Source organism: Leguminivora glycinivorella, chromosome 5 (assembly GCF_023078275.1).
Source record: "Leguminivora glycinivorella isolate SPB_JAAS2020 chromosome 5, LegGlyc_1.1, whole genome shotgun sequence".
Taxonomy (NCBI): domain Eukaryota; kingdom Metazoa; phylum Arthropoda; class Insecta; order Lepidoptera; family Tortricidae; genus Leguminivora; species Leguminivora glycinivorella.
The window spans coordinates 9,626,025-9,758,529 of NC_062975.1; the positions used below are offsets into that span (position 1 = coordinate 9,626,025).

Genomic DNA, 132,505 nt, shown 5'->3' on the forward strand with positions numbered 1-132,505 from the left:
CAGTAGCCGTACTATGACCAGGACGGAAACCAGACTGGAGGGGGTTGAGAAGATTGTATTTGTTCAGGTACGATGTGAGCTGTTGGTGTACAAGGCGTTCAAGAACTTTGGATAGGAAAGGAAGAATCGAGATAGGGCGGTAATCTGAAAAGGAAGATGGATTAGATTTTTTAGGTATGGGAACGATACAAGCATCTTTCCAAAGTGAAGGAAAGGAACTAGTGGAAATAGAAGAATTTAGAATAGTGGAAATGACGGGAATAAGCAGGTCAAGAAGGGGTAGGATCATTTTACGGCTAATACAATCGACGCCAACGGCATCAGACGCTATGGATAAAACGTTCTTCTTAATATCGCTGTCAGTAAATGGAACAAGATGAAAAGGAGACGATTCAGGAGTTGGAAGAGAAGAAAGATATTGGAGAGTCTTAGATTTGTCAGGGCCACGAAAATCGGCAGAAGTAGAGAAATGCCCATTAAGCTGGTCAAAATCAATATTTTTGGGACAGTTCTGATCAGACTTTCCGACACCTAGTGACCGAAGAAACTTCCACACTTTCGCCGGGTCACCATTTTCGACGGATTGGTGGATATGGCGTCGTTGAGCATCGCGACAGATGGTGCTGCAGCGGTTGCGTAAGGTGTGGTAGCGAGATTTGTTTGCTTCCGTGGGGTTGGATTTGTATCTGGCTTTGGCAAAGTTCTTTTTGTCTAATAATGCCTTGATGTCCGGAGTAAGCCAGGGAGCAGGATGGTGCTTGACTTTGATCGAACGGACTGGAGCGTGCACATCGTAGAGTTGAGTCAAAAATGAATTAAAAGAGAGACCTGGTCATCTACAGTTGCAGCTCTAGAAACAGCACCCCAGTCAATTTTCGATGCATCGTCTCGAAGTTTACTGACATCCATCCTACCAAAATTACGCTGACGAAGTATTTTACTTTTAAATTTAGGAGGCCTGACTTTATAAGACAAGTAAAGAAGGTCATGGTATGAGAAAGCATCAGCCGGATACTGGCCAAATTTGGCGACATGAGAAAGTGAAGACGTGAGAGTGAGATCCAAGAGAGAAGGGGTGCAATTTGGAAAATGATGAGTTGGGCCAGAAGGAAGTATATTTAACTTACAGGCATGCGCCAAAGATTTAAGACACCGCGACCTATGGTCATCCCTGAGAAGGCAGGTATTAAAATCACCCATAATGATATGGTGATCAAAGGAGGGCATGAGGTCTTCAAGAAGTTTCTCTAAAGCGGTGAAATAATTGACAGTAAGAGACGGAGAATAAAAGACCCCAAGGAGCAGCTTAGTGTGCGAAAAAGATATTTCTAAGAAAAGATACTCAGCAGCATCTGACGAAGGAGAATGCACTGACGTGCGTATAACTGAATAAGGGATGTGGGAACGAAGATATATCGCAACCCCACCACCAACCCTGCCCAAGCGATCGTTACGAATTAAATGGAATCCAGGTAGTGGGAACGAAGTGGACGGTAAGCAAGGCTTGAGCCAGGATTCCGAAATTAGTACCGCGTGTACACTATTTAAATCAAAAGTTGAGCCTAAGTCACAGTAGTGTGCGGGGATGCTCTGCGCATTAATATGGACAATGTTAAAATTTTTACTGACATCTCTAAACTCAGAGTCCAACAGGTCATGAAGTGAAGGTGGCAAGCTTTGGAAGCTGTCATCGGAAATACTTTTATCTGATGCGCAAGACACGAAATCATCACTACAATCAGAGGCACTGCTATAATTAATCATAAATAGTTTTTAAAATAAAAATAATATTAAATATAATATATGTATATAGTAAATTTTAATAAATAAAAAGTAATAGTATAAAATAATACCCCAGGCGTTACTAGTCTCCTGGTTACTGACGCTACCTGCCAGCATATTGAAGAACAATAAATTTAAAGCTACACTTTCATCACACTAGTAAATCAGAGGGAAAACAAAACGCAAATTTAGAATGAGGCAACACTGAACGAATCTGACATTGTCATTTTTGACAGCTGAACTAAAGATCTATACAAAGTAAAATCAATGGAACATAAAAACAGAAAGAAGGTAGAATATAAAGTATTAAGCGACCAAATACGAAAGAACAGGACAAGGATTATATTATAACACTGAGAAATTGAGTTGAGAGTTAGAACAGAAAGTTATTTACGGACACAAAACAATCGGCCAAGTCTTATGATCGGACCTTCGATACTGCACGTTTCGATCTTTTATTCTGCTCCTGTTTCGCCTGGGAAGCCGGCTTGACGGCTGAGCTCGTAGAGGCACCCACAGATGGTCCCGCACGCTCAGCCACAGCAACATCCGGCGAAGATGATGACGGGAGCGACTTCACTTCGGCCGTGCAGTTCACACGGTGCTTCACTCCATCCTTCCCGAGGACAAACACGTCGCCGTTCCATGTCCAGCAATTTCGGACCCCAAAGCGGTCGCGGGCCTCCATAAACGCAGCATGACGCGGCTTAGTCAAAAACTCACCCAGCGTCACCCCGGTGCCCTTCAGTTCCACCTTGTTAAACCACACGTCGTCTCGGATTGCAGTGTCTTTGAACTCAACAAGAACAACGCGCGGCTTCTTTCCGCGGCCAGTGCGCCCGCCCAGTCGTCGGCTGCGCTTAATGTGAACAGCGGCTAAGTCATCTCGGGTGGCCTGAAGCGCATTGACCACAAGAGCCGTTGTATCCTCAGCCTCCGCCTCTTCAATACCGTGCACAAGCAGCATGCTACGTCGGGAACGCGTCTCAATTTGATCCAACTGGCATGCTACAACATCCACCTGCTTCTGAAGAGCCTCCAGAGCCTTAACCACAAACTCTTTGAAAGCAGCAAAGCTTGATGACACTGATGTGACTGTAGGGTTGGCCGGGTCCGCTTGACTCAGGCTTGCTTGAAATTCAGCCATATGCCGCTTGAAGTACTCTGACAAGCCAGTTACTTCGGCCTTGATTGAAGCAACTTCAGACATTGCGTTGTGTCAAAAGATAAGAGAGTGAAATAAAAGTGCAACTTTAGGAGAAAAGAAAGGATAATACTGGTAGGTGACAAGCGTTATTAGTACATAAAATCAATTTAGTTTTGGTGGCCAAAAAGTGTGAATTTCTAATTTTAAATAATAAATGTTGTGCACAAGATGTTGCTCAGTTTTATTCACCTACCCGAAAAAAAAAAATAACCTGAGGTAAATAACTTAATTGGAGCTTCTAATAATTTTAACCACTTCACTGCGAAGGAATGTTTCCGAACCGAAGCATGACAAACAGGTTACCGTTTGAAGTTGACAAGTATTGTCTAGGTACTTTTAATATGTTCTGTTCCTTGAAATATAAAAATAACTGTACACTTCTATTGCTTCTTGATTTCACAAGAATATAATTATATATTTTACATGTTTGTGACTTTTGCAAGAATCAAAAATAATGATATTTTGTTATAAAAACTCATTAACTTGTACTAAGTATTCTTGCATATGCATAGTATTAACACAACTAACAAAATTATGTAGTTGTGCAGGTGGCAGCTATATGGATAATGTTGTGCTTTAAATTGCACATATACCTACAGCTATAGCATCTCTCTAGTGTGTCTTTTGAAGCATTGTCTGGCAAGCTTGATGGTTTAATCAATAAGCACCATGCCTGATGATGATATATAAATACCTTTGTCAAGAGCCATTTGGTGGGTGAACAATGATAGATAAAATATTACATTATTTGAATGTAGTGAAACCTCGATAAGTCAAGCCAAGTGCCATATGATTATTCTTGCTTGACTGGAATGTATTTCAATACTGGTATAGTAGGCGTGTTACCTTATTTAGGAGCACGGGAAAAATAAGCCAAGTTTCATAAAATTATTTTTGGTTGGCTGAAATGTATTTCAATACTGGTATTTATAGTAAGCGTGTTACCTTATTTAGGGGAACGGGAAAAATAAGCCAAGTTTCATAAAATTATTTTTGGTTGGCTGAAATGTATTTCAATAATGCTATCTATAGTAAGCATGTTACCTTATTTAGGGGCACGGTAAAAATAAGCCAAGTTTCGTAAGCGTGTTACCTTATTTAGGGGCACGGGAAAAATAAAACAAGTTGCACGCCGGATTGAGAACCGAGTTGTGTTTTGTCTTATTAGTCTCAGATTAAGAACTGAGTTGTCATTACATATATGCACACCGGATTAAGAACCGAGTTGTGTTTTGCCTTATTAGTCTCAGATTAAGAACTGAGTTGTCATTACATATATGCACGCCGGATTAAGAACCGAGTTGTGTTTTGCCTTATTAGTCTCAGATTAAGAACTGAGTTGTCATTACATATATGCACGCCGGATTAAGAACCGAGTTGTGTTTTGCCTTATTAGTCTCAGATTAAGAACTGAGTTGTCATTACATATATGCACGCTGGATTAAGAACCGAGTTGTGTTTTGCCTTATTAGTCTCAGATTAAGAACTGAGTTGTCATTACATATATGCACGCCGGATTAAGAACCGAGTTGTGTTTTGCCTTATTAGTCTCAGATTAAGAACTGAGTTGTCATTACATATATGCACGCCGGATTGAGAACCGAGTTGTGTTTTGCCTTATTAGTCTCAGATTAAGAACTGAGTTGTCATTACATATATGCACGCCGGATTGAGAACCGAGTTGTGCTTGTGCTATTACTCTCAAATTAGGAACCGAGTTGCCATTGCATATATACACGCCGGATTAAGAACCGAGTTGTGTTGCCTATACATGATGTTAATAATATATTCTGTTCACAGGGTTTCCTGATAAGCACATTGTACCTGAATCTTGTGGTATCCATGGTAATGTAACTAATGTGATATCCACAAGTAAAAATGAAGTGATTTCCATCACTTAAAGTGTGAATCATAATTATAATGATTACTTTAATGTCTGCTATACATTTGTTACTTTGATTATTGTTTCTTAAGTAGTTCTGTTTATGCAATGTTGGCCTTAGGAGGCGGACCATATGCATAAGACTTCTAATTGCGATGTAGACTTTAAGAAGTGGAACATCGTGTGTTATATAGACTATCCTTGCGAGGTTAGTTCTGTTTCTGGTATTTGTGATGCAGGTCTTTGGAGACGGACCATCATGTGTTATATAGACTATCCTTGCGAGGTTAGTTCTGTTCTGGTATTTGTGGTGCAGGTCTTTGGAGACGGGCCATCATGTGTTATATAGACTATCCTTGCGAGGTTAGTTCTGTTCTGGTATTTGTGGTGCAGGTCTTTGGAGACGGGCCATCATGTGTTATATAGACTATCCTTGCGAGGTTAGTTCTGTTCTGGTATTTGTGGTGCAGGTCTTTGGAGACGGGCCATCATGTGTTATATAGACTATCCTTGCGAGGTTAGTTCTGTTTCTGGTATTTGTGATGCAGGTCTTTGGAGACGGGCCATCATGTGTTATATAGACTATCCTTGCGAGGTTAGTTCTGTTTCTGGTATTTGTGATGCAGGTCTTTGGAGACGGACCATCATGTGTTATATAGTCTATCTTTAAGAGGTTAGCTTGAGACCTTGTTTGTCAAAAGCATGTTTTATGACCTTAAAGAGTAGTGATCTCAAGGTTACCTTGAAAGGGTTGCTTGCGCTAATACTTTCCAGAGGTTGCTGGTGGAATTACGGTTTCCAATAGAGTGCATGCTACAGGCTGCGCGACAACCTTGTCATGAAGGGCCAACGTCTGCGGTCGTTGCGCCGCCAGCCTCGAAAGCAGCCGTATCACCGTGGCTTGCGTATGAAGCTTTGATATGGTAATGTTTGTTATCTTATAGCAAAATTAGTGGCTAGTACACATTGATTATTACCTTTTATTAATTTTATCATGTTGATAGATAAATAATTAGCAGTTGTTAAAGGTCCTGCCAAGGAGCAGCCATGTATTCTGCTTAATATATTTTCATAAAAAAAAAAAAAGCTTACATGACAATATTTTCTAATATCTTCATTGTCATTGTTTATTACTAAATTATTTTACGGCTATGTAAGCCGGGTCTGTAATTGAGAGCATCGACTATGCCAATCGTACATTAATTTCTCGTAACCTTATCATGTTACTTGAACGACAGTTGTGTTGTACTGATTCTATCACCTACTGGCTTAGTTCCAAGGAAAAATTATCACGTTCTCGTTACATTAAGGAACTTAGTATTTCCCATGTATGTTACAGAGCTTTTTAATAAGAGTTTTCTTGCTGCTTGCTGTGTTAGAAGGCGGCTATGCTCACGCATGGAGTGTGTCATGTTCACCTCTCACGAGTTTGATGTACGCGTTGTTGCGCGTGCGGGGAGCTTCACAGCCTACAGTGACGGAGCCAACTGTGAGTTTGTTCCATGTATTTGCTATTTTAACAACGCCAATCATCATTGTTATATTTAGCGGTTAGTTTGGAATGCACCGCTCACGTAAGGTCTTACTTAGAACATAATACTTGCCTGAAATGAAATGTATTGATGGGTAAAGATATTTACAAGCAAATATTGGATGGTGCTTTGTACACCGGTAATTACCTGCCCGCCGCTATATGTCATATATTTTACATAATTAATTTGACTAATATATAGTATCGATCATGGCGGTAAAACATGTAGTTTTCGTACCATTGGCACCTTAATAGTTTTAAAGCCTTACTGGCCGTGGAATTGTTAAAAAAAAAATGATCTGACTTACTTGTACTAGGCTAGTCTGGTCATGCAATCTTGAGTTTAGTTATGTCATTACTATGATTCGACTATAAAATGAGACCAATTACATATCTTGGTGTAAGTTAGTCTTAAACTACACCGGCCGTTTCCAACGGTACTCGAGTTAATCACTTCAAAGGACCAGGGCCTGAGTGTATAGCTGGAGTATACAAAGTTCTTGTTCACTCCGCAGAAAAGAAAAGAACAAATGAACAGATGAAGTCTACCGCCATCAGTTGGAGGCGCAGCCTGCTTCGGCTGTGTTGACTGCGGCAGTCATCAGTAGCAGCATGGATAGCAGAGACCTTCGGGACGAAAGGTCAAGGTCAGAATGGTCGAGTATAAGGACATCACTAGTCGAACGTCCCCTTCACTAGCATCGCTGTCAAAAATGGCGTCAGACGGACTCGGAGCGTCGCTTGAAGATAGCTTGTCATTGAGCTTGTATTTTGAGATTCCGTTTAATAAACTGTATAATTAATAGTGGTATCCTGGTGTTTTTACTCTAACAATTGCTTTCCTATTTTTTATTTTCATACAAAAATACAATACAATCCTTTATTATGCCTTTGTTGATAAAATAAAATATTACACGTCTGGTATAATACATTATACATAGGTCATAGTGTGGGCATAGTATTAGTAAAGTATTGCATTTACTGAGCTGGTTGACCTATGTTATTGTTGTGTGAATGTTTTTCTTCAACAACTAAATGGTTATATACAAGAATATGGGTAGCTTTTGCACATTGTAATTTTTCCTCAGTCACCCGTTGACCACGAACGCTGTAAAGTGTTTGAAACATTGGGATGAATTTTAAACTCATTATACGCGATTTAATCCGTTTTCATAGTTTTTATTTCATGAGTAACTATCGCGGTAACTGAAGACAATATTAACTAAATGGTTACAAATAATAATTATCATCAATATAATCTGGTCCAGGCAAGCAATTATGGTCGCGCGATAAATGATAAAACATCTGGCCGTCCCTATAATCGCACTTACTAATAGTGCGACAGGGACGGCCTGATATTTTATCGTCTATCGCGCGACCATGCTACCCGTGCTGTACTAGCTTTTGCCCGTGGCTTCGCTTGCGTTAGAAAGAGACAAAAGTAGCATATGTCACTCTCCATCCCTTCAACTATCTCCACTTAAAAAACATGTCAATCCGTCGCTCCGTTTGGCCGTGAAAAACGGACAAACAAACAAACACACATTATCTTTGGTGAAACAATGAATTCTTCCACTTCAGATTATAGAGTAACCAGCTTTATACCGCTTTATACAGCTTTATACCGCTTTTGATAAACTAGCTTTTGACCGCGGCTTCGCTCACGTAAGAAAGAGACAAAAAGTAGCCTATGTCACTCTCCATCCCTTCAACTAAATCCCCTTAAATAATCACGTCAATTCGTCGCTCCGGTTTTGCCGTGAAAGACGGACAAACAAACAGACACACACCATTTCCCATTTGTAATATTAGTATGGATTTGACATTATTATTTATATTTAATTAATTATATATGTATAGCCCAATTTCGTCGGGAACAGCGTGTTATGTAATGGCGTCGTTGGTGTACAGTCGTCTGTCACGCCGTGAAGGTGCGTTCGATTCCCAGGATTCTATTAACTTTTTGTATTTTTTTGGATATAAATTTCGTATTTTTTATTGACCGAGCAAGAATGGAGAGCCGAAGGTATCAATTTTATCTTAGAGAACCTATTGATATTTTTATTGTCATTTTGATTTTCTATTTATTAAGTTGAGATATAAAACACAACTTTTAATACCCTCGCTAAATATAATATTTTATCGAAATTACTCCTTAGATAAAAAAAGTCCCACTTGAGTTTTTAAAGCATTACGTTACTCAGTTAACTATTGCATTTTCATTTACTAATTTAAGATTTCAAAAGCGATTTGAATACCCTTGCTCCATCGAAAATAAACAATTAGAAAAAAAAAATCATTCGAATCGTAGTTTAGAAACTAAAATTTATCTATACTTTTTTGAAATTTTAAAAATATCAGATTAGGATAATTAATATAATTATGTTAGAAATTCTGAGTTCGACGAACCCAAAAATTATTACCATGTAAGAGAATAGGTTTTTAATTTTTTTTGTGGTTAACGCTCAGTAACTACTGTACGAGTACATATACATTTATGTATAATAATAAAACAAAAAATAGTGTCTCATAGTGTTGTGTTCCTGCCGGTGAGTAAGGCTGCCAGAGCTCAACGAGGGTGTGGGGTGCTGACGACGGGAGGACTTACGGAACTAATTTGTTCCGTCTATTGTCCTTTGAGTCGTCGGCAACCCAAACCCTCCTTTGAACTTGTACACTCCTTTTTGCTGTGCACACGCAGCAAAGGGGATGTGACGATCCGATAATCTCGTTTCGTACAAACCTATGCATGCATAAATATAATAATAATATGTTGCAATACTAATCATTATTTTCATTCCAAGTAGAAACATCATTCAAAACATCGGTAGCAAAAGTTCTAGGAAACAGGTCGAAACTCGACTTGGCGTCAGGCGATGGTGCGCAGCCAATCACGATCGAGATGAGCGCGTCGGCGCTGGAGGGTGCGCTTCGGATGCCCATATATGGTAATACAAGCGAGCAGGGTCGTCGGGGCGCCGGGGGGACGCTAGCGTGGCAGGTTCGGGCGGGGCCGGCACCCGAGCGGGCTATATAAGCCAGTACACGGGGCGCAGGGGGATCATTCAGGAACGAGTCGCGGGTCGAAGCAGCCACAGGGAGATCTCTCCAAAGATAATAAGGAGTCATGTGAGTTCTTTAATATTTATCACTGTTTTTCTTTGTGATTTCATTATGATGTTCTATTGTGCTTTGTTATATGACTATTTTGTGGTACTTTGAAACATAACTGATTTATTAAGGGTTTTTATAATACACTTTGAATAATCTATAGATTTTAAATAATTCTCTGAAATTCTGGAGCATATTATATTATAATTTTATTACAATGCTTATTGCATATTTTCTGTGTATGAGATCCAAGGGTCTTCCATTAATTCCAATGAATGCTGAAGCAAATTAAATTATTTTATATGAGAACTTATTACAATGTTAATTATATGGTTATTTATACAAGCTTTTGCTTTTAAGTGAACTAAGGTTCTAAACAACTTCAGAAAAACAATGCTTAACTACATGCTTTTGTGTTTGAGATCCAAGGGTCTTACATTAATTCCAAGGAGTCCTGAAGCAAACTAAATGATATTTTATGTGTTAATTATATGGTCAACTGTACAAGCTTTTGCTTTTAAATGAACTAAGGTTCTTAATCAACTTCAGAAAATGCTGAAGCCAATTATATTTTATTTATTCCTCAGAAATAAAAGATTATTTTATTTCTTTATACTTGATAATATTGTGATATTATATTTTTATTATTTATTATATCTTTAGAATGAGCTGCTAATGGGGACTATATGTTTGGAGATTTAATTGCTGAAGTATATGGGATAGCTGGGTTTTAAGAAGCTTAGGGACTAGGTTCTGTCGGGAATGCCAGTTTGAATTAAATATTTTTATTTCGGATTTGGTTTTGATAAATTAAAGAGACTCAGGTCTTTTTCTCTTGCTACTTGGCATTGAAGTTATGATGCTTGTTTGGGCAGGAGGTCCAGGCTTGAGTATATCAGCTAAGCGTAACGTGACAGTTGAGGCAAGTTTTGTATAGCAATGCGTACAAGCTTACCACATACAATGATGGCCATTAAATGGAATTTTCTTGTTCAAATATAGTGATTGTAATTTTCATTTGTCGATATGTTGGAGGAGAGTCTGGGGTTCTATGGTTTATAAAGTTCAAAATTTTTAAGAGAACCGGTTGATAGGTTCACATCCCAGAAAAGATGATTCTAGGAAAGGATCCAAGGCCTGGCATTTTAGATGACAGAATAGGCGACCTTACCTCATGCGCAAACCAGGGGGTATTTGCCTAAATACAGCCCTAAACACAAAATAAAACAAGGGGTTCTTGGAATTCTTGAATTGCTGAGAGTTTTCCTTTAATTATCTTTGAATAGTATCAATAGTGAAGTTGTATTCTCATTTTCGCTGATTCTCACTGATAATTTAAAATAGAAATAATAGAAATAGAGTTCCAATTTCATATTCGATTCAAAGAAAGAGTTGAATTGGCAAATAGCTCTACGTTGATGGTCCAGTCTCGTATGTATTACCGACTATGTATTGTAATTCATACTAAGACGCGTTGGGGATAAAACACCTTTAAAAATAAAATTCCTAAAAATTTTACAAATAAATTGAATTTTTCACCTTAATTATTGTATTTTATTTCTTTCTACTTCACAAAGTGTATATTTGACTATGAGAATTGAAAGAATATGTTGGTTGTAATTGCTCTATAAAATAAATTATGTATCGGTACTCATCTATAGGGAATATCAGAATAGCGGAAACTATTATTACCTAGGAGGTAGAATTTCTAAATGTTAGGGGAATATCTAGTGTGTTGAAACTTCCTACACTTGAGAAAAGGATTTGTGGTTACTTCGTACAGCTTAGGCATCCTACCTTTACTAAACGATCACATTTTATTATTTTTCTTATGGCCAAACGTTTTAAATGCAGAACAAAACAAACAAAATAAATTGGGATTAAATTTAGGGGTAGTTCTTAAGCTTAATGGGTTCTTGGGTTTTTAAATATATGGGGTGCTTATGGTAGAGTATAGGGTAGGGTAGGTAGGTCACCTTTTGACCGTTGCAATTTGGTGCCGTGACCAGGATGGGCTATTTGTGATCAGGACGGGCATTCGTATGCCATGTTGTGGTTGTTTGCCACATTAGAATGTTGTTAGCTTCATTTGTTTACATTTGTTCATGTCTTTGTTTTACTTAAGAGTGTATTTGTTTTACAAGTGACATGTTTTAATGTCACAATTTGTTGCAGTGAAAAAGGACTCAAGTTGTAGTTTCAACTCATTGTATTAAGTTTGAGTAGTTTTGATTATACGCATCTTATATACAGTGTAACTATAAATTGATTACTAACCTTACAGCATTCAACGGGTTTGAAGACAATAAATGGTGATTGACCATTTTCTTTCCACATATCACTTAACACTATTCCACAAATCACTTACACAACATGTGGTAGTTACTGAATATCTAACACATTACACATTTTAACTAGATTTGTTATATTTCGTTTCACAGTAAATGATGAATTCCACTGATAGGTTACGTTGTTTTGCCGGCTCCAATAGTCGTGGAATTGTGGTTAAATTATCACTTATTTTTGTACGGGGGTTTTACTTCACTGATTGTTATGTAAGCAAATATATTTCCACTCGAAAAAATAGAATAAATATTACTTTAAAAACTTGATAAACAAGTGAAAACACGGAGAAAGTTGTTTGTTTTTTTGACAAACTATGGAACTATTGTTACTAGTGAGGAAAAGTGCCATCTGTCAGTGAACTTTAGCGGGCAACATTGACAGAGCGAGTATAGTCTGGTGGATTACGTGGTTACTAGACTGTGCGCTCAGGTTGAAAATGTACGAGGGAATCAAAATTTCATCACAAAAGATTTTGATTTTTAGAGGGTTTTATGTCTTTTTTCGACAAAATTGTTCAATTTACTGTAAACAGGGGTTTGGTAGGTTAAGTTAGTATTATTGTTTTGTCACTAGGATTAGATAAATAATAATAGATACCTAGTTATTTATTTTACAAGGGGGCAAAGTTGTTGTTTAATCGTATTTGCCAATGTTGATATTCGCGTAAGCGAGAGATTCTAGTATTAAACCGCGAGCGTAGTGAGTGGTTTGCTGTTTGACCGGACGTGCTAAAGTTGATACTTGAGTATCTAAGCGAGGGATTCTAGTATTGAACCGCGAGCGTAGCGAGTGGTTTGTTGTTTGATCGGCCGTGCCAATGTTGATATTTGAGTACTTAAGCGAGGGATTCTTGTATTGAACCGCGAGCGTAGCGAGTGGTTTGTTGTTTGACCGGTCATGCCAAAGTTGATAGTAGGGTATTGAACCACGAGCGTAGCGAGTAAAAACGACGCGCTACGGAGTGCTATAAGTCTGTCTGTCTGTCTGTCTGTCTGTATGTATGTATGTATGTCTGACTGTCTGTCTGTACGTCTGTCTGTCTGTTCGACTGTCTGTCTGTTCGACTGTCCGTGTGTCTGACTGTCTGTCTGTACGTATGTCTGTCTGTCTGTCTGTATGTAAGTATGTCTGTCTGTCTGTTCGACTGTCTGTCTGTCTGTGTGTGTGTTTGTCTGTGCTATCGTAGCTCCCGAACGCAGGAACCAACTTATATTTATTTTTTGTTTAAAAACTGAATTAGTCGGGAGTGTACTTAGTCATGTTTCATAAGAAAGCGTAGGAAAGTTAGTTTTAGTGTTTAGTAATGTTAGCGAACTAAACTTTAAGCTAAAATCTTTTATAGGTAAAATTGATCAAAGCTTTAGGGATTGTGGGGTTTTCAAACTATGTCACACGGGTGGATAGTGGTCAACAAATTCGTATTTATGCTAACAGCGTAAGTGGCTCAGCGGCAGTACGTCGGACATGTGATTCGAGGGTCCAGAGTTCGAACCTCCGATGGGATAATCAAATTTTTCTGTTTTTTTACTTTTCCTGTTTTTCTAGGATATTTGGGTAATTTATATTTATATACAGTTATATTTTTGATTTTTTGATTTTGGTTATCTATAGAATTTATGAATATACTGTTATGCTATTGTTTGTAAAGTTGTCGCCGATTTATTGTTACACCTACGTTTCGATACGTAATGAATGATTCAGTTTAAAGTTCTAACGACCATTATAGATTTTGTTGTTGGATCAGCGAGAAAAAAATCTACTTAAGTAGAATAAAAAGGGAAATTCCAAAAATAATACATCATAATTTAATTTCACATATTTCTAGGCAACTTAAATTTCTTGTTTTAAGTTTTATTTCTAGGTTAAATATTATTTCTAGGTAGTTTTAGTTTATTTCTGTAAGTTTTACTTTGTAAGTACATAGCCGCAATAGGTTAGTTTCAATGACTTCAACATACCTACTTGTTTAGCATTTATTTAGTATTTTACGTGTAGTAAGATCAGTCGATAGTCGCTTTCGTAAAACTAGTGCCTACGCCAAATCTTGAGATTCAAACGAGAAGAGGGACGGCCGGGCTCGCACCCGCGCCGCCGCCTCGTCGCCTACCGCCGCCGCCTCACCTCACCGTGTCGTCACGCGCCACGCGTTTGTCAGCCTTCGCCGCCGCCGCCTCATGCACCGCCTCGCCTAGTCATGCTCCATGGGCTAGTCAGACTGCCTACCGTCGCCGCCTTGCCTGCCGACGCCACCTTGCCTGCCGTCGCCGCCTTGCCTGCCGTCACCGCCTTGCCTACCGTCGCCGCCGCCTCGCCGCCGCCGCCTCGCCGCCGCCGCCCGCCGTCGCCGACTAGTCCCAACTGGTTGACGACTACTTCAGATAGAGAGCTCTGGAAAACCTTGGAGCAGGACTTTATCCTATAGAATAGGGGTTCTTACTTAAAACTTAACATGTTCTTAACTTACCTTTACTTTACTTAACTTACTTTTATCTTTACTTAAGCTTAGTGTTGATAGGCATAGGTCTATTGTATGGTTATCAACATTAGAGTAGAAAGTTCTATAATTTGATAGATGGTCAAAATAGAATAGATTTGTGTTTACCAACGGCAAACAGGATAGTCTAGTGAGTTGGATTTTGTTAGTTAGTATGACACAAAAATAACGCCTGTCATTTTGTAATAGCAATTATTCGTAGCGAACGATTGTCGTCCTCAACATTTAGAATATCATTGTTTATATACACGGTTAGTGTAAGGTTTCATGTAATCTTTATTCTATTGATTAACATGTATTAGTTCTTATTTAGTTTCAAAGCTCATTTTAATCCTTCAGATTTTGTGAAGAGCTGTCATATAGTTTATAAGACGTTCATATGTCGTCAGGGTTTTAGTGTTAGCAACTAAAGCAAAGATTACTTCAGCTTTCTTCGTATGAATAGTGGCACTGAAACTTGGTAGTTCATGTGCTCTGCCTACCTCTTTGTGGGATATAGCCGTGATTATATTATGTATGTATGAGTAGAAATATGAAAGGGTTTCAAGAACAACATTGAAGGAACGTTTTTGTAGGGATTGTTTTAAGGAACTAACACTTTAAGTACATATCATTAATCATCATCACTTAATATTAAGTAAGTAAGTATGTAAACATACTTTATTGCACCATTTTACACATTACATTTATGTATACATAATGTTGAGTAAGAATATAAATAGGTAGCAATAGGCAGTCTTATCACTAAAAAGCGAATATAATATAGTCTATGTCAGCGACTTTTACATCTTTCTTTTATGAATATGTATAAATATGGCTCGCAAAGCCGACCTTGGCTTTAAATGTCTTCGATTATTATGTCTGCCACATACAGCTAAACTGTAGAATGAATCGTCATCGGCGTTATTTCCGGACCGGACCGATACTACTTTGAAATCTTTAAAAAAAAAAATGTACACCTGTCTTAAAGGCCGGCAACGCACCTCCAACACTTTTGGTGTTTCCGGTGTCCATGGGTGGCAGTGATCGCTTACCAGTAGGCGACCTGTCTGCTTGTTTGCCTCCTACCCCATAAAAAGTTATATGTTTTACCAAACATACTCACATAATGTGTAGATATTATGTAAGTACGTTTAGGGTGAAACTTCTGTTGAAGGCGGGCTTTTCAGTAAAGTTCGAAATCAGAATAAAAGTAGATGGGAGTTGCATAAATTTTATTCCTCTTATAACATTGTGTTTTTATATTTTTAGGTCTACACTACTTATCTTATTCTTGTATAATGGGAAGTTCGAAGTTGGAAGAAACGAAGATTTACAAGTTAACGGGACATATTTGACATGTTTATTTACTCTTTTGTTGTTTTTACTAACCCTATTTACTTTTGTTATGTACTGTTATGTTTTTCTATTGTTTTGTTTCCCCATTTATAGCTTAGGAAACTTAGAAGTTTATGTGCATTGACTCAAGGCACAGTGGAGTAAATATCAGCCAGAAGATATTAAAAGGTTTCAAAAATTGTTGCGGGGACCGCTTTCCATCAGGCGGGCCGTATAATTACCTGTTTGTCACCGACTTGGTAGAAGAAATTGGTAAAATGGTAAATGAAGTCAGACTAGTTAGAGTCAGTTAGCAGTTTCATACTATGTCGAGGTAAGTGAGCATGTCTGAAATATTATAATCTTCGTGTTTTACTTATGTAACTTTATAGATTCGGTGAGATAAACATATAATGCTTTCAATTAAATTGAAATCGTCTTGTGATTACTTTTATTGGCCCGAAACATGTTGCAACAGTAGCGTCATAACAACGTGAGTGCAATCGTAGTTTCATTGAATTTTCTTGTAGTTTATGTTGCTACATAATTGTCAGTTTTAACATTGCTACGTTTATTCAAAATTAGAACAATTTTCATGTTATTATTTTATACTTTTTTGAACAAAACTAGTTGTACTCGTATTAGCAATTTTAGTAATAGTTTTAGTTTTAAAATTAACTAGTCTTTTAAATTTTGATAAGCAGTTTTATCAGTAATATTTTAGATTAACATTAGAGTCAAGTAAGGTCAAATAGAGTCGAGTAGTATTGCAAAACGTTTCACTCTTAACTTTAACTAGTTCCTTTAACCGAGGTAAGTACTTGTTTTATTAGATATATTATTAGATTACCATTATCGTCGAGTATTCATAGTATTGCTTTCGTCGACGCCGAGCTCACGGAGGTCTACGTTCACTCTATCCGCTCAACGATATTTAGGGAGACTAGCAGGATGGCGTTCTCCCATGCTCTCAAGGCGAATGTGAGGTAACGATACCGCTCAAGACCGAACGAAACGGTGTGTTCTTGTGTTGAAGGACGAAACTCATTTTGGGTTATCGTGCCAGCGAAGTAAGTAGTAAGTAATAGGTATAAGTAAGTACCAAGTAAGTAGTAAGTATTTGTTCTATCATATATTCTGTGGAAGTAGGTATGTAAGTATGTATTCATAATATTGCATGTCAAAGGAAAATTATTTTTCATACCTACTCAGTAAAATCTGCGTCTATTATATTCAATTGTTTAAATCCAATTTTACATTCCAATTCTATAGTATCGATTCAGTAAATAAGGGATAGTTCATCACGTTTTTCATAAACATAGATATACCTATTTATACCTCCTAGTTGTTTGATTTTGATTTTGAAAACATAGACGTGATTTTTAGAAATAGTAAAAGTTAGGTACGTCGAATTTCAACTCAATGTAATGGTCAGCAGAGGGTAAGAGTATGTACTTACTATTGTATTGTATTGTACTGTATTGTAGTACGGGCGATTTTCCGCAACCGATTTCTTGCGCGTATTTTGCGTGATGTATAAGCTAACTATTATCAATAGGTATTCTAATTATACGCAGATTAACGAAATAAGACGTAAGTAGTTTGTCATTACCATCATTATACATAGATAAACTTACATTAAGAGGTTAAAGGTGCACTCTACTCAGGGAGTTTTCGCATTCGATATCGGTCGGATCGGATAGTGTGAGAACTGAGAACACACTTAAAGTTAAATTTCAATTTTCATAGTTGTGTTTGAATGTATGTACCTGTAGTTGTGTCTTTGAATGTAGGTATGTATAGTTTTGTTTTTGAACGTAGGTATGTAATGTATGTATGTTGGTTACGAGACTATTTAGAAGTCTTTTATTTTCTATTAAGGGCTATTCATCTATTAATTCCTTTTGAAATTGTTGACGTAATTAAATAAAGCTTAAAGTTAGAATAGTAAACTCAGCTTATTAATCACTATTCATTTTGTGTAGTTCTTTAGTTTCGCCAATACCTAAATCATAGTTAGAATTTTTGTGTGTAATTTGTGACAGATGAAGAAAAGTTAATTTTGCAAAAAGTACCTTTGAAGTAGGCCAACAAGTATGTAAAGGAACACTTTTGTATTTTAAATGTAATTGTAGATGTGTGTATGTATGTTATTTTAGTATTCGCTTGTTTCAAGTGATACGGTATTGCTTGTGGTTGAAACATGATGTTTTAGCATAATATCACATTACATGATCCTAATAACGCCATCTAGTTTCAATTTGTTGTCTTTAGAGGGCAACGGGTTGATTGGTAGGTATACATTTTTTATTTTAAAATGTAGGGTGACGCGAGAAGAATGAAGGGGACCGTCAAGAAAGATGAGAGGTCAATGAGAAATTCCGTCAATGTCGTCATTTTAGAAATGTAAACTGGAAAGTTTAATTGTTTTACGTACGTGAAAAAGACGGTGTATACCGTAATCATATGTACAAGCGGTACGTGCGAGTGTGTTATTGACGCGGGGTAAGTGTTATACGACTGTTCGTGTATTTACAGGACTAGTTCTAAATGTGCTTAGTGTTCATTCATATTTTTCGTGCGACATTTTGTCCGAAACGCAATTGTTCCTACGGTGGTAAAATAATTAGAAAAGATAAATGAAAGAAAATTAAACATCAAGGCAATCTGTCTTCGTCGATATACATTGCCTATTTCACCACAGTCGTCGTAGCACACTTAGTTCAGTGGATTGGGCTACGAAGCGGTAGATTACCGGTTCGAGCCCCGGCAATATTTTTGTGTATTTTATTGTTTGAGTTTTTTTCCTTTTAATTTGTTTTAGTTTAGTTTTAAGGTTCTTCCTCTATATTTATTTTAGTTTTGTTTTTAATCTTATTGTTCAAGTTTATCCATTTGTGATTAAACTTTGGTCAATTGTTTCCATTATTCAGCTTCTCACGAATTGAACCCTTTAGAATACGATAAATTCTAGTTGTCACGGGGGCATGTATGCCAGCGAGTATAGAGAATTGTAATCATTTTGTGAGTGCTAAAGATGACTTTTGTTGTGAGTTATTCCGTGTTTGGTTATCACAACCGAGTATGAAAGAGTTTAGTTCGCAGGGGGGCACATGTGCCAGCATGTAAAATTGTTATTAGTTTGAGTAAGCAACAGATGAATCACATTGTAAGTGTATGTGTATGTTACCTTTGGTTCCGATTAACTTAATTAATAACTGAGGGTGCTCATCATCATCATCAAAGGTTAGAAGCCAGTATCTAATCTAATAGTTTTACATTTCTAATCTAATAGTTTTACATTTACAGAGTTAGTCTATAGCATAAAACTTGCAATGACATGGGGGCAAGTTTCATAAGTAACATGCGTTAAATTTAGTGTTAGGACATCTAGTTATGGTGGCGTAGCAGTATCTATTTACGCATCGTTACATGACAATATTGTTCTTTAAAGTATGTTTCTTATCATGTGGATGGGAAATGAATAGAAATATTTTATTCAAGGACCTAGCAACAATGAACTACAATGTAATGACTATGTGCGAGTCTCGCTATTTGGAAAGTTGTACGAGAACCTATTAATTAGACCTTAGCTTGATGAACCAATTAGCTACTTACACTAAAATTTATTATTTTGTTTATCAGGCATAGATTTAGTCATGTTTTTCTATTCCCAAGTAAAACTGATTGTAAATAAGGGACATCCGTCTATAAGCCGTCATTTTATCCTCCACCTTAGCCATAAATATCGTGTAACTGTATTAATTTTGCAATTTTGTGTTGGGGAAACTAAAAATAAAGGTTAATCCAAGGTTCATATTTTGCTTGTAATTACGCTAACTCGACGCGTTTCGTGCTTCGAGCTTTTGAGTTACAGAGCCAGCAACAGTTGTACGGGACAGCAGTAGTTGTACGGGCCAGCAGTTGCAGTAGGAAATTTACGATTTGGAGTGGCCGTCTTCGCCTGAAGCCCCTCCAAGAATATATTTGTGCAGTCAGTAGGATCTACTACTTCGGCAGAATAAACAAGTTCAAACACATCTGAAGAGCAACTGGATAGTGAAGAATGAGACGTGGTAATCGTTTGTTTCAGGATATTTGTGGCTGGTGAAATGTAAGATGAACATGTTACCATTTTGTAGTTAGAATACCTAAGTTAAGTGGCATAGCGTGTAGTAATTTTGATTAAAGCAATTGGCGTAACTAATTTAGCGTAAATTAAAATACATTTTGCGTAAATTTAATTGCAATTTAGCGTAAATAATTAAGCGTAATTTTTAGAGCATATAAGGCGTAACCTATCGTAATTTTTAGAGCATATAAGGCGTAATTTTTATGGTTGAAGTGATGTGGGATTGGTTTTTGGTGGTTGTGGGTGGCCAGTGCATGTGCGGGGCTATGGCTTTTTGTTGAACAGCAAGTCATGGTTTCGTATGTGTAAGGGTTTATTCATGACTATCAGGAATTAATTCTAACGTTGCTCTGACTATATTTATTTTTAGCGTAATTTGTCTCAACCAATTACGTTAAACATTAAGCGTAAGCGTAAACTTTAATTATAAGTTATGTTTTGTAGTATAGTATACTATGTAGATTTTTTTTCAATATAAAGCACAATGCAGTAAATATTTTATTCAAAAGGAAATGGGATTAACTTTTTTTTACTGTCAATATTTTGATTGTTTGCAACTTTGTATTAAACTGTATGAAAGAGCGAGTGAGGAAGAATAAAAGATGATTGAATGAAACATGTATGATATGTGTGTACGACTCAGGTGATGTATGTTATGTGTAGATGTAAGAGAGGATGGATGAAAGAATTGATGTATGATTTTGTATGAGAGAGTTTATTAAGAGTTGTTTATCATCAAATATTGACAACAGTTATTGTTATTTGCAAATGGGGAAAAGGGGAACAAAGATGTGTTATCAAGAGAATATTGGTGTTAGGTTAAGGTCATACCTTTTATAGGTAAATTCTTTTTGATAACACAATACTCTACAAGAAGCTATCACTATTCGTCCGTCACACTCTCTATGAACGAGTGGGTTTGCAGAAGGAGTGTTTTGATTTAGTTTGCTTAACCTATCTTAGGGGATCCGGGGTACCGGGCTGCACAGCAAGCACGTGGAAAAATAAAAAAGACCCATGTGTTTGAACTGCAGTGACGTGGCGGTCCTACCTTTGGAGAGAAATGTGTGCCTCTGATAGACAGTTTTGGTTATTGCTATTTGACTGAAAAGCTTTCTATAGAAATGATTTTTTGAAATCAATTGCATTGTAGATTAGTATGGCATTTTGCAGCCGATATACATCCAGATATGTATAATTTTTATAGTAATTTTTCATCATAAGTAGGATTATGCTAATAATAATAACTTCCACAAAATAAAATAAAGTTATTATTAATGTAATAGCAAGGCTGAGACTGTCCAGGAGTACCTTTCTGTCCATTTGTAGTACCAGTAACTCGGTCGAGACTTTCAAATACTTTTAAGGTTGTCTTCTACATTCTTAACTGACCATTTGGCTGACTCCTGAGCTTACGTGATGTGGGGTGGTCAAGCATGTGAATTAAATCACATGTTTGAATTACTTCGTGTCCATCTATCCTGACGCTAACCTCAGATAAGGACTTTAGAGTTCGTTTGGGTTCCACACGAATAAAAAAAAAAAATCGAGTGGAAATCATTTGAGCCATAACGTAATATATATGAATTCAAAATACTTCTAGCTTTCTTGCTTGGAAATAGAGTACTACATCACGCCAAGAAAGAAAGGAATCGGTTGTCCTGTGTGGGTTATTGACTGGAGTTATTGCCACTGGGAAAAAGTGTTGGAGGTTACCGCAAAGGTTTTTCCATTCTTTATGGGGAGGTTTTCGTTGTTTCTGGACATCTGGGCAATGTAGGTGGTGGAATCTCAATGGCTACGGTCGTAGATTCCGGATGAAACGCGAGGACTTTGCTACATAGGGCTCACTTGCCTCACAACCAAGTGTCGCATGGAGGGTGGAAATTCTGTCTGAAAGCAATTGGACTCATGGGTCATAATTCTGTGGGTTTATAATTTCATGCCGGATAATTTGTTTCCTTTCTAGTATTGGTCACTTTACGCATCACATTTACATCAAAGGGTTAAATAACAATATCTGATTTAGAGTGGGAACATTTGTGCTCCGAGTCAAGGGTTACCAAACCTTTCCTCTGTGACAAATGTTGGGGGCAATTGTGACGATCCGATAATCTCGTTTCGTACAAACCTATGCATGCATAAATATAATAATAATATGTTGCAATACTAATCATTATTTTCATTCCAAGTAGAAACATCATTCAAAACATCGGTAGCAAAAGTTCTAGGAAACAGGTCGAAACTCGACTTGGCGTCAGGCGATGGTGCGCAGCCAATCACGATCGAGATGAGCGCGTCGGCGCTGGAGGGTGCGCTTCGGATGCCCATATATGGTAATACAAGCGAGCAGGGTCGTCGGGGCGCCGGGGGGACGCTAGCGTGGCAGGTTCGGGCGGGGCCGGCACCCGAGCGGGCTATATAAGCCAGTACACGGGGCGCAGGGGGATCATTCAGGAACGAGTCGCGGGTCGAAGCAGCCACAGGGAGATCTCTCCAAAGATAATAAGGAGTCATGTGAGTTCTTTAATATTTATCACTGTTTTTCTTTGTGATTTCATTATGATGTTCTATTGTGCTTTGTTATATGACTATTTTGTGGTACTTTGAAACATAACTGATTTATTAAGGGTTTTTATAATACACTTTGAATAATCTATAGATTTTAAATAATTCTCTGAAATTCTGGAGCATATTATATTATAATTTTATTACAATGCTTATTGCATATTTTCTGTGTATGAGATCCAAGGGTCTTCCATTAATTCCAATGAATGCTGAAGCAAATTAAATTATTTTATATGAGAACTTATTACAATGTTAATTATATGGTTATTTATACAAGCTTTTGCTTTTAAGTGAACTAAGGTTCTAAACAACTTCAGAAAAACAATGCTTAACTACATGCTTTTGTGTTTGAGATCCAAGGGTCTTACATTAATTCCAAGGAGTCCTGAAGCAAACTAAATGATATTTTATGTGTTAATTATATGGTCAACTGTACAAGCTTTTGCTTTTAAATGAACTAAGGTTCTTAATCAACTTCAGAAAATGCTGAAGCCAATTATATTTTATTTATTCCTCAGAAATAAAAGATTATTTTATTTCTTTATACTTGATAATATTGTGATATTATATTTTTATTATTTATTATATCTTTAGAATGAGCTGCTAATGGGGACTATATGTTTGGAGATTTAATTGCTGAAGTATATGGGATAGCTGGGTTTTAAGAAGCTTAGGGACTAGGTTCTGTCGGGAATGCCAGTTTGAATTAAATATTTTTATTTCGGATTTGGTTTTGATAAATTAAAGAGACTCAGGTCTTTTTCTCTTGCTACTTGGCATTGAAGTTATGATGCTTGTTTGGGCAGGAGGTCCAGGCTTGAGTATATCAGCTAAGCGTAACGTGACAGTTGAGGCAAGTTTTGTATAGCAATGCGTACAAGCTTACCACATACAATGATGGCCATTAAATGGAATTTTCTTGTTCAAATATAGTGATTGTAATTTTCATTTGTCGATATGTTGGAGGAGAGTCTGGGGTTCTATGGTTTATAAAGTTCAAAATTTTTAAGAGAACCGGTTGATAGGTTCACATCCCAGAAAAGATGATTCTAGGAAAGGATCCAAGGCCTGGCATTTTAGATGACAGAATAGGCGACCTTACCTCATGCGCAAACCAGGGGTATTTGCCTAAATACAGCCCTAAACACAAAATAAAACAAGGGGTTCTTGGAATTCTTGAATTGCTGAGAGTTTTCCTTTAATTATCTTTGAATAGTATCAATAGTGAAGTTGTATTCTCATTTTCGCTGATTCTCACTGATAATTTAAAATAGAAATAATAGAAATAGAGTTCCAATTTCATATTCGATTCAAAGAAAGAGTTGAATTGGCAAATAGCTCTACGTTGATGGTCCAGTCTCGTATGTATTACCGACTATGTATTGTAATTCATACTAAGACGCGTTGGGGATAAAACACCTTTAAAAATAAAATTCCTAAAAATTTTACAAATAAATTGAATTTTTCACCTTAATTATTGTATTTTATTTCTTTCTACTTCACAAAGTGTATATTTGACTATGAGAATTGAAAGAATATGTTGGTTGTAATTGCTCTATAAAATAAATTATGTATCGGTACTCATCTATAGGGAATATCAGAATAGCGGAAACTATTATTACCTAGGAGGTAGAATTTCTAAATGTTAGGGGAATATCTAGTGTGTTGAAACTTCCTACACTTGAGAAAAGGATTTGTGGTTACTTCGTACAGCTTAGGCATCCTACCTTTACTAAACGATCACATTTTATTATTTTTCTTATGGCCAAACGTTTTAAATGCAGAACAAAACAAACAAAATAAATTGGGATTAAATTTAGGGGTAGTTCTTAAGCTTAATGGGTTCTTGGGTTTTTAAATATATGGGGTGCTTATGGTAGAGTATAGGGTAGGGTAGGTAGGTCACCTTTTGACCGTTGCAGGGAGTGTACAAGTTTCTAATGGGGCGGCAACGCGCATGCGACACTCTTTGAGTTGCAGGCGTCCATAGGTTACGGTGACCGCTTTCCATTAGGCGGACCGTATGCTTATTTGCCACCGACGTAGTATTAAAAAAAAAAGAGAAAAAGTCCTGGATTCGAACCCAGTACTTCCATGCAAATCATGCGATGGCACGTATTTACCGCAAGGCTATTTAAACAAGCTGTCGCCGCGTGAAATTATCGACTAGAAGGAATACAAAAACACTGTTTGTATGTGTGAGTGGTACTTAGAAATAGTGTAAAATAGTAAATTTATCTACATTAAGGGGATTAATGTTACAATGAGAAGTTGAATGTTTGTTGTAATACGTCAATTTTAATATTAAATGTTCGCGAAGCATAATTGAAAGTATATAAATGCCTGTACGACTCCACAAAAAAAATAAGACTGGTACTTAATTTGAAGATTAACGCCATCTAACGCAGCCTGAGCTTCGGGTAACCTAAGCGAGCCACCTTAAGTATTCAAAATATTGTTTACTTATTTCAATGTTGAGCTGAATGGTAATCCTATATGGTATATTTAATACCAAATTAAATGGTTTTCTACACTTTGTTGGTAAAATTGCAAACAAAAAATGAAAATTATATTTTGTGCGGCTTTACACATTTTAATATAAAAAATTGAATAGACTAAACTTAAATTATTTAGTATTCAAACTTTACTGTGATTGGGATGAATTTATGTGAAGTTTTGATTGTCATTTTGTATATTTTCAGACGTATTTTATATAAAGAGTAAAGGACCTCACTCAATTCACTTTAAAAAAGCCGGTAATAGTGAGCGTCGTGTAAGGACGAAGATATTATATTTCTCAAAGGGCGAACGACCTTGTAATACTGCACTTGAAGTATTTTGAAGGAACAGGTTTGATTGCTCTTAAATTAAGTATATAAAAGCCGAAAGTACTAGATCTCATTCATCAATTACCAAGACATATTCGACCGTTCAACAGCTTTTATTTTATTTTAAAATGTACTTACTCTAAGGTAAACAAAATTATTTCTCTATTTCTGAGGTGCTAAAATTTTATTTGTTTAAATGATTTAACTGTGAATCTTATTAATTTGCTTTTTTCATTTTCATTTCTTATTAATTGGCCTTTATGCTGACACACATGGTCTTTTCTTTATTTTATTGTTTGTTGGTATTCATTACCGTTTAATATGTTGATATGTGTTTGCAAATAAAATATTTTTCTTTTTTACTTTATTTGTAGATATTGGTGGTAGCCGCTACCTTGGCTGTAGCTCTAGCTCGACCTCAAGAAGGGCTCGGCCACAAATATGAACACGGGCATGCGTACTCGTCTCAAAGTATTGTTCTTCATCAGAGCCACGGTCATGAGCTTGGGCATGAACAATTAGGTCATGTTCAGCTTGGTCATGTGCAACTCGGTCATGTGCAGCACGAGCCCGTGCACGTAGTGTCATATCAGCCGATCCAAACTGAATCTCACCACTCTCACCACCACGCCGTCTCCTCACAAAACATCCAGCGTCACGACGTGCCCGGCAAGGCGCCCGAGGGCCACCACGACTACTACGCGCACCCTAAGTACGAGTTCGAGTACAAGGTGGAGGACCCGCACACCGGCGACAAGAAGGCGCAGCACGAGGCCCGCGACGGCGACGTCGTCAAGGGCTACTACAGCCTGCATGAGCCCGACGGCACTGTCAGGATCGTGCACTACACGGCTGACCACAAAACTGGGTAAAAAAAGAATATAATATTTTATTATCATTCCAATAAACCCTATTTCAAAACTCCGATGTCTCCGATGTTCACGATTTTTACTGTCATTTATTTTAGATTCAAATTTTGATTCTGAAGGTCTAAAAGTGTAAGAAATGTTATTTTTAACATGTCCTTTTCGTTTTCAGATTCAATGCCCAGGTCCAGCGAGTAGGTCACGCCAAGCATGTAGTACCCGCTCATCACCATTAATTTTTATCGATTTGTGTTTTGGTTTGTGATACCTAAATATGTGTTATTAGTTGTACATGTAAATAAAGCTGTTGCTTCTAATTTATTGTTTAATTGTCAACAACCCCGTGCACTGTATTATTTACTTATATTAAAACTTAGTTTAGCGAGAAAGTTGATAGCTGAAAGACCTGGAACTCATGCTGAGATCCCGTCATTACTAAAATAAATTAGGGTAAAAGCACCAGTGCCCAGCCGTGCGCCAGTGGTCAGCCTTTTTTGTACATTTCGGGCTGTAATTATCAAAGTTTTTGTCAAATTCGTGTAAAAATTAGATAAAATCATAGATTGATTAAATGGTAATTGTAAAATATCTCAAGATTTACAATTAATTCCAAGAATTAAGCACAAAAAAATTTCAAAGAGGTGCAGTCTTTCTGACATGAAGCATTATGTGCTTTCGCCATTTTTTTTTAAATGTCACATAGTATTTTGCTAAGATGTTAGCAGCCAAATTATGATTTCTTGGTTAAAGAAGAAGAACTTTTTCGCTTAATTAATACTTAAACTATCTGAATAAAGTAAAAAAATAATAAAAATGTATGTGAAAACAAGATTTGCTTAGGCTGGCTGATTAGGCTGGTTATTGGAAACTACTTTTTTACATAACATCTAATAGTCAGCCACCTGCGGCTGACCACTGGGTTCAAGGAAATACGTCACAATTCCAGAAGTCAGCCTCCCCGGCTGACTATAGGATTTAAGACTTCTTTTTGTTTTCAAATGGTACGTAAGTTTATAAATAAATGACCCTTAAATATTTATGCACTTATAACTATATTTGCTTGACATACATAAAAATCCAGTAGTCAGCCCATGGTTGACCACTGGGTACTGAGGTCACGGAACACAGAACCCACTAGTCAGCCGAGGGCTGGGAACTGGATACATAGTAGGCTGTATATTGGTGCTCAGGGGGCTGAGTACTGGCAAAAACGCCCTTTTATTATATTTAAGGAAAAATATTTCTAAAACAAACAATAAGTTAAGGTATATTCTTTTCAAAAATTAAACTTCATTAAATTCTTGAACTATAAAAACATGAATCACTCAAATCGGTCTATTGGAGATCAAATTAGACGGCTTTGAAAATAGAATTTTCGATTTAGGCTGACTACAGTAGTCAGCCTACAGTAACTGGTGCCTTTACCCTACCTAGGTTGTGAAAGTCAAACTTTTATGAAATTGTACTGGGTTTAGCAAGCGCAAAATTAAATTAAGCGCTAGTTCTTTGCTTATATAGCTTGGTAGCCTCGAAATCGAAAGGTCAGTTTACTCAGTTTTCCAAGTCCAAATTACGCTATAATTATTCCTGTTATTAGCAAGAAAAACAAGTTAAAAATCATTTTCCTGTATTTTAGGAAAGGAATTTACCAAATATGACATATTTTTTTGAAACATTGTTTTCTTTTGAAATTACGGCGTGGTGATTTCATCCTTCTTGATTAAACATTAACGAATGCTTTTAAAAAATAAATCTAATTATTAAGTTTTGTTACCAAAATGAAACACAGAGACAATGCACATATACCTATACGGGAAGAAAAATGTTTTGCCTATAAGTCAAAAATGCTATTATATATAATGTTTGCTCCCGGGCAAGCAAACCTATTAATCCTATTATTCTCGTAGTAGCACATATACCACATACACCTATGTGTTTGTTGTCCTCTGCAGCCAAAAACCAGAAAAGGATACTTTGCTACTTAAAACCAGTGAGAAACATGGCCCTTTATATTAAAAGTGAAATAATCATGCGAAGCTTAATACTAGTCCTAAATGCCAAAAAAAGTTTGATAAGGTACCTCCATTATTATCTTTTCATTACAAATTGACAAAAAGTTAAAACGTAGTTCAGTATACCTACTGACGGTTTATAGTAGACCCTCGAAAAAGGTCGGTTTACTAATTTCCCTAAACTTTAAATATTGGGTTGGCACAAAAGTAATGACACACTCTACAAAACTCTATACATTTCCTTTCTTAAGTTAATTGTTTTCGATAATATTCTAGTATGTTGTAGAACATTCTAGGTACTTCTAATGTGAGGGTATATAAAGCCGCCCTCGTGATTGGTTAGTTAGATTCTAATAAAATGGACGAGCGACAAGTTCGAACACTTTACTTATACGAGTACTTGTTAGGCCACAATGCGCGGGCTGCGGCTGACAATGTCAACACTGCATTGGGCGCTGGAAGTACAAGCCATGCCACGGTGTCCAGATGGTTTGACCGTTTTAAATCAGGAGACAGGAGCCTTGAAAGTCAGTCACGCTCAGGGCGACCACCTGCATTCAATGATGACGATTTACGCCGCGAACTACAGTCGAATCCTGATGCTACTACTCGTGAATTAGTGGAAGCACTTAACTGCAGTCACCACGCTGTGGAATACCATCTGCATGAGCTTGGGTATCGAAAAGTTTTGGCTCGATGGGTACCGCACATCCTTACCGACGCCAGTCGTGCAGTCCGTGTCGCCGTCTGTCAATCACTTTTGCTGCGACCCCGACGTAAAGCGTTTTTGACTGATCTGGTTACGGGAGATGAATCATGGATTTATTATGAGAACGATACACGTCGTGCTTTTTGGCTGCCTCGAGAAGAAACGCCACCAACTCAACCGAAGCTGAGTCAAAAGAACCGCTTAAAAGTTTTGCTTTGTTGTTTCTGGGACTCGCAAGGTATGCTGTTTCATGAACTATTACACAATGAAACTGTAAACGCTAACAAATATTCAACACAGCTCACCGAACTATCTTCTGCTATCAAGAAAAAACGACGAAGACGAGGCACTGTAATTTTACTACATGACAACGCTCGACCTCATGTCGCATCTACCGTTCGCCAACAGCTGCAGAACTTGGGCTGGGAGACGATACCCCACCCACCTTATTTTCCAAGGTGGAGTTGAGTTAAAGGCATTGTTTAGTGATGCTACCTATAACAATGAAATGGAATCGAAATGTAGTATTAAAAAATCTTTTAAAGCAAATGTTAAGCAACATGGAAACAGTTTTTCTGGATTTGTGGATTTTTCGCTCCCATCCTGGATAAGAATATACCAATACGACCATTTTGTAGAAACCTGAATGCTTTTTCTAAAATTTTGTATTCATTCATTTGATGATGATTGATATTATTATTCATTAATTTGAAATCGAGGGAACTTGTTGTGTCTTCTAACCTATTATGAATAAAGTGCTACAAGTTTTTTTTACATCTGCTTCCTGAACCTGTTCAGGAAGCAGTCGACTCTACAGTCGCTATCATATTTTTCGCAAAAATATCTGTACACGCCTTATCGCCTTGATAGTATAGTCGTGTTCAGATATTTCGGCGCACCTTGATCGATCCGATATAACTTATAAGTATCTAATGGTGACTGTACATTATTGCTGCTTAATAGGTTAGGCTATGAAACAAGAGACAAGAGTTCTTTTTTTTACAATTATTTATTTTTCGTAACAAACATTTTAACAATTACAATCTAGATTTGCGTAAAAAATAAAATAGGTATTTAGATAGGTCACTTTTAATTATGATGATGTTTGGGAACAATGTGGTGAGTGCTGTGTTTCACCTCAGCGTGAAATCTGAAAAAAAAATGGTTATTAATTTATGGAGACAAAAAAATCCACAAATACTTAACTATGTAACCATAATCTATAAAAAAACTATACTACTTATATTATGACCAAGAACTCTGTTGCATAAATGCTGGCAGCAATTCCTTGTTGTATCAAAATGCTAATTTTTACAGAAGGCGAATGTCATGGAACATCGCGTGTCTTGAGAAGCGGCATGCGCTTCTTTGACATGAGAATCCGTGATGGCAGAGAGCATCGACGTCAGTGCCGCAGGGGCATCTATGAAGCATAATTAATAAGTTCAACAGAACCGGTATAATCCCTCACCCAGTCTTCTTATCGCTCTCGTAGTGCACGTCCCTGACGGAGCCGTCGGGCTCGTGCAGGCTGTAGAAGCCCTTGACGACGTCGCCGTCGCGGTGCTCGTGCTGCGTCTTGTGGTCGCCCGTGTGTTTGTCCGACACTTTGTACTCGAACTTGTACTTGGGGTGCGTCTGTAACACAATCCATAGTCAGCGTGTAGGTAAAACAAAAGAAGGCACTGTAACAGACTAAAGTTGTTTGTTGCTTACGTAGTAGTCGACGTGTTTCTCGTGGCCGTGGTGGTCCTTGATGACGACCGGCTCCGCGTGCCCGTCGTGCTTGGAGATGTGCTGCGAGGAGTGCGCGTGCTCGTGCCCGTGCTGCGCCACCACCAACCCCACCAGACTAGCGAGACACAACACCTGTAGGTATAGAAGTACGTTCGTACGTTCTAATTATGACTTAATTGATGATTAACTTTAATCATCAATTAAGTCATAATTAGAACGTAATTGATAATTAGCTATCAATTAAGTACTTACAATTAACTTTAATCATCAATTAAGTCATAATTAGAACGTAATTGATAATTAGCTATCAATTAAGTACTTATCAATTAAGTCATAGTTAAGAAAAATAATCACAATTCAGTGTTGCCCCATTATGAAAGTTGCTCAGCGTGACCCTCCCCAGTACCCTGTTCACTCCTGCTCACGACTCATGAATCACCCTGTATACATAGAAAACATCCATGATTCAGGAACAAATATCTGTGCTCATCACACAAATAAATGCCCTTACCGGGATTCGAACTCAGGACCGCGGCTTAGCAGGCAGGGTCACTACCGATTGACCCAGACCGGTCGTCAATCGTTAATTTTCCGTCCGGTCGTTAATTTTTGTTAACAACTTCCGCTAATTGGGGGGTCCCAAATTCTGAAAATATCCCTATATCCCGGTCATTCAGTCTACTCATACTGAGCTTAAATATTGTTAAGTCAATTAAAAATATACAATTTACCTTGAAATACATTTGAACAAGAGTAAATCTTGAAGCTGTTCTCGTAAGAGAAAACAATTGACAACTGATACATTTCAAAAAACGAAACATTCTTTTATAACACTGAATTTGCAAATCGATTGATATCGTAAGTGTAAGGAGTAATTTACTGTCGTGTAATAATTAAGACAGCCCAAACACAGAATGTTTAAATATTGAAAAGCGATCAATTCCACCATCTCGCGTTAAAATTAATTGACACGGGTGTTGTTTTAATTGATCATTACTTAACAAACATATTTATGGTTTTTGGAGTCATGCACTGTTATTAGTAACGTTTAAGTAATCAACAACATCAACAATAACTATTAACTACACATAAGTATGTTAATATTTAATTCATTCACGTTTATACTAATACATAATGATGACTGACTTTATGTTAAGAAGTTGTATATCCCTGTACTTAGGTAATGTTTGGTCTACCGTCTATATTTATAAATGGAAATAAAGGACTTGATTTTGTAAAATATATATTCATCGTTTTATAAAAAGTTTTCCCAGGTTTATACAATGAGAATGAGGAGGCACACTCAAAGGTTATGACAGATGGCGCCACATTATTAGTCCATTGGACAGATAAAGAATTTCATACGTAAAAGCGAAGAGATGATTTTTTTTTTCTCTTTTACATATGAATGACAGTGACATGCCTAGACCCATCCTAGACACTTGCACAGGCGCCGCCTGGCGGGATAAAATGTCAGTGTGCCTCCTCATTGTGAATGAAGGAAATGTCAGATGTAACACGATTTAAATATATTAGAGTGAGAAGAAAATATATTTGAGTTCGTAAGTCGGGCCTTGGTAACTGGTAAACGAAAACAGGTTAGACACTCAGCTCAATTTAATAGTTGAATTAATTATTTTCATGTTAGAATTACTAAATCGATAGATAGATACTTACACACTTTTTTCAAAATTTCATCGATTTGCCAAGGACCTCAAAGCACTGAGTACATGTAATTAGCAAAAACGAAATAATGCAATTTTAATTTATAATCTTACGAACATGATATCAGTGAAAGAATTCTTAAGTTTACGAAATATCCATACACAGAGCTTTTACTGATACAGAGACCTGAATTTCAACAACTGTACATTTTATCACTGATGGTTGCGTTATTTCGAATTATAAAATGAGTAGTTTGTTTTACACATTTAACAGTTTACACTTGTCTTTTCACCAAACAACACAGTTAGCTAAATATTATTTAAAATGTACTTTAAGGTAAGGATGACGTATCATCATAATCATCACAATTCATTAGAACACAACTATTCAACTGAGGAGTGTCTTTTCAAAAGGGCTTATTTCCATTTTTTCTTTTTTTTTAACTATGAACGCAGTTCTTTTTAGTATAGAAAATTACGTGTTGTTTTGAGATTAAAGCTCAAAAAGTCTCGCCTTGATCTTTAAAAAAAGGGTAACATCAAAGTTTAGAACACATTTTGAAAAATGTGTAATGATTATTTATGTGGTTAAACCAATGTATGTAGTACAACAACATTGATATCAACTAACTTAATACAAAATCCAAAAATAAAATAAAACTTTTTTAAAATAATAACATTTACGCTACAAGGCCACAACAAAAGGGCTTAATTCCCAAAAGTTCGCATCAAAAGTGCTTAATTCTCAAAAACATATGGTAATTACATATTTATTTAGGTACACATGTTACGTTTGGTGTAATCATAGCATTAACGTCAACTTACAATATTACAATTTTGCAAATTAAATATTAATTTCAAAATCAATACCGTTGAATTATGTTTTTCTCGATTTCCCAAAAAAAGTACAAAGTGGAAATAATCCCTTTTGAAAAGACACTCCTCAACTATCATAAGATTGTTTACTTAGTAACAGTTTGATCGTGCTACTTGATGCTATACTAATATAGTTTAAACTTAATAATAGGCAAAAAGAGTGTGTTTATTTAAGTAAATAAGACCTACATACAGAATCTGTTCATCCATTTTCAATAACATTACATAACTTTAAAATAAAACGAGTACTTTTGAAAATACGCGCAATTACACAGGTAATATGCCTTGCGGCTTTCGTCAGCGCAGTGATGTCCCAGCACGGGCACGAGCACGCGCACTCCTCGCAGCACATCTCCAAGCACGACGGGCACGCGGAGCCGGTCGTCATCAAGGACCACCACGGCCACGAGAAACATGTCGACTACTACGTAAGCAACAAACAACATAAGTCTGTTACAATGCCTTCTTTTGTTTTGCCTACACACTGACAGTTGAATTGTGTTACAGACGCATCCCAAGTATGAGTTCAAGTACGAGGTCTCGGACAAGCACACGGGCGACCACAAGACGCAGCACGAGCACCGCGACGGCGACGTCGTCAAGGGCTTCTACAGCCTGCACGAGCCCGACGGCTCCGTCAGGGACGTGCACTACGAAAGCGATAAGAAGACTGGGTTAGTTGTTTTATTTCTCAACTGTGTCTCAGCTCATGGCATGTTTTTGTTGTTAGAAATGTACCTAAGTAGGTAGTTATTTTAATTTGCTTACCCAAAGAGACACGTCAAGTTATGAAAGAATACACACAAATATCTCCATGTGACTGAAGATATTGTACCTATTTTAATTTTGTAGTTAATTGATCATTTACTAATTCATTATTTTGTTTGCAGTTTCCACGCTGAGGTGAAGCACAGCACCCACCACATCGTACCGGAGCACCACCATCACCATTAACGTTTGTTTCTACTAACCATATTTGACCAATTATTATTTAAATATAAAAATAGTATTTTGACAATAAAGTTTGTTTAAAAAAAATACTTAAGTTTGTTTCTTATTACAACATTAAAGTACCTAAGTATAAAAGATAAACATTACAACGAGTGACCGAATTAAGCGAAGTAAATAAGTTCTTTCTTTCAACTTGGAGCACACAATGTCATAACTGTCATATCCTGCTTTATTTCGAAGCAGTAGCTAGATAATCTAGATATACCATATATAGGTTATTTCAATGACAGATGAACTAACATTATTAACGGAATGGTGGCCGCTTATTGATCTGGGTACGTAGCCGAATGGCACAAACGAAACGCTCATAGGTATCTATCTCTATCGCTCTTGCGTATTGGCGCGACAGAGCCAGACTACCTTTCGCGGCGTTTCGTTTTCGTTTCGCGTCGCAGAAATGCAATTCGGCTACGGCACCTGAGCGCTTGGCATCCGTTGGCTCGTTGGCGACACAGACAATTTTATTGCGGATCACAACAGAATGACTATAGCACAGGACCGGGAAAAGTGGCGTACTAGAAGAGAGGCCTATGCTGAACAGTGGGTAGTAAAAGGCTGATGTGATGATAATGATGATGATTTCAATACTCAATTTTTGACTAAACTATAAACTAAACTCGTAATTAATACTAATAAACTAAACTTTTTTTGAGGAAAATTGTCCTCCACGTTTATATTTCGTCTCAAAATCACAAGTAAAAGTTTGTTTGTTTAGTAAAAATTATTCAGTAGGTAAGTCTGATATACATTTTCTTTCAAGTTAAACATAAAATTTATTTTAATAATTATTAAAAGTATAACTAGGTATAAGAGATTTTACATGTTAAGGCTTCCACATAAGTAATAAATTTAGAGAACCGAATACTTAAATACACATAATTGTACTTTACTTACTCATAGTTGGCCCGTCTTCAGGAGCACTATGAATCAGTATACACACAATACATAAGCCGAAAATGAGGCATTAATGCGTTAATTGTTCTGTAATTGCAGAACAACTTGAAAAAGTATATCCTGTTGTCATATTTTTTTTTAGGTAAATCAATTCAAACATGATACCTAATATGTGGTCAAATGGATTGTCAATATTTAATACACTTTGGATGACTTTTAATAATAATAAACTTGGCAGTCTGTTCGAAATAGGAATTTCGGAATAGGTAAACTGAAATCAGTAAACTGTCTTAAATATACAGACATTAGGTAACAATTACATTTTAGTTTTTTTTATAGAAATAAAATAGTACATTACGATACAAGTGCGTAAAAAAGGAACGTTTTCGCACGTGTATCGTACGACGTTTTTCAGTACAGATGAACCTCCGAAGTTTCGACCTGGCATATAATGAACCACTTCTCGCACTAGTGCGTAAAAAAAAACACCATCTGTACTGAAAAAATGTTTTCAGTACAGATAACTATTATATAAATTATGTTTAGTAATACTAAAAATAAACAATTACATATGAAATATCAATGTTTTAAACATTAATCACTTTATAGTATGTTTATACATTTTTCTACTCCCGTGTTGTTATTCATCATTTACCGTGTCGTGCATAGATCGCTAAAACCCTACATAAAAGATGCCCGCCCCCGCCCGACGCCCCGCGCACCCAAGCATACGATATAGCTCTTAAAGCATTGTTAAGTAGCCTTTAAGGGATATAGCGGGCCGCGGGGCGCCGGCCGGGGGTGGGCGGCGGCGCGGGGAGTGGGAGCGACAGGGTGAGTGCAGAAACATTGCAGAGGACAAGTCAATATACTTATAGGAAACAGTGCGAATTTCTCGAAAGTTATTAAGATAACTATTCAAAAGTAAGTGCATGGTCGTAGAAAAAGTATTGTATGCAACGGTGTTTAACTGAGTCAAAAAATACTCGTGGAGTCGTGGCGTCTTAATAACAATTTTCGGCTTCGCCTCAAATTGTTACATTTGTTACCCACGCCACTCGTCTTTTTTGACCTCCTTTAAACGCCTGTTGCATAAAATACTATTATTTCGTCTTAGTAAAATATACTTAATATTAAAACAGCTCGGTAAGTAGTCGTAAAATAAAACGCATACTTTTTACGCACGAGTGCGTAAAAACCAACTTCTCGCACGCTAAACAGCCAAAAAACGGGCACTTTTTGAGCAACTGTATTAAAATACTACATTACGATACAAGTGCGTAAAAAAGGAAGTTCGAAACGAGTGGCGATAAATTAAAACACGACCGAAGGAAGTGTTTTAAATCGACACGAGTTACGAATAAGTTATTTGCAATACTTCGAGTCATAAATGGATTTAAAATTAAAATGTAGGTACATATTACACAATCGTCCCAAATCGTAATGTTTATGTTTATATGGCACACAATGAAATAAATAAATTGTGTTGGATGGATAGCAAAATCGAAAATATGAACGCAAGCATAACGCAAGTTTCAAAGCTTCAAAGATAGGTACGTCAATGTCAATGCGAAAATTGGGAGTTCGGATTGTTTATCGTTTTATTTCGTTGTAGTAATGTTTTTTCGCAACTGTATTAAAAAAACGTCGTTCGTCACACGTGCGAGAATGTCATTCTTCACTCGTCTCGAGTTTTGCCACTCGCGTGCCGCTCGTGGCAAAAGTCTCGGTCCTAGTGATGTAATGACATACTTCTCGCACTTATAACGAAATGTACTATGATAGCCACTTTAATAGTACATTACTACAAAGGCCGGGACAAAAGCCCGCCTCAGGCCGGATAGGTCTGAGGCGGGCAACCCCATTTCCCGCCGAGGTATGTATAGTGCTTTTCTCAAACATGGTATGAAATAAATAAAGTCTACTGAAAATAGTAACTTTGGATGGCTGTATCTCCTAAACGGTGCGTCGTAGCGCAAAAATAATCGAATTTTCGTTCCCCTTTGATAACCCGTATACGCTTATAAAAAAAGAAAAAGTTAAAAAAAAAAATTAAAAAAAAACGAAAAAAAAATTTTTTGTATGAAAACGCACCCTAAAATCAAATATTGTCCAGGGCCCGTACCAGTTGCAGTCGGCACGTCTATAAAGCCCCTTATAGTTTTTTTTTTAATTGGCTAAATACCTGGATGTTATGTCACAATTATCTGTCTTTGGAAATTAAAAAAGAGGACTTTGCCGGCCTTGGCCTGCAAGGTTTGTATTAAATTCCATTATCTATCAATCGTCCTAGCCGCACCTGCAACGTCATACTTCGCTGCCAATTATAAGGCACATAACATCAATATTTCATACCATGTTTGCGAAAAATATTTTTAAAACATGCCTGATTATGTATCGTCAAAAACATTTCTCCACATATGAATGTTACATTTGAAACTGACGATGACTTACAATCCATGTCCTATCTAGAGCTAATGTTTGACAGATTACAAGTTCGAATCGGGCCGATCAATTTTTTTTACTGTTGTGCTTGCACTTTGCATAAAAATGCGACTTTTTAGACCGAACCCTGCCAAAGGAAATCAGTTTTTCACGCAACGCCGTACCTCATGAGTTGGACTATTACAGAGAAATCCGTATTACCTTGATTTTCATGTCATAAAACCAGAATTTTTGCACATTATCGTCAGTAGCCATCCTCACTTTGTTCTGGATAGGATCAAAGGAAAAATCTAAATGTTTTCTAAGGTATAATACATAATATATATGCTACAGCTGACCTTTAGCTAAAATTTTAAAGTGCTAAAAACACAATTGTTATTTGTCTGTGCAGCATTCCACATAAAGTCCTCTGTACATACTACGTTGCTTGTTAAAAAAAAATGCAAAAACTGGATCAACAAAAATATTTTGAGACATTGAACCTAGTTACACAAATTCACGACAACCGGTTGAAAATATGGACCCGTAGACTGAAGTCCGTAGAATTAAGTCATAAGATAACTCTTTTCATTTTTGATCAAAGTTGACTTGTTTAACTAATGATTTGTCCTTGTGTGATTTCCATACTTCATTTCTTATTAGGTCTTGTGTTTCGCGGTTCTCGTGGCTACGGTAGTAGCCGAGGAAGCAGAAGATGGGCTCCACAGTCACGGCGTGGCTCATTGGCTGCATGGCCATGCGGCGCATGGAATCCATCACGGCCACGATCACCACGGGCATGCGCGCTCGCATGTTCATGAAACGCGCCATGTAATCCCTATTCATGAGCATCATGAACATGGTCACCATGAACACGAACACCATGTAAGTTTTCTTAGATTAACCCCCGTTTATGAATATAAACGTACTCTAAAGTTATCAAGCCCATAAAGTTCGTTTGTCCCTTTCCGACGTATTGGTGTGATAGAAAAGGACAAACGAACTTTATCGGCTTGATCACTTTAGAATACTTTTATGAATTTGGTTATACTTCAAAAAATTTGGTTGTCTTTTTAGATAGAATTGGTAACTATAACTTAGAAAATGAAATTTTTTTAGGGTTGTTTTCCATAAAAGAAACAACTGCATTTTGTTATGTAATAACGGTCAACCGGGGTGGCTTTAGGAAAATTTGGGGTTACTTTGATGATATTGGAACGGCTTTACAGTCTGACCAAAAAGAGTAGAATTTAAAAAGTTGCAACATCGTAGTGTTGTCCCGTTTTCTCACAATTATTGATTTGAAAGGGATACTACAATGTTGCCACTTTTTAATTTCTACTCTTTTTAGCCGGATTGTAAAATTAACAATATTCATTATTTTCCTGAAACTGTTTATATAAACTAGTTAGATCAATAAAATATTCCTGTCAATCTACCACAGAAAATCTCGAATTTACTTACAATGTGACTTTACAACTAAATTTTCAAAGTCGCCCCTGCGTTTTGAAGCCCCCTCGTTTGACGTACCTACTTAAAATACATACCGCAGAAAAACTAACTCACTTATAGGTTCTGTCATTCTAATCAGTTTCAATGATGCTTGCAAATGTTTGAGAGAAGTGGTTGCTCGCCGTATTCCCGCCGCCGCAGATGAGACCGACTATTCCCGAACATTTTCAAACGTACCATAGAGACGGCGCACGCTACTCGCAACGGGTTAGATTCATTATTTAAGTGAGAGTAGCTTCGTGGCTTATTTTTTCAATAAATTGTGTTCTCAACTCAATTCAGAGGCATCCCAAGTACGAGTTTGAGTACTCCGTAGAAGACCCCCACACTCACGACATAAAGATGCAGCAGGAGCACCGCGACGGCGACGTCGTGAAGGGCCGCTACAGCCTGCACCAGCCCGACGGCCACGTGAGGCATGTGGAATATCACGCCGACAAACATGGGTGAGTCAAACTAAAGAAACCCTTGCGTTCTATAGAGGAGCAATTAAAAAAAGGATGACCTGAGAGGGAGAGGGGCGAAGAACAAATGAAATCTTAATACTTATGACTTTCTGTAGGAATAACTCAGAAAGTGGTTTGATTTATCCGTATCTCAGGTTCATGTGTTTTTAAATCCCCAGTAACGTTTTGTACGAATTGACAACGTTTCAAATTTTCAATATCCCTTAATCGAAAACCATTTCGAGATATACGCCTGTAGATTACAAAAATATATTTTTTAATATTTTTTTTCCATATTTTTAGTAAAACATTCTTAAAAATAGTTTAAAACGGGAAGTGACGTTACGTAGTTGATTCAGGCTATTCAGAGCTGCCACTATAATAAAAAAAAATCTTCCGGTTAGGATTCACTAGAGTTTGACTGTGACACTTATCACCGCTCTTAGTATGGAGATTAGAGGTAAGGAGCGAAACCTTTGAGGTATCAGAAGTGCACATACAAATCCATAGATAGGTGGCGCTGCAATTGCATTTACATAAGGTTTTGACACGTCATTTTTCGACTGTTCTACTTTGACAGATTTCTGTCCTTATACTTCCACATTCCGTAGCTCGTAGTTATTCAATATTTATTGACAGTGACACTTGACAGTCAAACATCTCGGACTGTTTAAGCTGACTGTTAAAACTATGGTTATAGGAATGATTTTGTCGTTTTCTTAGGTGTAACATGAAATAACACATGTGACGTCATTAAGTTGAGTCTTGACGTTTGTTCTGCTCGAAGTAGTAATAAAAAGGGATTTTCGCATTAAAATAGCAGTTTTTTTGAAAAATAAAAAAATACGTTTCTCTTTAATTTTTGAGTTCTTTCAAACTGAACAATAAAAAGTAGTACTCAAAATATGAAACTAGTAACAATTCATTAACCCGACCAAATTCCACTTTAGCAATAAACGTCAAATTAAGCTACATTTTATAACTGACCACCTATTTCAAATAACTGTTACAGATTCCAAGCAGACGTAAAATACAGCGTACACCATGGTCATCACCATCATGGACATCAACATCATGGTCTCCATCATCACGGCCACCATCATCATATTCACCATGATCACGGACTCCAACATCACGGTCACCATGGACTCGAACTTCATGGACTCCATCACCATAGCCATCATCATCACGATCATGAACATCATGGACTCCATCATCTTAGTCATCAACACGGTCATGAACATCATGGACTTCATCATCATGGTCATGAGCATCATGGTCATGAGCATCATGGTCATGAGCATCATGGTCATGAGCATCATGGTCATGAGCATCATGGTCATGAGCATCATGGTCATGAGCATCATGGTCATGAGCATCATGGTCATGGTCATGAGCATCATGGTCATGAGCATCATGGTCATGAGCATCATGGTCATGAGCATCATGGTCATGAGCATCATGGTCATGAGCATCATGGTCATGAGCATCATGGTCATGAGCATCATGGTCATGAGCATCATGGTCATGAGCATCATGGTCATGAGCATCATGGTCATGAGCATCATGGTCATGAGCATCATGGTCATGAGCATCATGGTCATGAGCATCATGGTCATGAGCATCATGGTCATGAGCATCATGGTCATGGTCATGAGCATCATGGTCATGAGCATCATGGTCATGAGCATCATGGTCATGAGCATCATGGTCATGAGCATCATGGTCATGAGCATCATGGTCATGAGCATCATGGTCATGAGCATCATGGTCATGAGCATCATGGTCATGAGCATCATGGTCATGAGCATCATGGTCATGAGCATCATGGTCATGAGCATCATGGTCATGAGCATCATGGTCATGAGCATCATGGTCATGAGCATCATGGTCATGAGCATCATGGTCATGAGCATCATGGTCATGAGCATCATGGTCATGAGCATCATGGTCATGAGCATCATGGTCATGAGCATCATGGTCATGAGCATCATGGTCATGAGCATCATGGTCATGAGCATCATGGTCATGAGCATCATGGTCATGAGCATCATGGTCATGAGCATCATGGTCATGAGCATCATGGTCATGAGCATCATGGTCATGAGCATCATGGTCATGATCATGCATGAGCATCATGGTCATGAGCATCATGGTCATGAGCACCATGGTCATGAGCATCATGGTCATGAGCATCATGGTCATGAGCATCATGGTCATGAGCATCATGGTCATGAGCATCATGGTCATGAGCACCATGGTCATGATCATCATGGTCATGAGCATCATGGTCATGAGCATCATGGTCATGAGCATCATGGTCATGAGCATCATGGTCATGAGCATCATGGTCATGAGCATCATGGTCATGAGCATCATGGTCATGAGCATCATGGTCATGAGCATCATGGTCATGAGCATCATGGTCATTAGCATCACGGACTTCATCACCTTAGCCATCATCACGGTCATGAGCATCACGGACTCCATCACCATAGTCTACATCATCACGGTCATGAACATCAGGGACTCCATCATCTTAGCCATCATCACAGTGGACTCCATCACATTGGTCATCATAATGTACTCCATAATCGTGGTCACCATAATCATTATGGGGTCCATACTTACGGTCACCACCATGATCACCATCATGGAATACATCACCATGGTCACCATATTCATGGACTCAGCCACCATGGACATGGTCCCCATCACGAACACCGGCATCATAGTCACCATTAATGATCTTACCTTCCACTTAACCCGACCCCAATACAACGTTCCTTTATTGTGTTTAGTTTCTTTGACTTGTAGTAATTGTGTTTCATAACAATCATACTTGATAAATTACTTCCATTTCCTTCCTATTACCGAATATTCGGAAATTAATATGCGTCGTAATTTAACATAAAGTAAATTCAATGTGGCGTATTCGAATAAACAATTTTTGTACGATTTATGTCGTATCTAGTTATTATTAGCGTATATTAAAGTTCGAATCAGTGATAATTTTTTTTTCGTAATACAAAAATAAGGATTGCATGTTACAATGGGACACAAGAACCTAGTTTTGTGTTACACCTGAAGATACATTTCACTTTAAATAATAATCTAAGATAATAAGATTTAATCACAAAAATAACACTTATATTCAATGTTTATTGTTTTCAGTCTAAACCAATAACATTTATTATTCTTATCGTATCTAGAGCATAATATTGTATTCGGTTACCGCGATAGTTACTCATGAAAAAAAACTATGAAAACGGATTATATCGCGTATAATGAATTTACAATTCTTTTCGACGTTACACTTTACACTACACTTTACAGTGTTCGAAAAGTCGGGATATTCATTATACGCGATATCATCCATTTCCATAGTTATATTTCGTATCTAAAGCATGTTTGGTGTATTCCTAAATGTTTTGTAAAGTTGGCAATCTGTTAAAATCGTTGTTCTCTTTCCATCCTATCAGGACGTTATAAAGGGACAAACGAATTATTATTTACGTTACTAAATGATTATAAATACGGGAAAGAGTATCTATATCTGAAAAAAGAAGAGTCGTGATATGTGTTTGTATCATTCACGACAATTATCTTTCCGTACAGACTCACTATTAATATCTTGACACAGAAGTGAAGAGGATTGCTGATATATTTCGGCAGGGGCCTGTAAGTTTTAGTAACGTGCAGTCATTTCCCTCATAATTACGGGGCCCCGTAGTTTTCTCCGATATTTCTGTATAATAATAGATAGATATCAAGTATCATTTTTTTCGTAAACTGCCTCAAGTATCATTAGGGTTTTTTTTTTGTAAACTGCCTCAATTCTGTTTTTGATTAGGTACTCGGACTAGTTTATTTCGTTCTGTGTTTCAATTTTCTATTTTTAAGCGAATGATTGTGATTACTGATACATTGTTTCTCTTCATATTAAAGCATTAGAAAAATATTTTTTATTTTTTATTTATTTAAGTATTCAAAATATTGTTTACTTATTTCAATGTTGAGCTGAATGGTAATCCTATATGGTATATTTAATACCAAATTAAATGGTTTTCTACACTTTGTTGGTAAAATTGCAAACAAAAAATGAAAATTATATTTTGTGCGGCTTTACACATTTTTATATAAAAAATTGAATAGACTAAACTTAAATTATTTAGTATTCAAACTTTACTGTGATTGGGATGAATTTATGTGAAGTTTTGATTGTCATTTTGTATATTTTCAGACGTATTTTATATAAAGAGTAAAGGACCTCACTCAATTCACTTTAAAAAAAGCCGGTAATAGTGAGCGTCGTATAAGGACGAAGATATTATATTTCTCAAAGGGCGAACGACCTTGTAATACTGCACTTGAAGTATTTTGAAGGAACAGGTTTGATTGCTCTTAAATTAAGTATATAAAAGCCGAAAGTACTAGATCTCATACATCAATTACCAAGACATATTCGACCGTTCAACAGCTTTTATTTTATTTTAAAATGTACTCTAAGGTAAACAAAATTATTTGTCTATTTCTGAGGTGCTAAAATTTTATTTGTTTAAATGATTTAACTGTGAATCTTATTCATTTGCTTTTTTCATTTTCATTTCTTATTCATTTGCCTTTATGCTGACACACATGGTCTTTTCTTTATTTTATTGTTTGTTGGTATTCATTACCGTTTAATATGTTGATGTGTGTTTGCAAATAAAATATTTTTCTTTTTTACTTTATTTGTAGATATTGGTGGTAGCCGCTACCTTGGCTGTAGCTCTAGCTCGACCTCAAGAAGGGCTCGGCCACAAATATGAACACGGGCATGCGTACTCGTCTCAAAGTATTGTTCTTCATCAGAGCCACGGTCATGAGCTTGGGCATGAACAATTAGGTCATGTTCAGCTTGGTCATGTGCAACTCGGTCATGTGCAGCACGAGCCCGTGCACGTAGTGTCATATCAGCCGATCCAAACTGAATCTCACCACTCTCAGCACCACGCCGTCTCCTCACAAAACATCCAGCGTCACGACGTGCCCGGCAAGGCGCCCGAGGGCCACCACGACTACTACGCGCACCCTAAGTACGAGTTCGAGTACAAGGTGGAGGACCCGCACACCGGCGACAAGAAGGCGCAGCACGAGGCCCGCGACGGCGACGTCGTCAAGGGCTACTACAGCCTCCACGAGGCGGACGGCACTGTCAGGATCGTGCACTACACGGCTGACCACAAAACTGGGTAAAAAAGAATATAATATTTTATTATCATTCCAATAACCCTATTTCAAAACTCCAATGTCTCCGATGTTCACGATTTTTACTGCCAAAGTGTAAGAAATGTTATTTGTAACATGTCCTTTTCGTTTCCAGATTCAATGCCCAGGTCCAGCGAGAAGGTCACGCCAAGCATGTAGTACCCGCTCATCACCATTAATTTATTTTGTGGTTTCTAAATTATTATCGATTTGTGTTTTTGTTTGTGATACCTAAATATGTATTATTAGTTGTACATGTAAATAAAGCTGTTGCTTCTACTTTATTGTTTAATTGTCAACAACCTCGTGCACTGTATTATTTACTTATATTAAAACTTAGTTTAGCGAGAAAGTTGAGACCATAGCTAAAAGACCTGGAACTCATGCTGAGATCCCGTCATTACTAAAATAAATTACCTAGGTTGTGAAAGTCAAACTTTTACGAAATTGTACTGGGTTTAGCAAGTGCAAAATTAAATTAAGCGCTAGTTATTTGCTTATGTAGCTCGGTAGCCTCGAAATCGAAAGGTCAGTTTAATCAGTTTTCCAAGTCCAAATTAGGCTAATATTATTCCTGTTCTTAGCAACAAAAACAAGTTAAAAATCATTTTCGTGTATTTTTAGAAAGGAATTTACCAATTATGACATATTTTTTGAAACATTGTTTTCCTTTAAAATTACGGCGTGGTGATTTCATCCTTCTTGATTAAACATTAACGAATCATCATCCTCCTTGCGTTATCCCGGCATTTGCCACGGCTCATGGGAGCCTGGGGTCCGCTTTGACAACTAATCCCAAGATTTGGCGTAGGCACTAGTTTTTACGAAAGCGAATGCTTTTAAAAAAAATCTAATTATTAAGTTTTGTTACCAAAATGAAACACAGAGACAATGCACATATACCTATACGGGAAGAAAAATGTTTTGCCTATAAGTCAAAAATGCTATTATATATAATGTTTGCTCCCGGGCAAGCAAACCTATTAATCCTATTATTCTCGTAGTAGCACATACATATACCACATACACCTATGTATTTGTTGTCCTCTGCAGCCAAAAACCAGAAAAGGATACTTTGCTACTTAAAACCAGTGAGCAACATGGCCCTTTATATTAAAAGTGAAATAACCATGCGAAGCTTATTACTAGTCCTAAATGCCAAAAAAAATTTGATTTAAAGTACCTCCATTATTATCTTTTCATTACAAATTGACATAAAGTTAAAACGTAGTTCAGTATACCTACTGACGATTTATAGTAGACCCTCGAAAAGGGTCGGTTTACTAATTTCCCTAAACTTTAAATAGTTAAGATTGTTTAGTGTACCTATAACAATGAAATGGAATCGATCTGTAGTTATTAAAAAATCTTTTAAATCAACATGGAAACAGTTTTTCTGGATTTGTGGATTTTTCGCTCCCATCCTGGATAATAATATACCAATACGACCATTTTGTAGAAACCTGAATGCTTTTTCTAAAATTTTGTATTCATTAATTTGATGATGATTGATAGTATTATTCATTAATTAGAAATCGAGGGAACTTGTTGTGTCTTCTAACCTATTATGAATAAATTGCTACAAGTTTTTTTTACATCTGCTTCCTGAACCTGTACAGTCGCTATCATATTTTTCGCAAAAATATCTGTACACGCCTTATCGCCTTGATAGTATAGTCGTGTTCAGATATTTCGGCGCACCTTGATCGGTCCGATATAACTTATAAGTATCTAATGGTGACTGTACATTATTGCTGCTTAATAGGTTAGGCTATGAAACAAGAGACAAGAGTTTTTTTTTACAATTATTTATTTTTCGTAACAAAAATTTTAACAATTACAATCTAGACTTGCGTAAAAAATAAAATAGGTATTTAGATAGGTCACTGTTAATGTTGATGATGTTTGGGAACAATGTGGTGAGTGCTGTGTTTCACCTCAGCGTGAAATCTGAAAAAAAACGGTTATTAATTTATGGAGACAAAAAAATCCACAAATACTTAACTATGTAACCTTAATCTATAAAAAAACTATACTACTTATATTATGACCAAGAACACTGTTGCATAGATGCTGGCAGCGATTCCTCGTTGTATCAAAATGCTATTTTTTAAAGAAGGCGAATGTCATGGAACATCGCGTGTCTTGAGAAGCGGCATGCGCTTCTTTGACATGAGAACCCGTGATGGCAGAGAGCATCGACATCAGTGCCGCAGATGACAGAGAGCATCTATGAAGCATAATTAATAAGTTCAACAGAACCGGTATAATCCCTCACCCGGTCTTCTTATCACTCTCGTAGTGCACGTCCCTGACGGAGCCGTCGGGCTCGTGCAGGCTGTAGAAGCCCTTAACGACGTCGCCGTCGCGGTGCTCGTGCTGCGTCTTGTGGTCGCCCGTGTGCTTGTCCTCCACTTTGTACTCGAACTTGTACTTGGGATGCGTCTGTAACACAATTCAACTGTCAGTGTGTAGGCAAAACAAAAGAAGGCACTGTAACAGACTAAAGTTGTTTGTTGCTTAAGTAGTAGTCGACGTGTTTCTCGTGGCCGTGGTGGTCCTTGATGAGGACCGGCTCCGCGTGCCCGTCGTGCTTGGAGATGTGCTGCGAGGAGTGCGCGTGCTCGTGCCCGTGCTGCGCCACCACCAACCCCACCAGACTAGCGAGACACAACACCTGTAGGCATAAGGACGGGTAGTCTATCTCGCGGCGACATACTCCCGCGGCCATCATGTGCTAGGCCTACTGTAGGTATAGAAGTACTTAGGATAGTTACAGTGAAATGCGTAACGCTCATACTCAGCTCGAAATTACATTGATCGTTTTCCGTGATCATGATACATGTAACTACGTCGAAATATCGGGAGCTTGACAAAAATCAAATAGGTAATCACGGTCTATGGGCATTTCCAGAATTTGGGCAACCCCAATTAGCGAAAGTTGTTAACAAAAATTAACTCACTGTCAGTTAAGCTTTAAGTTTTTGTGTTAATAATATAAACTTTAAGCCATAATATACATTCAGAATGTGCAAAAAGTAAATTTTTAGACAGATTTTATGCTTCATTGTCGTCACAAAACTGACAGCGAGTTAAAAAAAATACAAATATTGGGAACACCTTTTACACAGATCAACTTAGCCCCAAACTAAGCAAAGCTTATACTATGGGTACTAAGCGACGATATACATACTTAAATAGATAGAATAGAATAGAATAGAATAGAATAATATTTATTTGTATAACACAGGTGTTAAAACGGTCTTAATATAAGTACATGCATAGAGAGCCTCTGTGTTCTGCCTATGGGCGTACAAAATATGAATATCCTAACTTATAACTAGTTAAGGTACATATTAAATTCTTACAAATATAAACAGATGAAGTCACAACACTAAATAAGAGAGAAGAAATAACAGAATATATAACAATAATTCATGAAACAAGATACAATTCAAATCAATTAAAATACTTAAAATAATACGATTTACAATTTATTTATATGTCATTAAAAAAGTCGTTAATCGAATAATATATTTTACTTATTAAATAAGTTTTCAATTGCTTCTTAAACAAGTTTATGTTTTGGGTTTTTATATGGTCAGGGATCTTATTATATATCTTGCAAGCCATTCCCAGTACGCTTTTACTGAATAAGGCAGTATTGTGTCTAGTGCTAGATATTTTATTCTGTATTGAGACCGCACAGGAAGTCTGCTTTGCTGTGACACCATTGTATATAAATGCGGATTACTTTTTACAAAATTTGCCATTTCAAAGATGTACAGTGCTGGGAAAGTTAAAATATTTAAAAGTTTAAAGTGCGGAGCACAGCCTTCTCGCATACCGATTCCAGAAATCGCTCGTACGCACCTTTTTTGGGCTATAAAAATTGCGTCTCTATATACAGAGTTCCCCCAAAATATCACTCCATACCGTAATATCGATTCCACAAGGCCATGGTATGCAGTTAACAATGCCTTCCTATCTACAACCTTAGCAAGATTCTGTAGTGCAAATGCTGACTTGCTTATTTTTTTGCAAACAATAAGCAAGTCAGTAAATACATACTTATACAGGGTGATTCATGAGTCGTGAGCAGGAGTGAACAGGGTACTGGGGAGGGTCACACTGAGCAACTTTCATAATGGGGCAACACTAAATTGTGTAATTTTTTTTTCTTAACTATGACTTAATTGATAAGTACTTAATTGATAGCTAATTATCAATTACGTTCTAATTATGACTTAATTGATGATTAAAGTGATTAACTTTAATCATCAATTAAGTCATAATTAAAACGTAATTGATAATTAAGTGATTAACTTTAATCATCAATTAAGTCATAATTAGAACGTAATTGATAATAAAGTCATTAACTTTAATCATCAATTAAGTCATAATTAGAACGTAATTGATAATTAGCTATCAATTAAGTACTTATCAATTAAGTCATAGTTAAGAAAAATAATCACAATTCAGTGTTGCCCCATTATGAAAGTTGCTCAGCGTGACCCTCCCCAGTACCCTGTTCACTCCTGCTCACGACTCATGAATCACCCTGTATACATAGAAAACATCCATGATTCAGGAACAAATATCTGTGCTCATCACACAAATAAATGCCCTTACCGGGATTCGAACTCAGGACTGCGGCTTAGCAGGCAGGGTCACTACCGATTGACCCAGACCGGTCGTCAATCGTTAATTTTCCGTCCGGTCGTTAATTTTTGTTAACAACTTCCGCTAATTGGGGGGTCCCAAATTCTGAAAATATCCCTATATCCCGGTCATTAAGTCAATTAAAAATATACAATTTACCTTGAAATACATTTGAACAAGAGTAAATCTTGAAGCTGTTCTCGTAAGAGAAAACAATTGACAACTGATACATTTCAAAAAACGAAACATTCTTTTATAACACTGAATTTGCAAATCGATTGATATCGTAAGTGTAAGGAGTAATTTACTGTCGTGTAATAATTAAGACAGCCCAAACACAGAATGTTTAAATATTGAAAAGCGATCAATTCCACCATCTCGCGTTAAAATTAATTGACACGGGTGTTGTTTTAATTGATCATTACTTAACAAACATATTTATGGTTTTTGGAGTCATGCACTGTTATTAGTAACGTTTAAGTAATCAACAACATCAATAATAACTATTAACTACACATAAGTAGGTATGTTAATATTTAATTCATTCACGTTTATACAAATACATAATGATGACTGACTTTATGTTAAGAAATGTATATCCCTGTACTTAGGTAATGTTTGGTCTACCGTCTATATTTATAAATGGAAATAAAGGACTTGATTTTGTAAAATATATATTCATCGTTTTATAAAAAGTTTTCCCAGGTTTATACAATGAGAATGAGGAGGCACACTCAAAGGTTATGACAGATGGCGCCACATTATTAGTCCATTGCACAGATAAAGAATTTCATACGTAAAAGCGAAGAGATGATTTTTTTTTTCTCTTTTACATATGAATGACAGTGACATGCCTAGACCCATCCTAGACACTTGCACAGGCGCCGCCTGGCGGGATAAAATGTCAGTGTGCCTCCTCATTGTGAATGAAGGAAATGTCAGATGTAACACGATTTAAATATATTAGAGTGAGAAGAAAATATATTTGAGTTCGTAAGTCGGGCCTTGGTAACTGGTAAACGAAAACAGGTTAGACACTCAGCTCAATTTAATAGTTGAATTAATTATTTTCATGTTAGAATTACTAAATCGATAGATAGATACTTACACACTTTTTTCAAAATTTCATCGATTTGCCAAGGACCTCAAAGCACTGAGTACATGTAATTAGCAAAAACGAAATAATGCAATTTTAATTTATAATCTTACGAACATGATATCAGTGAAAGAATTCTTAAGTTTACGAAATATCCATACACAGAGCTTTTACTGATACAGAGACCTGAATTTCAACAACTGTACATTTTATCACTGATGGTTGCGTTATTTCGAATTATAAAATGAGTAGTTTGTTTTACACATTTAACAGTTTACACTTGTCTTTTCACCAAACAACACAGTTAGCTAAATATTATTTAAAATGTACTTTAAGGTAAGGATGACGTATTATCATAATCATCACAATTCATTAGAACACAACTATTCAACTGAGGAGTGTCTTTTCAAAAGGGCTTATTTCCATTTTTTCTTTTTTTTTAACTATGAACGCAGTTCTTTTTAGTATAGAAAATTACGTGTTGTTTTGAGATTAAAGCTCAAAAAGTCTCGCCTTGATCTTTAAAAAAAAGGGTAACATCAAAGTTTAGAACACACTTTGAAAAATGTGTAATGATTATTTATGTGGTTAAACCAATGTATGTAGTACAACAACATTGATATCAACTAACTTAATACAAAATCCAAAAATAAAATAAAACTTTTTTAAAATAATAACATTTACGCTACAAGGCCACAACAAAAGGGCTTAATTCCCAAAAGTTCGCATCAAAAGTGCTTAATTCTCAAAACATATGGTAATTACATATTTATTTAGGTACACATGTTACGTTTGGTGTAATCATAGCATTAACGTCAACTTACAATATTACAATTTTGCAAATTAAATATTAATTTCAAAATCAATACCGTTGAATTATGTTTTTCTCGATTTCCCAAAAAAAGTACAAAGTGGAAATAATCCCTTTTGAAAAGACACTCCTCAACTATCATAAGATTGTTTACTTAGTAACAGTTTGATCGTGCTACTTGATGCTATACTAATATAGTTTAAACTTAATAATAGGCAAAAATAGTGTGTTTATTTAAGTAAATAAGACCTACATACAGAATCTGTTCATCCATTTTCAATAACATTACATAACTTTAAAATAAAACGAGTACTTTTGAAAATACGCGCAATTACACAGGTAATATGCCTTGCGGCTTTCGTCAGCGCAGTGATGTCCCAGCACGGGCACGAGCACGCGCACTCCTCGCAGCACATCTCCAAGCACGACGGGCACGCGGAGCCGGTCGTCATCAAGGACCACCACGGCCACGAGAAACATGTCGACTACTACGTAAGCAACAAACAACATAAGTCTGTTACAATGCCTTCTTTTGTTTTGCCTACACACTGACAGTTGAATTGTGTTACAGACGCATCCCAAGTATGAGTTCAAGTACGAGGTCTCGGACAAGCACACGGGCGACCACAAGACGCAGCACGAGCACCGCGACGGCGACGTCGTCAAGGGCTTCTACAGCCTGCACGAGCCCGACGGCTCCGTCAGGGACGTGCACTACGAAAGCGATAAGAAGACTGGGTTAGTTGTTTTATTTCTCAACTGTGTCTCAGCTCATGGCATGTTTTTGTTGTTAGAAATGTACCTAAGTAGGTAGTTATTTTAATTTGCTTACCCAAAGAGACACGTCAAGTTATGAAAGAATACACACAAATATCTCCATGTGACTGAAGATATTGTATCTATTTTAATTTTGTAGTTAATTGATCATTTACTAATTCATTATTTTGTTTGCAGTTTCCACGCTGAGGTGAAGCACAGCACCCACCACATCGTACCGGAGCACCACCATCACCATTAACGTTTGTTTCTACTAACCATATTTGACCAATTATTATTTAAATATAAAAATAGTATTTTGACAATAAAGTTTGTTTAAAAAAAATACTTAAGTTTGTTTCTTATTACAACATTAAAGTACCTAAGTATAAAAGATAAACATTACAACGAGTGACCGAATTAAGCGAAGTAAATAAGTTCTTTCTTTCAACTTGGAGCACACAATGTCATAACTGTCATATCCTGCTTTATTTCGAAGCAGTAGCTAGATAATCTAGATATACCATATATAGGTTATTTCAATGACAGATGAACTAACATTATTAACGGAATGGTGGCCGCTTATTGATCTGGGTACGTAGCCGAATGGCACAAACGAAACGCTCATAGGTATCTATCTCTATCGCTCTTGCGTATTGGCGCGACAGAGCCAGACTACCTTTCGCGGCGTTTCGTTTTCGTTTCGCGTCGCAGAAATGCAATTCGGCTACGGCACCTGAGCGCTTGGCATCCGTTGGCTCGTTGGCGACACAGACAATTTTATTGCGGATCACAACAGAATGACTATAGCACAGGACCGGGAAAAGTGGCGTACTAGAAGAGAGGCCTATGCTGAACAGTGGGTAGTAAAAGGCTGATGTGATGATAATGATGATGATTTCAATACTCAATTTTTGACTAAACTATAAACTAAACTCGTAATTAATACTAATAAACTAAACTTTTTTTGAGGAAAATTGTCCTCCACGTTTATATTTCGTCTCAAAATCACAAGTAAAAGTTTGTTTGTTTAGTAAAAATTATTCAGTAGGTAAGTCTGATATACATTTTCTTTCAAGTTAAACATAAAATTTATTTTAATAATTATTAAAAGTATAACTAGGTATAAGAGATTTTACATGTTAAGGCTTCCACATAAGTAATAAATTTAGAGAACCGAATACTTAAATACACATAATTGTACTTTACTTACTCATAGTTGGCCCGTCTTCAGGAGCACTATGAATCAGTATACACACAATACATAAGCCGAAAATGAGGCATTAATGCGTTAATTGTTCTGTAATTGCAGAACAACTTGAAAAAGTATATCCTGTTGTCATATTTTTTTTTAGGTAAATCAATTCAAACATGATACCTAATAATATTATATTATCGTATTGACCACATATTATGTGGTCAAATGGATTGTCAATATTTAATACACTTTGGATGACTTTTAATAATAATAAACTTGGCAGTCTGTTCGAAATAGGAATTTCGGAATAGGTAAACTGAAATCAGTAAACTGTCTTAAATATACAGACATTAGGTAACAATTACATTTTAGTTTTTTTTATAGAAATAAAATAGTACATTACGATACAAGTGCGTAAAAAAGGAACGTTTTCGCACGTGTATCGTACGACGTTTTTCAGTACAGATGAGCCTCCGAAGTTTCGACCTGGCATATAATGAACCACTTCTCGCACTAGTGCGTAAAAAAAACACCATCTGTACTGAAAAAATGTTTTCAGTACAGATAAACTATTTTATAAATTATGTTTAGTATGACTAAAAATAAACAATTACATATGAAATATCAATGTTTTAAACATTAATCACTTTATAGTATGTTTATACATTTTTCTACTCCCGTGTTGTTATTCATCATTTACCGTGTCGTGCATAGATCGCTAAAACCCTACATAAAAGATGCCCGCCCCCGCCCGACGCACCGCGCAACCAAGCATACGATATAGCTCTTAAAGCATTGTTAAGTAGCCTTTAAAGGGATATAGCGGGCCGCGGGGCGCCGGCCGGGGGTGGGCGGCGGCGCGGGGAGTGGGAGCGACAGGGTGAGTGCAGAAACATTGCAGAGGACAAGTCAATATACTTATAGGAAACAGTGCGAATTTCTCGAAAGTTATTAAGATAACTATTCAAAAGTAAGTGCATGGTCGTAGAAAAAGTATTGTAAGCAACGGTGTTTAACTGAGTCAAAAAATACTCGTGGAGTCGTGGCGTCTTAATAACAATTTTCGGCTTCGCCTCAAATTGTTACATTTGTTACCCACGTCACTCGTCTTTTTTGACCTCCTTTAAACGCCTGTTGCATAAAATACTATTATTTCGTCTTAGTAAAATATACTTAATATTAAAACAGCTCGGTAAGTAGTCGTAAAATAAAACGCATACTTTTTACGCACGAGTGCGTAAAAACCAACTTCTCGCACGCTAAACAGCCAAAAAACGGGCACTTTTTGAGCAACTGTATTAAAATACTACATTACGATACAAGTGCGTAAAAAAGGAAGTTCGAAACGAGTGGCGATAAATTAAAACACGACCGAAGGAAGTGTTTTAAATCGACACGAGTTACGAATAAGTTATTTGCAATACTTCGAGTCATAAATGGATTTAAAATTAAAATGTAGGTACATATTAAACAATCGTCCCAAATCGTAATGTTTATGTTTATATGGCACACAATGAAATAAATAAATTGTGTTGGATGGATAGCAAAATCGAAAATATGAACGCAAGCATAACGCAAGTTTCAAAGCTTCAAAGATAGGTACGTCAATGTCAATGCGAAAATTGGGAGTTCGGATTGTTTATCGTTTTATTTCGTTGTAGTAATGTTTTTTCGCAACTGTATTAAAAAAACATCGTTCGTCACACGTGCGAGAATGTCATTCTTCACTTGTCTCGAGTTTTGCCACTCGCGTGCCGCTCGTGGCAAAATGTCTCGGTCCTAGTGATGTCATGACATACTTCTCGCACTTATAACGAAATGTACTATTATAGCCACTTTAATAGTACATTACTACAGAGGCCGGGACAAAAGGGGTTGCCGGCCGAAGACATATAGACGGCCGAGCGAAGCGAGGTCGGATAGGTCTGAGGCGGGCAACCCCATTTCCCGCCGAGGTATGTATAGTGCTTTTCTCAAACATGGTATGAAATAAATAAAGTCTACTGAAAATAGTAACTTTGGATGGCTGTATCTCCTAAACGGTGCGTCGTAGCGCAAAAATAATCGAATTTTCGTTCCCCTTTGATAACCCGTATACGCTTATAAAAAAAGAAAAAGTTAAAAAAAAAATAAAAAAAAAAACGAAAAAAAATTTTTTTGTATGAAAACGCACCCTAAAATCAAATATTGTCTAGGGCCTGTACCAGTTGCAGTCGGCACGTCTATAAAGCCCCTTATAGTTTTTTTTTTTAATTGGCTAAATACCTGGATGTTATGTCACAATTATCTGTCTTTGGAAATTAAAAAAGAGGACTTTGCCGGCCTTGGCCTGCAAGGTTTGTATGAAATTCCATTATCTATCAATCGTCCTAGCCGCACCTGCAACGTCATACTTCGCTGCCAATTATAAGGCACATAACATCAATATTTCATACCATGTTTGCGAAAAATATTTTTAAAACATGCCTGATTATGTATCGTCAAAAACATTTCTCCACATATGAATGTTACATTTGAAACTGACGATGACTTACAATCCATGTCCTATCTAGAGCTAATGTTTGACAGATTACAAGTTCGAATCGGGCCGATCAATTTTTTTACTGTTGTGCTTGCACTTTGCATAAAAATGCGACTTTTTAGACCGAACCCTGCCAAAGGAAATCAGTTTTTCACGCAACGCCGTACCTCATGAGTTGGACTATTACAGAGAAATCCGTATTACCTTGATTTTCATGTCATAAAACCAGAATTTTTGCACATTATCGTCAGTAGCCATCCTCACTTTGTTCTGGATAGGATCAAAGGAAAAATCTAAATGTTTTCTAAGGTATAATACATAATATATATGCTACAGCTGACCTTTAGCTATAATTTTAAAGTGCTAAAAACACAATTGTTATTTGTCTGTGCAGCATTCCACCTAAAGTCCTCTGTACATACTACGTTGCTTGTTAAAAAAAAAATGCAAAAACTAGATCAATAAAAATATTTTGAGACATTGAATCTGGTTACATAAATTCACGAGAAACGGTTGAAAATATGGACCCGTAGACTGAAGTCCGTAGAATTAAAGTCATAAGATAACTCTTTTCATTTTTGATCAAAGTTGACATGTTTAGTTGATTTGTCCTTGTGTGATTTCTTTAATTCATTTCTTATTAGGTCTTGTGTTTCGCGGTTCTCGTGGCTACGGTAGTGGCCGAGGAAGCAGAAGATGGGCTCCACAGTCACGGCGTGGCTCATTGGCTGCATGGCCATGCGGCGCATGGAATCCATCACGGCCACGGTCACCACGGGCATGCGCGCTCGCATGATCATGAAACGCGCCATGTAATCCCTATTCATGAGCATCATGAACATGGTCACCATGAATACGAACACCATGTAAGTTTTCTTAGATTAACCCCCGTTTATGAACATAAACGTACTCTAAAGTTATCAAGCCCATAAAGTTCGTTTGTCCCTTTCCGACGTATTGGTGTGATAGAAAAGGACAAACGAACTTTATCGGCTTGATCACTTTAGAATACTTTTATGAATTTGGTTATACTTCAAAAAATTTGGTTGTCTTTTTAGATAGAATTGGTAACTATAACTTAGAAAATGAAAATTTTTTTAAGGGTTGTTTTCCATAAAAGAAACAACTGCATTTGTTATGTAATAACGGTCAACCGGGGTGGCTTTAGGAAAATTTGGGGTTACTTTGATGATATTGGAACGGCTTTACAGTCTGACCAAAAAGAGTAGAATTTAAAAAGTTGCAACATCGTAGTGTTGTCCCGTTTTCTCACAATTATTGATTTGAAAGGGATACTACAATGTTGCCACTTTTTAATTTCTACTCTTTTTAGCCGGATTGTAAAATTAACAATATTCATTATTTTCCTGAAACTGTTTATATAAACTAGTTAGATCAATAAAATATTCCTGTCAATCTACCACAGAAAATCTCGAATTTACTTACAATGTGACTTTACAACTAAATTTTCAAAGTCGCCCCTGCGTTTTGAAGCCCCCTCGTTTGACGTACTTAAAATACATACCGCAGAAAAACTAACTCACTTATAGGTTCTGTCATTCTAATCAGTTTCAATGATGCTTGCAAATGTTTGAGAGAAGTGGTTGCTCGCCGTATTCCCGCCGCCGCAGATGAGACTGACTATTCCCGAACATTTTCAAACGTACCATAGAGACGGCGCACGCTACTCGCAACGGGTTAGATATTACTTTTTAAGTGAGAGTAGCTTCGTGGCTTATTTTTTCAATAAATTGTGTTCTCAACTCAATTCAGAGGCATCCCAAGTACGAGTTTGAGTACTCCGTAGAAGACCCCCACACTCACGACATAAAGATGCAGCAGGAGCACCGCGACGGCGACGTCGTGAAGGGCCGCTACAGCCTGCACCAGCCCGACGGCCACGTGAGGCATGTGGAATATCACGCCGACAAACATGGGTGAGTCAAACTAAAGAAACCCTTGCGTTCTATAGAGGGGCAATTAAAAAAAGGATGACCTGAGAGGGAGCGGGGCGAAGAACAAATGAAATCTTAATACTTATGACTTTCTGTAGGAATAACTCAGAAAGTGGTTTGATTTATCCGTATCTCAGGTTCATGTGTTTTTAAATCCCCAGTAACGTTTTGTACGAATTGACAACGTTTCAAATTTTCAATATCCCTTAATCGAAAACCATTTCGAGATATACGCCTGTAGATTACAAAAATATATTTTTTAATATTTTTTTTCCATATTTTTAGTAAAAAATTCTTAAAAATAGTTTAAAACAGGAAGTGACGTTACGTAGTTGATTCAGGCTATTCAGAGCTGCCACTATAATAAAAAAAATCTTCCGGTTAGGATTCACTAGAGTTTGACTGTGACACTTATCACCGCTCTTAGTATGGAGATTAGAGGTAAGGAGCGAAACCTTTGAGGTATCAGAAGTGCACATACAAATCCATAGATAGGTGGCGCTGCAATTGCAGGTACATAAGGTTTTGACACGTCATTTTTCGACTGTTTTACTTTGACAGATTTCTGTGGACTTATACTTCCACATTCCGTAGCTCGTAGTTATTCAATATTTATTGACAGTGACACTTGACAGTCAAACATCTCGGACTGTTTAAGCTGACTGTTAAAACTATGGTTATAGGAATGATTTTGTCGTTTTCTTAGGTGTAACATGAAATAACACATGTGACGTCATTAAGTTGAGTCTTGACGTTTGTTCTGCTCGAAGTAGTAATAAAAAGGGATTTTCGCATTAAAATAGCAGTTTTTTTGAAAAATTAAAAAATACGTTTCTCTTTCATTTTTGAGTTCTTTCAAACTGAACAATAAAAAGTAGTACTCAAAATATGAAACTAGTAACAATTCATTAACCTGACCAAATTCCACTTTAGCAATAAACGTCAAATTAAGCTACATTTTATAACTGACCACCTATTTCAAATAACTGTTACAGATTCCAAGCAGACGTGAAATACAGCGTACACCATGGTCATCACCATCATGGACATCAACATCATGGTCTCCATCATCACGGCCACCATCATCATATTCACCATGATCACGGACTCCAACATCACGGTCACCATGGACTCGAACTTCATGGACTCCATCACCATAGCCATCATCATCACGATCATGAACATCATGGACTCCATCATCTTAGTCATCAACACGGTCATGAACATCATGGACTTCATCATCATGGTCATGAGCATCATGGTCATGAGCATCATGGTCATGAGCATCATGGTCATGAGCTTCATGGTCATGAGCATCATGGTCATGAGCATCATGGTCATGAGCATCATGGAGCATCATGGTCAGAGCATCATGGTCATGAGCATCATGGAGCATGAGCATCATGAGCATCATGAGCATCATGGTCATGAGCATCATGGTCATGAGCATCATGGTCATGAGCATCATGGTCATGAGCATCATGGTCATGAGCATCATGGTCATGAGCATCATGGTCATGAGCATCATGGTCATGAGCATCATGGTCATGAGCATCATGGTCATGAGCATCATGGTCATGAGCATCATGGTCATGAGCATCATGGTCATGAGCATCATGGTCATGAGCATCATGGTCATGAGCATCATGGTCATGAGCATCATGGTCATGAGCATCACGGTCATGAGCATCACGGTCATGAGCATCACGGTCATGAGCATCACGGTCATGAGCATCACGGTCATGAGCATCACGGTCATGAGCATCACGGTCATGAGCATCACGGTCATGAGCATCATGGTCATGAGCATCATGGTCATGAGCATCACGGTCATGAGCATCATGGTCATGAGCATCATGGTCATGAGCATCATGGTCATGAGCATCATGGTCATGAGCATCATGGTCATGAGCATCACGGTCATGAGTCATGAGGTCATCACGGTCATGAGCATCATGGTCATGAGCATCATGGTCATGAGCATCATGGTCATGAGCATCATGGTCATGAGCATCATGGTCATGAGCATCATGGTCATGAGCATCATGGGTCATGAGCATCATGGTCATGAGCATCATGGTCATGAGCATCATGGTCATGAGCATCATGGTCATGAGCATCATGGTCATGAGCATCATGGTCATGAGCATCATGGTCATGAGCATCATGGTCATGAGCATCATGGTCATGAGCATCATGGTCATGAGCATCATGGTCATGAGCATCATGGTCATTAGCATCACGGACTTCATCACCTTAGCCATCATCACGGTCATGAGCATCACGGACTCCATCACCACAGTCTACATCATCACGGTCATGAACATCAGGGACTCCATCATCTTAGCCATCATCACAGTGGACTCCATCACATTGGTCATCATAATGTACTCCATAATCTTGGTCACCATAATCATTATGGGGTCCATACTTACGGTCACCACCATGATCACCAACATCATGAAATACATCACCATGGTCACCATATTCATGGACTCAGCCACCATGGACATGGTCCCCATCACGAACACCGGCATCATAGTCACCATTAATGATCTTACCTTCCACTTAACCCGACCCCAATACAACGTTCCTTTATTGTGTTTAGTTTCTTTGACTTGTAGTAATTGTGTTTCATAACAATCATTTACTTGATAAATTACTTCCATTTCCTTCCTATTAACGAATATTCGGAAATTAATATGCGTCGTAATTTAACATAAAGTAAATTCAATGTGGCGTATTCGAATAAACAATTTTTGTACGATTTATGTCGTATCTAGTTATTATTAGCGTATATTAAAGTTCGAATCAGTGATAATATTTTTTTTTCGTAATACAAAAATAAGGATTGCATCTTACAATGGGACACAAGAACCTAGTTTTGTGTTACACCTGAAGATACATTTCACTTTAAATAATAATCTAAGATAATAAGATTTAATCACAAAAATATCACTTATTTTCAATGTTTAATGTTTTCAGTCTAAACCAATAACATTTATTATTCTTATCGTATCTAGAGCATAATATTGAAATGTTACTCATGAAATAAAACTATGAAAACGGATTATATCGCGTATAATGAATTTACAATTCTTTTCGACGTTACTTTACAGTTTACAGTGTTCGAAACGTCGGGATATTCATTATACGCGATATCATCCATTTCCATAGTTATATTTCGTATCTAGAGCATGTTTGGTGTATTCCTAAATGTTTTATAAAGTTAACAATCCGATAAAAATCGTTGTTCTCTTTCCATCCTATCAGGACGTTATAAAGAGACAAACGATTATTATTTACTTTAGTAAATGATTATGAATACTCGGGATAGAGTATCTATATCTGAAAAAAGAAGAGTCGTGATATGTGTTTGTATCATTCACGACAATTATCTTTCCGTACAGACTCACTATTAATATCTTGACACAGAAGTGAAGAGGATTGCTGATATATTTCGGCAGGAGCCTGTAAGTTTTAGTAACGTGCAGTCATTTCCCTGTTTTATATTTCGTATAATAAATAGGCCAGGCCCCGTAGCCGAATGGCATTTCTCCGACGCCAAACGAAAGCGATACGCCGCTGGCTCTGTCGCGCCAATACGCAAGCGCGATAGAGATAGATATCTACTAGCGCTTCGTTTCGTGAGCGTTTCGTGAGCGATTGTGCCATTCGGCTAGCCACCCAAGTATCATTAGGGTTTTTTTTTGTAAACTGCCTCACTCAATTCTGTTTTTGATTAGGTACTCGGACTAGTTTATTTCGTTCTGTGTTTCAATTTTCTATTTTTAAGCGAATGATTGTGATTACTGATACATTGTTTCTCTTCATATTAAAGCATCAGAAAAATATTTTTTATTTATTTAAGTATTCAAAATATTGTTTACTTATTTCAATGTTGAGCTGAATGGTAATCCTATATGGTATATTTAATACCAAATTAAATGGTTTTCTACACTTTGTTGGTAAAATTGCAAACAAAAAATGAAAATTATATTTTGTGCGGCTTTACACATTTTAATATAAAAAATTGAATAGACTAAACTTAAATTATTTAGTATTCAAACTTTACTGTGATTGGGATGAATTTATGTGAAGTTTTGATTGTCATTTTGTATATTTTCAGACGTATTTTATATAAAGAGTAAAGGACCTCACTCAATTCACTTTAAAAAAAGCCGGTAATAGTGAGCGTCGTGTAAGGACGAAGATATTATATTTCTCAAAGGGCGAACGACCTTGTAATACTGCACTTGAAGTATTTTGAAGGAACAGGTTTGATTGCTCTTAAATTAAGTATATAAAAGCCGAAAGTACTAGATCTCATTCATCAATTACCAAGACATATTCGACCGTTCAACAGCTTTTATTTTATTTTAAAATGTACTCTAAGGTAAACAAAATTATTTCTCTATTTCTGAGGTGCTAAAATTTTATTTATTTAAATGATTTAACTGTGAATCTTAGTAATTTGCTTTTTTCATTTTCATTTCTTATTAATTGGCCTTTATGCTGACACACATGGTTTTTTCTTTATTTTATTGTTTGTTGGTATTCATTACCGTTTAATATGTTGATGTGTGTTTGCAAATAAAATATTTTTCTTTTTTACTTTATTTGTAGATATTGGTGGTAGCCGCTACCTTGGCTGTAGCTCTAGCTCGACCTCAAGAAGGGCTCGGCCACAAATATGAACACGGGCATGCGTACTCGTCTCAAAGTATTGTTCTTCATCAGAGCCACGGTCATGAGCTTGGGCATGAACAATTAGGTCATGTTCAGCTTGGTCATGTGCAACTCGGTCATGTGCAGCACGAGCCCGTGCACGTAGTGTCATATCAGCCGATCCAAACTGAATCTCACCACTCTCACCACCACGCCGTCTCCTCACAAAACATCCAGCGTCACGACGTGCCCGGCAAGGCGCCCGAGGGCCACCACGACTACTACGCGCACCCTAAGTACGAGTTCGAGTACAAGGTGGAGGACCCGCACACCGGCGACAAGAAGGCGCAGCACGAGGCCCGCGACGGCGACGTCGTCAAGGGCTACTACAGCCTGCATGAGCCCGACGGCACTGTCAGGATCGTGCACTACACGGCTGACCACAAAACTGGGTAAAAAAAGAATATAATATTTTATTATCATTCCAATAAACCCTATTTCAAAACTCCGATGTCTCCGATGTTCACGATTTTTACTGTCATTTATTTTAGATTCAAATTTTGATTCTGAAGGTCTAAAAGTGTAAGAAATGTTATTTTTAACATGTCCTTTTCGTTTTCAGATTCAATGCCCAGGTCCAGCGAGTAGGTCACGCCAAGCATGTAGTACCCGCTCATCACCATTAATTTTTATCGATTTGTGTTTTTGTTTGTGATACCTAAATATTATGTGTTATTAGTTGTACATGTAAATAAAGCTGTTGCTTCTAATTTATTGTTTAATTGTCAACAACCCCGTGCACTGTATTATTTACTTATATTAAAACTTAGTTTAGCGAGAAAGTTGATAGCTGAAAGACCTGGAACTCATGCTGAGATCCCGTCATTACTAAAATAAATTAGGGTAAAAGCACCAGTGCCCAGCCGTGCGCCAGTGGTCAGCCTTTTTTGTACATTTCGGGCTGTAATTATCAAAGTTTTTGTCAAATTAGTGTAAAAATTAGATAAAATCATAGATTGATTAAATGGTAATTGTAAAATATCTCAAGATTTACAATTAATTCCAAGAATTAAGCACAAAAAAATTTCAAAGAGGTGCAGTCTTTCTGACATGAAGCATTATGTGCTTTCGCCATTTTTTTTTTAAATGTCACATGGTATTTTGCTAAGATGTTAGCAGCCAAATTATGATTTCTTGGTTAAAGAAGAAGAACTTTTTCGCTTAATTAATACTTAAACTATCTGAATAAATTAAAAAAATAATAAAAATGTATGTGAAAACAAGATTTGCTTAGGCTGGCTGATTAGGCTGGTTATTGGAAACTACTTTTTTACATAACATCTAATAGTCAGCCACCTGCGGCTGACCACTGGGTTCAAGGAAATACGTCACAATTCCAGAAGTCAGCCTCCCCGGCTGACTATAGGATTTAAGACTTCTTTTTGTTTTCAAATGGTACGTAAGTTTATAAATAAATGACCCTTAAATATTTATGCACTTATAACTATATTTGCTTGACATACATAAAAATCCAGTAGTCAGCCCATGGTTGACCACTGGGTACTGAGGTCACGGAACACAGAACCCACTAGTCAGCCGAGGGCTGGGAACTGGATACATAGTAGGCTGTATATTGGTGCTCAGGGGGCTGAGTACTGGCAAAAACGCCCTTTTATTATATTTAAGGAAAAATATTTCTAAAACAAACAATAAGTTAAGGTATATTCTTTTCAAAAATTAAACTTCATTAAATTCTTGAACTATAAAAACATGAATCACTCAAATCGGTCTATTGGAGATCAAATTAGACGGCTTTGAAAATAGAATTTTCGATTTAGGCTGACTACAGTAGTCAGCCTACAGTAACTGGTGCCTTTACCCTACCTAGGTTGTGAAAGTCAAACTTTTATGAAATTGTACTGGGTTTAGCAAGCGCAAAATTAAATTAAGCGCTAGTTCTTTGCTTATATAGCTGGGAGCCTCGAAATCGAAAGGTCAGTTTACTCAGTTTTCCAAGTCCAAATTTCGCTATAATTATTCCTGTTATTAGCAAGAAAAACAAGTTAAAAATCATTTTCCTGTATTTTAGGAAAGGAATTTACCAAATATGACATATTTTTTTGAAACATTGTTTTCTTTTGAAATTACGGCGTGGTGATTTCATCCTTCTTGATTAAACATTAACGAATGCTTTTAAAAAAATAAATCTAATTATTAAGTTTTGTTACCAAAATGAAACACAGAGACAATGCACATATACCTATACGGGAAGAAAAATGTTTTGCCTATAAGTCAAAAATGCTATTATATATATAAACATAAATGTAACTATGAGAATCTATTCAGTTACTGCGGGGTGTTAACTGTTTTTGAAAAGATAGATTTAGCTATTATAACTCAATACTACAAGAACATAAAATACTTACGGAAAAAAACACGACCTCTGCGGCTTCGTAACTTAGATAACATTCCAACATACGAGATCGAAAAAACTAACAATGAGTACGGGCGAAGAGTATGGAAATGCACATTACCGCGGATACTGAATAGATTCCCAAATGAATTGATAGACTCATTAGAAAGTCGAACCTGTAGCCAAGCTCGTTATATACTGAAAAAACACTTATTAAAAACGAAAAAACTTAATTATGTATAAATAAAATAAAGAACAATTCATATGTAACTAGACTCCTTAACTCAAATAATCTTTTCAATTTAAGATTAGCAGTTAAGTATATTATAAATGCATGCACGTTTCTTAGAAATAAACAGATTAAATTTTAAAAATTTTTAAAAATATAATGTTTGCTCCCGGGCAAGCAAACCTATTAATCCTATTATTCTCGTAGTAGCACATATACCACATACACCTATATGTGTTTGTTGTCCTCTGCAGCCAAAAACCAGAAAAGGATACTTTGCTACTTAAAACCAGTGAGAAACATGGCCCTTTATATTAAAAGTGAAATAATCATGCGAAGCTTATTACTAGTCCTAAATGCCAAAAAAGTTTGATTTAAAGTACCTCCATTATTATCTTTTCATTACAAATTGACAAAAAGTTAAAACGTAGTTCAGTATACCTACTGACGGTTTATAGTAGACCCTCGAAAAAGGTCGGTTTACTAATTTCCCTAAACTTTAAATATTGGGTTGGCACAAAAGTAATGACACACTCTACAAAACTCTATACATTTCCTTTCTTAAGTTAATTGTTTTCGATAATATTCTAGTATGTTGTAGAACATTCTAGGTACTTCTAATGTGAGGGTATATAAAGCCGCCCTCGTGATTGGTTAGTTAGATTCTAATAAAATGGACGAGCGACAAGTTCGAACACTTTACTTATACGAATACTTGTTAGGCCACAATGCGCGGGCTGCGGCTGACAATGTCAACACTGCATTGGGCGCTGGAAGTACAAGCCATGCCACGGTGTCCAGATGGTTTGACCGTTTTAAATCAGGAGACAGGAGCCTTGAAAGTCAGTCACGCTCAGGGCGACCACCTGCATTCAATGATGACGATTTACGCCGCGAACTACAGTCGAATCCTGATGCTACTACTCGTGAATTAGTGGAAGCACTTAACTGCAGTCACCACGCTGTGGAATACCATCTGCATGAGCTTGGGTATCGAAAAGTTTTGGCTCGATGGGTACCGCACATCCTTACCGACGCCAGTAGTGCAGTCCGTGTCGCCGTCTGTCAATCACTTTTGCTGCGACCCCGACGTAAAGAGTTTTTGACTGATCTGGTTACGGGAGATGAATCATGGATTTATTATGAGAACGATACACGTCGTGCTTTTTGGCTGCCTCGAGAAGAAACGCCACCAACTCAACCGAAGCTGAGTCAAAAGAACCGCTTAAAAGTTTTGCTTTGTTGTTTCTGGGACTCGCAAGGTATGCTGTTTCATGAACTATTACACAATGAAACTGTAAACGCTAACAAATATTCAACACAGCTCACCGAACTATCTTCTGCTATCAAGAAAAAACGACGAAGACGAGCCACTGTAATTTTACTACATGACAACGCTCGACCTCATGTCGCATCTACCGTTCGCCAACAGCTGCAGAACTTGGGCTGGGAGACGATACCCCACCCACCTTATCCTCCAGACCTCGCACTATCAGACTTTCATTTGTTTAGAGCCCTGAAACGACATTTGCGGGGTAAACAATTCAATGATTTCCATGATGTACAGGTGGAGTTGAACAACTTTTTCGAGGCACAGCCATCAGAGTTCTGGGCGAAAGGCATCCAAACTTTGCCGGATCGTTGGCAAGAAGTCATAGATGCTAATGGTGATTACATCATCGACTAAGCTTTTTGTATTGTAATAATAATAATAAAAATATAAAACGTAAAACAAGTATCTCATTACTTTTGTGCCAACCCAATAGTTAAGATTGTTTAGTGTACCTATAACAATGAAATGGAATCGAGTATTAAAAAATCTTTTAAAGCAAATGTTAAGCAACATGGAAACAGTTTTTCTGGATTTGTGGATTTTTCGCTCCCATCCTGGATAAGAATATACCAATACGACCATTTTGTAGAAACCTGAATGCTTTTTCTAAAATTTTGTATTCATTCATTTGATGATGATTGATATTATTATTCATTAATTTGAAATCGAGGGAACTTGTTGTGTCTTCTAACCTATTATGAATAAAGTGCTACAAGTTATTTTTTACATCTGCTTCCTGAACCTCTACAGGTTCAGGAAGCAGAAAAATATGATAGCGACTCTACAGTCGCTATCATATTTTTCGCAAAAATATCTGTAGGGTAAGGTGGTTGACAGTGGGTCGCTGGTGCACAATAGGTCACGCACACTACGACGAATCCAAATACACTATTATTAATTTATTACGCGCCATGGATACCTCTGGCCAACACGTACCTACTAGCTCAGTGCCCACGGGACCGCGCGAACAGAACGTCGTGTGCAGGTGTGAACGTGATATCACTCCGTGGGCAACATATTTACGTAAGCTGGAATTTATCGTATAATTTCGAATTATGTGCCATTGAATATCTTTTTATCGTTTTTATTACTACCTTGATTAAAAAGCTATTGTGTGCTTTAACATTTTCCTCTGTAAATATTTTTTTGTATTTGTTTTTAATTATTTAATTTTTTTGGCGTGTGGGTTGACACTGGGTCATATGGATCAAGTACACAATGGGTTAGATTTAGTACACACTGCTATGTTACAGACTGCTGCGAAAAAGGGTCACCTGTAGAAAAGAAGGCGGAATACCAAATGAACGAGTGGAAAAAGCATTGGCTGCCATTAGAAAATCTTGGAAGACTATTTTTACGTGGCTCTTACTTATGTTGTATGGTCAGAAATGTTCATTTCAGAAATATTGATCTCATTAAAGCATTTTGAGTAGTTAATTATTTATATACGCATAATAATTATTGGTCTAATTTTCTTACATTATAAAGTTTAAGTTAGATAACAACCAATATTTATTTTTGTTTTATTGTATGGCGGTTGACAGCTTGTAGTGGCCGAAACTGAAAATTCATAGAAATTAGATCTTTTAGTTAGATGGTCAGTACACCTATGTTACTAGGTTTGATATTTATTATTGACTATTTTAATAAAAAATAATACATGTTCTGTTTCATTATTTTTCCCCTTGTCTTTCTGATATGATTCTCTTTGGTCCACTGTGGACCACTGGTATATTCATTGTTCACACCCCCTGTTGCACAGTGGATCAAATTCCTTTTTTTTTTAAAGCGTTAGTGACCCGACATGGCTCATAATACAGCTTTTAAACCACAACACAATAAATCACTACATAGTATAAAACAAAGTCACTTTTTCTGTCCCTATGTCCCTATGTCCCTTTGTATGCTTAAATCTTTGAAACTACGCAACGGATTTTGATGCGGTTTTTTTTAATAGATAGAGTGATTCAAGAGGAAGGTTTATATGTATAATAACATCCATTAAATAGTGGAGAAGTACTGTTATTTTTGAGGTTTCTAATGTGATGTCGTAAATAATTACATGCGGGTAGATTATATTTATTTGTCTACCCCGAACATTTATATAAATTAATATCGGGTAGTTTTGTGTTGTTTACATGGGGTGACATTTTGCTGGGACGTCAGTCTTCCGCGACCACGGCCAGTGCAACCTGGCCGAAACGTTGGGAAAAAAGGTAAAAATAATGTTAATTAATCGCATTCGACCTGTCTGTATGTGACTTTAAATATGTGTACAAAGCGCGAGAACTTAGTGTTATCTTGATAAGGGATAGGGATAGCGATAGGGATAGCGATAATCGTAAATTCGTAAATAAACTTAAAAATAAACTTATGCTTGAAGCGTATTACACTGTTGACGAATTTTTCAACGACGTGCACTCTTGAACTGGTTCACTATACCAACCATTTTGAATTATAAAATTGAAATGTATCTTCGACAGCATGTTTGCATTAACTATGTAAGTTATAAGTGCCGACTGTAGACACTTAATAACAAAAAATAACAAAGAAGAATGTATTTAAATGTAATTTTGTTGACATGTAAAACTATGTTTGATAAAGGAATAAATGAATGAATGAATGAATGAATGATAGGGATAGCGATAGGGATAGCGATGTCACTACATAGTATAAAACAAAGTCGCTTTCTCTGTCCCTATGTCCCTTTGTATGCTTAAATCTTTGAAACTACGCAACGGATTTTGATGCGGTTTTTTTTTAATAGATAGAGTGATTCAAGAGGAAGGTTTATATGTATAATAACATCCATTAAATAGTGGAGAAGTACTGTTATTTTTGAGGTTTCTAATGTGATGTCGTAAATAATTACATGCGGGTAAATTATATTTATTTGTCTACCCCGAACATTTATATAAATTAATATCGGGTAGTTTTGTGTTGTTTACATCTCCGGTGACATTTTGCTGGGACGTCAGTCTTCCGCGACCACGGCCAGTGCAACCTGGCCGAAACGTTGGGAAAAAAGGTAAAAATAATGTTAATTAATCGCTTTCGACCTGTATGTGACTTTAAATATGTGTACAAAGCGCGAGAACTTAGTGTTATCTTGATAAGGGATAGGGATAGCGATAGGGATAGCGATAGGGATAGCGATAGGGATAGCGATAGCCATAGCGTTAGCGATAGCGATAGCGACAGCGATAGGGATAGAGATAGGGATACGGATAGGGATACGGATACGGATACGGAAACGAATACGGATACGGATAATATGGGTATCGTTAGAGGGATACGGATAATCGGTCGGCGGTCTCTTACAATCAAAGTGCTCTAAGACGATCGTTGTTTGCTTGCTTGAAGATTACGTTTGCGATAAGTATAAGCAAAATGTAAAACATTGTAAGGGATAATAGAAAAAAGTACTTTTTACCCACCGATCATATAGTGTCGAAATACGGGCTATGTGGGATGTTTATAAAGGTTTCCCCAGCGTATATAGAATTACCTACGCTGTGGTCGATGTGTAATATTTCTACAATCATTGCAAGCAAAAGTATTATGTGCAATCGAAATAATCGCACATAAATATACCAGAGAAACCTAAGGATCCAAATGAAAATCTTAATGAATACTTTTATTACGCGGGCGAAGCCGCGGGTAAAAGCTAGTCTTAAATAAATTATGTATATAAAAGTCCACACAAAATGTAAATATGTCAAACCTTTCCTGAGATATGGCCTCTGAAAAATAGAGTGATCCACTGTCAACCATCTTACCCTACACGCCTTATCGCCTTGATAGTATAGTCGTGTTCAGATATTTCGGCGCACCTTGATCGATCCGATATAACTTATAAGTATCTAACGGTGACTGTACATTATTGCTGCTTAATAGGTTAGGCTATGAAACAAGAGACAAGAGTTCTTTTTTTACAATTATTTATTTTTCGTAACAAACATTTTAACAATTACAATCTAGATTTGCGTAAAAAATAAAATAGGTATTTAGATAGGTCACTTTTAATTATGATGATGTTTGGGAACAATGTGGTGAGTGCTGTGTTTCACCTCAGCGTGAAATCTGAAAAAAATGGTTATTAATTTATGGAGACAAAAAAATCCACAAATACTTAACTATGTAACCATAATCTATAAAAAAACTATACTACTTATATTATGACCAAGAACTCTGTTGCATAAATGCTGGCAGCAATTCCTTGTTGTATCAAAATGCTAATTTTTACAGAAGGCGAATGTCATGGAACATCGCGTGTCTTGAGAAGCGGCATGCGCTTCTTTGACATGAGAATCCGTGATGGCAGAGAGCATCGACGTCATCAGTGCCGCAGGGGCATCTATGAAGCATAATTAATAAGTTCAACAGAACCGGTATAATCCCTCACCCAGTCTTCTTATCGCTCTCGTAGTGCACGTCCCTGACGGAGCCGTCGGGCTCGTGCAGGCTGTAGAAGCCCTTGACGACGTCGCCGTCGCGGTGCTCGTGCTGCGTCTTGTGGTCACCGGTGTGCTTGTCCGACACTTTGTACTCGAACTTGTACTTGGGGTGCGTCTGTAACACAATCCATAGTCAGCGTGTAGGTAAAACAAAAGAAGGCACTGTAACAGACTAAAGTTGTTTGTTGCTTACGTAGTAGTCGACGTGTTTCTCGTGGCCGTGGTGGTCCTTGATGAGGACCGGCTCCGCGTGCCCGTCGTGCTTGGAGATGTGCTGCGAGGAGTGCGCGTGCTCGTGCCCGTGCTGCGCCACCACCAACCCCACCAGACTAGCGAGACACAACACCTGTAGGTATAGAAGTACGTTCGTACGTTCTAATTATGACTTAATTGATGATTAAAGTTAATTAGCTATCAATTAAGTACTTACAATTAACTTTAATCATCAATTAAGTCATAATTAGAACGTAATTGATAATTAGCTATCAATTAAGTACTTATCAATTAAGTCATAGTTAAGAAAAATAATCACAATTCAGTGTTGCCCCATTATGAAAGTTGCTCAGCGTGACCCTCCCCAGTACCCTGTTCACTCCTGCTCACGACTCATGAATCACCCTGTATACATAGAAAACATCCATGATTCAGGAACAAATATCTGTGCTCATCACACAAATAAATGCCCTTACCGGGATTCGAACTCAGGACCGCGGCTTAGCAGGCAGGGTCACTACCGATTGACCCAGACCGGTCGTCAATCGTTAATTTTTGTTAACAACTTCCGCTAATTGGGGGGTCCCAAATTCTGAAAATATCCCTATATCCCGGTCATTCAGTCTACTCATACTGAGCTTAAATATTGTTAAGTCAATTAAAAATGTACAATTTACCTTGAAATACATTTGAACAAGAGTAAATCTTGAAGCTGTTCTCGTAAGAGAAAACAATTGACAACTGATACATTTCAAAAAACGAAACATTCTTTTATAACACTGAATTTGCAAATCGATTGATATCGTAAGTGTAAGGAGTAATTTACTGTCGTGTAATAATTAAGACAGCCCAAGCACAGAATGTTTAAATATTGAAAAGCGATCAATTCCACCATCTCGCGTTAAAATTAATTGACACGGGTGTTGTTTTAATTGATCATTACTTAACAAACATATTTATGGTTTTTGGAGTCATGCACTGTTATTAGTAACGTTTAAGTAATCAACAACATCAATAATAACTACTAACTACACATAAGTATGTTAATATTTAATTCATTCACGTTTATACAAATACATAATGATGACTGACTTTATGTTAAGAAGTTGTATATCCCTGTACTTAGGTAATGTTTGGTCTACCGTCTATATTTATAAATGGAAATAAAGGACTTGATTTTGTAAAATTGAATAATTTATTTACCAAAAAACCAAAAGCTAAAACAATTCAAAATCAGCAAATACATGCAAGCACTTAAAAACTAGATCTAACCTAATTACACACACACAAAAACATACACAGATACATAATTAAACCTAACCTACCAAGCCCCCCCGTGAGCCTCCTGATGCAAAGGTACCCATAACGCTTGCCGCATTACCGCGTTGAACCGCGATGGATAACCTTTGCATCAGGAAGGTCCCAGAGCGAGGATCCAGACCCCTCTCCCTCAAGCGTCTTCCCACCTCCCCGAAAAACACTCTGGCCTCCGCACACCAGCAACCGGTAGTCTCCACTGCAATCGGGATAAACAAATAGTTCGCAAGGATCGCGTACTTCTCCCGCTTGCGAGCTGCAGCTAACTCAGCCGCCGCCCGTGCCACTCTCGCGGTACGGCCAATATGCGAAGTGGCGAAATAGTCAGGGACCAAACGACCTCTTTTACAAAAAGTCGTCGACATCTCTTCTAAATACCTAAAACAGGTATGGATGTGTTCCTCGTTATCTCCAGATTACGAATTGACCTGTTTTAGTTTAAGGAGGGGGGGACGGGTTGAGAAAAAGGGGGAGAAAGATGGCGGCCGACCATCATAGATATTTATTCACATCTCGAGTCCTATGGCACCAATCTGTTCGTGCAAGGTGTCGTTTGAAAGCTTATTAAACCTACTTTAATTGTTTTTAAATAACTATACTCATAAAAGTAACCGTTTACGAAATATTTGAAAATATGTGTTTTTTTATCGCGCATTAATTGCACAAGTACTAGAAAAAATGCGTCTAACTCAATAAACAATAACTTTACCGCAATTGATGTTATTATAAAATTTTAGCGTCTATTCATGCTCTTTCTAAAAATATAAGTTTCATTGGTATATGATAATATATAACCATGTAATTACGAATTTGGTTTAGCAGGAGTCACTCTGCCCGGTCGCAGAAATGGGCGCTGACCGTAGTAAAGTATTCAATATTTTTGAGGTCCTATTTTACGGATCCATATGCGAGAGGTATCGTTTCAAAGCTAATTAAACCTACTATATTTTTTTATAAATAATTATAATCATAAAGGTAGCTGTTTAGAAAATATTTGAAAATATGTGTTTTATAGACCATGAGTCGCACAAGTACCTACTGGTAAAAAATGCTTCTTAATCAATAAACAACAACTTTCCGGAATTGATGTTAGTATAAGATTTACGTGGAATTTTGTGTGCTTTCTAATAACATAAGTTTTATTGGTGTATGATATTATATAACCAAGTAATTACAAATATGGTTAAATAGGGGCCACAGCGCCCGGCCACGTATGGATGCTGACCGTCGCCAAATTTTCTATATTTTTCAGATCCTATTTTATTTAACAGGAATCTTTTGAAAGCATATTATGCGTACTATCATTGGTTCTCAATAATTTTAGTTGTAACTGTAGTAGCTAACAAAATATTTGAAAATATGCATTGGAACCGATGTGAGTAAAACATGCTTCTAGCTCAATGAATTATATTTTTTCCGCAATTGATATAATAACAAAATAAACGGCGAAATGTATGACCTTTTCAAATAATAAGTTTTGTCAGTATTGTATAAAGAATTAATGTTAATTTATCCATCATACTCACTGCGCACCGTCATATACATGGATGACCATTTTCGTTGCCGTTTTCATAATTTTTAAGATTGTATCTTGGTGCATGACCAATAAACAATAACTTTACCGCAAATAATGTTATGATAAGATTTACAGGACATTTCATATGCTTTCTAAAAATATAAGTTTTATTGATGTATGATATTATACAACCAAGTAATTACGAATTTGGTTTAGCAGGTGTCACTGCACCCCCGTGACGTAAATAGGTGCTAACCGTCGCCTAATTTTATGTATTTCTCAGATTCTATTTTAGCGATCAATTTGTGAGAGGTATCATTTGAAAGCTTATCAATGTCAATACTTATCAAACCTAAGATTTGCAGATGACATAGTATTGTTCTCAAAAACACCATCTCAACTGGAAAGAATGATAAATGAGCTTTGCACAGTGAGCGAAAATATTGGGCTTCAACTAAACACCTCAAAGACAAAGGTTGCTACAAATAGATCTCAAGTCCCTATATTGGTCAAAGAAACACCGCTTCAATATGTAGACAGTTATATATACTTGGGCAAAGAAATATCCTTTAAGCCATCAAGGCATTTAGATGAAGTACAAAGAAGAATAAATATAACTTGGAAAAAATTCTGGGGTTATAAAGAGATACTGAAATCTAACCTGCCACTCAGACTAAAGAAAAAGTATTAGACTCATGTTTATTACCCTGCTTAACATATGCCTCACAAACTTGGACGTTTGACAACCATATCAAAAGAAAAATTCAAACATGCCAACGTTCAATGGAAAGGAGTATACTGAACATCAAACTCAGAGATAGACAGAAATGTAAAGACATCAGAAAACGAACAAATATCATAGATGCCCTACAGCATTCCCTTCACCTGAAGTGGATGTGGGCCGGACATGTGGCACGAGCACCAAGAGAAAAGTGGATAAAAAAAGTTTCTACATGGTCGGGCCCAATCAACTACAGGGACAGAGGTCGCCCAAAAGAACGGTGGGCTGACGATATAGAAAGAACAGCAGGACGTGATTGGAAAACAATAGCAGGAGACCGAAAAGCCTGGCAATTATTGGAGGAGGCCTATACCCAGAATGGGACCTTAGCTTAAATAAAAACTTATATATCTAAAATAACTACATGTAAAAAAATGCAATTTTCTGTAAGTTAAGGAAATAAAGGCTTATTATTATTATTATTTGTATGTCTTACCATATCTCGGGACCATGGGGTCCCGGACTTTTGGGAGGCATGTGTGGGGCCGAAGCCAACAGCACAGAGGCCCTTTTAGACACTTTAATCTAAAGGCAAGGGATACACCTGGCGGATACCATCCCCGAGCGCACAATATGATACATCCGGAGATGGTCCCCGCCAGGTGTAAAGACTATTTCAGTGCAGCACTTTTGTGTTGCGATGGGAAATAAGGTCATAGGCTATTGTTGTGCAAGTTGGATGGACTGGATAATGGTCTATGGGGGGAGACTATCGGACACCTGCCATGACAACTAGTCTCAAGATTGTAAAAGACAGGCGGTGACTCGCCAACTCATTGAGTGGGCCCTGCAAAACGGCCGCACGCATGGTGCGACAACAGAGCAACACTTGAAGAGTGGCTGAAAGGTTGTCGAGAGGTGAGACTGCGGTAGCCAGATCCCGGTGATCCGTTCAGCAGGCCGCCGGCGTTATGACATTTTACACTTCCAACCTGGAGCATAGGTCCCGCTCTTGCGAATCCACTCTGGCCGGCCGGTTAAGGCAAGCGCAGAGGCGAGGGCTAGATGGAAGTGCCCTCTGGAATAGGGGTCCGCGGTGTCGCCACTCACCGTCAGCTCGCCACAAGCTGCCCCCGCGGGCTTATTATTATTATTATTATCATTTGAAAGCATATTATGCGTACTATCGTTACTTGTTAATAATGTTAGTCGTAATTGTAGAAGTTTACAAAATATTTGACAATATGTGTATTTTTACTGTATATGAATAGCATTCGCACTGATACGAGTGAAACATGCTTCTAGCTCAATAAATTATATTTTTCCGCAATTGATATACCTAATAACGAAATGAACCGCAAAATGTATGGCCTTTACAAAAAATGAGTTTTGTTAGATTTGCTTAAACAATTAATGTTAATTTGTCCACCATACCCACTGCGCACGGTCAATCGTCATATAAACGGATGTCCACCGCCGTTGCCTTAATTTCTTCATCATTTTACAGATTTTATTTTACTGATCAATTAAGTATATAAGTAAATTCGATACGTGATAGATTATATTTATTATGAATATACGATTAGTGAAATAAAATCTGAAAAATCATGAAAAAAGGCAACGACGGTGGACATCCATTTATATGATGGTGCGCAGTAGGTGAGCTGAACAAATTCAAATTAATTGTTCATGCAATACAAACCAAACTTATTTTTTGTGTTAAGTCATACATTTTCCGTTTATTTTGTTATTATTTCAATTGCGGAAAACTATAATTTATTGAGCTAGAAGCGTGTCTTATCAATGCCAATGCTATTCATGCACAGTAAAATACACATATTACTAATCAAATATTTTGTAAACTTCTACAGTTTCGACTTGAAATATTAGAAATAAAGATAGTACGCATAATATGCTTTCAAATGATACCCCTCACAAATTTATCAGTAAAATAGGATCTGAGAAACGTAGAAAATTTGGCGACGTCAGTCAGCACCCAATATCGTGACAGGGCGCAGTGACACCTGCTAAACCAAATTCGTAATTACTTGGTCATATATAATCATACACCAATAAAACTTATATTTTTAGAAAGCGCATGAAATTTCGCGTAAATTTTATAATAACATTAATTGCGGTAAAGTTATGGTTTATTAAGTTAGAAGCATTTTTTATCTGTATATGTGCAACTCGTGCTCGAAAAAAAACCCATGTTTTCAAATGTTTTGTGAACAGCTACCTTTATAACTATAGTTATTCAAAAATAATTATAGTAGGATTAATTTTCTTTCAAATGATACCTCTTACATATGGATCCGTAAAATAAGAACTTAAAAATATTGAATACTTTACTACGGTCAGCGCTCATTATTATGCGACCGGCGGAGTGACCACTACGAAACAAAATTCGTAATTTAATGGTTATATTATCACTTACCAATAAAACTTATATTTTTAGAAAGCTCATGAATAGTCGCGTAAATTTTATAATAACATCAATTGCGGTAACGTTATTGTTTGACTTAGAAGCATTTTTTACCAGTACTTGTGCGATTCATGCTCGATAAAAAACACATATTTTCAAATATTATGTAAACAGCTACGTTAAATACTATAGTTATGTGTAAACAATTATAGTAGGTTTAATTATCTTTCAAACGATACCTCTCACATATGGATCCGTAAAATAAGACCTCAAAAATATTGAATACTTTATTACGGTCAGCGCCCGTTTATGCGACCTGGAGGATAACCCCTGCCAAACAAAATTCTTAATTATATGGTTATATATTATCATATACCAATGAAACTTATATTTTTAGAAAGAACATGAATAGACGCGAAAATTTTATAATAACATCAATTGCGGTAAAGTTATTGTTTATTGAGTTAGACGCATTTTTTACTAGTACTTGTGCAATTCATGCGCGATAAAAAAACACATATTTTCAAATATTTCCTAAACGGTTACTTTTATGAGCATAGTTATTTGAAAACAATTAAAGTAAGTTTAATAAGCTTTCAAATGACACCTCGCACGAACAGATTGGTGCCATAGGACTCGAGATGTGAATAAATATCTATGATGGTCGGTCGCCATCTTTCCCCCCTTTTTCTCGACCCGTCCCCCCTCCTTAAACTAAAACAGGTCAATTCGTAATCTGGAGAGAACGAGGAACATATCCATACCTGTTTTAGGTATTTAGAAGAGATGTCGACGAAAATCGTGAAGGAGACGACTTGTGGCCAAATTGGCTCTAGACTAAAAGTGCTGACACACGTTGCGTCCCAAACTAAACACCTTCCCCTCTCCCAAGGAACCAACGTCAACCCATCCGGTCTCTTCCCGTCAGAGCGACAGAGACCAGGAGGCTCCAGCACGCAAGGGACATTCGCAGACACCAACGCCCTCCGCACGATATCGTTAAGCGCGTGGTGCCGCGGGAACCTCCCCGCACACCGACAACAACTCAACGCGTGATGACCGTTGCTCTCCACCATAGTGCCGCAGATGCATATGTGAGGTTCACACACCGCACAGCCGAGGCGAAGAGCCACCGCAATCCGCGTCGAGTCGCTATCCAGTAGTGTGCCCAAGTGTGGTGACGGAAGTGCGTGTAGCCACGCTCCAGACTCAGGCTCCGACACTGAAAGAATCCTGGCTTTATCCACACCCTCCGCACTGTCCAATAAGCCCTCAAGCACCCGCTTAACCCCTACATCGTCCCACAAACGTTGAAGGTCCGGTCTTTTCGGCATCGCTGCGTCAGGGTTGAGAGTCAACCAAGCCTCCCTGGCATCCGCAGCAAAAGGAATGGAAACCTCGACACCATTAGGAGTTAAAATTTGAGTGACAAGGCCCACCACCCCCGCCGCCGACGCCAGAAAGGCCGGCAAACTCACATCCCGTGCTCGCCTCACGCCTAGTCCACCCGACCGAATAGGAAGGGAAGCCTGATCCCACTGGACTGCACTGAGAGAAACGTTTAACAACGACTCTACCGAATCCCTCAAAACGCCATCCAATGAGTCAATAAGCTCGGGAAAACGCCAAGTTGGTACGGTGCGCAGAAAATAGGTGATTCGGGAACGCCAAAACAGGACCGTAACAGAGTTAGAGCCACATGCGCCGAAATATTCACCAACCTATTCCCCGCACACAAAAGAAGCTATCTCCTTGCCTCGAAGGCCTCCGGGATTGCTTCCAAAAAATGGGAGAGCCCAAAAGATTGAAGTTTCGGGGTGACAATTCTGTAAGCCCTGGGAGCAAGTCGCTTATTAAAGGGAAGGATAGTCGAGCCCCGGAACCGCAGGGGAAAAACTCGCACTTGCTTGAATTCACCTCCAGACCCAGGTCCCTAAACCGCGGAAGAAGGGAAAGTAAATCTTGCTGAACCTCCGTAGGCTTACCCCCGATAGTACCATCATCCAGGTACCAAATGTTGAGAGGTGATTGAAGTTCAGAAATGACCTTATGTATCGCAAGACTAAACACCAGTGGTCCAAGTGGGTCTCCTTGCTGTGCGCCAACCTGGGAAAGAAGCAGAGATCCGTTATAAAAAAGAAAAATTTAAAATATATATTCATCGTAATATCTTTTGTAAAATATATATTCATCGTTTTATAAAAAGTTTTCCCAGGTTTATACAATGAGAATGAGGAGGCACACTCAAAGGTTATGACAGATGGCGCCACATTATTAGTCCATTGCACAGATAAAGAATTTCATACGTAAAAGCGAAGAGATGATTTTTTTTTCTCTTTTACATATGAATGACAGTGACATGCCTAGACCCATCCTAGACACTTGCACAGGCGCCGCCTGGCGGGATAAAATGTCAGTGTGCCTCCTCATTGTGAATGAAGGAAATGTCAGATGTAACACGATTTAAATATATTAGAGTGAGAAGAAAATATATTTGAGTTCGTAAGTCGGGCCTTGGTAACTGGTAAACGAAAACAGGTTAGACACTCAGCTCAATTTAATAGTTGAATTACTTGTTAGAAGTACTAAATCAATAGATAGATACTTACACACTTTTTTCAAAATTTCATCGATTTGCCAAGGACCTCAAAGCACTGAGTACATGTAATTAGCAAAAACGAAAGAATGCAATTTTAATTTATAATCTTTCCGAACATGATATCAGTGAAAGAATTCTTAAGTTTACGAAATATCCATACACAGAGCTTTTACTGATACAGAGACCTGAATTTCAACAACTGTACATTTTATCACTTATGGTTGCGTTATTTCGTTTTATAAAATGAGTAGTTTGTTTTACACATTTAACAGTTTACACTTGTCTTTTCACCAAACAACACAGTTAGCAAAATATTATTTAAAATGTACTTTAAGGTAAGGATGACGTATCATCATAATCATCACAATTCATTAGAACACAACTATTCAACTATCATAAGATTGTTTACTTAGTAACAGTTTGATCGTGCTAATTGATGCTATACTAATATAGTTTAAACTTAATCATAGGCAAAAAGAGTGTGTTTATCTGTTTATTTAAGTAAATAAGACCTACCTACAGAATCTGTTCATTCATTTTCAATAAAATTACATAACTTTAAAATAAAACGAGTACTTTTGAAAATACGCGCAATTACACAGGTAATATGCCTTGCGGCTTTCGTCAGCGCAGTGATGTCCCAGCACGGGCACGAGCACGCGCACTCCTCGCAGCACATCTCCAAGCACGACGGGCACGCGGAGCCGGTCGTCATCAAGGACCACCACGGCCACGAGAAACACGTCGACTACTACGTAAGCAACAAACAACATTAGTCTGTTGCAGTGCCTTCTTTTGTTTTACCTACACACTGACTATGGATTGTGTTACAGACGCACCCCAAGTACGAGTTCAAGTACGAGGTCTCGGACAAGCACACGGGCGACCACAAGACGCAGCACGAGCACCGCGACGGCGACGTCGTCAAGGGCTTCTACAGCCTGCACGAGCCCGACGGCTCCGTCAGGGACGTGCACTACGAGAGCGATAAGAAAACCGGGTTAGTTGTTTTATTTCTCAACTGTGTCTCAGCTCATGGCATGTTTTTGTTGTTAGAAATGTACCTAAGTAGGTAGTTATTTTAATTTGCTTACCCAAAGAGACACGTCAAGTAATGAAAGAATATAGAGAAATGTCTGAAGATACTGAAGATATTATACCTATTTTAATTTTGTAGTTAATTGATCATTTACTAATTCATTATGTTATTTGCAGTTTCCACGCTGAGGTGAAGCACAGCACCCACCACATCGTACCGGAGCACCACCATCACCATTAACGTTTGTTTCTCGTAACCATATTTTACCAATTTTTATTTAAATATAACAATAGTTTTTTAACAATAAAGTTTGTTTAAAAAAAGGTACGCTTAAGTTTGTTTTCTTATTGCAACATTAAAGTAAGTATAAAAGATAAACATTACAACGAGTGACCGAATTAAGCGAAGTAAATAAGTTCTTTCTTTCAACTTGGAGCACACAATGTCATAACTGTCATATGTTGCTTTATTTCGAAGCAGTAGCTAGATAATCTAGATATACCATATATAGGTTACTAGATTCTGCCCGCAGCTTTGCTCGCGTTAGAAAGACAAAAAGTAGCCTATGTCACTCTCCATCTCTTCAAATATCTCCCCTTAAAAAATCACGTCAATTCCTCTCTCCGTTTTGTCGTGAAAGACGGACAAACAAACAGACACACACACTTTCCCATTTATAATATTAGTATGGATTTCAATGACAGATGAACTAACATTATCAACGGAATGGTGGCCGATTACTGATCTGGGTACGTAGCCGAATGGCACAAACGCTCACGAAACGAAACGCTCATAGGTATCTATCTCTATCGCTCTTGCGTATTGGCGCGACAGAGCCAGACTACCTTTCGCGGCGTTTCGTTTTCGTTTCGATGGCATCCGTTGGCTCGTTGGCGACACAGACAATTTTATTGTGGGTCACAACAGAATGACTATAGCACAGGACCGGGAAAAGTGGCGTACTAGAAGAGAGGCCTATGCTGAACAGTGGGTAGTAAAAGGCTGATGTGATGATAATGATGATGATTTCAATACTCAATTTTTGACTAAACTATCAGGTAGGTACTCGTAATTAATACTACTAAACTAAACTTTTTTTTGAGGAAAATTGTCCTCCACGTTTATATTTCGTCTCAAAATCACAAGTAAAAGTTTGTTTGTTTAGTAAAAATTATTCAGTAAGTCTGATATTATACATTTTCTTTCAAGTTAAACATAAAATTTATTTTAATAATTATTAAAAGTATAACTAGGTATAAGAGATTTTACATGTTAAGGCTTCCACATAAGTAATAAATTTAGAGAACCGAATACTTAAATACACATAATTGTACTTTACTTACTCATAGTTGGCCCGTCTTCAGGAGCACTATGAATCAGTATACACACAATACATAAGCCGAAAATGAGGCATTAATGCGTTAATTGTTCTGTAATTGCAGAACAACTTGAAAAAGTGTATCCTGTTGTCATATTTTTTTAGGTAAATCAATTCAAACATGATACCTAATATGTGGTCAAATGGATTGTCAATATTTAATACACTTTGGATGACTTTTAATAATAATAAACTTGGCAGTCTGTTCGAAATAGGAATTTCGGAATAGGTAAACTGAAATCAGTAAACTGTCTTAAATATACAGACATTAGGTAACAATTACATTTTAGTTTTTTTTATAGAAATAAAATAGTACATTACGATACAAGTGCGTAAACAAGGAACGTTTTCGCACGTGTATCGTACGACGTTTTTCAGTACAGATGAGCCTCCGAAGTTTCGACCTGGCATATAATGAACCACTTCTCGCACTAGTGCGTAAAAAAAAACACCATCTGTACTGAAAAAATGTTTTCAGTACTTACAGATAAACTATTTTATAAATTATGTTTAGTATGACTAAAAATAAACAATTACATATGAAACATCAATGTTTTAAACATTAATCACTTTATAGTATGTTTATACTTTTTTCTACTCCCGTGTTGTTCATCATTTACCGTGTCGTGCATAGATCGCTAAAACCCTACATAAAATATGCCCGCCCCCGCCCGACGCCCCGCGCACCCAAGCATACGATATAGCTCTTAAAGCATTGTTAAGTAGCCTTTAAGGGATATAACGGGCCGCGCGGCGCCGGCGGGGGTGGGCGGCGGCGCGGGGAGTGCGAGCGACAGGGTGAGTGTAGAAACATTGCAGAGGACAAGTCAATATACTTATAGGAAACAGTGCGAATTTCTCGAAAGTTATTAAGAAAACTATTCAAAAGTAAGTGCATGGTCGTAGAAAAAGTATTTTTTCTACTCCCGTGTTGTTATTCGTCATTTACCGTGTCGTGCATAGATCGTTAAAACCCTACATAAAAGATGCCCGCCCCCGGCCGGCGCCCCGCGTACCCACGCATACGATATAGCTCTTACAGTATTGTTAGGTAGCCGTTAAGGGATATAGCGGGCCGCGGGGCGCCGGCCGGGGGCGGGCGGCGGCGCGGGGGAGTGCGAGCGACAGGTTGAGTGCAGAAACATTGCAGAGGACAAGTCAAAATACTTGTAGGAAACAGTGCGAATTTCACGAAAGTTATTCTAGAAAACTATTCAAAAGTATGTGCATGGTCGTAGAAAAAGTATTGTATGCAACGGTGTTTAACTGAGTCAAAAAATACTCGTGGCGTCTTAATAACAATTTTCGGCTTCGCCTCAAATTGTTACCCACGCCACTCGTCTTTTTTGACCTCCTTTAAACGCCTGTTGCATAAAATACTAGTATGCAACGGTGTTTAACTGAGTCAAAAAATACTCGTGGAGTCGTGGCGTCTTAATAACAATTTTCGGCTTCGCCTCAAATTGTTACTAGGGCTTCCAATACCGGGATCCCGGTATCTCGGGATCCCGGGATCCCGCCTTTTTTTTGGGCACATTTCAATACCGGTATTTAATTTAGCAATACCGGGATCCCGGTATTTTTAGAAACTAACAAATTATGCCAAATGAACGTAAATTACTCATCAAAAACGCTAAATTTCTGCATCACGATGGTCACTACACGCGTAAATCTTGCTTCTTGCTCTCGTTTTTCGATTTGACATATTCTCTGTTTGGTGTTTTTGCAATATTTGTATAAAAATGATAGTTTTATCGATGATTACCTAGATAAAGAATTAAAAATACGTGTCAAAAGCATTCATTGAGGAAGGTCTGCCGCGAACATTTTTTGACACATTTGTCGCACTTGTGAATTCGCACGTAAGTGAGACAGAGAAGCAACACGTTAAACGTAGTTGCAACAGGCCACAGATCCTCTGTAAACAAATCGTCTTGATGCATCTATATCATAGATATAACTTTTCAAAAAATTGGTTAATGCATACGAACTAACGTATACCGTAGCTACTCTAGCTCAAAACTTTGCCGTAACATTCCCTATAGTAACGAAATTGGGAACTCTCTACGAAATTGGGAACTATCAAAATGAAGAAAATTACTTTTCTTATCCGGAAATTAAGTGTTCCTATTCCGCGAAGTAATCTTTTTGATTTTGATTATCATGGATTTCCGCAAAGTAATGTGTGATTCCATAGATTATTTCTTAATGTGATTTTTAATAATTTATGTCGGACAATTTAGCTTTCTTGGTTAATTGTTCAATGAATTGGCGGATTTATTTTATTAGTGCTTTAGCGCCTCTAGCGCTACGAAAAATTACAATGTGTTTCCAAAAAAATCATCTCATGTTCTAATTTCTAAAGTCAATGATGAAACTATAGAGTGTGTGTAATCGAAAAATGCTCTTAATGCTTGTTATTTGATAAAGTGATATTATACATAGTTAAATCTACAGTACAATTACACCATTAACACTGACTATAAAATGTAACATAGCATGAATGAGACACAGCTTCCTAGTATCACAGCATTCACAGCCATACTAAAGAAGAGGCGACTAAGGTGGCTTGGGCATGTGTATCGAATGGAGCGGACTCGTTTGCCACGTTAAATCCTGCTGGGAGAGGTTGCAAATGCAAAGAGACCGGTCGGACGGCCAATGCTGCGCTTTAAAGATTGCGTGAAGCGTGACATGATCACTTTTGATATTCCATGGAACCAGTGGCAACGACTGGCCGAAAACCGACCCACGTGGCGCCGTCTTGTCCATGACGGTCAATCCAAGCACGCCAATGCCTGGTTCTCCTCCTTGAATGATAAACGCATGAGGCGTCACGAGCAGGGGCCCGTTTCTCGAAAGGTACAAGCCTTGTATTACAAGTGCGCAAACTGTCAATCGTATGGGTGTCAACCACCTTTCGAGAAACGGGCCACAGGCCTCTAACCCCCGCCCATCTGGGGGACCATACACCTGCCGTGTGTGCGGACGAGGGATCCTCTCTCGAATTGGGCTATACAGCCACGAACGTAAGTGTCGTAAGGATGCTGCTTGAATCGTCTGTTATAGATGCAAAGGACTGTTATTATTAAAATGTAAAAGGTTCTATTCCGCACAAGCTTAAAGAGATCAATTTGGCAGAAAACATGGTTTGCTATGGCCGCGTCTTCTTGCAAAATGTCCGATCTGGCGGCGATATCTAACTTACAGAATCACCTGAGTAGAGATCTGGCGCTCTTTCCCGCTTGCTTTTATACTGCGTCCTCAGTCCCACTCATAACAAAAATAAAGAGTCAGGGCGTAGCCCTTTGAACTATGTATACTTAAAAACAATAAAAGTTGAACCGACTTGGCCACATAAGTTTGCGAACCGTTTTGGGTTGAAATCGAAACTTTTTAAGTTGGAAATGTAATCGATTTGACCCATTTGTAAGTCGGATTGGCAAGATTCCGCTGTAGTATAACACGCATGAAAAGTAACAAACGAAATTTTGAATAAAATTTGTTATTTTAAGCAAATTACTTGGTTTTATATTTTCCCGATTTCAATACCGGGATCCCGGTATTGAAATCGCCAATACCGGAATGAATACCGGTATTGGATAAGGTCCGGTATTTGGAAGCCCTAATTGTTACCCACGCCACTCGTCTTTTTTGACCTCCTTTAAACGCCTGTTGCATATAATACTATTATTTCGTCTTAGTAAAATATACTTAATATTAAAACAGCTCGGTAAGTAGTCGTAAAATAAAACGCATACTTTTTACGCACGAGTGCGTAAAAACCAACTTCTCGCACGCTAAACAGCCAAAAAACGGGCACTTTTTGAGCAACTGTATTAAAATACTACATTACGATACAAGTGCGTAAAAAAGAAAGTTCGAAACGAGTGGCGATAAATTAAAACACGACCGAAGGAAGTGTTTTAAATCGACACGAGTTACGAATAAGTTATTTGCAATACTTCGAGTCATAAATGGATTTAAAATTAAAATGTAGGTACATATTAAACAATCGTCCCAAATCGTAATGTTTATGTTTATATGGCACACAATGAAATAAATAAATTGTGTTGGATGGATAGCAAAATCGAAAATATGAACGCAAGCATAACGCAAGTTTCAAAGCTTCAAAGATAGGTACGTCAATGTCAATGCGAAAATTGGGAGTTCGGATTGTTTATCGTTTTATTTCGTTGTAGTAATGTTTTTTCGCAACTGTATTAAAAAACGTCGTTCGTCACACGTGCGAGAATGTCATTCTTCACTCGTCTCGAGTTTTGCCACTCGCGTGCCGCTCGTGGCAAAATGTCTCGGACCTAGTGATGTAATGACAATGACATACTTCTCGCACTTATAACGAAATGTACTATTATAGCCACTTTAATAGTACATTACTACAGAGGCCGGGACAAAAGGGGTTGCCGGCCGAAGATATATAGACGGATAGGTCTGAGGCGGGCAACCCCATTTCCCGCCGAGGTATGTATAGTGCTTTTCTCAAACATGGTATGAAATAAATAAAGTCTACTGAAAATAGTAACTTTGGATGGCTGTATCTCCTAAACGGTGCGTCGTAGCGCAAAAATAATCGAATTTTCGTTCCCCTTTGAAGCCCCGTATACGCTTATAAAAAAAGAAAAAGTTAAAAAAAAATTAAAAAAAATCGAAAAAAATTTTTTTTGTATGAAAACGCACCCTAAAATCAAATATTGTCCAGGGCCCGTACCAGTTGCAGTCGGCACGTCTATAAAGCCCCTTATAGTTTTTTTTTAATTGGCTAAATACCTGGATGTTATGTCACAATTATCTGTCTTTGGAAATTAAAAAAGAGGACTTTGCCGGCCTTGGCCTGCAAGGTTTGTATGAAATTCCATTATCTATTACTTCGCTGCCAATTGTAAGGCACATAACATCAATATTTCATACCATGTTTGAGAAAAATATTTTTAAAACATGCCTGATTATGTATCGTCAAAAACATTTCTCCACATATGAATGTTACATTTGAAACTGACGATGACTTACAATCCATGTCCTATCTAGAGCTAATGTTTGACAGATTATAAGTTCGAATCGGGCCGATCAATTTTTTTTACTGTTGTGCTTGCACTTTGCATAAAAATGCTACTTTTTAGACCGAACCCTGCCAAAGGAAATCAGTTTTTCACGCAACGCCGTACCTCATGAGTTGGACTATTACAGAGAAATCCGTATTACCTTGATTTTCATGTCATAAAACCAGAATTTTTGCACATTATCGTCAGTAGCCATCCTCACTTTGTTCTGGATAGGATCAAAGGAAAAATCTAAATGTTTTCTAAGGTATAATACATAATATATATGCTACAGCTGACCTTTAGCTATAATTTTAAAGTGCTAAAAACACAATTGTTATTTGTCTGTGCAGCATTCCACCTAAAGTCCTCTGTACATACTACGTTGCTTGTTAAAAAAAATGCAAAAACTGGACCAACAAAAATATTTTGAGACATTGAATCTAGTTACACAAATTCACGACAACCGGTTGAAAATATGGACCCGTAGACTGAAGTCCGTAGAATTAAGTCATAAGATAACTCTTTTCATTTTTGATCAAAGTTGACTTGTTTAACTAATGATTTGTCCTTGTGTGATTTCCATACTTCATTTCTTATTAGGTCTTGTGTTTCGCGGTTCTCGTGGCTACGGTAGTGGCCGAGGAAGCAGAAGATGGGCTCCACAGTCACGGCGTGGCTCATTGGCTGCATGGCCATGCGGCGCATGGAATCCATCACGGCCACGGTCACCACGGGCATGCGCGCTCGCATGTTCATGAAACGCGCCATGTAATCCCTATTCATGAGCATCATGAACATGGTCACCATGAACACGAACACCATGTAAGTTTTCTTAGATTAACCCCCGTTTATGAATATAAACGTACTCTAAAGTTATCAAGCCCATAAAGTTCGTTTGTCCCTTTCCGACGTATTGGTGTGATAGAAAAGGACAAACGAACTTTATCGGCTTGATCACTTTAGAATACTTTTATGAATTAGGTTATACTTCAAAAAATTTGGTTGTCTTTTTAGATAGAATTGGTAACTATAACTTTAAAATGAAATTTTTTATAAGGTTTGTTTTCCATAAAAGAAACAACTGCATTTTATTATGCAATAACGGTCAACCGGGGTGGCTTTAGGAAAATTTGGGGTTACTTTGATGGTATTCGAACGGCTTTACAGTCTGACCAAAAAGAGTAGAAATAAAAGTGGCAACATCGTAGCGTCGTCCCGTTTTCTCACACATATTGATTTGAAAGGGATGACAATACAATGTTGCCACTGTTTAATTTCTACTCTTTTTGGTCAGACTGCAAAATTACCAATATTCATTATTTACTGAAACTGTTTGCCTAACTACATAGGTCAATAAATTTCTGTCAATCTGCAATATAAAATCTCGAATTTGATTAAAGTAATAAATAGGTATGAGTTGCCTCTGCGTTTCTAAGCCACCTTGATTAGCGTACCTTAAGATGCAAACTGAATAAAGACTAACTCACTTATAGGTTCTGTTATTATAATCAGTTTTAATGGTGTGCTTTTACAAATATTTGAGACTAGTGGTTGCTCGCCGTCTTAGATAGTAGCTTTTCAAAGGTACCATAGAGACGCCGAACGCTACCCGCAACGGGTTAGATCGATTATAGTAGCTTCGTGGCTTATTTTTTCAATAAATTGTGTTCTCAACTCAATTCAGAAGCATCCCAAGTACGAGTTTGAGTACTCCGTAGACGGCGACGTCGTGAAGGGCCGCTACAGCCTGCACCAGCCCGACGGCCACGTGAGGCATGTGGAATATCACGCCGACAAACATGGGTGAGTCAAACTAAAGAAACCCTTGCGTTCTATAGAGGAGCAATTAAAAAAAGGATCACCTGAGAGGGAGAGGGGCGAAGAACAAATGAAATCTTAATACTTATGACTTTCTGTAGGAATAAGGCCGGCAACAGACGAGTCTTAATTTTCATAATCTTAAAAAAAATTGTATGCAAACTGACACTGACAGATCTGTCAGTGTCAGTTTGAACTGTCAATTTGCATATAATTTTTTTTTAAGATTATGAACTTTTAAGACTGTCTGTTGCCGGCCTAACTCAGAAAGTGGTTTGATTTATCCGTATCTCAGGTTCATGTGTTTTTAAATCCCCAGTAACGTTTTGTACGAATTGACAACGTTTCAAATTTTCAATGTCCCTTAATCGAAAACCATTTCGAGATATACGCCTGTAGATTACAAAAATATATTTTTTAATATTTTTTTTTCCATATTTTTAGTAAAAAATTCTTAAAAATAGTTTAAAACGGTAAGTGACGTTACGTAGTTGATTCAGGCTATTCAGAGCTGCCACTATAATAAAAAAAATCTTCCGGTTAGGATTCACTAGAGTTTGACTGTGACACTTATACCGCTCTTAGTATGGATATTAGAGGTAAGGAGCGAAACCTTTGAGGTATCAGAAGTGCACATACAAATCCATAGATAGGTGGCGCTGCAATTGCATTTACATAAGGTTTTGACACGTCATTTTTCGACTGTTCTACTTTGACAGATTTCTGTCCTTATACTTCCACATTCCGTAGCTCGTAGTTATTCAATATTTATTGACAGTGACACTTGACAGTCAAACATCTCGGACTGTTTAAGCTGACTGTTAAAACTATGGTTATAGGAATGATTTTGTCGTTTTCTTAGGTGTAACATGAAATAACACATGTGACGTCATTAAGTTGAGTCTTGACGTTTGTTCTGCTCGAAGTAGTAATAAAAAGGGATTTTCGCATTAAAATAGCAGTTTTTTTGAAAAAAAAAATACGATTCTCTTTAATTTTTGAGTTCTTTCAAACTGAACAATAAAAAGTAGTACTCAAAATATGAAATGTTGTCAATTCTAGTAACAATTCATTAACCCGACCAAATTCCACTTTAGCAATAAACGTCAAATTAAGCTACATTTTATAACTGACCACCTATTTCAAATAACTGTTACAGATTCCAAGCAGACGTAAAATACAGCGTACACCATGGTCATCACCATCATGGACATCAACATCATGGTCTCCATCATCACGGCCACCATCATCATATTCACCATGATCACGGACTCCAACATCACGGTCACCATGGACTCGAACTTCATGGACTCCATCACCATAGCCATCATCATCACGATCATGAACATCATGGACTCCATCATCTTAGTCATCAACACGGTCATGAACATCATGGACTTCATCATCATGGTCATGATGGTCATGAGCATGCATCATGGTCATGAGCATCATGGTCATGAGCATCATGGTCATGAGCATCATGGTCATGAGCATCATGGTCATGAGCATCATGGTCATGAGCATCATGGTCATGAGCATCATGGTCATGAGCATCATGGTCATGAGCATCATGGTCATGAGCATCATGGTCATGAGCATCATGGTCATGAGCATCATGGTCATGAGCATCATGGTCATGAGCATCATGGTCATGAGCATCATGGTCATGAGCATCATGGTCATGAGCATCATGGTCATGAGCATCATGGTCATGAGCATCATGGTCATGAGCATCATGGTCATGAGCATCATGGTCATGAGCATCATGGTCATGAGCATCATGGTCATGAGCATCATGGTCATGAGCATCATGGTCATGAGCATCATGGTCATGAGCATCATGGTCACGAGCATCATGGTCATGGGCATCATGGTCACGGGCATCATGGTCACGGGCATCATGGTCACGAGCATCATGGTCACGAGCATCATGGACATCATCAGGTCAGAGCATCATGGTCATTTAGCATCATGGTCACGAGCATCATGGTCACGAGCATCATGGTCACGAGCATCATGGTCACGAGCATCATGGTCACGAGCATCATGGTCATGAGCATCATGGTCATTAGCATCACGGACTTCATCACTTTAGCCATCATCACGGTCATGAGCATCACGGACTCCATCACCATAGTCTACATCATCACGGTCATGAACATCAGGGACTCCATCATCTTAGCCATCATCACAGTGGACACCATCACACTGGTCATCATAATGTACTCCATCATCTTGGTCACCATAATCATTATGGGGTCCATACTTACGGTCACCACCATGATCACCAACATCATGGAATACATCACCATGGTCACCATATTCATGGACTCAGCCACCATGGACCTGGTCCCCATCACGAAGAACACCGGCATCATAGTCACCATTAATGATCTTACCTTCCACTTAAACCCGACTCCAATACAACGTTCCTTTATTGTGTTTAGTTTCTTTGACTTGTAGAAATTGTGTTTCATAACAATCATAATTGATAAATTACTTCCATTTCCTTCCTATTACCGAATAATAGTTTATTACTCGGTTTGATTCCGAAATTAATATGCGTCGTAATTTAACATAAAGTAAATTCAATGTGACGTATTCGAATAAACAATTTTTGTACGATTTATGTCGTATATAATAGTTATTATTAGCGTATATTAAAGTTCGAATCAGTGATAAAATAATATTTGTTTTCGTAATACAAAAATAAGGATTGCATCTTACAATGGCACACAAGAACGTAGTTTTGTGTTACACCTGAAGATACATTTCACTTTAAATAATAATCTAAGATAATAAGATTTAATCACAAAAATAACACTTCTTTTCAATGTTTATTGTTTTCAGTCTAAACCAATAACATTTATTATTCTTATCGTATCTAGAGCATAATATTAGTATTCGGTTACCACGATAGTTACTCATGAAATAAAACTATGGAAACGGATTATATCGCGTATAATGAATTTACAATTCTTTTCGACGTTACACTTTACACTACACTTTACAGTGTTCGAAACGTCGGGATATTCATACGCGATATCATAAATTTCCATAGTTATATTTCGTATCTAGAGCATGTTTGGTGTATTCCTAAATGTTTTGTAAAATTGACAATCCGATAAAATCGTTGTTATCTTTCCATCCTATCATGATGACAGATTATAAAGGGACAAACGAATTATTATTTACCTACTTTACTAAATGATTATGAATACGAAAAAAGAAGAGTCGTGATATGTGTTCGTATCATTTACGACAATTATCTTTCCGTACAGACTCATAACTTAAACTACAATATTAACATCTTGACACAGAAGTGAAGAGGATTGCTGATATATTTCGGCAGGGGCCTGTAAGTTTTCAGTAATGTGCAATTGAAAGTGCCGTAATTTTCATTTACGGGCCCTGTTTTATATTTCGTATAATAAATAGGCCAAGTATCATTTTTTTGTAAACTGCCTCACTCAATTCTATTTTTGATTAGGTACTCGGACTAGTTTATTTCGCTCTGTGTTTCAATTTTCTATTTTTAAGCGAATGATTGTGATTACTGATACATTGTTTCTCTTCATATTAAAGCATTAGAAAAATATTTTTTAATTTTTTATTTATTTAAGTATTCAAAATACTGTTTACTTATTTCAATGTTGAGCTGAATGGTAATCCTATATGGTATATTTAATACCAAATTAAATGGTTTTCTACACTTTGTTGGTAAAATTGCAAACAAAAAATGAAAATTATATTTTGTGCGGCTTTACACATTTTTATATAAAAAATTGAATAGACTAAACTTAAATTATTTAGTATTCAAACTTTACTGTGATTGGGATGAATTTATGTGAAGTTTTGATTGTCATTTTGTATATTTTCAGACGTATTTTATATAAAGAGTAAAGGACCTCACTCAATTCACTTTAAAAAAGCCGGTAATAGTGAGCGTCGTGTAAGGACGAAGATACTATATTTCTCAAAGGGCGAACGACCTTGTTATACTGCACTTGAAGTATTTTGAAGGAACAGGTTTGATTGCTCTTAAATTAAGTATATAAAAGCCGAAAGTACTAGATCTCATTCATCAATTACCAAGACATATTCGACCGTTCAACAGCTTTTATTTTATTTTAAAATGTACTCTAAGGTAAACAAAATTATTTCTCTATTTCTGAGGTGCTAAAATTTTATTTGTTTAAATGATTTAACTGTGAATCTTATTAATTTGCTTTTTTCATTTTCATTTCTTATTAATTGGCCTTTATGCTGACACACATGGTCTTTTCTTTATTTTATTGTTTGTTGGTATTCATTACCGTTTAATATGTTGATGTGTGTTTGCAAATAAAATATTTTTCTTTTTTACTTTATTTGTAGATATTGGTGGTAGCCGCTACCTTGGCTGTAGCTCTAGCTCGACCTCAAGAAGGGCTCGGCCACAAATATGAACAAGGGCATGCGTACTCGTCTCAAAGTATTGTTCTTCATCAGAGCCACGGTCATGAGCTTGGGCATGAACAATTAGGTCATGTTCAGCTTGGTCATGTGCAACTCGGTCATGTGCAGCACGAGCCCGTGCACGTAGTGTCATATCAGCCGATCCAAACTGAATCTCACCACTCTCACCACCACGCCGTCTCCTCACAAAACATCCAGCGTCACGACGTGCCCGGCAAGGCGCCCGAGGGCCACCACGACTACTACGCGCACCCTAAGTACGAGTTCGAGTACAAGGTGGAGGACCCGCATACCGGCGACAAGAAGGCGCAGCACGAGGCCCGCGACGGCGACGTCGTCAAGGGCTACTACAGCCTGCATGAGCCCGACGGCACTGTCAGGATCGTGCATTACACTGCTGATCACAAAACTGGGTAAGTTACAATGTAATAATACTTATTTTATTAAAATCTGAACATTACATTCATCGGTGCCCTTTTTTTATCGGCCAATGTTTAACATTTTAGTCTGCTGGTAAATCATACTGACAATAATTTCGATACCAGAAATAGAAATCATAATTTGGCTTCAGCGCTCTGCACTTCCGATGATGACATCAGGATAATTATAAATATTTCTTTGGATCTTATAATAACATGCTCCTTTTCTCCCCAGATTCAATGCCCAGATCCAGCGTGAAGGACACGCCAAGCATGTAGTACCCACTCATCACCATTAATTTGGTTACCAAGTTTGTGTCTTCCAAATAATTTATGATTTGTGTTTGTGCTTGTAATACGATTGTGTAATTTTATGTGTTATAATCGTTGTAAATATAAATAAAAATATTACATCTATTTCGTTGTCTAACTGTAATTATTCTCCAAATTGAATAGAATTTTGAGCTTAGCTACTTATACTGCATATAGATATTGACTTTTTGTATTCGTCTTAAGAATATAAAACATCTTTTTTGCAAAAGTTGTTAAATCGTGCGATTTTCCTCGAAAGTCTTGTCAATTGACGTCCAATGAGGTATGAAATAGTACATTCGTTATAAGTGCGAGAAATATGTCATTAAACTCGAGACGAGTGAATAAAGACATTCTCGCACGTGTGACTAACGACGTTTTTTAATACAGTTGCGAAAAAACACTACTAAAACGATAAACAATCCGAACTCCCAATTTTCGCAATGACATTGACGTACCTATTAGGGTGGAGCGAAAAAACACTTTTCTGGAATTAGCAAACCTAATAGTCAATCAATGACCCTTAAGTCTATGAAACCTTTGTGCAAATTTTCAGCTTTTTAAATCAACATCTTCCGCCTCCGCATTAGGCATTGAACTATTATGTACTACGTACTAGAAATGACAACTCGAACATATTCTGTGCGCCGACCGGCAGCGGCGGCAGCGCGAGGCGCATGCGCGTGAAGCGAACCGTGTCATAGAGTAAGACTTGACCACCTAGACGCGACACTTTTAGTGTAGACCTTTGTTTTATACTTTGTGTGTGAAATACTAAGTAGTTTACTTTTAGCACTATTATACATTGTGTTATATTTAATTTCTACTCAGTGAAATAAACATACGTAATTGTTTTTTTCATAAATTTTAATTTCCCTTGAATAAAATTAGTTTTGTAAGTTTCTGTCGCTCAGAATAATAATCGCGCCATTCACCTTGTTTTACCTCCCTTAAACACCGGTTGCATTAAATACTATTTCAGTGTTGGTGTCACTATTTTTCGTCAATAATGAGAATTCAGAAATAATTCAAAATCATGCTTATTGTATAATATTATCGACTAAAATTCGTATTAGAACCGTGTAATATTCAAAAGTATAAATTGAAATAAATATTTTTATATTATATGTTGAAAACAGAATATGATCACAATTATTATACCTTATTACCTACATGTCATGTCTGCGCGATTCATCTATGATTCCAGTTGTCAAAATGGCGGCCATAGCTTCGCGTTTAAGGAGCCCGTCCCTTCATTATAATAATTACGTAAATTAAGTTAGATCAAAATAGCTTGTCTACTAACCGATGAAATGTGACACCGTCACTTTTATTAGATTTTCTCGTATGGCTTCAACAGTATCTTATAGCACAGGAAGGCATTTTTTCATTTTATTTGTGTGCAGTCAGAGACAACCTCCTCCCACCACGCGCAGAGACTGACTGAGGCAACATAAGTCCACTGGACTTATGTTCGTGGCGCAAACTTTTTGTTCGCCGTGTCCTCTCTAGTACATTATACCTCAATGGCATTAGGTTTGAAATTTTGAAAATCTCATACAAACCTGAAAAATCAACTTTCAGATAAAAAATGTTTTTCGGCAGTATTATGTTCAGTATACATTATTTATACATATTATTACAAGAAACTACCAAGAGTTGCGAAAATTGCGTTAAAAATCGCCAATTTTCAGAATTTTAGCGGCTATTTTGGCCAATGTACTAAAACTAGGCGAACTTTGGGGATTTTTGACGCTATTTTCGCAAGTTTTTCTTATAATGATATGAATGTATCAATAACATATACTAAACATAATACTGCCGAATTTTTTTTTCTAAAAGTTGAATTTCAGGTTTGTACGAGATTTTCAAAATTTCAAACCCAATGCGGAGGCTGAAGATGTTGATTTAAAAAGCTGAAAATTCGTACAAAGGCTTCATAGACTAAGGGTCATTGATTGATAACTATTAGGTTTGCTAATTCCAGAAAAGTGTTTTTTTCGCTCCACCCTAGTACCTATCTTTGAAGCTTTTAAACTTGCGTTTATATTTTCGATTTTGCTATCCATCCCACACAATTTATTTATTTCATTGTGTGCCATAAAAACATAAACATTTACGATTTGGGTCGATTGTTTAATATATAACTACATTTTAAATCAGTCGACCATTTATGCCTCGAAGTATTGCAAATAACATAAAATAATTATGACAAATCGCGTAACATATTAAGGTTTTTGAACGTGCATTAAGTTGGTAACATTGGTAAGATGCCACTACTTTAAATGACAGACGACGCGTTTCGTTCCATTTCACGTTCTGTTTACACGACTCATTATGAGCCACTTTATCAAAGCTGCACTTTATCGCTGTATTGAGCCACTTTTTCAAAGTATAAACCATTTTATAAATTATGTTTAGCACACCAATTTTTGCACACCAATAATGGTTGAATGTAAATGGAAACTACCTAATCATCTTTAACATCTTGTAACTGTGTACCTACATTAATTCAAAATAAAGGTTTCTTTCTTTCTTTCTTTCTTCTTTCATAGTTACGTCTGTATCTGTCCGACGTCCGGCTATATCCAATTTTACTCAAAAATTATGAAAGTATTTTTTCATAAGACTTGAAACATATCAGTAGGGTACATAGTTTTTAACCGACTTCAAAAAAGGAGGAGGTTCTCAATTCGACTGAATGTTTTTTTTTTTTATTTTTTTTTTGTATGTATGTTACTCGATATCTCCGAGAATCGTGAACCGATTTTCAAAAATTTTTTTTTGATCGAACCGGTATAACCCCGAGTTGGTCCCATTGGCACCAAGTCAGGGTCTGATGATGGGATCCTGGAGAAATCGAGGGAACTCTTCAAATGTTATAGGCACATGTAATGTTTTTAGTCTATTTTTCAAAGGTACACCAGTATTTACGTCTGATGGTAATAATTTTATGTGGCTGAGCTGATGATGGAAGGTCAACTCCTCAATGGTTAGGAGTTAAAGGATAATTCTTTCACTACTGTACATGTATTCGGACTGATACATATAATATCACTAGGAACCACTAAAAATCAACTGAGCTGATGATGGAAGGTCAAGTCCTCAATGGTTAGGAGTTAAAGGATAATTCTTTCACTACTGTACATGTATTCGGACTGATACATGTAATATCACTAGGAACCACTAAAAATCAACAAATAAATAAACTTTTTAACAAAAAATAAAACCGCCTTCAAAAATAAGCGCGTTACAAAACACGGAGAAACTAAAAAGCCAAAAATAATAAACCTTTCAATTCAGATTTCTTATCGTATTGCAATAAGCTAAACATCCAAATTATAAACAAATCAATTATTTTTGGAGTCGGTACCAGCCTGTGTATGGTTGGGTGGGGCAAACAGGCAATAGCAAGGCGACGAACAGGTCTGGTACCGACTACAAAAATAATTGATTTGTTTATAATTTGGATGTTTAGCTTATTGCAATACGATAAGAAATCTGAATTGAAAGGTTTATTATTTTTGGCTTTTTAGTTTCTCCGTGTTTTGTAACGCGCTTATTTTTAAGTTTATATTCATGGTAATAGTATAAATATCTGGGCGACCGAGCTTCGCTCGGTTCTATTTTAATATATCACGTCTTTAGATAAAAAAAAACTCTTATAAATACAAAAACAAAAAAAAAGACAAAAAACAAAAACTTAATTTCTGACCGGGATTCGAAACCCTGACACCTACGATCTATCTGCGTACATTAGACCGACCTCGTGCGACTGAGCTAAGCGGAATCGATGCGCGCGCGGCGAAATTAAGGACCATATTTTACGTTTACAAATGCGAAAGAAAAACTCATGAAAACTCGAAAATTCGCGTTTTCCGGGATAAGGCTACGCTAGATCGATTTTTCACCCCCGAAAACCCCCACAAAACAAATTTCAGCGAAATCGTTAGAGCGGTTTCCGAGATCGTCGGTATATATAAATAAATAAATAAATAAATAAATATACAAGAATTGCTCGTTTAATAGTATAAGATAGACATAAACGTGTTTTTTAACAAACTTTATTAATTAAACACTAAATAAACAAATCACTATTTTGACAAATTCAATAACAATTGCGTAGCTAACTACGTTTAGGAAAACCAACGTTAATGGTGATGGTGGTGCTCCGGTACGATGTGGTGGGTGCTGTGCTTCACTTCAGCGTGGAAACTGCAAACATATAATAAATCAGTAAATATTGAAAACTGCTATAATAAAATACAATATCTTCAGATAGGTATTGATTTAGTTAATGCGATTAAATCCAATTTTAGTTCTAATAATTACGATATTTTCAAACATAAGCAGGCATTTTTTGTTATTTCATTAGTTGACGTGCTCATACAGATAAGAAATTAATCAACTCACCCGGTCTTCTTATCGCTCTCATAGTGCACGTCCCTGACGGAGCCGTCGGGCTCGTGCAGGCTGTAGAAGCCCTTGACGACGTCGCCGTCGCGGTGCTCGTGCTGCGTCTTGTGGTCGCCCGTGTGCTTGTCCGAGACCTCGTACTTGAACTTGTACTTGGGGTGCGTCTGTAACACAATTCAACTGTCAGTGTGTAGGCAAAACAAAAGAAGGCACTGTAACAGGCTAAAGTTGTTTGTTGCTTACGTAGTAGTCGACGTGTTTCTCGTGGCCGTGGTGGTCCTTGATGACGACCGGCTCCGCGTGCCCGTCGTGCTTGGAGATGTGCTGCGAGGAGTGCGCGGGCTCGTGCCCGTGCTGCGCCGCCACCAACCCCACCAGACCAGCGACACACAAAATCTATAATGTTAAAAATCTTAGTTTGATCTCCAAGTCCAAATCCGAAATTCAACTCACTATTTCAAATTTTAAAGTAAGTATTTTAAAATACCTTGAAATACATTTTTTGTTTTAATTAGTTGTACTCGATGAAAGGACAGTTGTGAACTGATACATTTTTAAAACTAACCAGTTCTTTTATACATTAACTTGAGGATTACAAATCGAGCGATATCCATTAAAGAGTAAGAAATTTATTATCATGCATGTTCTTAATTAAGATACTGCCCAAACTTAGTAAGTAGGTACGAGAGATCAAAATTTCGTAAATACAGGTGAAATCAAATTGGTGATACAAAATAATATTTTTTGGATCTACTCATGACTACAGCCAAATTTTACTATGGGGCCATCTTCGAAAACATCGCTTCAAAATCTACATCTCCATACAAATTATGAAAACAACTTTTGCTGATTCATTAATTAAATTAAATTATTAACCCAAACTGATTGGTAGTATCAAAATTTTCTACCACATAATGTATACCGCATGTTAGCCTGGGCAAAAGCCTACACAAAGAAGTGATGGCGGGATGACATCTATGCATTTTACAGCAACTGAATGGAACATGTAGCGAACCGTGCTGAATGGTAGAACACAGGGGAGGCTTTTGCCCAGCAGTGGGACCAAATTAAGCTTTGTAAATATAACTGAACTTTATATTTTCATAAAAGCATCCTTGCTGCTCATATGTTTTTATTGGTATCAAGATCCTCTGTTCTCGATTTTGTGGTGTGATAAACAAACACCCGATACTAACTTTTTTGCAATAAGTTACTTCAATTATCTGCTAAACAGATAATAATTAATCGTAACATAAGCACTGAAGCTGTAGTAGTTTCATGTGTTCTGCCTACCCCTTTATGGGATACAGGCGTGATTGTATGTATGTATGTATGTATGTAACATAAGCTAACATTGTACTTGTAGTAAAAATTTTGCAATACTAGCCGCCGTTTTACGAGTGCGCTCGAGACCAAATGTTTTGCGAAACTTTTCACAACAATGCTTGCGTTTGGTCGTAGCTTTTTAATTAGTAATAAATAATATGCACATCGATAATAACTATGTATCATGTCTTCGGCAATATAAAAGAGCAGTTTTCTTTCTATAGTATCAGTTAATAGTCTAACCTTATTGGACTTTTCAGTCAATTCGTCGCTCCGTTTTGCCGTGAAAGACGGACAAACAAACAGACACACACACTTTCCCATTAATAATATTAGTATGGATGGATTAAGTTACTAGTGCGACAAAACTGCGTCCTGTAAGACAGGGTTTCCTAGCTCCGAACACAGGGTCGTGATTTTCTGAAATTTATAATTTATATAATAAACATTTTTCATTTTTTTTTAATTTTCCAATTATGTGATCCTTTTCTGTTGTAATCTGTCTCAAATTTTGAAAGCATAAATGCATTAAATATATGCAACATAATGTCACCAATTTGGCGATTGGCTTACTTCCATATTCCTTCCATTCTTCCGTTATGGACTTATGGATATTGTCTTACTTTCGGTATTATAAAAGAAAAAAAATCCTTCAGGTTATGTATCAGTTCACAATCGGACTTCATTGGATCAACATCACTCAGCTATACCAAAAATGATTCTCAAAGTAAGTATAAATATAAATACATAGAACTCGTATTGATCTCTATATTAATTTTAGAATATAAATAGCTAAACAAAGATAATTAAGGTAATTGCATCCTATTTTGACGACATTTCTGGCTTTAGTTTAGGGACCCTGCCTATCACGTATGTACCTACTTATACTTCATCTATGAAGTCAATGGTCTCGGGCCAAATCTTGGTCCGGCCATTGTTAGAGCATTTCTTTTTTTTTTTGCTAATATTTTTTTTTAAATTGTTTTAGGGAATTTTAGGTCAATTGTACTCAGAATCACGAGTACTTTCAATCTCACTGGGAGACAAAGAATGTCCCAGAATTTCTATACATTTTTGTTACTTTCCTCTTTTGTTACCCCATACAACATGTACGGAAAATGGTAACATAATAAGAAAAAATCGTATGGGACAATTTTTTTAACTACTAGGATTGAAAAGGCTAGTAATTCTGAGTAGAAATAGCATATTTTTTTTTCCAAAATATCACACTTCATAAAAGTGGCCAAAAAAAAAGAAATGCTCATTACAGGTACCTATACGTGATGTAAGCACAGACATTTTGTTTTTTTATGCAATATAAATATCATTATATAACGATCTATAAAGCAAGCCTTAGTAAGTTTTATATAGAATGAGTTAATTTGTGTAATAATGTGCTAATATTAATTTATTTCAGGCTGTATGTCTCCTGGCCTTAGCCGCCATCGCAGCCGCCCAACATGAACATCACCACGGGTATTCCTCCCAATACATCTCGAAACACGACGGCCACGCGCAAGTGGTCACCATTAAGGACCACCACGGACACGAGAAACACATCGACTACTACGTAAGTTTTTTTATTTATTTATTTATAACAAGAAACTTACAACTATTTTACAAGAAACAATTCCGCCAAACTGAGGACAGTTTGTTGGCGGATAAAGCGCTCGTATATCGCATATATATTTCTTATTCTACGTTCTTAACTAAATAACTTACATACTACCTACCTATAAGCGGACATTGCTGCGCACCGACTAAACCTACTAAAAGTACTACTTTGGGACTAGTAGGTAAGGCATTAGGGTAATCTGAATGACAGAAATGCTCTGGTAATTCCGAAAGGGGAATCTTGATATGATGGAAATAATGGTGATTTTTATGCGACTTTTGTAATTAGACGACTTTCGGAATTACATTCATTAAATTGGTGACAGCTTACTTACTATTTTTTATACTTCAGCACTTTTATTTATGGATAGAAGACTTAGAAGTATATCTAAGATATTGAAAACGTTCGCGTTGAAATGAATCATTACAGGCAGTGTCCCTTAGGGACCATATAGAATAGACGGTACGAGAACTCGCAGACGAGTTTTATTACATTGCGGTATTGATGGCTGTGCAAAATTCTATGTAACCTCAAAAGCCCGCAACGTAACTAAAATCGCATGCAAGTTCGCACATTGTCTAAATCAGGCCTTAGGGATGTTCACACAATATTATGCAACTATAAATAATATAATAAATAAGTATTAAATAAATAAATATTATAGGACAGTTTTACACAGATTGACTGAGGCCCACGGTAAGCTCAAGAAGGCTTGTGTTGTGGGTACTCACACAACGATATATATAATATATATTAATACTTATATACATAGAAAACATCCATGACTCAGGAACAAATATCTGTGCTCATCACCCAAATAAATGCCCTTACCGGGATTCGAACCCGGGACCGCGGCGCAGCAGGCAGGGTCACTACCGACTGCGCCAGACCGGTCGTCAAATGTGGTTTATTTGACGACCGGTTTATTTAACTATTGATGTGGTTTATTTTAACCTCAGGCTGCTAGACAAGACCTGGGACCCAATATTAAACAACCTATTTGAGTGTGCCACTTAAAGTTTATTTAGCAATTAGCAGTCACATTAACTAACCTTATTCTATTTTAGACTCACCCTAAATACGAGTTCAAGTACAAAGTGGACGACGATCACACGGGCGACCACAAGACGCAGCACGAGCACCGCGACGGCGACGACACCAAGTCCAACTACCACGTCGACGTCAAACACATCGTTCCTCACCATCATCACTAGTGGGAACCACAGCCATCACAGACTAGAGTGTCCCGTGTGTCAGCGTTTAGTCAATATTACTTAATACGGCTGTTCACCACCATCATTAAAAACACTGAATAGAATTTTAATGCCACTATGTTATTTATGTAACCTGTTATTCTTTATTATTTATCTCTATTGTTTGAAATAAAACTACTTTGAGATAATTTGTTTTATGTTATTCAATCGTTTTTCACGTGGAATAGTTTTTTTTCTTTTGTTTCATTCGATTTAAAAACAAAATAATTTAAATCATAATTCTTTCCACTGATGTCCAATTTAGATGCCATTGTATGCAATGACTTTATTTAACCTGACTTTTACAAATCCTGGTAATTTGGGCCATTGTAATTGGCCATTTTACGAATATAAAGTGTATAATATAATTATCGAAGTTCAATAGTCTTCGTTTTATAATTGCTTTAAACACTGGGTTCAGAGGACCCAGTTGCGACCAAATGTGTTTGAAACTAGGGCGCGACTGTTCTAGTGTTAAATCATATTTTTTATGACTGATGTCCAATTTACTTAGACGTCATTGTGTCAATTATTTTATTAATAATAATTTACAAAAATCTTGTTATTTTCGGCTCTTTTTACTGTTTATTCTCGTTTCATATACAGTGAGTTTTATCATTGCACACTCATAAAAATCGTAATAATCATCAGGTGGTCACTGCAGGCACCACTTTTAGTAAGAAACCATATCACATTTTCGTAAAGGGGGCTTTTTAGGGTTCCGTAGTCAACTAGGAACCCTTATAGTTTCGCCATGTCTGTCTGTCCGTCCGTCCGTCCGTCCGTCCGCGGATAATCTCAGTAACCGTAAGCACTAGAAAGCTGAAATTTGGTACCAATACGTATATCAATCACGCCAACAAAGTGCAAAAATAAAAAATGGAAAAAAATGTTTTATTAGGGTACCCCCCCTACATGTAAAGTGGGGGCTGATATTTTTTTTCATTCCAACCCCAACGTGTGATATATTGTTGGATAGGTATTTAAAAATGAATAAGGGTTTACTAAGACCGTTTTTTGATAATATTAATATTTTCGGAAATAATCGCTCCTAAAGGAAAAAAAAGTGCGTCCCCCCCCTCTAACTTTTGAACCATATGTTTAAAAAATATGAAAAAAATCACAAAAGTAGAACTTTATAAATACTTTCTAGGAAAATTGTTTTGAACTTGATAGGTTCAGCAGTTTTTGAGAAAAATACGAAAAACTACGGAACCCTACACTGAGCGTGGCCCGACACGCTCTTGGCCGGTTTTTCTCTACTAGAAAGAATCAAAGACACATTTTTCTTACATGCTCGGAGGGAAAAATAGTGCACCTTTTTGTTAAAATGCATTATTATTTTTATTTTTTTATTGCATACATTATTTTATTTGGAACATAATAATTTTCTCACTGTGAAAATCAGTAGGTACGTGACAAGTCATATGCTTGCAAAATAATATCCACCTTATGCAATAACACTGGAATCTCTCACTAAGCTTAGGATTACATTTTAAACCTTCTTTACGCTCAGGATTCAACTATAAAAACATTTGCTTCGTTCAAGGTTTTTACGCTCTCGCCGTAAATTATGTCTGATATTTTGTCCTCTTGTCTCACAAATTTCTATTCCCTTTTCTAGGTAGGTGTATAAAATGGTAATAACAGCCTAGAACAAAAGGTATACGTCGTTCGTATTATCATGTGAAAATAGTTATTTGTTATACAAGGGGGCAAAGTTGTATTTTAACGCCGAGTGTGGAATTGAAAAACGAGCAAGTGAAAGGATTCTATAGTTGAACCACGAGCGAAGCGAGTGGTTCGAGAATAGAATTCTGAACTTGCGACTTTTTGAACACACGAGAAGTAAAATACATTTGCACCCGAGTGTAACACAAAACTTTTCCCCTCACTATAGCGAGGAAACTACAACGCAAAAAATGCCTTTTTCACTGCTTCCAGTAGTTCCACAGGTGGTAAATCATCTTTATTACTAGATTCACCTACTTTTATCAATTTTAAAGCAGTTAATTTGACTATATTCAAGGTCAAATTACTTTACGCACTAGTGTATAAAATGCGTTTTTACCCGCTGGTATTAAAGGACAAAACACATGTTTCCGAGCTAATGAGGGGAAAAAATTTATATTTGTCAAGTTAATGCGCTATCGTGAACACAAATGACAATACGAAACCTATATAGAATACCTTTTATTCTAGGCTGTTATTAACATATTGTAGAACATACTACAATAAAACAAATGAGTCTATGTAAACCTGTAATTAAATGCAATTTTCAAATTGAATAATTTAATTTATTTTCTTCATCTTAAAATTATGTAAAAATAACAATTGTGTCTTTATCACTGTTTAACAACTGGCAAATAAATAAATCCTTGTTATTCCCGTTTAGTGATGATGATGGTGAGGAACGATGTGTTTGACATCGACGTGGTAGTTTGACTTGGTGTCGTCGCCGTGACGGTGTTCGTATTGCGCCTTGTGGTCGCCCGTGTGATCGTCGTCCACTTGGTACTTGAACTCGTATTTGGGATGCGTCTGTAATTGAAATACGCAAGGTATAAGGTGAATATGTTCATACGATTGCAAGTAACTTAGACAGAAAGGATTAAGTATTACACTCATTACAAAATCATCTAAAAGACGAGGGAACGCCGGCAAAGAGGCTAAAAAGTCATCATCTAGAGAAACGTCTCGCAAATTTTCCGGATGGTATCAGCGGGACTGTATTGCTCATTCCACCAGGTTGAAATGGACTTAAAGCGCGTCAATGCTAATCATCAGCCTGCCGGGTTTCTCGTCGTGCGCTTTCTATTTTTTATGAATTTATTGATTTTAAGGGCTAGCGTGGGAACTATAGAAAGCTCTCTCATGCGTGAGAAAGAGAGAGCCTGTGTCACTTTCAGCAATTATCTCCACTTAAAAAATTACGTCAATTCGTCGCTCGTTTATGTATAGATCAATTATTTATTATTAAGGTGAGGTATTAAGATTTTTTTATACTTACGTAGTAGTCGACGTGTTTCTCGTGGCCGTGATGGTCTTTGATGGTGACTATCTGAGGATGTTCATCGTGTTTGGAGATGTATTGGGAAGAATACCCGTGGCCATGTCCGTGCTGTGCGACCGCAATGGCCACTAAGGCAAGAAGGCCCACAATCTGAAAATAATGGAATTTCATGTTTATATAAAAAAAAATTAAGTTGTGTAAATATTTAAGAGTTTTGAAAATTATAATGAACAAAGTTTCTTAAAAGATTAGAGTATGTAGTATGTAAATATCTATCGCTGAGCTTTCGATGGGACTACCTGGTTAATCAATATTTCTTATTGTTTTAAATGACAGCAAGATTTGGAAACAAAAAACAGTCGGACAAATGACAAGTTCGAATTGAGGAAATGAGAAAAAATTATTGACCCGTACTGGGTCGTTTTTTTTAGTTTGAAAAAAAAATCGATCATATTAAAAAAAGGAATAAATGTTTACTTTAAGCATCATTTTTAATAAGTATATGAGTGCAGTGCAGTTGATCTAATGAAGTCTATCTGTAAACTGATAACTACGCCGAACAAATTTGTTCTTTTATAATACCAAAATTGTAACAATAAGATATAAAGGAGTAATTTATTGATAATTAAAAAGTAAGTCAAAGCCAATCGCCAAATTTGCAACAAAGAGTGTGTCGCAAATTCAATGTAGCGGCTGAAATGAGTTGCACACTGTGTCTTGCCTATATATGTGACGTGCACAATTGATTTGCAGAATTTGAAGGAGAGAATAAAGTTTATTTTGGCTAGTTGTAACCATTTTCTTATTGCACTCGGTTTAAAATTAAACTAAAATACGAGTACGCAGTTCAATGGTAATAATACCAGCTGGAAAAGCTCTATAGGTTATGAATAAGGTAGTGTTTGTTGATTGTTATTTTAGGCATATATGCTTTAAAATAAGAATTGGGACCTGTAGAGAACATCCAGACATACAAAACGAAAATCGAGTCAAACCAATAGACATTTGCCGTCACTCAGGTTAATTAGGACTTCAATAATATAGTGCGTCTTTAAGTATCACACATTCTATTTTTTATTATTAATTACTTTATGTACATATCTCCAAACCAAAGTTATTTCTGCGCATTTTTTTTTCTTGGGAACCCATTTCCGTTAGCATAGGTAGTAAATATTTTCATCTTAGAACTATTGGGATCGAGACAGAGATCAACCACCAGCCAGTTGCATCAACCACATTCCTATTTTATCTATTTATTTACAAATAAATAGATAAATAAAATAGGAATGTGGAAGAAAATAGAAATCATTTATTAATGATCAATATACACCTATTGATGTGTTGCCTATAAATGATTTCTATTTTCTTCTATTTTACAGACACTCAGCATAAATGTCTATGGAACTTCTCATACAATAAAATTTCACGAATGTTTTAACGGTGACAGACGGTTTGATGCAACCGGCCCTAAATCATACAATAAAACGTGAATCTCTACGTAGGTAGTTGTACCTAATTTTTATAAAATTATGATTAATCACAAGATAATCACAATTACACTATTTAATTTCTACGGAGAAGATGTCTTTAAAATAACATAAAATACCTATAACAATAAGGTTAAAGCTAACTAGGTATATAAGGTAAATTAGAAGTACTAGCTAATATCCAATAGATGACACCCTTCTGCCACATTTATTGACAATAACATAAGATTGAAACTGACATCTAACAGGGACACTGTCGAGCACTGGTACTTTTACCTCACTTTGCTTTGAAATTAGACCAAGATAAACTATATTATTCAGGCCAAGGCATATCTCGCGCTGCTCAATTTTGTAACAAGCGCCATATTCATTTAATTTTTACGGTCATATTAATGTTCAATTACTATTGCAAAGGCTGTCGGTAGATAATATAAAAACAACGTTTTGTTTTCAAGAGGTATCAGTTGGACTACAAACTTCATACACACCTAGACATCTATATACACTAATATAATGTATTTTAAGGTAAAAAAAAGTTCTTTAACATATATTCTTATCCGACGATTGAAAAAAAAACCAGTTTGTTTCTTAGGGTTTACATTTTAGTAGGTACATCATTAGGACCAGGGAATTTAAGCGGACCCTAAAACTTGTGAACAGCCAAGGTCAATAATTTTAATTGATGGATCACAATCTCTTTGGGTATTCTCTGTTTTCTTTAGTACAATATTGTTACACATATTATATGTAAGTACTTATGGCTAAAGCTAAATATCGAAATTATCCGTTACACTACATTAATAAATGTACTTAAAGAGTAATCAATTTCTTGCTATTTTTAAAAAACATATTTTAATTGTTGTGTAGCTACGATGTTGTTTAAACGACGTAGGTAATTCATAACCAAATACAGCTAGTAAAAGGATTAGGAGAAAGCGATTTTGACTGTATATTTCTTTCCTTGAACACGTCTTGTGTTAAACACTTGGAGGCCTTGGTTATTTTTTCTTTGTGTATGACATTTATTTCAGTGTATATTTGTTTGTTAGGTTTTGTGCCTGACAGCAGTCTTGGGAGCGGTGGCGGCCCAGCATGGACATGGGCACCATGCATACTCCTCTCAGCACATCTCCAAGCACGACGGCCATCCTCATGAGGTCATCATTCACGACCACCATGGACATGAGAAGCACGTCGATTACTATGTAAGTATAACATTTTTTATAGACATTCTCAAGGTGCAGTGGGGTAATTCCGAATCATAGAAATGCTCGGGTGATTCCCAAAGGGAATCTTGATATGATGGAAATAATTTATGTGTCTTTCGAAATCACCCCACTGCTTACTAAGTTCATCAAAACTCAAAACACACAAAGCGCCCTTGACTAAGGTAAGGAAGGATAATAGATGTTTGTTTCTGTCCTCATCACACTAAAAAATCTCTTCGGCTCACAGAACTTAATTTAGATAGAAGAAACAAATTCATATATTTGTATAGGGGCATCAAATTTTGTGAAGTTGATTCTTCGTAATTTTAAATATGTCTCACATTGTTCATAATTTTTGTGTTGTTGCAATCGAGGCATTTTTTAGCAAAGCACCGGACAACTCAGTGGATTTCACTGAGTTCATTTGACACCATTAATTAGGTCAGACCCACAGATATAGGAAGTATTGTTATGCTCTTCAGACCGCTGGGCCGTCATCTTCAGTTCACATGTGATGATACTTGGCTCTGAGTATCATATATCACATGGTATTTACAGTTAATTTTTTTGTTGTAGACCCATCCAAAGTACGAGTTTGAGTATAAAGTAGACGACCATCACACCGGCGACCACAAGACGCAGCACGAGCACCGCGACGGCGACGTCGTCAAGGGCTTCTACAGCCTGCACGAGCCTGACGGTTCCATCAGGGACGTGCACTACCATGGCGATAAGCATACTGGGTAAATATATTTTTAAGCTGACATAAAGATATCAATTTAAAAATATTCCTTCGAAGTAAAACATCAAAAAACAGTTATTTGAGGCTAATTACTTACTTGTGGTGACGGGTTAAAAATTTCACCACCCCCTTTCTTCTCGTGGGTGTCGTAGAAGTCGACTGTGAAATATGGGTTTAACTGTGGCGTAGACGAGAGGCTGGCAACCTGTCACTGCAATGTCACAATTTGAATTTCTTTCAACCCCTTTTTGCCAAGAGTGGCACTGAAACTTAGTAGTTCATGTGCTCTGCCTGTCGCTTTATGGGATACAGGCGTGATTATAATTATGTATGTATGTAATTACTTAAGACGATACGGTAGGGGTCAATTCTCCATACAAACGCTCTCGACTATTTCCTCCCTGGTTTTTAAAGATAGAGCAATGATTTTTTCAACACAGATTGTTATTATTTTTATCTGTGTCGGACCGTTTTGATTTTTTTGATATTCTGCTTTTTAAAAACTCTAGAGCCAATCAAAAATTTCCAAAAACGGCTTTTTTCATTGTGGCGCAAAAACAGGTGTGATACTCAAGATTGGTAACAACTAACCAAAAAAGCTAAACGGTCCGACATAGAGTATTTATTGTTATTCAGATTCTCAAATTTCGTACCGATTGATTAAAGTTTGAAGGAGGAAAGAGTCGAGAGCGGAACCTCGATTATAAACATTTTTTTTGAAATGTCGTTTGACTGAGTTGTTCTTAATGGACATTTTTTTTCCATTTTAGCATTTTCGCTACCGTATCTTCTTAAGACCTTCGTGTTCTTGCGACGTTTTGTTAATTGTAAATATCTTCCGAATGAATTTGATCCGAATTTCAAAACTTGCAAAATCCAAATCATATATCATATGTTTCCCAAACCATCCCATAAGTAGCAGGTTGTCAGTACATAAGAACATAGCAAACCATTTAGTTTAGGTTCCATTACGAGTATTTACTATCGAGCCTCAGTCAAGTGAAGTATATCTAACATGTCTATGTTTGAATTGAGAAATTTCTGGTCAAAATATACTTAATTTTTCTTTTTTCTTTTGCAGTTTCCACGCAGACATCAAGCACAGCACACACCACATTGTTCCTGAGCACCATAATTATCACCATTAATTTATAACTACCGTGTTCTTACTGTTGATGTCTAAATCTGTGATACTTGTTATGTCGTTATGTTTTGAAAAATGAACCGTGTACTGAAATAAAGTCATATTTAATCATATTTTTGGGTTTGAATTACTATCCGATAAGTTGTTGTCAATAGGACCTAACAATTAGGTAATTCAATAACAGTATACGCCACAAGTGCGAAAAGCAGGAAAAAAGAGTGGCGATAAATTAAAACGCGACCCAAGACAATGATTTAAATCGATATGATTAGGTACGTTTTGACAACTAATTAATAAATAAAAAATAATCAATAAATATTGGGGACAACTTACACAGATCAACTTAGCCCCAAACTAAGCAAACCTTGTATTATGGGTGCTAAGCGACGATATACTTACTTAAATAGATAAACACATACTTATACAGGGTGGGGCCTGTAACAAAAGCAAAAAATTAAACTGTAGGCTATACTCCTTAAACTGACCAACATTTGTTCAGTGACTTTTAAAAATTATGAAAACTTTACTTATTTTTTTTATTTTTCATACAAAATAAATATTAGTTTCAATGTACGCCATTATTGTTGTCATTGACGTTGTCTGTCACACTTTAGACTTAACAGAATTCGCAATACATTACCTCTTAGAAAAAACTTTCAATGGTAATAAAAATCAAAATACAAGTTATTTTTAAAAGTCGCTGAACAAATGTTGATCAGTATAAGGAGAATAGCTTACAGTTTAATTTTTTGCTTTTGTTACAGGCCCCACTCTGTATACATAGAAAACATCCATGACTCAGGAACAAATATCTGTGCTCATCACACAAATAAAATGCCCTTACCGGGATTCGAACCCAGGACCGCGGCTTAGCAGGCAGGATCACTACCGACTGAGCCAGACCGGTCGTCAATTAAATCGAAACTTATGATTCGGTCTATCTGCCAAAATCAAAGGGCCTACCCGACACGCGACAGAGAGGCAACATATCGTCACTACTTTTAAAAAATCTTGTATTTTAGTCTGTCAATGAAAAGAAAATTGTAGTAAGTATGTATGGAATGCATATAGGTAGACTTACTGCGTTTTAACTTTAGGGAACACCGTGAGATACGAGATTTTTTTAAAGTAGTGACGATATTTAGCCCTTTAACCACAAAATGATCGATGTTATTAGGAGCTATGTCTACGAGTGTGACCTAAAGTAATCAATGACTCTAATTTAGGTCACCTAATTTTACTATGTCTACAAAATAATATTATACGGTGTGCAAAATGCATTTTATTTATGTTTTACATTTATTTACTGGTAATAGTACTTTAATTAGTAATTTATTTAACTGGTAATAGTACATTGTTTGACGACTGGTCTGGCGCCGTCGGTAGTGACCCTGCCTGCTGCGCCGCGGTCCCGGGTTCGAATCCCAGTAAGGGCATTTATTTGTATGATGAGCACAGATATTTGTTCCTGAGTCATGGATGTTTTCTATGTATATAAGTATTTATATATTATAGAGGTATATATCGTTGTCTGAGTACCCACAACACAAGCCTTCTTGAGCTTACCGTGGGCCTGAGTCAATCTGTGTAAGAATGTCCTATAATATTTATTTATTATTTATTTATTTATTTATTATTATTTATTATTGTGTAACAAGGCAGGTAAGGAGGACATTAAATACGAGTGTCGTGAGATATTCACGACAGCCGCAGGCTGGAGTAAATATAGACACGAGTATTTGATATCCTTACCTCCTGAGTTACACACAATGTTTTTCATCACATTTGAGAGAAAAAGTCATAAGGCAAAACCTTCAACGCAACGGTGGCGTCGCGACCAGTCGTGTATCTTCATATATATATATCAGATTATTCATATTAAATCCATTGTTATTGATAACAAACACTTTTTGAATGAAAACAAACACGAAACTCCTGCATGTAACTTAAATGCAATATTCAAAAAAGCATATAAATCATATAATTAAACTTAAATTTTACTTATTTTGCATTCATTTGAATATTTTGATCTGTTGTACTCTCCGTTGCTAGGCAACGGTGGGTGCCTCGCGTATGCTCGCGGTCAAGCGCGAGTAGAGAGCACATTGTCAGATTGTAAATTATAACAATTTATCTGAGTTAAATCTACGAAATAAATGCAAAACACACTGAAATAAATGTAAAACATAAATAAAATGCATTTTGCACACCGTATAATATTTTTATAGCTTAATAGTCACATTTTGGTTGTGCAACAAAAATCCTTGGCTGATTGAAACATCCTTTGCCTGAAGTATTGTACGGATTGTATTATTTTTTAAAACTAAATACATTATTCCCTTGGGAATAAAATAGTACATTATGCTTCAGTACACGTAGACGCAATGATACCTTTAAACAGCAAATGTGATGAAATAGTACATTGTGCAACGAGGGGAGGAAGTTGAATATTACTAACGAGAGTTAGTTAAATCGCGACGGCTTGCCGGAGCGATTTAAAGACTCGAGTTTGTAATATTCATACTCCCCGATTTACACATAATGTTTTTCATCACACTCGCAATATAAAAAATACGTAAATAGATGTTAATTTTTTTTAAGGTACTAGAAATTTCATTACTCCCTTGGGAGAACAAATTTTCTATAACTCACGCTCCGCCTGCGTGTAATAGCACATTTAGTTTGCGGGTGTGGTGAAAAAGAATTATCAGTCAGATACGAACATATCAGTCAATACTTCTTGAGCCCTTACAGCACAAGCATTTCTTTTACACACCATATACACAAAGGTAAAATATTTTATTAGGAATTCGATTTTATTTCACAAAAATGATTACATATCTACATATGTACAGTACAAGTATTAATTGCGGATTAAATATAAGTTTTTTTTAGAATTTCATTATCTTTGCTAAACGAGGGATTAGTTGACAAAAACATGAATAGCATCATAAATATATAACACTTTTTATCTTGAAGAATAGACCAGATACTTTGCTCGATAGAATAAACATCACAGAAAATGTTTTCTTTATAACACCGATCATGGTAACCCTTTTTAAATGCAATAAAAATTATAAACTTTAAATAAGCAATTTTTTTTCGTAATATACATAATTATAAACTCAAACAAAAGTATGCTATAAAAGTTTATTTACAAAATTAATAATAAGATAAATGAATGAGTATCATTTTCAACAATCATGATTTAACGATTCGTTTATTTTTTAATGATGATGATGATGGTGAGGAACGATGTGGTGGGTGCTATGCTTGACATCAGCGTGGAAACTAAAAAAATATAACAGACAATTATTGATTTATAAGGAAATAAAATGAATATACTTAGAACATCGAAGGGACTCTCACTTCTGTTATTTACAAGATTTAAGTAAATATTGAAGTAAGTTTAAATGCGTAAAATTCGAAGATTCGTTAGCATACATTTCTGAGCATAAAAAATATTTCGGTCATATGCGATAGCAAAAAACATAGTTGATTTTGCCCGAGGCAAAATAACTAGGCAGGCAAGCATGGTCGAGCGATAAATGATAAAAATCACGCCGTCCCTATCGTATTATTTGTAAGTGCCTCACGCGCTACCATGCAAGCCTGATGCTAGCACCTACTTCAGAATCTCTAATTATGTTACAGTTTTCCTTCGTTTTTTACGGAAACGTTCGTATTTGTATGCAGTGCTAGTTCAGACAGTGTCAGTAGGTGCGTCTTTTACTGAGACTGGCTGAAATTCTTTTCGCACTACGTCCCAGTGTCCATTTCAATCCATCGGTCTGTGTGTATAGTATTTTGATCGTGAATTCTCACCCGGTTTTGTGGTCGCTGTGGTAGTGCACGTGCCTGTCGGAGCCGTCGGGCTCGTGCAGGCTATAGAAACCGTGCACGGTGTCGCCCTCGCGGTGCTCGTTCTGGGTCTTGTGGTCGCCCGTGTGCTCGTCGTTCACTTTATACTCGAACTTGTATTTGGGGTGAGTCTGTAAACAATTGAGACGTTAGTGGCTAGATAGATACTAACAAACAAGGGACCCCAGGCCTCAGTTAGGGCTGGAACTGCTACCGATATATGGCGCGCACGGCATTTTAAAAAGCGACTAACGACGACTAGCTTTGTGCCTTGAGTATTTTTTACATTACAGAATTTTAATAATATTTTCGTTTATTAGTTCATGGATCAAGTATTGTAATTGATTTTTCTTACTCTAAAGATATTTTTATAATGACACAAAATTGATTATTATTGTTTATAATTTTACTCACATAATAGTCGACATGCTTCTCATGACCGTGGTGGTCTTTAATGGTCACCTCCTGAGGATGTTCATCGTGCTTGGAGATGTGCTGCGAGGAATGCGCGTGGTGTCCGTGTTGGGCTGCCGCTGCCGCAATTAGGGCACAGACACATATGACCTGACAATAACACATACACACATACAATCACGCCTGAATCCCATAAAGGGGTAGGCAGAGCACATGAAACTAATAAAGCTTCAGTGCCTTTCTTGGCAAATAAGGAGGTTGAAAGAAAACGAAACTGTGGCATTGCAGTGACAGATTGCCAGTCTCTCGCCTAAGCCACAATTACACAACAAAATATAATAAAATTATTATTATCTGACATTTATTTATTAATTAATAACAATATATTTACACGGCATTACAGACAAGCCAATACACCGAGAAATAGAGTATATACATTTTCGCTGTACACAAAATACAAATTTTATAACAAAACAAAACTTAAACAAAAATACTAGACAACCTGTCATCCATCGACTCACAAAACCTTAAACATTCATAACACACATTCGCCCATCTCCACGCAAACATGTCGCATTCAGGTGCGGATGTCAGAAGCGTATTGAGCAATGTAAGCGCACGACAGAGCGGCGAATTCTTATGCGACACCGTGCGCGTCACCGGTACTGCCAGGAGGGGGCGAGCTCGTGGTCTCAGACTGACTCTGGGCACATCCGGAACGTAGAGCCGTAAGACTCGAGCCACAAGTTCCGGGCAGTCTGACTCACCACGCAGTATGCGACAAGCGGTGGTCAGCAGTTTGTTGTTACGCCTTACTTCTAACGAGTTATATCCGAGGCATCCGAGTAAATATTTTGTTGGATAAAGAAATGGATAATATCCAAATCTTTTCTTAAACAAGAATCTCAAGAATGCCTTTTGGATCTTTTCCAGAAGTAAGGCGTAGGTGGACTCATATGGGTGCCAGATGATTGACGAAGCCTCAAGCTTGCTTCTGACCAAGGCACTGTAAACCATCCCTATAGTCCCGATGTCCCAGAAATCCTTGACACTCCGAATCACAAAGCCTAGTCTCCTAAACGAACCATCAGCAAGTGTGCGGATATGCTCGTGAAAGGTGAGACGGTCGTCGAAGACCACACCAAGATCCTTTACAGAAAAGACCCTAGTAATAACCTCAGTTCCGAGAGTATACTGTTCAAGTCGAGGTGTCGCCGAACGACTAAACGTGAAAACAGCACACTTGGACGTATTAAAAATCAGCTTATTGGTAATGCTCCAGTTCATTACTGAGGTAATATCTTCTTGAAGAGAACTACTATCCGCACTACTCTTTACTCCGTATATGAGTTTCAAATCGTCAGCATACAATAAGCATTGTGCATGCTTAACGACTGATTCTAAGTCATTGATCATAAGTCCAAATAAGAGCGGGCCAAGTATCGAGCCCTGACTGACCCCAGATCTGGTGTGATACGGAGGTGAGACGAAACACCCATGATATTATAGGAAATATTATATGTTAGTCGCTGCAACTATCATCTGCAAAGATGCTGTGGCCAATGATGATGATGGCTCTTACACAGCTTGACTGAGTCCCGTAGTAAGAACTGAAGAAGGCTAAGGTAATCTGACGACGACATGCACAATATTATAATACAAAAACTTATATGTGAAAACACGCTCATCACACAAATAAATGCCTTTACCGGGATTTGAACCCAGAAACATTGGCTGATCAGGCAGGGTCACTACCATTTCTAACTAAAAAATAATTGATATTATAAAGTTAGATTTAGGTACTTTGACGACCGCTTTAATGAAGTTAAGAATGAATAATTTGAATAACTAGTTAAAAGTATTTGTACCTTAATGTACATTGTTTTAAACAATTTCAAATCCTGATACTTCTGTATTCAAATTGTAAATGATATTGTTAACCACAAATCCATTTCTTTTATAATGTAGATAACTAGGACATTACCATTTCATTACTTTATCGGTAATTAAAACTTTCCGAATGGGGAAGCAGATTAATCGATTTCGCAAAAATATTGAAATGAAACAAAGCGTGTGTTATATTATCTTGTTGCGAACTAATTATGCAAGCTCTACTTTTTTTAAATAATCATAATAATCATAATCATAATCATTTATTGTATAATATTTTAAATATCACATGTCAATTTACAAAAAGTACAAATTTAAAATCTGAATGTCATAGGTAAGTAATACTTATCTAATCCCGAGTGACGCCCGCGTACTGGAGATGCAGTGTGGGTTGGCCCCCCACAAGGTGGACTGATGACCTGGTGAAGAAGGAGCCGGAGCTCGCTGGATGCGGGTGGCACAGGACAGGTCATTCGGGCAATCTTTAGGGGAGGCCTATGTCCAGCTGTGGACGTCTTTCGGCTCAAGATGATGATGAATCCAATCAAGTTGAAATTTGGTATATACAAGTTTGGTATATACTAGAAAACAAGCATAAAAGAAGAGTTGTTGCATTAGTAGGCCAAGCGACTGACAAACGCATTTGATGACTAGAGTAAATATGTTTCCTTTGTATTTAGTTATATTTTTCCTTTTTTATAACATTATAGATTAAATTTATAGACTACATCACTTACAGTATTTTTCGAACAAATTAAAGTAAGCTGACAAATATAATTATGTTAAGAAAGTGTACCTTACATACTTGTTTGGTAGACTAAACATATTGTAGCTGTAGACCTAATTATAGTAATTATACCTACCACTTAAGCATTGTCCTGATACTATTTTATATACCTACTTATTACGTGTGTACGAATTCCACTGAAATGTTGGCCAGTCGACCCTTTATTGTTTTTAACTATTAAATAATAGTGTGTATAGTAGTGTGACTACATCATCATAAACTTAAGAGTTAATCTCTTGTCGATGGAGTATTTTCCAGCTTTTTCTATCCTGTGCCAGCTCTTTGACACTTTGATACGACACGGCCCCTACTTTTTCTTTTATTTGGTCCATGTAGCTGCGTCTGGGCTTTCCTCGACCTCTCTTACGTCCAATCCGTCCCTCCAGAATAGTAATAAAAAAGTGGTCGTGTCGCATCAAATGTCCGATCATTTTTCCGCGTCTATTTTCAATCGTTTTCAGGATGGCTCGTCTTTCATTTACTCTTCGTAACACCTCCTCATTCGTAATCTTATCTCTCCAACTAATTCCCTCCATTCGTCTCCAGCACCACATTTCAAACACTTCCATTCTCTTCCTATCTCTTAGGGTCATTGTCCACGTTTCACATCCATAAAGGGCTATACTCCAGATGTACACCTTGATCAGAAGTTTCTTGTTTTTGCATGACATACGGGATTTCAACAATTGTCTCTTCTGGTTGAAAGCTTTTTTTGCCATAGCAATCCTCGCAACGATGTCTGGTGTGCATCTAGAGTTCTCTGTAATTAAGCTGCCTAAATATTTAAAACTATTTGCTTGTTGAATTGGCGTATTGTTGAGAACTATAGTAGGATGACTGGTTCTGCGTTTTGTAGTTGTGAGAGTTTTCGTTTTCTTAATATTTATCTTTAAGTCTAATTCGTTAAAAACTGTGTCCATGGTTATCAATAGCTGTTCTAATTGGGTTGAAGTTTCTGCAAATGCTGCGATATCGTCTGCGAATCGTATAAAATGTATTTTCTCCCCGTTAAATGCTACCCCACCCTTGTCTGTTTCTATAATTTTCCTTATAGCGTGTTCTATGTATACATTAAATATGATAGGTGAAAGTGGACATCCCTGTCGTACTCCTTGCCTAATCCTTGCATTCCCAGTTTCCTCTCCTACTTCCACCAACGCCTCCTGCTCCTTGTAAAGTTGGTAAATTATCCTTCTGTCTCTGTAGTCCACTCCTGCTTCTTTTAAGACGGCCATCATTTTTTTCCAGTTAACCTTATCGAACGCTTTTTCTAAGTCGATGAAGGCTATATGAGTGTTAAGTCCTACATCTAGTCTCCTGTCTACAACTAACCTAAGAGCTTGTATAGCCTCTCTTGTACCTTTGCATTCACGGAAACCATACTGGTCGGGGCCTAGGTAACTTTCTGATATGGGTCTGATTCGATTCTGTATTATTTTTAAGAGTATTTTACTTGCATGGGAGATTAAGCTAAGGGTTCTGTGTTCGTCACAATGTACCGTATTAGGTTTCTTGGGTAGAGCTACTATTTTACTTTGTTTAAGATCTCTTGGTAGTTGGCCTGTGATATGTATCTGTTTTGTGAGCAAGAAAATTTCATCAATGACTGCGTCACAAACTGCGAATTTAATCAGTTCAATGTGAATATTGTCAGCGCCTGCAGCTTTACCATTTTGGAGTTTCGAAATTGCTTTATCGAATTCTTCTCTGAGTATTTCTGGCCCCAACTCATTTTCCGGCACTAATTCTTCCGCTTCTAGATCAGTATCTCTCAACTCATCACCTTTATATAAACCTTCTAGATAACTGACCCACCTATTAACTATGTCTATGTTGTTTAAGAGTAAATTGCCTTCTTCATCCGCTATTGTTGTGCTTTTACTTTTATGTTTTTTATTTAAACTAGGTACTTATAATATTATATGCTTGATCTAACTTTCCTCTTCTCATAAGTATCTCTATTTTGTCACAGGTTTCTATTACATCCTTTTCTTTCTCTTCTCTGCATTTTAGTGTTATACGGTTTGTCAGTTTTTGACTACATAAAAAACAAATATTTGTTAAAATAATTTGATTTGTTCCCATAGTTGCGTATTGAATAATACTTTACGGCCATTATTAATTGAGATTGATAATATTTACCTACAATGATATTGCCTGACCATACCTGAAACGTTGCATGTAATTAAGACAGTTTACGTTTACTTAAGCAAAAAAAGTATCGCTCTTTGCATAATTAGTGTGCAAAAAGATAATAGCGTAACCACACACGCTTAGTGCCGGTTAAATAGTTTTACGAAATCGATTAATCTGCATTCTTTAAGAGAATTTTAAGTGCCAATAAAATAATGCAATGAATACGCCCCCGTTTTATATTATAAAAGAATTGGATTTCTGGTAAACAGTATCAGTTAACATTTGAAGTCAGTCGGTATCAGGAGTTCAAAAAATTGCTGAAATGCATATTAAGGTACAGTCACACATTTTAGTATTTATGCATCCTATTGGACAGAGTAGGCTAACAGGCTGGTGAATCGCCTGATGTCATAGATTGAGGTCGTCGATGGCGCGATACCATAAGAGTTTATATTTGTTACCGATCGTGGAAGATGAAAGTACGAAGATGTTGTAAGAAGATAGAAGTACTCTCATTTCAGAAGTATAATTATCAGTTCCGAAATCACACCTTTCCGTGAATACGATCCCTCATTTAAAACAGATTACATTAAGGGCCACTTGCACCAACGAAAATGGGGGTTAACCTGAGGGTTAACCCACCATTTTATATGGAGTTTGACAGCTGACAGTCCACTTACCCTGAGTTAAGTGGTTGGTGCAAGTGGGCCTAAGAAGTGTTTTTCATTGACAGGTCGTTTGTGTGTTGGCCCTGATCGCAATGGCGACTGCTCAGCATGGTCACCACGCGCATTCCTCGCAGCACATCTCCAAGCACGATGAACATCCTCAGGAGGTGACCATCAAAGACCATCACGGACACGAAAAGCATGTGGACTACTACGTGAGTCAAATTGTATTTCATTTCAAAAGTATTATTACCTATTTTAATATATGCTTCACGAATCAGAAGGACCGATCTATTAGAATTTTGTTAGAATTACTGACGCAATCGTCCTTAACTCCCTATTTAGGTGAACTTTTCAGTGTCGGGAAGCCACATTTATCTTTTCAGTTACAGAAGACTTGAACTTTTTTGTATATTTATACAGACTCACCCTAAATACAAGTTTGAGTATAAAGTGAACGACGAGCACACGGGCGACCACAAGATCCAGAACGAGCACCGCGAGGGAGACACCGTGCACGGCTTCTACAGCCTGCACGAGCCCGACGGCTCCGACAGGCACGTGCACTACCACAGCGACCACAAAACCGGGTGAGAATTTATCACTCCTCCCATGAGAATTCTGAGTCATAGTACTACTTTTAAACTCAAGCCGGCATTCCCATAAGAGGTAAAACTGTTGTTCAGTTACACCATGAAAAAAACTTGTCTAGTACTCGAATTTAAAGCCGGTGTACAAGTTTGTCCCTCAGTTGTTGAATCTGTTGATTATTGTAATAGTGACATATTGCTAGCATATCACCACAATGGACCACATATCCGACCGTCGACTTCTACTAAATCCACGGGAGGAAAAGAGAGTGTTGAAATTGACCTGTCATCACAATGTGGGTTCATATTAACAAGACATATTCATGTTTATTTTTGGTTTGCAGTTTCCACGCCGACGTCAAGCACAGCACTCACCACATCGTTCCTCATCATCATCATTAAACATAAAAGGACAATATTGTTACATACCTGTTTTTGTTGTTATCTATTGTTGTTATGATATTAAATGTTTCGATTTTACCCACCAACAAATTTTATTTGATATCTGCCCTCCTTCACTTCTTCAGTCACTCCATGAAAATAAATTGAGTCAAATGTTACACTGTCAACTGTTTATATTATACATTACATATTCAGGTGCATTTCGGATTTATGTACAAATGTAGTGCGAAAATAGGCTTTTCCTTCTTAGTCAAATCAGTTCGTTTTGTCATAAGTTGTCAAAACGAGTTCAATCAATGTCAATTACATCTTGTACCGAGACTGACTGAAATAGCATGACACGTTCGTACGTTTCCGTAACAATTCGAAGGCAAATCTTTTTCACTACATCTGTACTTACCTTCAATTTTGACATCGGGGTTGACTTTGTTTCTTCTACTTATAATTAGTCTCGCATGAAGAGCAAAACAAAATTTGGTCTGAAATGCTTACTAGCCCTTACAATATAAGTAAGTAAATTAGTTTCATAGAATGGCACCTCTTGCAACTTGGATGATTGTATTGTTTTACAACGAGAAATGTGTTATGAGTTAAAAAAATTCGAATAAAAAAAACAAAACATACCATTTTAAAACTGTCCGCAATCCTATCTGTAAATAATACTAAGATAACCAAACGTTAGTCACAAAAAATGAATTAAACAACAAATTAAATCTTATAAAGCATTTTATGATTTCCATGTGGGTTCGAATACCGGTAAGGGCATTTATTTGCGTGATGAGCACAGATATTATTTGTTCCTGAGTCATGGATGTTTTCTAGAATATATGTAGTATGTATTATATTTATCTGTATAAGTAAGTATATCATCCCCTACATAATACAAGCTTTTCTTTGGGGCTGCGTTGATCTGTGGAAGGTGTCCCCCAATATTTTTTAATGATTTTAGCTTTCTAGTTGATTTTGTATTTACAAAAATCATCAGTGAATGGGAGTGTATTCATTCAGTTATGAGAGAAAGATACTCCAAATATGCGTTTAAAAATAAATTCAAGGTCCAACGCAAACGTAACCTAAGTGCAGTTGTGCAGGTTATGGACGACAATAAATAAACTGGTTTTAAACTTTGGACACAATTTTCAGATCAAATATGCCGTTTGTATAAAAGCACCGTTACTCAACACAAATATATAATTTATCATAAGTCAATTAACCAATTCAATGCAAAATGTACCGCAAGGTAATTTGAGTTTAATTTATTGATTTAAAATAAATTCCTTATTATGCCTCTCTGGTGAACACATTTTATTAACATCAATTTACTTATTTGTTACAATGGATCATCTACGTAGCCGTTTTGTTGGCTGAAACTATTGCTCGGCATAGTCATGGGAACGCGTACTTCTCACAGAGATAGACAAATAAAATTCGCAGGGACAGAGGGACAACTTCAACTGGGGGACAATTTAAACTGATCGTTTTTTTCCATGTTTGTTTACACTATTAACTTGAGTCCCATATGTATCCTCTAGTTGAACACTTGTGCTATATGTATATGACCTAAGATTTCAATCCACGGCTTTTATATGCTAGCGTCTGAAGGAGCAAATTACAATATAAATTAGGTGGAAAGTACCTTTACTAGGTAGAGGTACGTATGTTTCGACTTTCCATCTCTATGAGTATAGATTAAAGCTCTACAAACGATGGAGCACATGCTACTTTGTACAGCGTACCTACCCACATGTCTGCTCTCGAGTTCTCAACAAGACCTACGTGATGCGATAAATGTCGCTACATTCTGAACCCGCACAGTCTGAAACTATCGACACGAGAAGAAGAAGAATCTTATAATTTTGTGTTGCGGTTTTGTTAACAAACATGTCCACTGTCGTTTTATAATAATACACCGTGATTTTGGTTATGATAAATTAAGAAAACCGAGGCATGTTTACACCTATTATTTGAGTAATTTCCTTCGTACTTAGTCATTGCTTTGCTCATATAATTGTGAATAAACCCTATTTCTGGTTGATACTGACTGCTTACGTTAAATTATATCTTTTTGAGTGAATTTTGTTGGTGTTTAACTACTTGAACTTGGTTAAGATGCTTGTAAAATAGCATATAAAGCTGGGCGAATCATCGCGTAGTGAGAGGTAGTGGATAAGTTCTACCCAGAAATCATCGCACCAAACGAAGGCCTTTAGCACCTATACAACAGCAGGTTTGAACAAACATTATTCTAGTCTCAATGACGAAACGGGTGACTACAGTTCTGACGAAAGTTAGGTACTCCAAAAGAGTCTGTAGGAGATACACATTTAGACAATTCTTCTTGTACCAAAAAACTCTGTATTCGTGAACAAGCTTTATACTTTTATTTGTGGGCATCATCCCCGCAGCCAGAAACACTGTTTTATTTGATATGATTCTACAGTATGAATCTGCTGTATCACCATCTATGGATCGTATGCTATAGCATACGGTGTCATATAAGATCACATTTTGACTCAGTATTGTGTCACGGTATGCTATAGCATCGTATGCTATAGCATTATACGGTGTCACATAAGATCACATTTTACCTCTGTATTTTGTCAGGTATGCTATAGCATCCGAATGCTATAGCGTTCCTCGTCACATAATAACCCTAATATAAGCTGTCTAGGGACAGGTATGCTATAGCAGTCGAAAAATTCCCATACAAAATATTGGTGTCCCAGAGGGGTGACTGAGCGTCCGCGAACGTGTTAACTTGTTATTTTTAAGTAGTAACACTACTATTATGTTCTAAACATTAAATAAATGTCATATACAAAGAAAAAGTGACCAAAGCCTCCAGTGCTGAAGAAGAATCTCTGTATTTATCGATCAAGTTCTTGGTAAAATGAATTTTATCAATAAATAAAAAATTATATATATATACAGGGAAGACAAAAGCAACGCCACAAAAATGTAGTCTGTTATCAGTGTTATCATACAATACAAATTATATCACATTTGGTTGCTTTGAACGATATTGGCGTAAGTAATCGGCTATAGAAACGGCATATTATTTAGGACCGCGTGCGTCGGGCTTATAAAGGCTCTAATTGTCAAAAAATATGCATAATAACTTATTTGACGTTTTTTTTTATACTACATCGGTGGCAAACAAGCATACGGTCCGCCTGATGGAAAGCGGTCACCATAACCTATGGACGCCCGCAACTCAAGGAGTGTCACATGCGCGTTGCCAACCCATTGGAAACTTGTACCGTCTCTTTTGTACAAGTTCCAAGGAGGGTTCGGGTTCCGACGACTCAAAGGACAATACACGGAACAAATTATTTAAAATAGTTCTGTATAGATCCTTCCATCACCAGCACACCGCCAAACATAAAGCTGAATTAGTTTATGGAATTATTCAATGAAAATTATCTGAATTAATTTATGAAATGGATTAATAAAAATGTATTTAAAAAGTTAATATGTTAGTGTTTCGTAATAACTCGACAACAACACTGTTTATGTCTGATTATTTCATAATAATTAGCTGAATTTAACTATGAAATTAATTAATGAAAACTACCTGAATAAATTGATAAAGTTGACTAATGAAATTGTAATTAAAAATTAGTAGATATATTTTACTATTTCATTATACGAAACATAATATAGTAACCCTGTTTATGATTTTACTCCCTTGTCGAGTATTTGATGTGTTTTCAACAAGTAAATATATTGGTGTCATTGCTTTATAACCAATGCAGTTTTATTATGTCCCATATTTGCCAATTGAATTACATATTTAAATTTATTCCAAAAACAAATCAGGATTGCTTAAACGGCGAATTGCCCAAACTGTAAAACAAATATATGTTTATAATTATTTTATCATATTAGTCACTTCAGGTCATATGTATGACATTTGAGTAAAGATAATTTGTTCTTTGGAAGTTAGTTATTTCGTCATATTAGTAGTCACTTCAGGGTGGCTAGCCGAATGGCACAATCGCTCACGAAACGCTCACGAAACGAAGCGCTAGTAGATATCTATCTCTATCGCGCTTGCGTATTGGCGCGACAGAGCCATCGGCGTATCGCTTTCGTTTGGCGTCGGAGAAATGCCATTCGGCTACGGGGCCAGGTCATATGATATTTGAGTAAACGTAATTTGTTCCTTGGAAGTTAGTTACCTTTCTTGAAGTAAAAACGTTGATTATTATTTTGAACAAAAAAAGGCTGTTTATTATACCCCTTTAACATACTCGGTCGCATAATTAAATTGATATGATCTCTCATACAAACATAAATTAAAGACGTTTCATTATCTATCCAAAATGCTAAATTCAGAAGTGGAGATACGTTTTACCTAGCCATCTTTTAACACTGTGAATTATTTCAGAGATAACGGATTGAAATCTGCTGATCAACTTTCATACCACCATTCGAAGTGCAGTTTCTTCGGGCTGCCGATACCACAACATTGTGCTTCCTACATTTGGTCCTACTGACAGCGATGATGGGGCTGCACGGCCGACGCATGGTGCACCGATTTCGGGACCTTCTGCAAACCTGAATGGACTGGCGTTGTTATGATCATTAAAGTCGGTAAGGCCCTGAGGGCTCTGCTTTATCATGTAAAAATTCTTGCTTTGAAGAAATATTTTTGTACCCACTGTGTTTTAAACTGATTTTGTTTACTTATTACGGAACTGCAGTTAATCGAGCTAGTTATTGAAAGAGCTAGTGTTATGACATCTTGAATAAATAAATTACCTCATCTTAGATCATGTTGTTTAAAAGAAAAACAGTTAAATCCTGAAGAAAGGGTATAAAAGTCAGAACTGAACAATACAGGTTTAGATCAATACTGGTTTAGTTTCTTCCTTTGGGAATAAATTATATTTTGTTAATGACAAAATTCGGTAAATAAGTTCTTGTTGTAAAGATTGTATTAGGACACGACTGATCCGGAGTGATCCTATAACTGCGAAACAATATTAGCTATTTCTCTTGAGAAACACTAATTTGAAAATCACTAATATATTTTTTTTTTGTTTATGTATTTAGCAAAGTGGCAGTTTTCACTTAATAAGTAAAAATTTGATGACTCAATATCGATGTTATCAAGCAAATATGTACATTTCAAAAATCGCTTTAATTTTTTTTAATACTTTCTTTTCAATTGTCCAATATTTGTTTTCGCTTACATTATATAAAGATTTTTCTCCACATTGACCAGAATGAGACCTTTGTCTTTCTTTATGGTCCTCTAAAAATACTTCTTCCTACAAAATATAAAAGGAGGTTTAAGACTGTAACGATCAGTTCAAGGATTTGACTCTGACTCATTATGTTATAAATTACTTTGCGTTAAACATTAAAGTAGATTGCCATTATAATGCGATACAAAAAAAATTGGCAATCGATATGTGATTTACTTTAGAAGGCGGTTTTTGTTGTTTATTTAACTATACTATACCAGAAACAAACAAATTAGTAATTAACCCTGCCTACCTGCAAAAATGTCAAATTTAAAGGTAGTATATTAGTGCTTTCTTCAAATAGTGGCATATGGCTTCAAAGTGAAAGTTATTGGTTTATTTAAATACAGTAGTTTAGTTACATACTTACCTACATCATAAAAAAAAAGACTCAAAACTTGCTGCTAAAAATGCTGTGCTTATTTTAACCTGTTCCTGCCCACCATGTAGGTACAGTTTGAGGCATTGAAATTTAAACCAAATTATTTAATAAATATGGTAGACTTTCTTTACCTATCTAGTTAATAAAAAAAAATAGATTCAAAACTTGCTACTAAAAATGCTGTGCTTATTCTAAGAAACGCTTAAACGTTTGTATCCCGCACTAACGTATTTCAAAATTATTTTACAAATTTACTGTTAGTACCCAACAGTATTGTTACACACACATCCCTATTAGTTTGAACTCAATTAACATTGAAACTTTTTCCAAGTTGCTGTTACCTCGGAAAAATTACTGATCTGATCTATTTATCATCATTGCGAGTATGTTTACAATTTTGTTTTCTCTTTTCGTTGAGAAGTAACGATTAAGGACGTGTCTGAGATTTTAATTCTACTTCCACGTTTGTGTGTCTGTTATCGCATATCTTAGGCTCAAAAACGAATAAAGTTTTATTTATTTATTTAAACTTGCCATTTTCTATCAGTCAACCATTGGGCAAAACAGAGATAGTTTGGTGGACGCCATTATAAAGCCAGTATGAGATTTTAATGATTAAATACAAGTCGATTCTATTATAAAATAAACATACATAGATACAATAAATGAACCCTGGAACTTACATAGGTACATATTAACATATACGTAGATAAATAAATGGACCTAGTGCGAGACACATAGACATTTAATCTGGAATGTTTGCAAATAAAGGCTTACGCAACTTGCTTTAAAAAGAAAGTTTACTCTGTGCTTGCCTGGTTTTCGAGTTTGGGTAGATTCATATCTACAACGTATTTTTATTGATTTCCGTTAATATTAGGGGACGGTTCTTTAGGTAAATTACAATTAATTTCTGTAAGTAAATATTGTCTTTTCTCTTACTGTTATCGAGTTATTCAGGGAATGAATTTAGTGGCTCAGTAAGCGTAGTAATAAAGGCTGCCTTTGTAATTCCTTATTATTATTTATTGTTACATGTGACGTCATTTACTTGAGACTGACTTCACTGTTTCTACGGGTCTCTCACATGATTGACAAATTTATAATGTATGAAAACGATAAAAATAAACCTGCCGGGTGTTTCCTGATATCCTAGCGACTGTCAAAAAAAACACTGTGTTTTCATAATAAATATCACATTATACGTTTGCTACAATATGTTCTCAGCGGGTTCGTATAAGTAATAAAATTAATTTGGTCTCCCAACAAGAAAGTCATTAGTAAAAAAAAGGGGGAGCAAAAAAAAATAAGATTAATAAATTAAATTATGAACAATAATAAAAACACAAATCGTCGCTGCGCGTGCAAAATTCGCTATGTGATTTTTAACGATTTTTCGTTTTCAATGCCATTTTAAACCTTATTTCTAAATACATATGCTCCAAAAACAGCGTCGAGCTCATTTCAGTATTACAGGTTTTATCAAAAGTAGGTATGTGATGCCCATACATTGAATGTTCCTCCTATAATCGCTAACTGCAATAAATCACATAACTACATTATCTTCTTATAACAGCAGTTTTGGAATTGCGCCTGCTATGTGAATTATGACACATAGCTATATTTTCGGAAATATTGTATAAAAAGATGTGTTAGATGTTTGTGCCCGATTTGTACAATCTCATACACAGCGATAATTTTGTACTATTTGTAGAAATCGTGAATGTTTCCAGATCGTGTGTTTTGCGTCACATAGCAGGCTTTTCTTATAAAAATCTAGCCTACTCTCTTAAAACTTGTTTAAATGGTGTAAGGTAGGTGGGTTTGTAGTCAAGTATAACCTCTAGAAATGAGTGTAGTTTCCCTTTTTATTGAGACTATGTCTGAAAGTACTCACTCTGACCGAATAGTTATTTTTTAATATTTGTTAAAAATAAATCATTTCAAATAGATTTTTAAGATTAACTGTCAGAAATTTATTAGTGTTTAGTATACTGACAAATTTCGTGTAGGGTTCAGTGCGTGTAAACGTATATTACAAACTATCGAAATACGATAAAGTTATGCTAAGTAACTCAAAAAAATAGCAAGTGATTTAACATTGCATTGGTAAGACATCGTTTTGTATGAAATTTTGTGTGATAAGATCTATCTATCCTTTCTGGAAACATTTTAAAATAAATAAATGAAAATAAAATGTTTAATGAATGAAAAAAGCTGACTTGAGAAATCACACAAAGTTTTGAGTGACAAAGATTGTTTATCGTTTTCGGATCAAAAAAGAAAAATGGAACCCTTATACAATTATGTACTTTCTTGTCAATCCGTTTATCAATTTGTCAATATTCTTTATTTCGGAAAAACCCTATACTCAAGTGTACTGTACCGTTCCTTGAAGCTGTAAAAAACCTTATTTCTAAGTAAATACAACATAGGTTAATGTTAATTGAGTTGAAAAAAAAATCTACACTCTCAAGGAAGTCAAAATTAATAGGGTACTTCCGGTTGACCTAAACTATGAAATTTGGAAAATAAATCGTATTACACCATACATGATTATTAATATAGTTGTGAGAAAAAAAATAGTAAAATATACACGTAACCTTCGGTGTTCGAGCCAGATTAGCATTATCCAGTTTTATCAAGTTAAAAAATGTATAATGAAATCTTATTCAATACATAAATGTTTACATAATACCACATTGAGCAACTTTGTAACTGAAATAACCTCCATTCATAAAAATTAATGGAAAAAATATATTATTATAGTTGTAATATATTGGTAGTAATATATTAATTTAATCGAGTTTTTTATTATAGTATTGTGTATTAAGCTTATAGTTTTAAATCGTGTTTTTTCTGAAATAATTAATTCGATGAATTGCTAAATTACAAATAAACAACAACATAGTTAATTCAAATCATATGATTAAATAACCATGTGACGATAAAGTGCACAAATTGTATTTTGTTCCTTAAGAATAAAATCTAGTTAAGTGATTGTAAGACACATGTCAGTTTTTTATGACTCAAATTATAATCGCTATGTAACATATTTATGAAAAAATATTTTTTTAACCTTATAATAACTGAAATAAAATTTCAAGTTATTTCTTAATGTATGCAAAAGTGAAAATACTTATGCCATAAAAATATTGATTTATTTATGTTCAATAATTGCCGAAATAAACAGTTTTTTTGTGTCTCCTGTAAAGTAGGTTAAAAACACATAGCGAAATTTGCACGCGCAGCGACGAAATGCCGAACAATAATAAAAATCTCACAGAACAAGATACCGCAAAAAAAGGTTCAATAGGTAGGTACTTATTCATCTTCCATGCTGAATAGAGTACGGAAAATAGTGTGAATAGGTTCAAATAAGATTCTTTGGGAAAGGGACAATTTTCAAAATATAACTGTATAAATAAGTGGACGATTCTATATGCTTCTTTTCCTGATGATTCGTCAGGTTTATGCTTTACTTCTCAAGATAGCTCATTACATAGTTAATATGTGATACTGTAATGCTTAATAAATATATTAGGTATACTAATATTTACTTAAAACCGTTGCTGATAATGCGATATTTGTCATGTAATAAGCTACGAATAAAGGAAGATAGGTTTTCAGTTTGTACGTCATTTGCACCTTACATGACATGCCCTTCATAAAATATTATGTCGTTAGGTCAGACTGGCCGAGCTGTTTGGAAGATATAATAATATTCACACTTGTTGATTGATCGTTAAGTAATCAGAAATAAATATAAATATATAGCTCGATTAATTGAAGTCCTAGGATACTGTATCTTTTTACAGTACAAGGATAAAAACATTTTGTAATAAAACTTGATGAAAGATATACCTATCGATGATGCTATATCTGTAAAGAAAATGTAAAATGGTATACAAAATGGTAAATGGCCATATAAGTGCTGATTATCTTAAAGCATTCCGCAAAAAAAAACTGGCTATATTTATTGTGTACTTGCTACACTATTACATCAATTTAAGATTACAATAAATAACTGAAAAAAGGTATCTTTTTTTGCCGATTGCTTTAAGTCCGGATTAGCCGTGTTGGATATGTACGTATGTAATAAAATGTGTAATATATATTATATACTATGTATAATTGACAACGTTTCAAAATTTTCAGTGTCCCTAAATCGGAAACCATTTCGAGATATATTAATATAATTTTTTTTCCGTATTTTTAGTATAAAAAAATCTTAAAAAATAGTTATGGGGAAGTGACGTCAATAGCTGATTTAGAGCTGTCACTATTACAAAAAATCTTCCAGTTGGGAAGTCACTTGAGTTTGACAGTGACACTTGACAGTCAGACATACCGGACTGTTTAAGCTGACTGTTAAAACTTTTTTTTTTGGAAATAATTTTGTCGTTTTCTTAGGTGTATGAAACAACACATGTAACGTCATAAAGCTGTCTTCTTACGCTCTTTCTGCTCGAAGTAGTAATAAGGGATTATCTCATTAAAATAGCAGTTTTTGGAAAAATAAAAAAAAATACGTGTATCTTTTAGTATTGAGTTCTTTCAAACCAAACAATGAAAAGTAATACTCAAAAATATGAAATGTTGTCAATTATATATATACTGCTGGTCGGTTATGTGTCTGATGATTGCTTGACGTCATGGTGCAGCAGGTGACGGAGCTTTCATGCCAGGGCACATAGCTACAAAAATACTGTTGGTCGGTTGTGTGTCTGATGATTGCTCGACGTCATGTCGCAACAGGTGACGGAGCTTTCATGCCAGGGCCCACAGCTACAAAAATACTGTTGGTCGGTTGTGTGTCTGATGATTGCTCGACGTCATGTCGCAACAGGTGACGGAGCTTTCATGCCAGGGCCCACAGCTACAAAAATACTGTTGGTCGGCTGTGTGTCTGATGATTGCTCGACGTCATGTCGCAACAGGTGACGGAGCTTTTATGCCAGGGCCCACAGCTACAAAAATACTGTTGGTCGGTTGTGTGTCTGATGATTGCTCGACGTCATGTCGCAACAGGTGACGGAGCTTTCATGCCAGGGCCCACAGCTACAAAAATACTGTTGGTCGGTTGTGTGTCTGATGATTGCTCGACGTCATGTCGCAACAGGTGACGGAGCTTTCATGCCAGGGCCCACAGCTACAAAAAAAATGCTGGTCGGTCACAAGACTCACAAGTCTGATGTTTGCCTGGCTTTACGGGCAGCAGGTGATGGGGCTTACATGGCTTACAAGGCTTGTGGCTACTTACTATAAGAGTTAGATTAAGATATGTAACTATGTAAATACTTTTGTACTTCGAGATCGAAGTACTTGTCAGTATGGCCGTGTTGGATTTGCCATTATAATATTTAATAATTGTAACATTTTAAGGTACGTTTCTCTCAAACATTTAAATTTATGGCAATAATGTCGGTAGACAAAGAAACCGGGTCGGTTGGCAAGTTTACCTGGACTGGTTATAAAAGGGACTGCTCGTCGGCGAGCAGTCACTTTTAGTTCTACCAGCGCCACGAACAGAGATAAGTACCTTAATCTGATTATTTAATAATAATAATTGCTTGAATTAATTTATGAAATTATTTTAAGTACCTTAATCAGTTTATTTAATAAATATAAATACCTGAATTAATTTATGAAATCATTCAATGAAAATTATCTGAATTAGTTTATGGAATTATTCAATGAAAATTATCTGAATTAATTTATGAAATGGATTAATAAAAATGTATTTAAAAAGTTAATATGTTAGTGTTTCGTAATAACTCGACAACAACACTGTTTATGTCTGATTATTTCATAATAATTAGCTGAATTTAACTATGAAATTAATTAATGAAAACTACCTGAATAAATTGATAAAGTTGACTAATGAAATTGTAATTAAAAATTAGTAGATATATTTTACTATTTCATTATACGAAACATAATATA

General features: G+C 36.6%; 11 protein-coding genes across 11 annotated transcripts; 7 read left to right on the forward strand and 4 right to left on the reverse strand.

Moving 5' to 3' along the window:
• Window positions 1-16,621: 16,621 nt before the first annotated feature.
• LOC125226485 (histidine-rich glycoprotein-like) lies at window positions 16,622-26,070 on the forward strand. Its single transcript, XM_048130470.1, has 2 exons — window positions 16,622-16,651; window positions 25,573-26,070. The coding sequence occupies exons 1-2, from the start codon at window positions 16,622-16,624 to the stop codon at window positions 26,068-26,070; spliced, it is 528 nt and encodes a 175-aa protein (XP_047986427.1).
• Window positions 26,071-32,466: 6,396 nt separating this feature from the next.
• LOC125226233 (cuticle protein 19-like) lies at window positions 32,467-34,049 on the forward strand. The gene is made up of 4 exons (XM_048130152.1): window positions 32,467-32,523; window positions 33,338-33,490; window positions 33,570-33,736; window positions 33,953-34,049. The coding sequence occupies exons 1-4, from the start codon at window positions 32,512-32,514 to the stop codon at window positions 34,014-34,016; spliced, it is 396 nt and encodes a 131-aa protein (XP_047986109.1). The 5' UTR covers window positions 32,467-32,511; the 3' UTR covers window positions 34,017-34,049.
• Window positions 34,050-50,636: 16,587 nt separating this feature from the next.
• LOC125226232 (cuticle protein 19-like) lies at window positions 50,637-52,219 on the forward strand. The gene is made up of 4 exons (XM_048130151.1): window positions 50,637-50,693; window positions 51,508-51,660; window positions 51,740-51,906; window positions 52,123-52,219. Exons 1-4 carry the CDS (start codon window positions 50,682-50,684, stop codon window positions 52,184-52,186), a joined length of 396 nt encoding a protein of 131 aa, XP_047986108.1. The 5' UTR covers window positions 50,637-50,681; the 3' UTR covers window positions 52,187-52,219.
• Window positions 52,220-61,982: 9,763 nt separating this feature from the next.
• LOC125226230 (cuticle protein 8-like) lies at window positions 61,983-62,952 on the forward strand. The gene is made up of 4 exons (XM_048130149.1): window positions 61,983-61,994; window positions 62,225-62,482; window positions 62,525-62,718; window positions 62,889-62,952. Exons 1-4 carry the CDS (start codon window positions 61,983-61,985, stop codon window positions 62,950-62,952), a joined length of 528 nt encoding a protein of 175 aa, XP_047986106.1.
• Window positions 62,953-70,237: 7,285 nt separating this feature from the next.
• On the reverse strand, window positions 70,238-71,632 carry LOC125226234 (cuticle protein 7-like). The gene is made up of 4 exons (XM_048130153.1): window positions 71,589-71,632; window positions 70,892-71,044; window positions 70,647-70,813; window positions 70,238-70,324 (listed from the first exon to the last, which is right to left on the reverse strand). Exons 1-4 carry the CDS (start codon window positions 71,598-71,600, stop codon window positions 70,264-70,266), a joined length of 393 nt encoding a protein of 130 aa, XP_047986110.1. The 5' UTR covers window positions 71,601-71,632; the 3' UTR covers window positions 70,238-70,263.
• Window positions 71,633-71,882: 250 nt separating this feature from the next.
• LOC125226486 lies at window positions 71,883-78,546 on the reverse strand. The gene is made up of 3 exons (XM_048130471.1): window positions 77,733-78,546; window positions 72,316-72,548; window positions 71,883-71,889 (listed from the first exon to the last, which is right to left on the reverse strand). Exons 1-3 carry the CDS (start codon window positions 78,222-78,224, stop codon window positions 71,883-71,885), a joined length of 732 nt encoding a protein of 243 aa, XP_047986428.1. The 5' UTR covers window positions 78,225-78,546.
• Window positions 78,547-79,811: 1,265 nt separating this feature from the next.
• On the forward strand, window positions 79,812-93,960 carry LOC125226488. Its single transcript, XM_048130474.1, has 10 exons — window positions 79,812-79,824; window positions 80,092-80,244; window positions 80,323-80,489; window positions 80,705-80,741; window positions 88,651-88,769; window positions 89,370-89,383; window positions 89,968-90,203; window positions 90,729-91,163; window positions 93,162-93,655; window positions 93,897-93,960. The coding sequence occupies exons 1-10, from the start codon at window positions 79,813-79,815 to the stop codon at window positions 93,958-93,960; spliced, it is 1,731 nt and encodes a 576-aa protein (XP_047986431.1). The 5' UTR covers window position 79,812.
• Window positions 93,961-98,112: 4,152 nt separating this feature from the next.
• Window positions 98,113-106,164, reverse strand: LOC125226489 (histidine-rich glycoprotein-like). The gene is made up of 7 exons (XM_048130475.1): window positions 106,074-106,164; window positions 105,594-105,746; window positions 104,994-105,124; window positions 99,175-99,235; window positions 98,633-98,785; window positions 98,387-98,553; window positions 98,113-98,188 (listed from the first exon to the last, which is right to left on the reverse strand). The coding sequence occupies exons 1-7, from the start codon at window positions 106,083-106,085 to the stop codon at window positions 98,125-98,127; spliced, it is 741 nt and encodes a 246-aa protein (XP_047986432.1). The 5' UTR covers window positions 106,086-106,164; the 3' UTR covers window positions 98,113-98,124.
• Window positions 100,406-102,675, forward strand: LOC125226238 (histidine-rich glycoprotein-like). The gene is made up of 3 exons (XM_048130158.1): window positions 100,406-100,442; window positions 101,133-101,285; window positions 102,398-102,675. Exons 1-3 carry the CDS (start codon window positions 100,431-100,433, stop codon window positions 102,542-102,544), a joined length of 312 nt encoding a protein of 103 aa, XP_047986115.1. The 5' UTR covers window positions 100,406-100,430; the 3' UTR covers window positions 102,545-102,675.
• A 1,372-nt stretch (window positions 106,165-107,536) lies between the features above and the next one.
• On the forward strand, window positions 107,537-120,527 carry LOC125226241 (histidine-rich glycoprotein-like). The gene is made up of 6 exons (XM_048130160.1): window positions 107,537-107,608; window positions 108,133-108,288; window positions 108,868-109,034; window positions 110,115-110,151; window positions 119,999-120,148; window positions 120,357-120,527. The coding sequence occupies exons 1-6, from the start codon at window positions 107,597-107,599 to the stop codon at window positions 120,525-120,527; spliced, it is 693 nt and encodes a 230-aa protein (XP_047986117.1). The 5' UTR covers window positions 107,537-107,596.
• On the reverse strand, window positions 113,999-116,350 carry LOC125226237 (cuticle protein 19-like). Its single transcript, XM_048130157.1, has 3 exons — window positions 116,321-116,350; window positions 114,453-114,602; window positions 113,999-114,169 (listed from the first exon to the last, which is right to left on the reverse strand). Exons 1-3 carry the CDS (start codon window positions 116,330-116,332, stop codon window positions 113,999-114,001), a joined length of 333 nt encoding a protein of 110 aa, XP_047986114.1. The 5' UTR covers window positions 116,333-116,350.
• Window positions 120,528-132,505: the final 11,978 nt, after the last annotated feature.

What these genes read in the sequence shown, in the direction of transcription:
- LOC125226485 (XM_048130470.1), top strand. Translation starts at nt 16,622, where the DNA reads ATGGCGTTCTCCCATGCTCTCAAGGCGAAT. An exon ending in CCCATGCTCTCAAGGCGAAT is followed by an intron (nt 16,652 to 25,572) that starts GTGAGGTAACGA and finishes CTTTATTTGTAG; the next exon opens with ATATTGGTGGTAGCCGCTAC.
- LOC125226233 (XM_048130152.1), top strand. An exon ending in AGAAACATGTCGACTACTAC is followed by an intron (nt 33,491 to 33,569) that starts GTAAGCAACAAA and finishes ATTGTGTTACAG; the next exon opens with ACGCATCCCAAGTATGAGTT. An exon ending in GAAAGCGATAAGAAGACTGG is followed by an intron (nt 33,737 to 33,952) that starts GTTAGTTGTTTT and finishes TTTTGTTTGCAG; the next exon opens with TTTCCACGCTGAGGTGAAGC.
- LOC125226232 (XM_048130151.1), top strand. An exon ending in AGAAACATGTCGACTACTAC is followed by an intron (nt 51,661 to 51,739) that starts GTAAGCAACAAA and finishes ATTGTGTTACAG; the next exon opens with ACGCATCCCAAGTATGAGTT. An exon ending in GAAAGCGATAAGAAGACTGG is followed by an intron (nt 51,907 to 52,122) that starts GTTAGTTGTTTT and finishes TTTTGTTTGCAG; the next exon opens with TTTCCACGCTGAGGTGAAGC.
- LOC125226230 (XM_048130149.1), top strand. An exon ending in ACCACTCTCACCACCACGCC is followed by an intron (nt 62,483 to 62,524) that starts GTCTCCTCACAA and finishes GTGCCCGGCAAG; the next exon opens with GCGCCCGAGGGCCACCACGA. An exon ending in ACGGCTGACCACAAAACTGG is followed by an intron (nt 62,719 to 62,888) that starts GTAAAAAAAGAA and finishes TTTCGTTTTCAG; the next exon opens with ATTCAATGCCCAGGTCCAGC.
- LOC125226234 (XM_048130153.1), bottom strand. An exon ending in AGAAACACGTCGACTACTAC is followed by an intron (nt 70,814 to 70,891) that starts GTAAGCAACAAA and finishes ATTGTGTTACAG; the next exon opens with ACGCACCCCAAGTACAAGTT. An exon ending in GAGAGCGATAAGAAGACTGG is followed by an intron (nt 70,325 to 70,646) that starts GTGAGGGATTAT and finishes CATTTTTTTCAG; the next exon opens with ATTTCACGCTGAGGTGAAAC.
- LOC125226486 (XM_048130471.1), bottom strand. Translation starts at nt 78,224, where the DNA reads ATGCCGAAAAGACCGGACCTTCAACGTTTGTGGGACGATGTAGGGGTT. An exon ending in ACGCAACGTGTGTCAGCACT is followed by an intron (nt 72,549 to 77,732) that starts TTTAGTCTAGAG and finishes GTCCCTGACTAT; the next exon opens with TTCGCCACTTCGCATATTGG.
- LOC125226488 (XM_048130474.1), top strand. An exon ending in GAGAGCGATAAGAAAACCGG is followed by an intron (nt 80,490 to 80,704) that starts GTTAGTTGTTTT and finishes TGTTATTTGCAG; the next exon opens with TTTCCACGCTGAGGTGAAGC. An exon ending in ACTGCTGATCACAAAACTGG is followed by an intron (nt 93,656 to 93,896) that starts GTAAGTTACAAT and finishes TTTTCTCCCCAG; the next exon opens with ATTCAATGCCCAGATCCAGC.
- LOC125226238 (XM_048130158.1), top strand. An exon ending in AGAAACACATCGACTACTAC is followed by an intron (nt 101,286 to 102,397) that starts GTAAGTTTTTTT and finishes ATTCTATTTTAG; the next exon opens with ACTCACCCTAAATACGAGTT.
- LOC125226489 (XM_048130475.1), bottom strand. An exon ending in AGAAACACGTCGACTACTAC is followed by an intron (nt 105,125 to 105,593) that starts GTAAGTATAAAA and finishes TTTCAATTACAG; the next exon opens with ACGCATCCCAAATACGAGTT. An exon ending in AAGCGATGTTTTCGAAGATG is followed by an intron (nt 98,786 to 99,174) that starts GCCCCATAGTAA and finishes TTAACATTATAG; the next exon opens with ATTTTGTGTGTCGCTGGTCT.
- LOC125226241 (XM_048130160.1), top strand. An exon ending in CATGGCGATAAGCATACTGG is followed by an intron (nt 109,035 to 110,114) that starts GTAAATATATTT and finishes TTTCTTTTGCAG; the next exon opens with TTTCCACGCAGACATCAAGC. An exon ending in AGCACAGCACACACCACATT is followed by an intron (nt 110,152 to 119,998) that starts GTTCCTGAGCAC and finishes TTTCATTGACAG; the next exon opens with GTCGTTTGTGTGTTGGCCCT.
- LOC125226237 (XM_048130157.1), bottom strand. An exon ending in AGAAGCATGTCGACTATTAT is followed by an intron (nt 114,170 to 114,452) that starts GTGAGTAAAATT and finishes AATTGTTTACAG; the next exon opens with ACTCACCCCAAATACAAGTT.